The following is a 141,377-nucleotide window of genomic DNA, read 5'->3' as shown; positions in this document are numbered from 1 at the left end:
GTGCCAAGTAAATCGCCCCATGGTCAAAAAAACAAAATTTCTGTGTTGGCACAAGCCTCTGAGCCACCTGGTTATCAGGTGGGCTTTCTGTGTCCTCTCTGTACCCCTCTCTGCCACCATATAGATGGACGAAAACACCACCTATACTCCCGCTCCCTCCACTAACTGTCCCAGTCCCCTAAAGTCCCGTTTGATAGCCTTCAGGCTTCTCTCTTCAATGTCATCACTGCCAGCCTGGACTATCAAAAGAGGATATTAGTCAGAGGGGTGAACCAGGTTGGGAAGCAACCAATGTCCCTGGCAACGTACCTGACCCTGGCCCCAGGGAGGCAGCAAACTTCCTTATGGGTAGGGTCAGGCCGACAACTTGGGCCCTCTGTTCCCTTATATATATAAAGGAGCCTGGCTTACTTGCTCTCATGTTTGGTGGAGATACACTTCCTTACAGGAACTCATTGGGTGCCTGCAGATTGCTGTCCAGTCCTCACACCTTACTGTAACACAAGGCAGTGTACGGCGGACCTAGCTTAGCTCCTTCCATGCTTACTCTGGTACAAATATGGGGGGCATTGCCCTGCTTCTGTCAGCAACATCTGGGGCTCCATCTCCACCCTGCTCCTGCTGCTCAGCTCCTGCTGCCCCCAGCTGGCCTGGCTGTGGCAGGGCTCCTCCAGGTTGATGTGCACAGTACAGGCTTACTGCCCGAGATCACTGCTTGCTCCAATTTCACAGCATTTTTGAGGTTGTATTTTCTAACAGATGGGCTAAAGATAGCGTACTAAATCTATACAGATATGGCTCTTGGCATTTACCATGAGTTTGAGGGGTAGTTGTTTTATTTTACCCATTTGCCTTGAGTTCATGAGACATTAACTTGGGATGCAATGCTTAAAATATGGGTCCTTTAAAAATAAAGAAGAACAACATCAAAAACCAATACCCTAAATCTGTTTGAGCAGAGGAGCATGAGCAGTTTCAGCATTATGTGAGTTAATTTAGTTAACTGGGAAGAATTTTTGAATGGTGTGTATGTTTTCTTGCAAATTCAGTGGATTTTACATAATAAGAGCAGAGTACAAGCCATATTATTCCTAAGAAGTATTTTCAGTCTGTTATAAATTCTGAGTCAATTTAGCTTTATAAGATTTATTTATGGGGTCAATTAAAGGCAAGTAAACAGCACTGGGTGCACAGGGAGTCTGGGCTCCTCCAACACACACACGTTACATCAGGCAGCTGTTTTTTATGCTCCTAGGCTAATACATATTCATTACTGCTTCTAGAAAAGGCAGGGTTATTATAATTAGTTCCCGGAATCCGAACCCTCCCACTGGCGCATGTGTATCAGTCTCCGGTGGTCCCTCTGGGGGTCTCTCATGCTGAAGGCTCGTAGTCTTCCTCCCAGGCTTTTTCCTTGTCCTTCTCCTTTGTCCATCTGGGCCGGATATCAGAGACTCATGCAGCGTCCCATGCAAGCTTTGTCTTTTAGTTGTCCTTCAGCTTTCCCCTTCTCCTTAATCTCTTGGCTGGATATCAGAGACTTGCGTAGTGCCCCATGCAATAGTCACAATAGTTAGCAGTTATTCTGAACCTCCCCCCAGATATCAGAGGCTCAGGGTTTACCCTTCAAGCCTTCTATTGACACGAATTACTGAAACATTCCTTACATGTCCTTGCTTTTACAAGTAAAGAGGCTGACAAACAATTACTTTCTGGAAAAAATCACCAGGTATTTGAAAGTGCTCTGACATGCTTAATTCATGATAATGGATGAAATATTAACAAGTGAAGTCATATGAAATCATAACAAGTGAAGTTGAGGCAATCAGCTCCGGGGCAGATGTGTTCTGCATCAGAGCAGGGAATTAAGGTGGGCAAGGACTTTTTTTGGCATTGAGGCCACTTGAGGCAGCTGAAGGAGCCACTAGGACCTGCAGCCATCACTGGAGGGAGTTTGAGGTGTGGGTGGAGCCAGCAGCACCTCTTCCTCTACTGTTCAAAGGCAGCCCCCTAGGGAGCATGAGCGACCAGGACAGGCAAACAGGGTGTGGCACAGCAGTAGTGTGTGGCATGGCAGTTAGGGTGTGGTACAGCAGCTTGCGCAACAGGATAGGGAAACGGTGTGGTGCAACAGTAAGGGTGTGGTGCAGCACTTTGCGCAGCAGTTCACGCAGGCATTGCGAGCAGGGAGGGTGCCCTCACTGCTCTTTTACAGAGGTCTTTCCCAACAGTACTTTTAACATAACTCATGAAGAGCCCAGCCATGGTATCCACCAGGTAGAAAAACATGGCCTCTGCATCTCTGCAGCCTCTCCAGCCACAGTCACGGATGTGGCTACTCAGACGGAGGGCTTGGGGAAACACACTGCCATTCAGGTCTTGGGTTGCAGGGTGTGCCTGAGTCTTCTGTCAGTATCCGACAGCAGCAGCGAGCAGTATGCCTGTGGGAGGTGTGCCCAGGTTGAAGAGCTGCTCTGCTAGGTAGCTGAGCTTCGGGAGGAGGTGAGCAGGCTCAGGAGCATCAGGGAGTCAGAGAGGGAATCTGACTGGTGGAGGTGTACTCTGCCCTCTCTGAGACAGACTCATGAGCCTGCCACGACACAAGTGTCTCCTGCTACACAAAAGACAAAAGTTCCCGCATTCTGCCAGGCAGCAGGAGGAGGCCTAGCCCAAGGCGGGGAATGGAAGCAGGTTTCTGCTCAAGGTGCTGGGTGAACCCTGTCCCTGCCCACCTCACCTTCCCATCTATCCTTATATAAGAGGTATGAAGCTCTAGAACACAACAGTTAAAACGATGAAGTAGATGAAAGCCCATCCCAGTTGGAGCGGGTGCCTAAGGAAAGGCATCCTACGCCCCCATATCGCTAAATCTTCTGTCAAGAAAGAAAGAAGGGTTATTGTCATGGGGGACTCCCTTCTGAAAGGGACAGAGAGCCCAATATGCCATCTGGACCCAACCGACAGGGAAGTCTGTTGCCTCCCTGGGGCTCAGGTGAGAGACATTGCTAGGAAGTGGGCCTGGTATGGCCCACCAACTACCCACTAGTGGTTTTTCAGGCTGGTAATGACAAAATAGCAAGGAGAAGTCCGAGAGAGATCAAAAGGTACTTTGGGGCAACTACTTAAAGGATCAGGGGCACAGGTTGTGTTTGCCTCTGTCCTTCCAATAGGGGGGATCGATGCTGACAAGGAGACTCATCATATAGTTTATCATATACATAGTTTGCAGATGACACCAAGTTAGGTGCGTGTGTCGATCTGCTTGAGGGTAGGAAAGCTCTGCAGGAGGATCTGGATAGACTGCACCGATGGGCTGAGGTCAACTGCATGAAGTTCAACAAGGCCAAGTGCCGGGTCCTGCACCTGGGGCGCAATAACCCCAAGCAGAGCTACAGGCTGGGAGAGGAATGGTTGGAGAGCTGCCAGGCAGAGAAGGACCTGGGAGTGATGGTGGATAGTCGGCTGAATATGAGCCAGCAGTGTGCTCAGGTGGCCAAGAAGGCCAACGGCATCCTGGCTTGCATAAGAAACAGTGTGGCCAGCAGGGCTAGGGAGGTGATCGTCCCCCTGTACTCAGCTCTGGTGAGGCCGCACCTCGAGTACTGTGTTCAGTTTTGGGCCCCTCGCTACAAGAAGGACATGGAGGTGCTTGAGCGGGTGCAGAGAAGGGCGACAAAGCTGGTGAGGGGCCTGGAGAACAAGTCCTACAAGGAGCGGCTGAGGGAGCTGGGCTTGTTCAGCCTGGAGAAGAGGAGGCTCAGGGGCGACCTTATCGCTCTCTATAGGTACCTCAAGGGAGGCTGTAGCGAGGTGGGGGTTGGCCTGTTCTCCCACGTGCCTGGTGACAGGACGAGGGGGAATGGGCTTAAGTTGCGCCAGGGGAGTTTTAGGTTAGATGTTAGGAAGAACTTCTTCACTGAAAGGGTTGTGAGGCACTGGAACAGGCTGCCCAGGGAAGTGGTGGAGTCACCATCCCTGGAGGTCTTTAAAAGACGTTTAGATGTAGAGCTTAGGGAAATGGTTTAGTGGGGACTGTTAGCGTTAGGTCAGAGGTTGGACTCGATGACCTTGAGGTCTCTTCCAACCTAGAAAATTCTGTGATTCTGTGATATTAATATGTGGCTTTGGGGCTGGTGCAACCGGCAGAACTTTGGGTTTGTTAATCATGGTAAGGTCTACATGACACTGGGCCTGCTGGCACCAGATGGGAACCACTCAGAGGGGGAAAAGGATTTTTGCTCAGGAGTTAGCAGGGCTGATAGATAGGGCTTTAAACTAGAGTCAGAGGGGGAAAGGGATAAAACCAGGCCCACCGGTGATAAGCTAAGGGATGGTGCGCTAAAATCAGATAGACTTTGTGCCAGTGAGGTCCTTCAGTTGGCTGCACAAGATGCTGCATGCAGTGAGGTGCATTTGAAGTGCTTCTACACAAACACACACAGTATGAAGAATAAATATGAGGAATAAAATGGGTGAGCTAGAAGTCTTGGCCCTGTCCCACAGCTACGATATCATTGGCATAAGCAAAACCTGGTGCGATGAGTCCTGTGGCTGGTGTGCTGCAATAGATGGTTACGGGCTAGTCAGAAGGGAAGACCTATGAGGAGCAGCTGAGGTCACTTGACCTGTTCAGCCTGGAGAAGAGGAGGCTGAGGGGTTACCTCATCATGGTCTACAACTTCCTCGCGAGGGGGAGTGGAGAGGCAAGTGACCTATTCTCTGTAAACACCAGTGATAGGACCCGTGGGAATGGTGTTAAGCTGAGGCAGGGGAAGTTTAGGCTGGACATAAGGAAGAGGTTCTTCACTGAGAGGGTGGTTGCATGCTGGAACAGGCTCTCCAGGGTAGCAGTCACTGCACCAAGTCTGTTGGAGTTTAAGAAGCATTTGAGTGTGCACTTAGTCACATGTTCTGAATTTTTGGGTGGTGCCAGGAGTTGGACTCGATGATCCTTATGGGTCCCTTCCAACTCCGGATATTCTATGATTCTACAATATAGTAAAGAATAGAATGTGTACTTTCAGACATTTTTAGGTTACTTTTCCTATTTCTGGATTTGTAGGGGGAAAGAATACTTCTGCTAGCCAGAACAGTTGAGATCTTTTTGATCATCCATGTTGCCAAGAGTGAAGGTATCCAGTGTTCCTGCCTGCTCTGCAAATGAAAGAAAATGTTTGGTTAAGAACAGAGTTCCCTCACCTGCTGCTACCATACTCTCTAGAAGCAGAGATACATTAGAAACTGTCCAGACTCTGATGGTAGACACAGGAAAGGCGAAAGAGGCAGATATTTATGTGTTCTGGAAGAAGAGGACAGAAAATGCTTCCAGGTTGATTATACTGCAGCTGGGAAGGAAGTTCTTAAAGCTGGCAGATGTGCAAACTGCAAGATTTTGGCTTTCTGTCTCAATTGAGCATGTTTGAGCCAGATTATTATTATTATTACTATTATTATTATTATTATTTTATTTATTTGATTTTTGTTTTTGTTTTTTTTTGTCACACTTCTGGTTTGGCAAATTCCTCATTTCTCAAGATGTCTGAACTGGATGCCATGGGTATTAATGATGGACAGAAGGTGTAGTTGTGCTAAAGAAGTAATAGTCTCTCTCCAATCACAGAGATAAAGACTCTCCAAGAGTCTTTATCTGAAGTAAATTTTCTTTTTTTTTTTTTTTTTTTTTGTTGTCTTCCCTGACATAAATTTTCTGGCAGATATGTCTGGCTAAAGCACAAAACTTTTATGTTTTATTACTTATGGTCTAATGTGGACAAAAAAAGTGTGACTTAGGTGGTGCAAATTCCCTTGCCTCATGGTCTCAGCCTAAATAGTTTCCCACAGAAGTTTGGGTATAGGTATGTTTTCTTGATTCTTTATAGCAGGACAATTTGTCTTCATGTATGATGCTATGTCTACCACCAGGGCAAACATAATAGCCTTTAATCAGGGACGTAACCACAGTCAAATATGAAAATTGTTTTGAGCCACTCCTTGAAACAAAGTGATTTTTTGAAGTCTAGAACTCAAATATGGCCAAAAAAGAAAAACTTAGAGCTGTGTAACTGAACTGAAAAAGTGTAAGGTTGCCCCTGACTACAGTGTTCATTTGCCCTGACTAGTGGGGAACCAAGTGGTCTTTCAAGTTTGAATGTGCCTGTCTGTAGCATAAATCAAATTTATTTTTCTTACCTTCTTCTCAGCAACTCCCTGCTATTAAACACTTTCATGATGTGAACATACTGGCACACAGTGAGCAAATTACTTCTTAGTCTTCATTTTGTTAAACTGAGTAGATTAAGCTTCTTAATCAACAAAGCACTTCTGCAGGCCTCTTCTGCTCCGTTCCATGTTTCCATAGTTTTCTCCAGTGTGGACAATGAACTTGGACAACATAATCTAGTGCTGTGTAGAGGGACAAACCCATATAATATTTTGGTAGTGAAAGAGAGTAAGATAGCAGAATACAGTATTGTATTTCAGTTTATATATTTGAGTCACACTGTTTAGGATAAATGCTCTGCTAAAAAATAAACTATACAAAAATGACATTCACTAGATGGATACGTTCTGCAAAATGAAGTCAAGTGTGAACATACAGTGAAAGATGAGGAACAACAGAAGATATATACATAAAAAACAAGGCGCAGCCAATAGGTTTATACGCAAATTTGATTTTTAATAACCAAATTGGTATTGGTAAGAAGTTTTAGAATGTTCTATAGTGGCCCCTTAAAATTCCAGTGATGCCATTTGGGGTTGTTACTGCCTCCATACTCAAATAAGCAATAATAAAAAATGTTATCTTATTTATGATCTGCGGATTCTAATTCTTAAAGTAAATAGTTTGATACTGTCCTGGTTTCAGTTAGGACAGAGTTAATTTTCCTCCTAGTAGCTGGTAGGGTGCTATGTTTTGGATTAGGGTGAGAAGAGTGCTGATAACACCCCAATGTTTTAATTGTTGCAAAGCAGTGCTTACACCAAGCCAAGGACTTTCAGCTTCTCACTGTCCCGCCAGCAGGCAGGCTGGGGGTGCAGCAAGAGCTGGGAGGGGACAGACTCAGGACAGCTGACCCAAGCTGGCCAAAGGGGTATTCCATCCCGTATGGGGTCATGCTAAACAATATATAGGGGTGGCTAGCCAGGGTGGGGGGGCCAGCTGCTCTGGGATAGTCTGGGCATTGGTCAGCGGGTGGTAAACAATTGCATTGTGTATCACTTGTTTCGTACACATTATTACTAGTAGTACTATCATCATCATCATCATCATCATTATTATTATTATTTTCTTGTCTTAGTGAACTGTCTTTATCTCAACTCACAGGCTTCACTTTTCCATTTCTCTCCCTCATCCCGGAGAGGGAGGGAGGAGGGTGAGCGAACAGCTGTGTGGTGTTTAGCTGCTGGCTGGGTTAAACCACAGCAGATACTTAACATTCTAATCGAAAAAGATAGTGAATTACTGAATTTTTCAAGTAAAAGTGATAGTCTATTTTATTTTATGTATTTATTTATTTGATTTTCTATTTAATTGGATTTGCTGGAAACCTTAGCGGAACAGTATCTAGCTATACCAAGCAGTGAAAAACTTGAGCTAATATGTATTTTCATGTCATCTGATACCACACCTCAGATTATTTTTTCCTCAAAGTGCCACAGTGAAGGAAGAGGTTACTGTTTGTTTCCAGTTATTAACTCTGCCATATTCAGACAAGGCTGTCACTTGAATCAAACTACTTCCTCAGCAGATTTCTGTACTACTCCCACCTACGCACAAATTAAATTAGGCTGTGCTTCCTCTTGTTAATTATACTTCCTCTCCTTTTTAGATGGAGAGGTCTTTTATGCTTATTATCATGTCTGAGTTCCTACCTACCAAAATTTTGTAAAGTTTGTTTTATAATTGTCTCATTTGTAAGTAAAATAGCTGTTGGTATAGGTCACACTATTCCCTGGATGATAGATATCTTCATGGCTTTTCTTGCTATCTGTCACGACCACAAATATTTCATTAGTTAGTGGTTTCTTCTCTCCCAATTACACAGGTACTGTTGCAGCAAATGAGTACTGCAGGAAATCCACACTCTGTTCTCATAATTCAACACTATAATTTCCTCATCTAAATCTCATACTGTTTTAAAAACAGACAAACATATAAAAACAACCCAAAACCACATACCCACAACCACACCCTTCCCCTGGAAGAAGAAAAAAGATAACCACACCACTACCTAGTGTTCTCAAGCCTGCATTTTATTCTTGGGACTAGCCTAAGAGGTCTTTTCATTGTAGGACGATTTACTGCCCAGTGCTGTAACATAGACTGACAGGCTCTCACAGGGAGAGGTTTTGTGGCGGCAAGGCTTAGGGGAAGTTGAAAGCCCACAGAAAGGGTCCTTCAGGCATGCAGAAAAGGCTGTGTGCACCCTTCACTTTGGCACACGCTAGGTGAGCAATGAGAGGGAGAGGCTTTGCAGAATGCGAGGGCTATTCAGTGTCTAAGCTGGATGCAGCCGGCTCAGAAGAGAGCCTTTCGAGGTTTCCTGTTGAACCCAAAATGAGCTACCCTATAGCTGAAAGGTTTCTTTAGATGTGGAATCAGTAGACCTCCGGAAAGGGAGGGGCTATAGTCTGCTGGCTAATTATTTTTTTTTCCCTGGTATACATTAGCATCTCAAATCTAGTTAACAATAATCTGCCTTGAACTTAGAGGTCTCCACTTCCAGCCTGGCTGCAGTGTGTAGCAGTTCTGCCCTTCCTCAGAAGGGTCTTCCTTTCAGTGCTGCAGCACACAAGCCTGGCGTGGATCTCCTTCAGGGATGCAGTCTTACTTGCAAATAAACAGTTGCTCTCCTCTGACACTCTGCAGAAAAAGAGTCTAGTTAAAGTGAAACAAGAGGATGCATTCCTGAGCACACGGTGTTTGAAATTACTTGTGTTCATTAGTGAATGCTCTGTAAAATTGCCTTTTTCCCAATGCAGCTTTTGAATAAGTATTTCCTGTTTCAGTCTCTTCCCCTCCAGCTTAATGAAAAACCTTTAGAGTTGATTCTCTGAAGTCTAAGAAGTGTGTGTGTTTGTTGTGTATGGGATATGTACAGGTCTATGATATGCATCAGTAGGATTTCTGACTTCCAAAGGACTACCTATTTTCGTGAAACCAGTAGGAGTTTATCTTTGGGACAAAATATTCATACCATAGAGCTACTTAAAATTGTCAAGCTAACCCACATGTTTCTACCCATGTTTGTTTCTTACTAGTTGCTCTCTTGCTCCTGAAAGATGCAGGTAATGAAAGCAGACAGAGGAGAGCTACACGGCTGTGCAGGAGAGGAAGGAGCTGCACTGCCTGATGTGAAAAGTACTCAGGCTTAGTGATCTCTACTTTTTTCCCATACAAGTGAGAATTTTAGGAATTAGTAACCACAGTAATTACCTGGGACTTGAAATGGTGTGATGTTAGCTTCTTGAATAGCAATGCCCAGTGCATGGTAGGCAAGGGAGGAAACTTCTACTTTTCTGTTTTTCCATAAAGTGCCAACCATGCAATTGACTTCACATTCTTCTTGCTATACCTGCAGATGCAGAGGGAAACACTGTAGGATTTGTCCTGCAGAAAAGCAAGTTTGCAGCTGTCCTGGTTTCAGTTAGAACAGAATTAATTTTCTTCCAGGTAGCTGGTGGAATGCTGTGTTTCAGGTTGTAAACTCTTGTGTTCCTTCCTTCCTCACATTGACCTATTGCCAAAGACACAGCCAATTCTTAATTACGAGTGAAGAAACAAATCCAAACTGCCTGGGTGATGAGCATAGCTGAGTTGTGTTATGTCTCAAGGAACCTGCACTGTCACCAGACATTTCTCTGTCACAATTATTCTAGCTGGAGTTATTCTAATAGCAGATTGACTGTCTCATTAACTTGTTAATTGGTGCATATTTATATTGAAAGGACATATCAGTGTTGCTTTCTGTGTTTTTCCAATGTTCTTAAGGCTTGAATGAAAAATTTAATGCTTTTTCTATAAGATCTTTGATTAGGTTACACTGACTGTGCTAATTAGTGTGATATATGGAATAATAATTTGTGTCAAGAAGGTGGTTGATATGGAACAATGAAAAACACTGAAAAAAACTGTTGAAATTTGTTGTTTAATGTTATATGATAATCATTAGTGTTGTTTCAAGGGTTAACCAAACGCGGGAAAAGACGCCTTGCCTCACATAAGTTAGTGTCAATCACATTTTTTTTACATTCGGGAACCTTGTGGAGGTCAGAGCATGGGCAGAAGAAGAGGGAGCTTGTTGAAGCAGCCCCTGGGGTCTGGAGGAAATCCAGGAACCCAGAGAGTCCGCGCAGGAACAAAAGGTTACTAGAAGAAGAAGAAGGACCATGAGTCTTCATCGCCATGACTCCCAATGAAAAGAAGGGGGAGATGTGGGAGTGTGGCCATAGGGTCGGCAAGCCCCATGGTTGGTGATAACATCAGACTCTTAAGGATGAGGCCATCAGGAATGTAAAGAGGAGTGATTCAGGAGACTCCACGCCCTCTTGGGTTGCTTGTTCTCCGGCTCTTGGGGCATGGGGGTTGCTGGGTGTTTGCCACCACCAAGAAACACTGTGCAGAAGCCAAAAGGAGGAGTTGGTGAAAATACTAACTATAATATGAAGGGAGGATAGGTCATACATATGTATAGGCATACTCAGGTTTCTTATGAATATGTAGAAGCAATGTTCTATATATTTAGAAAGTTCGACAGTTGCGCATGCGTGTTGGTACAGCGTAGACTCCTTGCGCACCCAGTGCTGCTTACTTGCCTTTTATAATTATTACTAAATTCAGATTGAGTTGTGTCTTCATTTATAACATTAGTAAAGATTTGAAAGCAAATTCACAGTTTATTGCTTGCACTGTTGTCCTCAAGTCACACAATCAACATAGGCAATGATGGTCACACATCTGCATCATGCGGGAGCTGTGTAGCAGTTGATACATTCATGTTTGAACTGTAGTACATTTCCTTTTCATGATTCCCTGACACGCCTTTGCTAACAGCATGAGATGAAATCTATTCCTTCAGTTTCTTGCAGCTGTAGACAGTGTGTTTCCACCTGAGAGGTAATCTTTGTGAAGGTGCAGCTAATGATTTATCTCGGGGCTGTTCATGAATCAAACCTGATCCCCAGACAGCCTGAAATCTAATGGTACTCTGAGAAAGAGCGTAGTCCAGATCTTGGCTGAGGATGGAAAAAGGTAAAAACCTTATTACAACTATCTATATCGCACCAAAATAATGCACACACAATAAAATGAACAAACAAATAAACAAACACTACCCCAAAAAATATCTACCAAAAACCAATGTGTAGAACAATAAGTGAAGACTTTTTTGTAGTGCAATTGCTTAGCTGTACAAAAGTGCCAAATGTATACTAGCATTCACATGCAGAGTAATGTCTCATCTCTGTGTATATCTGATAGTGCTGTTATAAAATCTGAGTCAATTTAGCTTTATAAGATTTATTTATGGGGTCAATTAAAGGCAAGTAAACAGCACTGGGTGCACAGGGAGTCTGGGCTCCTCCAACACACACACGTTACATCAGGCAGCTGTTTTTTATGCTCCTAGGCTAATACATATTCATTACTGCTTCTAGAAAAGGCAGGGTTATTATAATTAGTTCCCGGAATCCGAACCCTCCCACTGGCGCATGTGTATCAGTCTCCGGTGGTCCCTCTGGGGGTCTCTCATGCTGAAGGCTCGTAGTCTTCCTCCCAGGCTTTTTCCTTGTCCTTCTCCTTTGTCCATCTGGGCCGGATATCAGAGACTCATGCAGCGTCCCATGCAAGCTTTGTCTTTTAGTTGTCCTTCAGCTTTCCCCTTCTCCTTAATCTCTTGGCTGGATATCAGAGACTTGCATAGTGCCCCATGCAATAGTCACAATAGTTAGCAGTTATTCTGAACCCCCCCAGATATCAGAGGCTCAGGGTTTACCCTTCAAGCCTTCTATTGACATGAATTGCTGAAACATTCCTTACAGTGCTGTTTCAAGCTTGCCTTTTGCCTAATATTTCAGCCCAAATACTTCTAGAAGCCTTCAAAAAAAAAACCAACACCTTTTTAATGGGTGGTAACCTATGCTGTTAGGGAAGAGGCTGGAAACATCACACACAAGTTAAAACACATTTATTGTTATGACTTGTGGAAAACAGACTCTATAACCTCAGAACAGTTATAAAGCAGGTATGTTTATTTGGCCCTGTGCACACACTGGACACAAGGTTCCAGCTAACTTGCGTACCAATGGTTAGTGGTAGTGTGCTTATATTAGTTGGACAAATACATATTCATTTCATTTCCCTTAAGTCACTTGTATGTTCATCAGGTCTCCGAAGAATCATTAACATAGGTTCTGTCTCTACTTGTATACATAGTGGAATCCTTGGGTGGTCAGTCATCTGGCATACTCTGGTGGTCTTTTGTTGAAGGCCAGAAGTCTTCCTCGCTGCTTATCTTCTGGCCTTTCCTGTCTCTGACAGACTTCAGCAGTCAAGCCAGTTCTTGCTGGTTCCATTATCTGTGCATAGGGTCTTTTGTTACCTTATCTTTCAGTTGTTAATATACAATTGTGGTAGCTAAGACCTAGGAATCACCATCCCTGTGTCAGTTAACACTGTATTCAACAGCCAGTTGAAACCACATAGGGCTAATTGTTGTTACCTTTGCTCTTTCCACTGATTTTTTTATGCGCTAATAACACTAACATTGGTTAGTCTTGTGGCTTTTCTGGTGGAATAAAGTAATTGGAAACTGTGATATCACGTTTCTACTTGTATTCTCACAGTAACTTGGATCAGCTCTTTGAGGAGATGATGTTTTTTGTTCTCTTCCTTTCCTGCCTTTTTCCTCTCGGTAGCACTCAAAGCCAGAGCCAGGAATGTGGAGAAATAGCTTCTACTCAATAAAAAACAAACAAAGCCAACAATGTGATTAGTGTGCAGGATGATTTCCTGTCAGCATGGAGTGAGAAACAACCTTGTTAGCAGAGAGCTCAGGCTTTCAGGCCAAGGGCCTGCTATCTATCCTGGGTGTTGATAGGCGGAAGATGTGGATAAATGTTGTCCTCCAAAAATGAACAAATATCAGCTTCCGTTTATAAATTCCATGTTATAACTCTCAACTAAGACAAGAAAACCTGTCACTGAAACAACGTTCACATTATTTAACTGAAGCATAACAATTTGTAATAATTACCAATGACATACTATCTGTGTCAAAATCAGTAAAGTAAGGTGCTTGATTAGTTAAATCACCATGGTAATACTGCAGAATAATAATTCTTGATCTCCACTGGTGTGGGAGTATAGTCACGGAGGTCGACAAGCCCCATGGTTGGCGCTAACATCGAACTCCTGATGATGAAGCCATGAAGAATGTAAACAAGTTAGAAGGAACAATGAAGGGCTGTTCAGGAAACACCTTGCTGTCTCAAACTGTTTTTTCTCCAACTATTAAGACATGGAAGTTGCTAAATGTTTGCTGTTGCCAGGCAAAGTTGTTAACTAAACTGGTGGGAAAGTACCACTTGTAGAGCTAATAGTATAAGGGAGCCTGTCCTCAGTAAAGTGGTTGTTGAAGTTATTGATCCTTAAAGAAATCCTGTTGTCTGGATGGTCATTACACCACACATTGGGTATAAATATCACTAGTGTTATAAATGAAGTCTCAACTCAATCTGAATTTTGTAATATTTATAAAACAAATATTTATAAAAGGTATAAAAGGCAAGTAAACAGCGCTGGGTGTGCAGGGAGTCTACGCTCCTCCAACACGCACACACAAACATCAAACATTCTAAATATACAGAACATTGCTTTACATACTAAACCCAAGTCTGCCTATACATACGTACAATCAGGAAAGGTAACAAACAATCCTTTAAGTTCCATGACGTACTAAAATCGAGTACACATATACATATGCACATTCAGAAAAGGTAACAAGCAATCCTTTAAGTTCCATGACTTAACAGTCTCCATTTTCCATTCCTTTTCTTGATTACATACAAGTCTCCATTTTCCATTCCTTTTGAACAATATGTCTCACTTTAAGTTGTCAGGCAACTCGGTCTTCTGGCCTTATGTATCCCGGTCTTCCCGGATTGAAGAAAAGCATATCCATCTCCTTTTCAAGGCCAATAGGCCTGGGTCAAAAGGCACCTCCAGGTCACCAGGGGAAGTAACAGCAAAGGCCTTTGATAGCAGTAGCGGTGGGGGGGGGGGGTCATGGCACAGCAGTCAGATCAGTAAAGGAGCTCGCAGCTCCCTCACTGTCTGGAAAACCACACACTTGTGATTGTGGCCCCACAGGGCTCTTTAAGGCCTCAGAGATTGCTTTCCAGGTGCCGAGCAATCCCACTGCAACCTTGTCATTTTTAGTTGCAGAGTCCCACACCTTGACCTCAGTTTGGTCCCATATTTCAGGCTCATAAACTGTCCAATTGTTAATAAGGCGAATAAGCTGTAAGGTTACCAGGACAGTCTTTGTTCCTAAGGACGTATGATTCCCCATAATGCACAGCTGCTTACCAGCGAGAGGCAGTTGTGTGCGCAGGTCCGCTTCTCTCAGCTTGAGCTTCTCTCCAGCTCAGGTGCACCTGTTTCCAGCAACTTTCTGTAGGAGCTTCTTTGAGTAGTTTGCTGAGTTTGGCCAAATCCATCTTCATGAGGCAATCAATGTGCCTGTTCCCATCCCGGTCTCTGTTTTGCTAGCCTGTTCCTTTTCATTCCTTCTTTCTGCTTCTTTATTGATGACATAGATTTGTTATAAATGAAGTCTCAACTCACTCTGAATTTAGTAACATAAAAGAATATTTATAAAAGGCAAGTAAACAGCGCTGGGTGTGCAGGGAGTCTATGCTCTACCAACACGCACACCCAACCATCGAACTTTCCAAATATATAAAGGACATTGCTGTTACATATTTACAAGAAACCTGAGTACGCCTATACATATGTATATCCTATCCCCACTTCATATTATAATTCTCTTTGTGATGGTCGTTGTGGGTGAAACGCTCACGGTTTCCCCATCACCATTAGCAACCTTTTGTTCCAGACTGTGGAAGCAGCTTCGACTGTCTCCCTCTTCTTCTGCACATGCTCTGCCCATGACAAGGTTCCCAAAAGCAACAAAATGTGATTGCTTTTCCCGCATTTTGTTAACCCTTGAAACCACACTAATAATATTATTATTGTATAACATTAAACGATAAATGTTAACAGTTCTAACCAGCAACCCCCCCAGCAACTTCTGTGCCTTAACAGAGGGGAACAAGAAACCCCAGACGGCAGGGCGTCGCCTCAATCACCCTTCTTTATTTCCTCTAAACTCTTTACATTCCTAATGACCTCATCGTTAAGAGTCTGATGTTATCACCAACCACGAGGCTTTCCGACCCCCATTGCCACATTCCCAATTCTCCCCCTTCTTTATTAATATCAACCATTTTTCTGACACGAATTACCACTCCATATATAACAACTTCATCACATTGTGTTGCCTTTTTTTTATCTTGAGGGCAGGTTCCCATCTTATATCCTTCTCTGCACAGCAGTTCTTTTCAAAACAACTTTTCATTGGTCAAACAACTTCGAATGTAACAACAACAGCAAACACTCAGAAACTTCCATGCCTTAATGGCTGGAGAACAAGCAACCCCAGACTGCATGGAGTCTCCTGAATCACCCTTCTTTGTTCCCTCTAAACTCTTTTATATTCCTGATGGCCTCATCGTTAAGAGTCTAATGTTATCATCAACTACGGGGCTTTCCAACCCCCATGGCCACACTCCCACATCTCCCCCTTCTTTATTAATATCAACCATTTTCTCAACACAAATTACCACTCCATATATAACACTAGGGAGCCTTACTGCAGTCAGTGAAGCCTGTAATTGTCATCTAGTGAAGTATTGCTCCTATCTTCAAAGGAGCTGGCATGATCTTGTCAAGATCAGATGTCTTAAATTATGTTACAGTCTTAAAAAAAAAAAAATATGATAACAAGATAAAAAACTGTAAAAAACATCTAAAAATATGCTAGCATTATAAAAACACTCACTCAACATTTGTTTAACCACAAACTGAAAATAGCCTTCAGAGTGATACATTAGCTATTCTGCCGTGTACTAAAGACAGTGTTCTTACTGCCTTTGGCAAGCAAGGCGATTAAGAATAGTAGTATATTTTGGAGCAATATGACAGTATCTTCAAATCTTGGTAGCGAACATCCTCCTACTAAACATGGAAAAATCAAAAACAGTACATGTATTTTTTAAAAAAAGTTAAATTTTGTAAGGTGTTTGCGTACTAGGTGTGTATTTTCATCAGCTTGTTTCAATTGTAAAATAAGTTTTAATTTTCCTTTGGTTTAGAAAAAAAAAAAAATATCTAGGCATTTACTATGTCAGCAGGTCTTTCATTCCTGGCATAACAAAACATTTTTTTCCTTCTCAGACCCTCACTTTGACATGGGAACTGACAATACTATCTTCCATTGTCTAAAATTGCATGTGCATGTTAGTCAGTGATCATGAAACACTACTTATACTGTAGGACGACTCAGAAGAAGCCCATTTGTGCAACTTTCAATAGGAGGCTCAAATGCTTTTCCTAAAATTTGATGTGGGGAAAAACAACAACAACAACAACAACAACAAACAGATCTGTGATTCTGTGATTTACTGTTGAGAACCTGCATATTAAGTATTACTTGTTCTTTGCATTTGTGGGGAGGGTACCTATGAAATAAGCATATCAGAGTATATTATGCAATAATGGTAGCTATAAATCAGATCATGTTAGGTAAGTAATGGTTGGAAGCACCTGGCAATGTGTTGAGAACCAGTTTGTCATGTATCAAACATGTAGCAGTAATTTGTACTACAGACTACTATTGCACTACAGATTTCTTCACTGATACGAAAGTTTTTTGACAGGTGAAGTTCTACCGTTTCCAAAGCAACCAAAGCTGGTTATACCTCCATTTTATGCAGGCATGAGCCTTCAGTGGAGTTATTGCTGGTTCAGATAGTTGAGACAATCTTATTGAAGCCTGAGGTTGTTGGTAAATGTTAACATAGCAACACGTGTATTGGTAGTGAAACCAGTATTGCTACTAGCAATGCATACCATAAATGCTTATTTGATCTAAACAAGAGATAGTTAGGATAAATATTATGGGTATCTGGGAGATTATTGCTAGGTGAATGACTAGTTTGGAAATTAAGGTAAATACCATTGAAATCTAATGGAATCAGTAAAGTATCTAAGTAACTGAAAAAGGTAAATAGAGGTAAGTAAAGGGGCCAATCAGATTAATAAAGGGGCTGTGATTATAGAAGATGGAATAGACATTTATCCAATGAATATGAAGATAACTGTTGATTACGAGTATATTATGGAAATGTATGTTTCTGAATTGTATAAACGTTTGTTGTGTGAGCAAATCGAACAAAGTTAGATTTGGGCAGACATGCCCCTTACTTCCGGTGCCAAATAAAAGCACCTTCATATAATCACTTCGTGGTTATGTGCCTTTGCGAACACTAACAAGGTTTTCACATTCAGTACATGAGAGATTTGATTCATCTCATACTTGCCCCTTCCTTCCGAGTAGCGCAGTCATTTATAGTTTTGAAAAGTGCTGTAAATTATGTAACAGAAGAATTCTATTCTGAGGGAATTTTGCACATATTTACTCACAAGAATAATCCCAGAGAAGTGCTGGGCTGCTTAATCACAGTGGAGAGAAAGTGAAAAAACATTGCTTCCTGTTTCCTCCAGAATGCCATGTGTGAGAAATCATAGTGGCAGAAAAATAACTGCAACAAAATGTTACAATATTTTTGTCAGACATACTGCATTTGTACTGTGTTTATTCTTACTTTAAAATTACATGTATGTAAAACACCTGTGTGAGACAACATTATTTACTGTTTAACATAAGGAATTTGGTAAAGTATATATTTTTTTCTTTTATCTTGCATCTCAAGGCACAAAGAGATCAGAAGGACTAGGGACAGAATGCATGTTCCTTAATTTCTAGTTTCCTAATAATCTATTGTGAGACAGTTATGTTTTACATATGTTATTTGGATTTTGACTTTTCAAAATATTCCACTGCAGGAATATGCAGTGGGAGTTTTGTTTTGGTATTCTGGAAATTTTAAATTTACAGATAATTTTGGAGTTTATTGGTAAAAGTTGGTGACTTTTGATAAGGCATTTCTGATAATATCTAAATTTACTTTTCCCCCCCTACTGACTTAAAATTCATGTTTCTTCTAGTGTAACCCTGATGCTTTGCCCAGTCAAACAAGGATGAGGTATGAACTTGTATTAAATGAGTGACATGCACCAAGAGGACGAGACCTCTCCGTGGCTAGAATCATTGTTGGTACTCAGGTGGGTGTAACATACACTTTATTTTGTATGTGCCTGCATATGCTGACCCCAAATTACATTCTGCTCTGCGTGACTAACCTTTGAAAATGATAGATAATTTAGGAAAGAAGCAGGGGAGGGTGAAGGAGGACAATCCTTCAATTGACATAAACCTGCATTAGCCCATTTGTCGTAACTCGTTGATTTCACTACCATGACATCAATTTATCTAGTTGAGCATCTAAGCTGTTTATATAGAGATTACACTGTTTTTAGCAAAGCTGTGATGATTTATGCCTACTTACAAGCTGCCCTCTACAATGTATGCCTTACTGTACTATACACACAAGAACCTGTTTGAAAGAGTTAGAGCTGCTGCTGTACACCTGATGTGTGTCTAAGTAATTGCAGAAAAGTGAGAAACAGCAGGAAAGCCACAACCCAATGTCTCAGTACATAACCTCTTCTCTCTGTCCATAAATATTTTCTCAGCTACATCTCAGACAGCACACCTCTACCTTAACTCAGCCCTCTTTTCCACAAAACTTCTGTTAGATTTTCTCCTTTCCTTGTAATCAATAATAGTCATGGATGATTAGAATAATTGTGTCAGCCCAATGTGAAGAACGGAGTTAAAAGTGTTGCATTGAGATTGTGACTGGATTTTATAGGTGTGGAGGGCTGACGAGATCTCATTCAGCCATGGATCACTCAGCACAACCCTGTCTTTCTTCTCTGCTTCCCTCTACTGTTAAATGCAGTCTGAGTGTGCCTGCTGTCAGTTTCCTAACTAAACTGTTGTATACCTGGAACTAGATAGTCATTAAATGTAAGTGTGTTGATCCTTCACCAGCATTCACGTCTTGGACAGAGCTTGATTTCAGTTCTCTATGAAGTGGCAGTTCATAATGTCCACTGTTTAAGCATTCTGTTCATGATAACTAGACATACAGCTTCCTGTGGCAGAAGTAGTGCAAATAACAGGCCTTGTGCAGTTGTGCTGTACCCTTGGCACTAAGTGTCTTAAAGGAGGAATGTTTAACCTGGGAGCCACCTGTAAGGGTTATGATACATTTTATCTGTATGCTATTCTACTGTTTGGAAAAGCAAAAAGAAACCATGTGGCTATTGAATTACTGATGCCTTACAGAGGGTCTAGGATTACTGAATATATTCACTTGTATCTGACTTTTTAGACATAATATAGATTTGTGGTCAGCAATTATGCTTTCCAAGTATAAGTAATGATGCCAAGCAAATGATATGTATCATGTTCTGTCAAAACTGGTTTCCTCTCTTTGAGTATTTTTTCCATGTAAATGGTAATTGTTTGTCTGGAAGTACGGCATTGCATCTTACTTCTATTCAACTGTTTCTTCAAGAACAATTGGTAATAAGCTATTTTAATTATTTTACAGCAAGATTATGAAAATTCTTGCTATACTTAAAATATACAAAATTTCTTATACTTTCCCTTGTACTTCAGAAGTTAACTGGAATGTTTCTGTGTTGCAAAATAAATTAAATAAATAAATACATTAAATTCAGATTGTTCATAGATTGAATGTTACACTTTTCTTCTCAGAATAAGCCTCATGCTGACACTGTATGCATAACCATATCATATCTGACTTACCAAAGAGTAAGGGTTTATATTAAGTTAGAGACAGTGGGTTGGACAGAAGATACAAGTAAAATCTGAAGTCACTGATGATTCCTTTGTGACTTTCAGATCTAAGTGAAATTCTCCATCAGAATGAGAAACTTGGTTCAACTGCTTGTAGTGGGTTTACGTGGCAAGGTTTTGGTAGCAGGGGACCATAGGGGTGGTTTCTGTGAGAAAAATCTAGAAGCTGCCCCATGTTTGGGAAGGGCCCCATTGTTTTCCAGATCTGAGCCAATAAGCGATGTTGTTTTGCGCCTCTGTGAGAGCATATTTAAGACAGGGAAAAAAACGCTGCAGCACACAGCAGCTGGGAGAGTGAAGGGAGTGAGGAACAGCCTTGCAGGTGCCAAGGTCAGTGTAGAAGGAGGGGGAGAGGTGCTCCAGGCGCCAGAGCAGAAGTCCCCTGCGGCCTGTGGTGAGGACCATGGTGAAGCAGGATGTCCCCCTGCAGCCCATGGAGTACCACGGTGGAGCAGGGTTCCATGCTGCAGCCCATGGAGGAGACCATGGTGGAGCAGGTGGCCCTACACTGACGGAGGCTGCCGCCTGTGGAAGACCCCTGCCGGAGCAGATTCCGGGCCGGACCTGTAGCCCGTGGAGAGGAGACCACGCAGGAGCAGGTGACCTGGCAGGAGCTGCTGCCCGTAGGGGAGCCAGGTTGGAGCAGTTTTCTCCTGAGGGATGGACCCCGTGGTACGGACCCATATCTGGAGCAGTTCTGGAAGAGCTGCTGCCTGTGGGAAGCCCACGCTGGATCAGTTCATCAAGGACTGCATCGCGTGGATGGGACCCCACAGCACAGGGGACGAGAGTGACCGAGAAGGAGCGGCAGAGAAGAAGTGCTGTAGACTGACCACAACCCCCATTCCCCCGTTCCCCTGCGCCGCTCGGGGGGAGGAGGTGGAAGAGGGTGGATGGGGGGGAAGGTGCTTTTGGTTTGCTTTTTCCTTTGTTTTCTCACTTCTCTAGCTTGTTAGTAATGAGCAATAAATCTTACTATCTTCTTATGCTGAGTCTGTTTTGCCCGTTACAATAATTATTGCGTGATTTTCTCGTCCTTATCTCAACCCTTGAGCCCTTTTCACATATTTTCTCCCCATTCTTCTTTGAGGAGGGGGAGTGAGAGAACGGCTGTGGTGGAGCTCGGTTGCCCACTCGAGCGGAACCACGACAACTTGGTGTTTGACTGCTCAAATACAGAAGTTATTCCCTACTGCTCATGAAAATGCAGGCAGAGTCATTTTCACCAGGTCTCTCAGCAGTGCATATAGACAAAGTTAAGTGGACATTCTTCAGATAACCCTCTTCCTTGTGGTATAAGAGGGAGGAACAACTCTCCTAAAAAGTTTTAAGAATCAAAGCTTGAGATATGAACTGAACTTCTTACTTTCCATAAGGTCCCTATTATGCTGCTTTCTAGAGGCTGTATTTATGACCCTCTATTGCGGTCTCTGATGGATTTATGTGCATCATCTGTTGAAACATACATGTATATAAGTCTTCCTCATCAAACAGCCTCAGCAACAAATGCTCTCATTGGTTAGAACATATCCATCTTGTTGAAGAGGGAATGGGCTTATCAGTGTTCAAAAATAGCTGAAGATGAGCTTCCATGGGGTACGGTCACCCTCCAGGTCAAGATGGAGTGGTGAGCATTTCTTTCGGCCAGTTATGAATTTTATCAACTTTCAGTGATAAAAGGCTGTCAGAGAGCTAGATGCAGATGATTTATTTTTAAAAAGTTTAGATTTTTTTTTTTAATTCCATAACTGTTGTATTATCTCCCACAGTGAAATATAATCAGCATACATTTACTTATTTCATTAAATCAGTACAAGTAGAGGTGCTTGGTAAAAGCAGGGTATTATGGTCAGAGTATACACCCTCACCTTGGTATAATGCAATTACTTACAGAAAGCCAACTGCAAAAAATATTTAAAAAATTAACCCTTAGAATGTTGTTTATTCATTTCTACTTGAATCTGTAAAAGCGCTCTTTTATATCACAATCCTAAAGGAATTACTTTGGGTGAAATAGCCAGTTGTTGCTGGAAGGACAAGCACTCACAATGTATTGTCAGAGCACTGCCAGTTCTAGTGATGGGAATAATGCTTACTGATTTTTATTTTGTTCACTTCTGTCGAACACTTCAACCAAGAGACTGTGCTGTGTTCCATTTCATGTCATGAATTACCTAAAAATTTACTAAATTTCAATCATTTTTCGGTCCTTGTGAAGAAGATGGAGTAGGACAGATGCTGCCCAAGACATGACTAGAATACAATAGGGATTGCATAACTGTAACTGAAGATTTCTAAGAACTATACTACCACTGAGAAATATCAAAATGAAAGAACACACATGACTTTCTGAAAGGGACCTCAAAAAAATTATATAAGTAAGACAGGTGTCCAACTCCTGACAATTCTCTAATTGTTAAACAAAACAATCCATTCAGAGATTGGATCAATGTAGGGTTTCTAATAGAAAAATACATGTGAGGAGAATTATATCCGTCTGGATGTTCTTCCCCCTGCAAAGGTGTTTTATTTAACTAGATAAATGTATTGGGCCTAAGGGAGGTATGACTGAGTTCCTTCTGATGGTTAGGTTTCCTTTGCTTTGAAAATGTACTATTTAAGGGGAGAGGAGAAAAATATTTTAATATTTATGTGTATGTAACATATATATGATATGCATTTTATAAGTATGTATCTACTTATACAAAGATAGATAAAAGTATTTCACAAAATGAAAAACAGCATGCAAAGATCAACAGAGTTCAGTTATTCTCATGCTTGAGCAGCCTGTCCTGTTCTGAAGTCCATAATGTCATAATGTTTGTCTTGACATTTAGGTAAGCATATCTGTTCTGGGTGGTAAGAGGATAGACTTCTTAAGTGAACTAATAAATTTAACCTCTTCCCCCATTTTTTCCTTCCTTTTTTTCTTTTTTTTTTTTTTTTTTTTTTTTTAGTAGCAGATTTCTCTGTTTCTTTTCTTTTGCTGTCAGCAGAAGGAATGCTCCATCCCTTCGGCTTTGGCATCTGTTGGCAAGATGCAGCTATGCCACCTGCTTCTTCCTGCCTAAATGATGTGGCTAGGGTTTATTTAATGGGTAGGAGCATGCCAGAGCTCACCATGTTCACTTTGTGAATATAATGTCAGCAATCTGAATCTGCACTCCCAGTCCCCCCACAGAAACAGCTCAGCTTGTTACCATTTCTAGCACATCTTCATCTGTTGCTTGATTCACTGCAGCTATAAAGCGGCAATATCCTTCTATTTCTGGGAGGCATAAAAAGAGGCATCGTTATTTTAAGTCACCAGAATTTATTAAGTCACCAGAATTTTAAGTCACCAGAATTTACTCACATCAGCATTATGCCATGTTTTTCCCTTTCCCCATTTATCTCTGTGTCAAAGCAAAATGCTTTCCAGTGTAGGAAGAGCCACTGGAGCAAAGCAGTGTGCTGCAGCACTGACTTTCAGTAACTATAAGCAAGGAGTTTCTTAGCTCACTTTATGAATTCTTTCATGAGCAGTGGAATTATGGAAGTAGCATCCTACAGACTATCCCAAAGCTCACTGTCTTAGGTGTCAGTCAAGAAGGCAGAAGTTCAGAATGAAGGTTTCCTATGGTTAAAATACACATGAGGGTTCCCTAAGGATTCTCTGCTGACTAATGAGGTGCACTCTCACAATCCAATAATTTCCTTGAGAGCAGCACTGAAATAGTCCTATTTCAATCTGCCTGTTTGTTTTCATGAAAGACAGAAAGATAGAAATATTCAATATGGTTGAGATCTCCTTCTGAGTCGAAATTGCTTGAATTTTGTCAAGATTCAGAAGTCAATAGGCAAAGCAGAGATGGGTGAACTAAACAGTCAAGATCCTGGTGAGGGAGTTTGTTTAAAAAAAAAATCCAGAAAAAACTTTATTTTTGTTTGAGTGTTTTCCTTATCCAGGAGTTAACAGCTTTAATTTGTGCTTGTACCACTTCATATCACAGGATGTGTGATGGTGTGTGGAATCTATCACAGAATCACAGAATTCTAGGTTGGAAGAGACCTCAAGACCATCGAGTCCAATAACAGTCCTCCACTAAACCATATCCCTAAGCTCTACATCTAAACGTCTTTTGAAGACTTCCAGGGATGGTGACTCCACCACTTCCCTGGGCAGCCCGTTCCAGTATCTAACAACCCTTTCAGTAAAGCAGTTCTTCCTAACATCCAACCTAAAACTCCCCTGGCACAACTTTAGCCCATTCCCCTCGTCCTGTCACCAGGCACGTGGGAGAACAGACCAACACCCACCTCGCTACAGCCTCCCTTGAGGTACCTATAGAGAGCGATAAGGTCGCCCCTGAGCCTCCTCTTCTCCAGGCTGAACAAGCCCAGCTCCCTCAGCCGCTCCTCATAGGACTTGTTCTCCAGGCCCCTCACCAGCTTCATCGACCTTCTCTGGACTCGCTCAAGCACCTCAATGTCGTTCTTGTAGCGAGGGGCCCAAAACTGAACACAGTACTCGAGGTGCGGCCTCACCAGAGCCAAGTACAGGGGGACAATCACTTCCCTAGCCCTGCTGGCCACACTGCTTCTTATACAAGCCAGGATGCAGTTGGCCTTCTTGGCCACCTGAGCACACTGCTGGCTCATAGTCAGCCGACTATCCACCAATACTCCCAGGTCCTTCTCTGCCAGGCAGCTTTCCAACCACTCATCTCCCAGCCTGTAGCTCTGCTTGGGGTTATTGCGCCCCAGGTGCAGGACCCAGCACTTGGCATTGTTGAACTTCATAGAGTTGGCGTCAGCCCATCAGTCCAGCCTATCCAGATCCTCCTGCAGAGCCTTCCTACCCTCGAGCAGATCAACACACGCACCTAACTTGGTGCAATCTGCGAACTTACTGAGGGTGCACTCAATGCCCTCATCTAGATCATCAATGAAGATATTAAAGAGGACCGGCCCCAGCTAAAAACCCTGGGGAACACCATTAGTGACTGGCCTCCAACTGGATTTGACTCCATTCACCACAACTCTTTGGGCCCGGCTATCCAGCCAGTTTCTAACCCAGGAAGTGTACGCCAGTCCAAGCCATGAGCAGCCAGTTTCTTGAGGGGAATGCTGTGGGAAAAGGTGTCAAAAGCCTTGCTGAAGTCAAGGCAGACTACATCCATAGCCTTTCCCTCACCTACCAAGCACGTCACTTTGTCATAGAAGGAGGTCAGGTTCGTCAAGCAGGACCTGCCTTTCATAAACCCATGCTGACTGGGCCTGATCGCCTGTTTGTCCTATGAGGGTAGCTGGGAACTGGTGGCAATGCTTATAAGGAAGATCTTCATTACTTAAACACAGCAAAAGTGTTTTTTAAAGAAGGCTTTAATAATTAAAGATGATATAGAGATCAGAACTTGCCAAAACTTTTTGCCCAATTATATGATTGGAAACTATGACCCAAAGTGGGAGGGGGGGGGAAGAAAAAGTAAGGGGAATTCCAAAAGAAATGTGAGTTTTTAGCACACAAACAAAATGTTTTCATTGTATTAGCTGAAATTGACTCACGGAAAGCTGACTCCACAATCAGTAAGATTGTAAAGTAGGTATGTTTATTGAGCGCTGGGCAGCACAGGGGATTGTCCCACCAAAGTCGTGCGCCCCTAACACGGCAACTTGCTTTGGTTATATGCAGTAAAAATTTGCATATGCATGATGTTTCCCACTATGCCTATACATATTTATAACCTGTCTCCACTTAGTATTAAAATTAGCTCCAAGAAGTTATTTCCATAAACTACTCCCGTCTGCGCTTGCCTTCTGGTGGTGGGTGCTAAGGATCATGAGGATGAAGTAAGATGTCTTCATCAGGGTTGAACTTTTCACCTCATCTCCTTGCACATGCTCTCTGAGGCCTTGGTCACAATCTGGGCCATAAGGCTGGTTTGGTCCGGTTCTCCGGATCTGAGGGGCCGCTGTTATCTCGAGGCCTTGCATGTTTGACGTCCCTTTTTAAGAACAGTCCTCCTTATCTCTGAGCCCTTGGTCACAGTCCGAACCATATGGTTGGTTTGATCTGCTTCTTGGGATCCCAGGGGCTCCTGTTATCTGGAGGCCTAATCGCAGCACAGGTACATCGCAAATGTAGCACATATTAAGCAACGAGTGTTGCCTACATATTCATTTTTAATCAATCACTCTCTAATTTCTAATCCCATGTTTCAAAATCATATGGTTTAAATGAAATACATAAATTGGTTCTTACACAAACTTGTCAGTTAAATCTCTCTTGCTTCAGTACACTTCAGTGTCACTGAATTAGCATTTTGCAATGAGAAAGTATTTTAATGGAAAATGTTGGCCAGTTTTGGTCTTTATAATACTTTCAATCAGGGTAAGAGGCTATTGTTTTTTGAGAAAAGTAGTCCAAACTTCCTTTCGTGAGCAAGTCTTGCTTTAAGCTGGCAATTCTATTGTGAAGGAAGTTGGTGAATCTCTCCATCTTAAATGAATTGAGGCAGGTATGCTCAAAATGCTTTCATATTCTTGTTCTAGAAAAACCTTTCTTTCTTTCCACTTTCTGTTGTTTCCACAGGAAAAATAATGTTTTTCTTCGTATACAGAGAGGGCTGTCCTACTTCATTGTTATGAAATACTAAAGCTGCCTGCTTTATTTTGAACTTGTTGTTTCAATTTGCTTTATTCCACTTACTAATTAGTCTCCCTTCTGTATACTGAGAACTGTGGGCTGAGGAGTTGTTTTGATTTCCATCTAGCATAAATGAAATTTTCTTGAAAATAAAATTAAATGTTAAATGAAGGGCAAAAGGTGGGCAGTCATTTCAAATAGTTAATAACACTAATTGCAATCCATGGTTCAATTAATGTTTTGTTAGGAAAAAAATAAATCAAAAAAAAACTGACCTACAGGGAACAGCAGGTACTCATTAGAAGTGTTAAGCTGAACATTAATAATACCTTTGTGTGTTTGGAAACTGTTATAAATTCGCTCAGTCCCAAAGTAGGATTAAATAAAAAAATAGGATTTATTAAAAGAATAGGTTTAGGACCTATCACCCACCCACGAATCCCTGAATTCTATAGGAACCACTTCTATAGAATCACTCCCTTCACCGGCCAAGCCCCCCCACAGGAGATTGGAACTGGTGAGAAAACAAAAAGACCTCCATGCTGACTTTAGAAGTCTCAGTTACACTCTCACACACACAAACACTGGCAACCGCACCTTTACCCAACCGAACGGCATACTGTGGTGGTTTTACCGTGCTGGGCAGCTAAACCCCACAACCGCTCTCTCACTCCCTCTCCTTTAGATAAGGAGGGGGAGAAGTAAAGCAAAGAACAACTCACGGGTTGAGATAAGGATAATTTAATTAAAGGGAAATAATTATAATAATTAAATAAAGACTACCATGAACTAAACAATTTAACTAAGGGGAAATAAAAGGGAAAGGGGAAAAAGGGAGGAAAACAAACAAACAAAATAAATGAAAGCTATATGGAAGTGCAGAGGAAAGAAATTACTCTCTACTTCCCACAAATGAGCGATGATTGACCACGTCCTTGAAGCAAGGCCTCAACGCACGCAGCCGGTGTTCGAGAGGAGGACCGACGTCTTCTCAACGAGAGCCCACCCCTCCCCTCTTCTTCCTGTTTCCACCTTTTATTGCTGAGTGTGACACCACATGGTATGGAATATCCCTTTGATTGGTTTAGGTCAGCTGCCCTAGTGATGTTTCTCTCCTCACTTTTTTGCCCACCCCCTAGGAGGGTTAGAGAAAGGCCCAATGCTGTGCCACTGCTGCTCAGCAGTAGACACAACACTGGTGTGATAACACTGCTGTTCCAGCTACAAGTACAGAGCACAGCACTGAATGGGCTGCTGCCGGGAAAGTTAACATTCCAGCCAGACCCAGTACACATACCCAAACACTTACGACTCCGTCGTCTTCGTCCGGATCTTCGCGCGCAGAATTATGGGCAAAAAACAAACAATGCTGCAGCCGGCAAGGGAGCTCAAAAAAATCAAATTCTTTGCTTACCTTTATTCAGGTTCAGGATGGCATTAGTCCCAACCTGACTCAAACAGGAGCCACCAAATGGTAGGGCGCCTCTCCTATATCAAATCAGAATTCAGGAACCATAGCCATCCCGGATGAGCCCCCAAATTGTTATAAATTTGCTCAGTCCCAAAGTAGGATTAAATAAAAAAATAGGATTTATTAAAAGAATAGAGGTAAGAAAACAGCGCTGGGTGCACCGGGAGTCTCCGCTCCACCAGGACGCACACCAGTTACATCAAGTAGCTGATTTTTATGCTCCTAGACTAATACATATTCATTACTACTTCTAAAAAAAATAGGTTATTATAATTAGCTTCCGGGATCCGGTACATCCCACTGGAGCATGCGCATCAGTCTCCATTGGTCCCTCTGGGGGTCTCTAAGGGTCTTTCATGCTGAAGGCTTGTAGTCTTCCTCTCCAAGTTTTTTTTTCTTGTCCTTCCCCTTTGTACTCCTTGGCAGCATGTCAAGCTTACACAGCACCCCCTGCAAGTTTTGTCTCCTAGCCGTCCTTCAGCTTCTTTTTTTTCTCCTTAATCTCCTGGCCACCTGGCCAGATATCAGGGGCTTGCATAGTGTCCCATTCAGAAGCCATAACAGTCACTAGTTGTTAGCAGTTGTTCTGAAACCCCCAGACATCAGAGACTTCAAAGAAAAAACATACAAACACAAATAGCTCTCTTATTGACACTTCATGAGTAGTTAAAACATTCCTCACAGGCCATTCACAGGGACACTCCAGTCACATCTATAGCAGTGCTAAATCAACCACAAAGAAGGCAAAAAGGCTGTAACTGTTAGAAATAAGAGTTCAGAATAACAAAAGCAAATAGGCTCATGGATTTGAGGAATATTTCTGAAGATTTGATAATTTGACTATAATGAGGGGGAGACTGGGACACACTGGGAAGAAATGTTCCATACTGACATGAATCAGATGAACACATATAACAAAACCATGGCAACAGGAGGGAGTGGTAATAAAGAAAATTTCCCAATGTCTAAATATATTAATTAAAAAATGTGCCCACATGACTCTTGATCCCAATGGCAGGTAACTCCCCCTAAAACTTCATGGATATGGCACATGGATATGAGAGGGAAAAAATGCCCTTGAATAAGTGGTGAAAAAGTATGAATCCAAGGTGAGACACTGCCCCCCCCCCCCCCCCCCCCCCCCAGGTTTCTGTCTAAGTTGAAGATAAAAGTATTTGAAAATTTTTAGCCACAATGGAGGTAGAAAAGTCTCAGCCAGCTGACCTCAGGTTCTGTACTCATTACAATCTTCTAATAAGAAATCTTAGGAATAGTCTACCTGAGAAGACTCAACTTCACAGGGAGCTTTTAAGAATAAGGTTTGCTATCATGACTTTTTTATTCCTCTTCATAGCATGGTGTGGTTTAACCTGGCCGGCAGCTAAACAACACACAGCCGTTCACTCACCCTCCCCTCTCCCTCTCTGGGATGGGGGAGAGAAATGGGAAAGTGAAGGCTGTGAGTTGAGATAAAGACAGTTCATTAATACAAGAAAATAATAATAATGATGATGATGATGATGATGATGATAGTACTACTAGTAATAATGTATATGAAACAAGTGGTGCACAATGCAATTGCTCACCACCCGCTGACCAATGCCCAGCCTAACCCTGAGCAGCCGGCCCCCCCGCCCCAGTTAGCCACCCCTGTATATTGTTCAACATGATCCCATATGGGATGGAATACCCCTTTGGCCAGCTTGGGTCAGCTGTCCTGAGTCTGTCCCCTCCCAGCTCTTGCTGCACCCCCAGCCTGCCTGCTGGCAGGACAGTGAGAAGCTGAAAGTCCTTGGCTTGGTGTAAGCACTGCTTTGCAACAATTAAAACATTGGGGTGTTATCAGCACTCTTCTCACCCTAATCCAAAACATAGCACCCTACCAGCTACTAGGAGGAAAATTAACTCTGTCCTAACTGAAACCAGGACATGTGGATCAGGAGGATTGCAATGGAACAAAGTCATAAACAACATTCATCGAACACATAATCTGGACATCTGCTGCTGTCAGTGAAGCTAAGCAATTACCATATCATAACTTGTGAGATGAAAAACACGTTAATTCCAAATTTGACCTAAGGTGATAACTCCAATGGCATGAGTATTCATCCAGTTTGTTCTTCCTTAAACTTTTTGTTATCAATGATTGACTACAAATGGTGGATGTTGCTTCGCTAATAATACCACAAAGTACTGAAATGGAAGTATAGACTAAGTGTAAAAGTTGTTCTTGGAGGAACGATGAGACCCAGGACATTAAACAGCCACTGCAGCATGCAGTGGCTCATTCTACATTATGCAGGGTTTTCTAACCTGCAGCATTTCTCTCTCTACTTTTTGGGCAAATCCAAAGTATTCTGACTCTGGGATTCCCTGTGGTCATTAGTCTCTGAAGAAGGTAAATCTGTGTCAAGATGTGGGGGGCAGAGAGACTTGTGTGTGTGAGGTGCGAGCAGGTGGATGACCTGGTCCGCCTCGTGGCAGAACTCTAGTAGGAATTTGAAAGGTTGAGGGATATCAGAGAGTGTGAGTGTGAGATAGACTTGTGGAGCGACTCCCTGTGCGGCCTGAAGGACAAGCACCAGGGTGAGACACCCCAAATGGGAGTGGGCCCTCTCCCCTGTTGCTGTGAGGCAGAGGCAGATGACCTAGGAGTTGAGGAGGAATGGAGACAGGTCCCTGCTCGACATCGCAGGCGATGCCCTCCCCCACTGGCCCCACCTTCCCAGGGGCCCTTACGCAAGAGGTTTGAGGCCCTGGAGCCTGAGAGACCTGTAGCTGAGGAAGAGGTAGAAAGTCTACCCAGCAGGATGCCCAGGGCGAGGAAGTCGACTCCACACCTCAGGACTGCCTCCCCCAGGACAGAAAGAAGGGTGATTGTTGTGGGCGACTCCCTTCTCAGGGGAACAGAGGGACCTATTTTTCGGCCTGACACTCCCTACCTGTAGGGAAGTCTGCTGCCTTCCTGTGGTCAGGGTCAGGGATGTTGCCAGGGACATTGGTTGCTTCCCAACCTGGTTCACCCCTCTGACTATTATCCTCTTTTGATAGTCCAGGCTGGCAGTGATGACATTGAAGAGAGAAGCCTGAAGGCTATTAAATGGGACTTTAGGGGACTGGGACAGTTAGTGGAGGGAGTGGGAGTACAGGTGGTGTTTTCGTCCATCCCTATGGTGGCAGGGAGGGGTACAGAGAGGACACGGAAAGCCCACCTGATAACCAGGTGGCTCAGAGGCTTGTGCCAACACAGAAATTTTGTTTTTTTTGACCATGGGGCGATTTACTTGGCACCCGGCCTGATGGCCACAGATGGGTCCCTATCTCTAAGGGGAAAACGGATCCTGGGCCAGGAGCTGGCAGGGCTCATTGAGAGGGCTTTAAACTAGGTAGGAGGGGGGCGGGGCTGAAACAAGGCTTGTTAGAGCTGTGCCAGGCTGGGAGAGACAACAATGGCAAGGCTGGGAGAGAAGGCAATGGCCCAGCTGAAATGCATCTACACCAATGCACGCAGCATGGGTAACAAACAGGAGGAGCTGGAAGCCATCGTGCAGCAGGCAGGCTACGACTTGGTTGCCATCACGGAGATGTGGTGGGACCACTCTCATGACTGGAGTGCTGTAATGACTGGCTATAGGCTCTCCAGAAGGGACAGGCAGCACAGAAGGGGTGGTGGTGTGGCTCTCTATATTAGAGAAAGTTTTGATGTCGCGGAACTTGAGGCTGGGAATGATAAGGTTGAGTCCTTGTGGATTAGGATCAGCAGGAAGGCCAACACGGCAAGCATCCTGGTGGGGGTCTGTTATAGACCGCCGAACCAGGATGAGGAGGCAGATGAGGAGTTCTACAAGCAGCTGGCAGAAGTTGTGAAATCACCAGCATTTGTTCTCGTGGGGGACTTCAAATTCCCTGACATATCCTGGAAACACAACACAGCACAGAGAAAGCAATCTAGTAGGTTTCTGGAGAGCGTGGAAGATAGCTTTCTGAAGCAGCTGATTACTGAGCCTAAAAGGGGAGGTGCCCCGTTAGACCTTCTCTTCACAAACAGAGAAGGACTGGTGGGAGATGTGGTTGTCGGAAGCTGTCTTGGGCAGAGTGACCATGAAATGGTAGAGTTCTCTATTTTTGGCGAGGCCAGGAAGGGGACCAGTAAAACTGCTATATTGGACTTCCAGAGGGCTCACTTTGAGCTGCTCAGGAAACTGGCTGGCAGAGTCCTTTGGGAGGCAGTCCTGAAGGGCAGAGGAGTCCTGGAAGGCTGGGCGCTCTTCAAGAAGGAAATCTTAATGGTACAGGAGTGGTCTGTCCCCACATGCCCAAAGACAAACCGGAGGGGAAGAAGACTAGACTTGCGCACATCCAAGTGCCATAGCAGGTCGCCAACCATTTTCTCATGGATAGTGAGGGCCACATCCTGCTCCCCGTCCCCTTCCACCAGCTCAGGGTACTGAGTATCCAGAGAACAACCGGTATTGCCGCTAAAGACTGAGGCAAAGAAGGCATTAAGCACCTCCGCCTTTTCCTCATCTCTTGTAACTAAGTTACCCCCTGCATCCAGTAAAGGCTGGAGATTCTCCTTAGTCCTCCGTTTTGTGTTGATGTATTTATAGAAACGTTTTTTGTTATCTTTAACGGCAGTAGCCAGATTGAGCTCCAGATGAGCTTTGGCCTTCCTAATTTTGTCCCTGCACAGCCTCGCTACATCCTTAAAGTCCTCCCTAGTGGCCTGCCCACTTTTCCAAAGATTATAAACCCTCTTTTTTCTCCTAAGATCAAGCCACAATTCTCTGTTGAGCCAGGCTGGTCTTCTTCCCCGCCAGCTCATCTTTGGGCACATGGGGACAGACCGTTCCTGCGCCATTAAGATTTCCCTCTTGAAGAACGCCCAGCCTTCCTGGACCCCTCTACCCTTCAGAACCGCCTCCCAAGGGACTCCACCAACCAGTGTCCTGAGCAGCTCAAAGTCAGCCCTCCGAAAGTCCAATACAGCGGTTTTACTGGTCCCCTTCCTGGCCTCGCCAAGAATAGTGAACTCCACCATTTCATGGTCACTCTGCCCAAGACAGCTCCCAACAATCACATCCTCCACCAGTCCTTCTCTGTTTGTGAAGAGAAGGTCTAGCGGGCCACCACCCCTGGTAGGTTCACTAACCAGCTGCGATAGGAAGCTATCTTCCATGCTCTCCAGAAACCTCCTAGACTGCTTTCTCAGGGCTGTGTTGTGCTTCCAGGATATGTCAGGAAAGTTGAAGTCCCCCACGAGTATAAGAGCTGACGATTTCGCAACTTCTGTCAGCTGCCTGTAGAATTCCTCATCTGTCTCCTCATCCTGGTTCGGAAGTCTATAGCAGACCCTGACCAGGACACTAGCCTTGTTGTCCCTGCCGATCCTAACCCAAAGGGACTCGACCTTATCATTCCCAGCCTCGAGTTCTACAACCTTGAAAGACTCTCTAATATAGAGAGCCACACCACCACCCCTTCTGTGCTGCCTGTCTCTTCTGAAGAGCTTATAGCCAGTCATTGCAGTACTCCAGTCATGAGACTGGTCCCACCACGTCTCCGTGATGGCAACCAAGTCGTAGATTGCCTGCTGCACGATGGCTTCCAGCTCCTCCTGTTTGTTACCCATGCTGCGTGCATTGGTGTAGATGTACTTCAGCTGGGCCATTGCCTTATCCTCCGGCCTTGCCATTATTCCCCCTGGCACAGCCCCAACAATCCTAGCCTCAGCCCCATCCCCCTTCCTACCTAGTTTAAAGCCCTCTCAATGAGCCCTGCCAGCTCCTGGCCCAGGATCCTTTTTTCCCTAAAAGATAGGGACCCGTCTGCGGCCATCAGGCCAGGTGCTGAGTAAAGTGCCCCATGATCGAAAAACCCAAGATTTCTGCGTTGGCACCAGCCCCTGAGCCACGTGTTTAACAGGTGGGCTTTCCATGTCCTCTCTGTACCCCTCCCTGCCACCGTAGGGATGGACGAAAACACCACCTGCAGTCCCGCTCCATCCACTAACCGACCCAGCCCCCTAAAGTCTCATTTGATAGCCTTCAGGCTTCTCTCTTCAATGTCATCACTGCCCGCCTGGACTATCAAAAGAGGATAATAGTCAGAGGGGCGTAACAGGTTGGGAAGCTTCCTGGCAACGTCCCTGACCCTGGCCCCAGGGAGGCAGCAGACTTCCCTACGGGTAGGATCAGGCCGACAAATAGGGCCCTCTGTTCCCCTAAGAAGAGAATCTCCAACAACAATAACCCTCCTGCCTTTCTTGGTGGAGGCAGTCCTGAGGCGTGGAGTTGACCTCCTCGCCCTAGGCATCCTCCTGGGAACACTTGCTACCTCTTCCTCAGCTACTGGTCTGTCGAGCTCCAGGGCCTCAAACCTGTTGTGTAAGGGCATCTGGGAATGCAGGGCCGGAAGGGGAGGGCGTCGCCTGCGATGTCGAGCAGGGACCTGTTTCCATTCCTCCTGAATTCTCAGATCCCCTCCCTCTGCCCGACAGCGACAGGGCAGGGGGTCCACCCCCATTTGAGGAGTCTCACCTCGGTACCTCCCCTTGAGGCCCTGCAGGGAGTTACTCCTACAGTCTATCTCTCGCTCACACTCCCTGATGGCCCTCAACCTCTCCACCTCCTCCTTGAGCTCCGCCACCATGCGGACCAGGTCATCCACCTGCTCGCACCTCACGCACGCAGTTTCTCTGCCTCCCGCCGATGGCAGCAACAGGCTCAGACACTCCCTGCATCCGGTGACCTGAACTGCAGCATTTTTTAACGGGTAGTCGGTCTGGGTGTGTACCGACTTCCTGGAGAGCGCACTGTGCCTGGTGGAGACCATTATCACCTAGCTAACGGCTGTCATTAAGGAGGTGTTCGTGTGGGCGGGGGGAGCGCTCTGCCCTTCCTGCTCGCCCTGCCTGCGTGAACTGCTGCACCACTCCCTTCTGACACGCCACGCCCTGTTTGCCCGCCCTGGTCGCCGCGCTCCCTAGGGGCAGCTTTTGAACGGCTGGGGAGGGGGCGCTGCTGGCTCCGCCTTCGCCTCGTCAACCTCCCTCACAAGGGCTGCCGGGTCCTGGCGGCTCCCTCAAGTAGGCTCGATGCCGGAAAAATTAGCCCTGCCTGGCCCGATCCCCCACTCCGCTGCAGAACGCGTCTGCTCCAGAGCGGATCGCCTCGGCAAATGGCATTCCCACAGCATTCTCTTCAAGAAACTGGCTGCTCATGGCTTGGACTGGCATACACTTCATTGGGTTAGAAAGTTGGCTGGGTAGCCGGGCCCAAAGAGTCATGGTGAATGGAGTCAAATCCAGCTGGAGGCCGGTCACTAGTGGCGTTCCCCAGGGCTTGGTACTCGGGCCGGTCCTCTTTAATATTAATTGATGATCTGGATGAGGGGATCCAGTGCACCCTGTTACTGTTTGCAGATGACACCAAGTTAGGTGCGTGTGTCAATCTGCTCGAGGGTAGAAAGGCTCTGCAGGAGGATCTGGATAGGCTGGACCAATGGGCTGACGCCAACTCTATGAAGTTCAACAATGCCAAGTGCCGGGTCCTGCACCTGGGGCGCAATAACCCCAAGCAGAGCTACAGGCTGGGAGATGAGTGGTTGGAAAGCTGCCTGGCAGAGAAGGACCTGGGAGTACTGGTGGATAGTCAGCTGACTATGAGCCAGCAGTGTGCTCAGGTGGCCAAGAAGGCAGTGTTTAATTCAGCCTGTTAAAGTACCACATTGAAAATATATTGTAATCTAGTGAGCTGCTAAATCTCTGCTCTTTTTGGACACTCTTGCTATTTTGTTCTTCAAAAACAATGCATTATCTAGTATACTAGAACAAGCTGAGTGCACTGTCAGAAGACATCACCCCACAGTAATCAGAGTAAAAACTATTTTTGTATAATCCCCTTTCCCAGCTGCAATTTGCATGCTAAAAATTACAGAGTGAGAGAAAAAAGGAATTACTTTTTCTCCTCAGTGAATGGGAATTTCACCTCTTCAGTGAAATTGTGGACTACACTATTCCAAGGGGAAAAAATTAAAAACATCATTAAATGCATATGTGACAAACAGACCTGTGGTAAAGTGCTAAAGCTGGTGGTTACACAGAATAAGTCTAATAGGAAGATAATAGTTGCTGTCAGGTGACATTCAGGATATCTTGCTGGGAAGCACTCTTACAAAGAATGGTATTATATAATTAAGTAACTTTGCTTGCATTTAGTTTATTTAGATAGAGCAGAAGGCAGTCTCACAGCTCCATGGTAAAAATTATTCGTTCTATTTTGCCTTTAAAGCCTTGCAAGCTCATCCCATGAATGGGAAAGAGGTACTTTAGTAGAAGGAAGGCTTCATCCATCGAAGGCCCCTTTGTGTGCAAGGTAGGAGAGTCACATCTGCTCAACAGTCAGAGGCAGTAGGTGAGAAAGCCAAGCCAAAGGATGGGAGAGGTAGGGTAATTTCTTCCTCTGCTTTACTGAAATCTGCAAGGAAAATGTCTAGAATGCAACCTTATGGGCTCAAAAACTTTAAACTGCCAACTAATACTTACATTGAGTTTGACTCTGAGCTGCAAGGATAGATATGTTGGGGTCTGGCACAGGACCTTTATTAAGCTAATAGACATGCCTTTTGTGCCTTGTGACCCACCCGTTCTCCCTCGCTCAAATTAGTACAACTATCATAAGTAAAGGTTGCAAGTGTCTAGACCCAAATGCAAGAGCATTGCAGAGCATGGTATCCATCACTACCTGACTGCATGGCACTTCTTGCTTTTACACATTCCAAATCAATTATTTATTTTAATGTATTTTCATATATTTTATGCTTTTATTGAGCATCTGTTTCAGGTTCCTCAGCTGTGAACCCACTCCTTTGTTAATTGCACAGTAGCATCCCTTATGATAGCACCCATCTGGAAGTCACATTCACCCTTTCTTTATGTTTCCTCAGTCCCACAAGGGGTGGAAGCAATTACCACAAGCGTGTGGGCTGCAGGCCCACAAGTGGTGGGAGCAATGGGAAACACTGTGCTACAACTTATCCAAAATAAAAGATTAGGAGAACAGCTCTCGTTGTATCTATCCTCATTCACGAATGTTTTTGCTTGAGTGGTTGTGGCTGTCTTCTCTTCTCTAGGAGGCAGATGAACAGGGAAAATTGCTCTTAATTCTTTTCTTACTGCCAAAAGATTGAATATTCCATTGGAGGTTGGAGAGCTAAAACGGCATTTCTGAGGTAAAAGCTGTAACTACCCATCAAGCTGCAGAAGTAGGTAACATTATAGCAGCCTTCTCACTGCATTGCATAGTTAAACATGCTGTATGCAGTTAAAGATGCAGTTTTAGTTGTTAGTCCTGCATCTGTAGTTAAATAGCCATTTAGACAGCTTAACTGCCCCTTTTTGCTTCATATTCTTTTGAACATCCTACAATGCCTTTTTCATTAAAATATTATTTTCTCTGCTCCCAGATTGCATAAGTAGCCTTCAGTTTTTACTGAGGCTTTCATGCTAGTATGTCAACAGGCTCAGCTGTCATTTGCTGTAGCTAAAAGTCCTTATTGTGTCAGTGGCTCCCATTTTATTTTAATAATTTTTGGAGGGATGATACATGTCAGTCAAGTTCAGTTCATTTTTACACCAGTTAAGCAGATCAGTATGTTTTACTAACCTGATTATACTGCTGTTAACCTCACTAGATTTTTTTTTTTGAGTTCATTCAAAAATATTTAGTTATTTGATGAAAAAAAACCACCTTTACATATTAGCTACACAAGTGTTTTCCTGAGCTACTCCCACAGACTTGAAACTCTGGGAGTTCCACTGAAAGGCTGAGAACTGCTAAAATGTTTGGTAGTAACTGTATGCTGCTTTGAGACTGTATTGTCCTTAAGACAAAACATGATTCACCCAGACAAAGTTCATATTCAGGAGAAAATTGTCATAGCAGTGATTGGCATCACAGTGCGGTTTGTAAATGCAGCTCAAGGTAGATCTAACAGTGCCAAGAATATATATGAATAGAGGGTTTGTTAATGTAATCATTTGCTCTGTGAGATGGATTCCATTAGCCACAAAACTGTATAATGCCATGAGTTTTCAGTTTGGAGTTGAGATAGTTTTGCAATAGTTATAAACCATGTGGCAAAATAATCAGAATCCTGAAGTCATAGGGAAAAAAAAAAAAAAAAAAAAGTGTATTAGCCTTTCTGATGATTTGAGAAGAATCTGCGATCTAGAGATCATTTCCATCTCTTCATGGTAGGGAACCTGTCTTCTGAATCAAGTCACTGCTTCTACCTCCTGTGCATTTTGTTTCTTCTGGAGAAATTCTTTGAGCATTAGACAGAGAGTCTTCATGGAGCATCCCAGTGATGGTGCTTGTGGATGAAAAATAGAGGGTGCAGAAGGGGCTATGAAACACCATTGGGTGCATCCATGCTAACAGAGGTACAGCTGCATATTGTTTGGATGACTGAGAAGCATGCTGCTACGTGGGTGTTTTATAGAGGGTTATGTGCAAATGAGATAGACCAAAGAGGAGTTTCTACCAGGAGGGCAGGAAAAGCAAAACGATTGTTCACCTACTAATAGCCAGGTGTATCACTGCTGGAGAGGATTCTGCTTCCCAGGGTGATAACAGGACTGCTTTGCTAGAGAAAGAGATCAAAAGACACTGATCTGTTAGATTGGCCATCATAATGAGAACTAGAGAAAATACAAAACCTTATTGTATATTTTCTCAGACTGGCTGAATCAGAGTTTGTCCCCATAGCCATAATGAAGTCTTTGAAAAGAAGGGTAATTACAGCTACAGCTTGAGGACTGTAACTTCAGAGGCATTTCTGGAGCACCACCCAGCCACTTTGTGTAAGCTAAGCCATATACTGTTTTGGAGAACTGCACACTGTGTTGCTGTACCCCATCAGTGCTTGCAGGAGAGCTCCTGACAGTGCTGGGCTGGATGGATTCACTTGGTGGCACATTTTACAGCAGCATGGTTGTCACCCAGAAGTTTGGTGGCACAGAAATGGAGAGGGTGACAAGCAGTAAGGCTTGAGAGAGTGGTGCTCCCAGGCTCTGCTCTCTGAGCTCTCAAGAGCTGTTTAGTCAGGCATTCTAAGCAGAGGTTGGTACATCTCATTCAAAAGTGTAGAATTCATTTTGAAAAAAGATGAGGCACAAGCCAACTATAATATGAAAGATAATTCTATTTTCAAGACAGTTTTGATTTCTTTTCCTCTTCTGTGATATGCTTGCCACCCTCTAACTTGCTGAATTTGCAGATTGAATGAACACTTCTTAGTTATCTTCTCCAAACTGTTAATGTAAATCTGACTAGCCTCAGACCCAGAGCAGACCAATGCAGAATCCCACTAGTCTGAATGTCAGACATTGATAGGTAATTCCTAAATGCAATTTACCACCCATTTATGTGCTTGACTGGTAGTGTTATCTATTAGTTTTATCTGGTAAAATATATAATATATAGGGAGCAGTAATCGTTCTCCTGAGTTGCCATATGACCAAATTGAGGATTTGCAGTCTCCTCTTGTAAGACACTTGTAATTTTTCTGAAGTTCTTCTTGCCCTTCTCTGCTACTGCCCCAGTGTAAATTCATTATTTTATTGGATATGAATGGCCAAAATTACACTCAGTATGCCAGATGTTTCAGAATGCTGGCTAATCTTTCTCTTTCAACTGGAAATATCTTTCCAATTACATCAACAATCATATCTGTCTTGTTCCACAGTAAATCTAATCACTGGGTCATAGTCATCCTGTGATTGATAACAGGTGGTTCTGTGGAATAGAAACACATGGAAGTCATGTATTGGTTTGTGTTAATAATGATCTGAATGCTCCTAGACTGTATTTCTAGTGTGTTCTTTCTCTTCAGCTTGAGGATACTTTAAACACAGAAAACTAAAACAGAGTTGAGCAGTATGTTGATATTTTTTAAAAAACCCTAAGAGGCAATGGAACAAATTTAAATGCCCAGGTGACATCTTTAAACTTTGCTGGAGTAGCAAGCATCAGTGAAATTTTATATCCGGTACCTAAAATTAAACATTGCTTACTTTATTAATGGTAGTTTATTAGTTAATTACTAATTTAGGTTGTCAGCATATGTGTCACAGGTTTGGTGCTGTGACCTTCTTAAGGTATGATATAAATGACTCTGAAGTTACTCTCTCTTGCACTAGTCATAGTGTTATCTTGTTTTAGACAGGTTGTTCACCAATGGCATCAGGCTTTCTCCTGCCAGCTGCAGCTCCTGCACTCGTCAGGATTGAACTACAACAAAAACATGATAATTCTTTCCCATAGCCCAGTCTAGGGTGCATGGTAGTGTGCTGTGGCTTGAATTTGTCCAGCCTGAGAGTCAGGTCTTCTCAACAGACAATAAGCAAAAACTTTATGCAGTAAGGTAACTTAGACCTCAACTTCTTTGTGTAGTATTTACATTCATTGGACCAGACTCTCTGTAATGTTTTTTCTTTTTTTTTTTCTTTTTTTTTCCTTTTTTTTTCTTCCAAGACTTTGTCATGTCTTTCATTTTTCAGATAATTTATAAACAAATCTTCAAAGGTCTCTAGTTTTTTGAGGATTGTATTTTATTTTTCTTAGGTAAAGGACTTTATTCATTTTTCAGACTTAATTTTTTTCCACTGGCAATTCAGACCCTGGTGTTACAAATTTATACTTGTTTTTATTAATTGTTTCCCCTTAAAACTCTCCAGTAAACACCCAGCAGTCTTCCACAGACACTCATTTCCGGACTACTCTGTGAGGATACACAAATTGTGCCAGGGGAGGTTTAGGTTAGAAATTAGGAGACTTTTCTTCTCAGAAAGAGTTGTCAGACATTGGAATAGGTTGCCCAGGTTGGTGGTGGAGTCACTGTCTCTGGGGGTGTTCAAGGAAAGGTTAGACGTAGTGCTTGCATAGTTTAATGGGTGGCATTGGTAGTATAGGGTGATGGTTGGATTAGATGATTTTGAAGGTCTCTTCCAATCTTAATGATTATATGATTCTATTGCAAATTTAGTGTTTCATGAAATGTGACTATGATGATGTCTATCCAATTGAAGACCAGCTTTTAGTTTTATACTTGTTATTCAAGTAATGGAATAGCGAGCGCTAAGAAACATTTTTCTCTCCTGAGATACGTTTGATATCTGCTGTTCCAGATGGAGGCTTCACACATAAATCTGTGTGCAATAGCTGATCACTATGACTGCTATGTTATTGAATGCTGTCTTATCAGAAGAGGTTGAACCTGATCAACGAAGATCAGGAAGCCCATTAACAGTATCACTATTACTATGTGATACCGAGCCAGATCATTTAATCAATGTTGTTCTTATGTAAAATAGGAATAATAAAGCTTTTGAGCCAGTGGAGAATGGTTTGAAATCTATAAATGAAACAAAATTATGGAAATAAAATTGGCTGACTTTCTGACATTTAAAGAGTTATAAACATAGTGACATGAGGAAGATATGAAGTTCATATATTTACATAAGATCACAGAATCACAGAATCACAGAATTTCTAGGTTGGAAGAGACCTCAAGATCATCGAGTCCAACCTCTACCTAACGCTAACAATCCCCACTAAACCATATCCCTAAGCTCTACATCTAAACAACTTAATTAAAAAAAAAGTCTATTAACTGGAAATGAAGCTCATAGTAATATTAGTTCCTTGGTAGATTAAATTGTGTTATTAAGCTTGGCTGTTTAAGAATTAAATTACCTTTATTGTTAAACAAGGCTAACAATATTATTCAGGGCCCAGCTCTCCATTTCTTACTCATTGCCTTCTACAGATGCGTGCATGGGAGAACTGCTCTCTTTAACATGAAAACATGGCTTTTTGCACCCTGAATTTTATACTGCATTCACTTATCCTCTTTTAACACTTGTACTGCTATCTGAGTCATTTACTAGTACAGGTGTACTTCCCAGTACACCTCCTTAAAACTGCTTTGAGGAAGATTTTAAAGTGCTTCCAGGTAGACCAAAGGGATTACAGGAGATGTTGGAGGGATTTAAAAAATTTGGACATGAATGTGGTGGAGAGGACTTAATACTAGCATATTCATGAGATTCTGACCCTAAGAACAACTTTGCATATTTCACTGACTCTGAATGGTATTTATTCTTATAGTATTTATTTTTTTCATTGGCTGGTGTAGATACTATTGTGATTTTCTAGAACCTGTTTAATTATTTGTTGGATCTTTATTAAGAATTTTACTAGAGCTCTATTTCTAATGACTTCCCCAAGATTTTCACTAGGACCATTTCTGGAATTTCTGTGGAAACTGCTTCAGCTTTCCCTAACTTCCATCAGCACCCAGGAGGGAGCCTTTATTTCATTTGACCTGCCTTCCTGACTAGCATTTGGCATAGTGCTCAGAACCTCCTCCTGTTGTAGGAAGCTGCAAACTCCAAAGGAGTTAAGCAGTCAGAACTGGAGGGGTAGCGCTGGCATAGCTGTTTTGCCAGAAATATAGGTGTTTGCCGCACGTTGCTGGTTTGTCTAAATGTTATGAATATATTTTGCCTGAATATTTTTCTACCAGAGTTAGTGTGGTGGTTTTACCGTGCTGGGCAGCTAAACCCCACAACCGCTCTCTCACTCCCCCTCCTTTAGATAAGGAGGGGGAGAAGTAAAGCAAAGAACAACTCACGGGTTGAGATAAGGATAATTTAATTAAAGGGAAATAATTATAATAATTAAATAAAGACTACCATGAACTAAACAATTTAACTAAGGGGAAAATAAAAGGGAAAGGGGAAAAAGGGAGGAAAACAAACAAACAAAATAAATGAAAGCTGTATGGAAGTGCAGAGGAAAGAAATTACTCTCTACTTCCCACAAATGAGCGATGATTGACCACGTCCTTGAAGCAAGGCCTCAACGCACGCAGCCGGTGTTCGAGAGGAGGACCGACGTCTTCTCAACGAGAGCCCACCCCCCCCCTCTTCTTCCTGTTTCCACCTTTTATTGCTGAGTGTGACACCACATGGTATGGAATATCCCTTTGATTGGTTTAGGTCAGCTGCCCTAGTGATGTTTCTCTCCTCACTTTTTGCCCACTCCCTAGGAGGGTTAGAGAAAGGCCCAATGCTGTGCCACTGCTGCTCAGCAGTAGACACAACACTGGTGTGATAACACTGCTGTTCCAGCTACAAGTACAGAGCACAGCACTGAATGGGCTGCTGCCGGGAAAGTTAACATTCCAGCCAGACCCAGTACAGTTAGCAGCATATTTAGTTTGCTGTTAATTTCATGGTTCTTCTCTTCCATGAGCAATGAAGAAATTAATGGGAGGGGGGAAGCATGGCAAGAAGGAAGAGAATTTAATGTTTTAAGAAATGATGCTAATATATTTAGGTCTGTATTCTGCTTTGAGCCTGGAGTATATAGAGATAAATCCTGCAGTCCCTGTTCTACCCTGAAAATAATTAGAATATCTTCTATCCATAAAATAGGGAAAGATGTGTGGCTTATGTTTTAATAATCCTATGTCCTGGGAATTAATGGCATGCTCTTTGTTATTTACACTGAGGAGCATCTTTTCACAGCTATTTGGTGCAGTATTGTAATCTTGTAAACCTTTACCAACGTCAATAACTTGGCAAATAGCTTTTGCTCCCCATAAAAAAGTGCCTGCTGGATCCAAATCAAATTGCCAAACAGTTGTCTGAGACTGAAGAGGAAGGAAGAAAAGAACAAGCAAATTGATACATGTTAATTTACTGGGATTTTGTCCAAAAAAAAAAAAAAAATAGAGTAATGGATTTCTAGTCTGAGAGAGGAAAAAAGAATTACAAAAAAAAAAATTAACAGAAAACAGAGGCTTGCAAAAAGACAGTTATTTCCAAAATCTACTGGAATCTTAAAAGAAGAGGGAACAAGGTTTTTTTATCATGGGAAAGCAACATATCAAATTTGCCACTAGAAGGGTGGCTGTAGTACAGATAGTAACTGCATTTTGATAGAATTTTGATGGACATTACACACTTGGAACGTAGAAAACTAGGGAAAAGGGGTGTGATGCAAAAGAGTTTATTTTTTGACTCATATAATCACAATAATTTACCAATACCAATCAAAACTTGCATTTACCTCGCAAACCCCAATGGTAGGTAAATTTAAGGAGTAAAACTTGTAGTGGAGAGCCAGCCTCTGTGCAACTTTCCAGAAAGATAGTAGTACCACTAAGAGAGAGGTTGCTGTGTAGTAATTCCTCTTTATGTAAGTAGTCATCAATGAGTTTATGTAATCTCCCTCTGCCCCCGCTGTTCTTCCACTCGGCAGCACTCTGCCAATCACCCACACAGTGACTCACCCGGAGAGCCCTTTCTAATATATACTTAGGGAAAGGTTAGAAACATTAAGCTGTTCCTTTCCTGTTCTCCTCTCCCCTTCTCTCTTCCTAAAATCACTCAGGTAACTTTTTGGCATAGCTCTCTCCCAGTTTTCCCTTAGAAACCTACATCTTCCTGTAACGATAAATACCATTGCAAGTTTTGCTTTGAAGTACTGAAATGCTGACCCTAGTAGAATTCAAGACAACTATTTTTGCCTTGTTTTTAATGTAATGATCCTTTACTGATCATGGAAATTGATATTCAAGTAAAGGTTCCTTCTCGCCCTAAAACTGATGGCCATCACCTGATGATTTAGTTATGAAACTTCTAAAGCCTTCTCTAAATGGGAAAAACTTCTCTAATGGGGATTAGTTGCTTATTCATGGTTTCCAGCTTCTTATTTATTGATCTTTAAATCTATGCAATAGTTTCTGTGAAAATGTTTCAGCTGGATTTGTATCAAATTGCTTGTTTTGTTGTTGGTTTCTTATTTCTTAAATATTCCTTTTGTATTTACTTACAAATGAAACATTAAATGAAATTACAGGGTGGGCAGAAAGACAAAAAGATCTGTGAAAGAAGTAAAGCTTCTCATGTATGAGTGCTATGAACTTTTCTTTTAACAGCATGATAGGCATCTCCTAAGACCCCACTGCTCAAACAAGTTCTTTTAACAAAGGTAAATAACATGGAAGTATAAAAGAAAGGAGAGTCATTTCCAGAAATGACTCTTGATGTCAAATCCTGACCTACATATGCTTATTACTGGATAATGGATCTGTGGGATATTAACAGGAGATGCCTATATGCAGTTTTGTAAGCAACAGCAAATCAAAATCCACTTCTGTTCTGCAGGAGTACTTGTAAAATGAAAAGAAATCAATGTGTAGAAAAAAAGGTTTGACTCACCCAGTTCATGGATCTATTCTGTTTGCAGCGATATTACAGATCAAAGAACGTTCTGCAGCATATCTTCATTCACTTTAATGAAATGTTTAAAAAAAATACATGTTTAAAAAAATACATGCAGATTAGTAGCTCAGTAGGCAGAAGGTGACTTGCTTGGAAAAAAAAATAGGCTGAGTTTTAAATTGTGGCTACAGCATGACACCACCGGTGCTTCATAACTTGCTGGCACAGATATCAGCTCTGTGGCTGCAAGAACTCAGAATACATCCTGGCTGCTCAGTTAAGGAACTCCTGGCAAGATTTTGCATTTAAAGCCCTTATGCACCCGCTGTGTCCACTGTGAGTAGAATCTTCCCTTTTAATGGTGTTTAAGCTTGAAGCCCTTTAATTTTTGCAGCTCTGGTAGCTTGGGCACTTGTTTTGTCTGCTCAATCCCAGAACAGCTTTGTTTTTCCTTCCATTTTTGGGATATTCTCTTCACCTTCACTTTGTGTTGTTCCCTGCTGCTTTCTCCATCTGCTGCTTCCATAGTTATGGTAAATGAAACATTGATCTTTGAGTAGTTCCTGAGGGAAAATGAGGCCTTACCCTTTAAGTGAACAACTTTTCTTGAAGTCCCATGTACCTTAAAACACTGCTGTACTAGGAAAACAATGATGGCCAATGGGATACATTTAATAAAGGCAAAAGTAACAAAGCAAGTCAGCATTTCTTCTTTAAGGATAACAGAAATTAAAATATAAGTTAGCATAAATAAATAGCACAAATTAGCAGGAACTACACAGGTTATATCAATAGTACTCATTAGTTAACATGGTCCAGCTGTACCCCAAGGCCCAAAAGCACTCCCAAATCAAGACTGCTTGTATCTCTATTTGCTGCCCACAGTTATTGCAGGAATTATCATAGAATCATAGGATGGTTTGGGTTGGAAAGGACCTTAAAGGAGCATCTAATCCAAACCCCTGCCATGGGCAAACATCATCTGTTTTGTTTGATAAGCAGTGACTGCCAGGATGGTGGGAGCAAGGGGTGGCTGAGCTGGGTACCCCTCGCATTTCAGGGAGCATCTTTTCATGCATGCGCTAAATTAGAGGGCTATCGGGGTAGATAGTAAGTAGTCAATCATCGGGTCTTGTTTTGAGGTTGCATTGTAGCCATAGCTATGTTGCACCAGCTGGGTCACCTTGCTGTTGGCTGAGATAAGAGATGCAGTCCTTCCAGCAGTAGCAGGTGATATGGGTGCAGATGATGGGTACTTGCTATGCTGTTTCAGTAAAGAGATGACAGCTTGTAGGGCAGCTGAGGTGACCCATGGGATCTTGTTGTTCCCCATTAACCACAAGCAGGAGGGATCAGGAGCACAGACCTCAATGGATGCTCATCAGCAGCCTGAGCTAACCCAGCATCTCCAGAAGTGTCCTTAATCAGGTCTCCTTGATCCTTTTTGCTTTCTCTTCTGGGCAGTAGCAAATAGCTGAGGATGATGGGGTACAGGGGAGAGAGAGAACCACAGAACTGTAGGGGTTGGAAGGGACCTCAAAAGATCATCGGGTCCAACTCCCCCAACCCCCCTGCCAAAGCAGGTTTCTCAGAGCAGGCTGCCCAGGTAGGCATCCAGACAGGCCTTGAATATCTCCAGAGGAGACTCCACAACCTCCCTGGGCAGCCTGTTCCAGTGCTCCGTCACCCTCACCGTGAAAAGTTCTTTTGCATGTCAGTGTGGAACTTCCTGTGCTCTATCTTGTGACCATTACTTCTTGTCCTGTCCCTGCAAACCACTGAAAAAAGGTTGGCCAAATCCCTCTGTCTCCCACACCTCAGGTATTTACACACATTGATGAGATCCCCTCTCAGTCTTCTTTTCTCCAGGCTGAACAGACCCAGGTCTCTCAGCCTTTCCTCACAGGGAAGATGCTCTAGGTTCAGTATCATCTTTGTGGCCCTCTGCTGGACTCTTTCCAGGAGATTGCAGTCTTTTTTGTACCAGGGAGTTCAGAACTGGACACAGTACTCCAGGTGAGGCCTGACCAGGGCAGAGTAGAGGGGGAGGATCACAGATTTGTGACTGGCTCAGCTAGCTAATTTCTTTCTGAATTATATCTATATATTTTCTGAATTATATCTATATATTATATATCTATTTATATATCTATATTATATCTATCTGCTGCAGCCTGTAGTAATTGTCTTGGCCTGCATAGCAGCAAATGATTGTAGGATAAGTCCAGAACAACAGCAACAATACTCGCACTTCTGTTAACAACCCAAGCTCATAAAAAGCTAGAGAAGTATTAAAGGATGCTTATTTTCACTGAGTAATAAGACCTGGGGCAGCAAAAGCATCACAAGCAAGTGTGAGATGACAATCTTCTACAATCTACTAAATCAAGTCCATTTGACAGGGCAGGGATGATTTAGACTAAGATAATGATCCAGTTCAGCTCTGCAATATGTTGTATAGAACAGGAAGTAATGAAGAGTAAAAAGGTATTAAGGTGAGCTAAATGGAATGAGTGATATTCTCTGAAGTTTTTTATTGTAGTGTAAATTATAATGGGATTCGTGTAGGTTTAAAAATTCACCAGAGAACTGATGCTTATTGCTTTACATATTATATGCCTGAGGGTTATACTATCTGAACAAATAACTGGTAAGAGCAGTGAAATGAGAAATGCAGAAATGACTGAAATGGGGGGTGTCATCTTTTTTTTTTTTTAATAGACTATTGTCCATTTTTATGATCTACTGTTTTCAGTCTATTGGTAAGACTTTCAAGGAGTTAAAGGAGTTCTAGAGAAGAAATCCTCATTGTGTGTATATATATATATATATATATATATATTTCTATTTCAAATGTTCTTTTGGAAAGTATTTCCGTATTTGTTCTCCACTAACATTTTATTGTAAGGTAGATATCATGCTTTTCTGGATGCTGCATTTTTAAATTTTAAACAAATGCGCTGCTCATGTAATGCTCCAGATTAACAAGTCTGAGGCTAAGGCATTCCTTATTTACGGTTTACACAGGTAATCCAGGGTTTGGCATCTTGCTCTTCAGGATCTCCTCTGTTGCTTTGCCAGTGTTTCCCAAAAATACTAACGGTGGACAGTAGTATAAATGTATTTCTGTATTTGGTTTTAATCATCTCATTAAAGCTCAATTGTCACTACAGAAATTTTTAGAAGAAAATTGTTGTTATGCGTACCTTCAGGTTTGAGTAAATTACATTTGCCAGGCAATTCTTGAGCTCACAGGCTGTATATTTTCACCTGAGAATAACTCCTCAGGAGCTGAATTGTAGCTTGCTTCTTAACAGACTTTTCCATCCTTTTCCGTCCTTTTCCATCTTTTTTTCTCCCAGTATTCTCTAAATGTGTGTTTTCCTTCTTTCATTCTATAATCGTTCAGCGGTGCCTGGGTCTGATCCTGTGCATAATGGTGAGAACTCCAGCCTTTTGTGGTTGTTTTGCTAAACGTCTGACTGTGAATATAAGCTTATTTCTGTACTGCAGAGCTACTTCGGGAGTTAGTCTGTGCATCTTTGGACTTAGGTTCTGAAGTAAAGTCATATACCCATATTTGAATAGAGCATTGTGATCACAAGGGAGGTGTCAAATCTAAATGACAGCTTGGAGCCCAGCTCCTGACTGTACTTAAATGTCATATGAATCGTTCATGGCCATGCAGGCCTTTGGAGAATCTCCAAATATTTCATTGAAATTTCCTTTTTCTTCTAACCCTGGGGTTTCAGTCTGCCTAAGTGACAGTATAATATTTTCTGACATAGAAAGATATGTTTCCTTTTCAGTTTCTGTGCAGCTTTGCTAGTTGTTACATTTATCCAGATGAATGTTAACAACAACAACAAAAAACAGGTAAATACACATGCTCCTTTCAATATGGCATAATAAACTAAACTCTGACAAGTGTGAAAGATGGTTTTGTCACAGGGGGAAGTACTGCTTTCCTTTCTCAAACTTTCCTTCTGCTTCCCTACTCATTAATTTTTACATTCCTTTTCTCCATCTCATTTCTGAGAAATGTGCAGTAGGCTTTTCCTGCCTTACAGCTAGCTTTCTGAACTTGTAGTCGTAGCCAGCATCTCTTCTGCTTCTTATTCTCTCCTGTGCTAGACCTCAGAACAACAAGCAGACTGACAATGCCTGTTTTTTTGGAAAGGGTCTCACTTCTTAGAGTTTGTGCAGCTTTGCAGGTTGTTCCTCCAGTGAAGTTTTTGTTTCCTTCGCATGAGAAGCCATGGTTTGTGGTATGATATTTATTTTTAACCAGGAGTATATCTGAGGGCTTGAATATGAAGTAAATTCTTGCTGTTTTATGTTTTCTCATTCTAAAATTTAGCCCATTGAAAAGGGAAAAATATTAAAAACATTGAGCAGCAGTAAAAGTATAGGCAAAGGTAAATGCTGTTATAAACTTGGAGAAATGGGATTTTTTGTTAATTGAGATTTAATATTTTAATAATGGAGGATGTCTAATGTCAGCCTTTGTACTTTCCTACAATGGAAGTGACCTTTGATTTTTAAACAGGTAACTTACTCCTGACTGCATGCAACTGGCCCTTGTACCTCAACGCACAAAAGTTTACAGGAAAAAAAAAAAAAAAAAAGGAAAGGATTAAATAGAGAAGCTCTAAGAATGATTTGTTGTTTGTGGAACCATGAAGAATCCCATGAACTCAAGTCAAGCTGTTTAGTGTATCAAAAAAGGCTAAGAGGATACTGGTCAAAATTTTTTTGGTTCCTATGCAGGATGATAGTATTTGATATTAGAGGCCTCTTTAGTTTCTTTTACTTATCTTTATCTTCTCAAGACTGTGTATAAATATTTCTAAGTGTTATACCCAGCATATGAATAAGTATTTTCACATGAGAATTGTTTTCACTGAAAAACAGCCTCTTCAGCTAAACAGCGGTTTTTGGGGAATGCCTTTGTTCTGAAATAGTCCAAGTTTTTGATGAAATACTGAAAACTGATTGCTTTTAGTACGTTTAAATTGAACATTTCACTGTTTTCTAGTGGGTAAAATCCATAAACCTTTATTCTTGTAATTTTTTTGAGCATTTGTCATGTACAGTAGATTTTGTCCAGATCGGATTTTACTGCAACGTCAAGTCCATAATTATTGGAATTTAAGAGACTATTATTTATAGACAGCTGTAATAACTGAGTTTGAAGTGTAGTGAATCATTTGAGACTGGATTAGCAGGTATCAGGTAACATGACTAAGGTTAGCAAATGAATGTACATATGGCTCTTGAGATTTCTACTTCTCCTTATAACACAATTGGTCCTTTCTCAGTCTATTATTGTAATTGTCTTCATCTTCTACTAGACCTGTGATGTGTTCTTTTCCATTTTTTGAGGAACCGAAATACACATTCACACATCTACTCTGATTCAAGCATTGTTCATCTGTTTTTTATATAATTTTATTTAAGAGCCCTCAAAGTTGCTTTTTTTCCTACTATCACTCATACTTTTATCTTTTATTTTTACCTGAAATTCATTAATGACTCATCACTTGTCAGTGCTAGCAACTCAACTCTGCATAGCGTTAATGTGCTTCACAACAATCAGTTCTCTGCATACAGCTGGAATGCTCTAGCATCCCTTGCTGAGAGCATTAGTCTTCAAATCTTCAGCTGCTCTGATGGAGTAATATTCATTTAGGCCCTCTCTTCCATTAAATTCCTTCCTGAGCTTTTTATTTATTGGAAAGCCAACTTTCTGTTGCTTCTGACTACCACCTAGGAAGGTACTGTCATTAGTTTAAAATGAAATATTTTGCTTTACTAATTTCTTTGTCTTGACAAATGCTAATTTTTGTTTTCAGTTCAAGCATCTCTATTCATTAACCAGTTAATTGCTGGAAGGAAGTAAAATACTGAGTTTTACGATTATGTAGGACTATCTTTTCTGCAATCAAAATTGAATCTTAATTTATTGATTGTGTGTATATAAAATAGCCCCACTAGCACACCAGACTTCGATGAGGCAGGGCAAGGGGAGGAATGCGGTCTGTGCGATGTTGTGGTTGCTTTCTTTGGCTGGAAATGGGGGCAGTATGTCTTGCTCAAGGATACACTGAAATATGAAATATAGAAATGATGAACACTGCTGTTCACTCCAACTTCATCTATCCAGGTCAGGAGTAAAGCCTCAGAAATTACTTAAGGTTTTAGTTATATTTCCATGCCTGCATACAAGCTACTCGTCTGTTTCTGAGCTTGTGTTGAGCTATATGTCATGTGTTCTTTTACAGATAGCTGCTTCTTCAACCAATGTTATGCAGTTCCTGGCACTGTCTCCCCCCAGAAGTTAGAGAATCTAACCTTAATAGAAGCTTTATCTTGTGGCCTTTAGTACAACCTGGGGATAACTTTAGAATGTGTATTAGCTTGATGCATTGCTTACTGTGTCCTTTTTTCAAGCACCAAGACATAGGCTGTGTGGCAGATGTTAGGAATCCTTTCTGAATAGCTGAATGTTCAACAGTCGATAATAGATCACACTGTTAACAAGCATTGATATTTCCTTAACAACTCTTAGACAAAAAGAAGTACTTAGTACTGCTTGCCAGACCTATAAAATGTATTCTCAAATTGAAATGTTACACAAGTCATTGTGATGCTCTTTACTACATACTTTTATTACCTGTCTAATTATATGTGAGACTTCCAGTGTCAGGAAAACAAACGTGGACATCCATTCCAGGTTCTAGTATTTTTTGTTCACCTTCTGATAATTCCGTTATGCCAAAGAGAAGTTAAGTTGCCCCTTATGTTTTCAGACCTGTCCAGTTCCACTAACTTGTTGAATGTTCTAAAGTGAATATTAATACATTCTTCATTTCTCATTAGTCCTGATGGACAAGAAAATTCAAAGCTATTTACAAAGTTAAAAGTTAGTTTTCTTTGCAAGACAAGCAACATTGGTTGCTTTCCCATTTAAAGTGTATTTCTTCTCGCACAAGTATTTTGGTTTGATTTTTAACCAAAATAGTTAAACAAATGTTATTAGTTTCACTCTGGAAGAATGTATGACATAAATTATAGCCACTTGGAACATCTAAGCGTTTGAGACATATGTATCCAACTGCATTTTTAAAAGCTTTATTCCTTATACAGGTGTTAGCTGATTTTTATCAGTAAAGGTTCATTGATCCTACTGTTACTTATTAGGTAACAATACTGCTAGTTATCCACAGTTTTTTTTATTTGGAAAGCTCGGTTTCTGATACACAATGTAAATAAATGAGAAATTTTACATTGTCTCTACAGGCAGAAAAAAAGGCAGATTATTATCTGAAACATTTTCCCCTTAAAATATACAATTATGTTTTAACAGAGATAGTAGGTTTATAAATATATTTTTTTTCTCCATTTTAATGACTTGTGGGACAGTTAACCAGGATTCTCTCTAAGTAACATTGGAAAGCAACTAATGTGTAGGATGAGTGCCTGGACCTATGTGGGATACTTTAAAGAGAAAGGTGGGAATAAGGGAAAGGTTCATCTGTGGGGTTTCAACCTGTATACTCTTTCTTGCAATTAATACATTTCAAACAATATTTCAACATTTTATTGTGATATATGGAGTAATAAATTGTGTCAAGAAGGTGGCTGATGTTAATAAAGAAGGAGGAGATGTGGGAGTGTGGCCATGGGGGTCAACAAGCCCCATGGTTGGTGATAACATCAGTCTCTTAACGATGAGGCCATCAGGAATGTAAAGAGTTTAGAGGGAACAAAAAAGGGTGATTCAGGAGATGCTATGCCATCTCTGGGTGCTTGTTCTCCAGCAGTTAAGGTATGGAAGTTGCTGGGTGTTTGCTGTTGCCGGGCAAGGTTTTTTGACCAATGAAAAGTTGTTTTTGAAAAGGACTGCTGTGGGGCAAAGGGTGTAAGAGGGGGGCCTGTATATAATGCATAAATAAAGAAAGAAGGAATGAATAGGGACAGGCTGACAGAACAGAGACCAGGATGGGAACAGGCACATTGATTGCCTCATGAAGATACGTTCAGCCAAACTCAGCAAACCACTCAAAGAAGCTCGTACAGAAAGTCGCTGGAAACAGGCACACTGGAACTGGGAAGAACCTCGAGCTGAGAGAAGTGGACCTGTGCACACGACTGCCCCTCGCTGGTAAGCAGTTGCGCATTACAGGGAATCATATGTCCTTAGAAACAAAGACTGTCCTGGTAACCTTACAGCTTATTCTCCTTATTAACAATCAGACAGTTTATGATCCTGAAATATGGGACCAAATTGAGGTCAAGGTGTGGGACTGCTACTAAAAATGACAAGGTTGCAGTGGGATTGCTCGGCACCTAGCAAGCAATCTCTGAGGCCTTAAAGAGCCCTGTGGGGCCACAGTCAGAAACGTGTGGTTTGCCAGATAGTCCACAAGCCCCATGGTTGGTGATAACATCGAGTTCTTAATGTTGAGGCCATCAGGAATGAACCACTAAGAGTTTAGAGGGAACAAAAAAGGGTGATTCAGTAGACACCATGCTGTCTCAGACTGCTTGTTCTCCAGCAGTTAAGGCATGGAAGTTGCAGGGTGTTTGCTGTTCTCAGGCAAAATTGTCAACCAGTGAATAGTGAGTGGAAAAGTACTGCTGGGTGGTGAATGGTATAAGAAGGGAGCCTGTCCTCAGGAAGGGATAATGAAGTTGTGCCGTCAGTGTGAGAGAAGTTACGCCCCCAGTAAGCAAGAGTTGAAGTTATGTCATCAATGAAGAAGTAGCAGTTAGTGATCCTAAAAGAACCCTGTTTTATATGTGGTCTTTATTCCACAACATACCAGAGGTTTAACATACTTTATCCTCTTGTTGCTTTAACTCTATATAGAAAACTAGGTGTAATCTGATTTCTGGCAATTCAGTGATGGTTTGTTTTCTGTTTGCTTGTTTGTTTTTCATCTGGATGATAGCTGTTAGAGGGTTGGGGGAAAAAAACTCATTGGTACAGACAAAGGATTAATGGGATAAAAATTCTACTGAAAAACAATGTTTTACAGTTGATACCAGATTAAACAGGAGTGAGAACTGTGCTCTCATCATGAATAAGGCAGACTGTATGCTTGACTATTTTAGGAGGAGCACAGCTATCAGACCAAGATAAGTCTTACAGCCTTGCCTTCGTGGATTTCTGGGTTCAGTTTTGGGGCCCCCCATTTCTGGATGGCTGCTGAGAAACTAGAATGGATCTACAAAGGAGCTGCCAGGATAACAGCACATGGGGAGAGGGAGGGAGCTGGACTGGTTTAGTCTGGCAAAGATGGACCTTAGGGGCAGTCTCATTGCATTCACAACTGTGGATGGGGAGGTAAAAAGAAAAAAAAAAAAAAAAGCCAGAGCTCAACAGTAGTGTAACATAGTACACTGTCTATACAGTTGCCCAAGGCAACAGCTGCAAATTAAGGCAAATCCAGACTGGTATTAGGAAAAGCTTTTTACTAGGAATTTGGCACAGCACAGGGACCTGTTGGATGTGGTGAAATCTCCATCCCTGCAGGCTTTCATGACTTGGTTAGGAAAAGCCACAGCTGACCTGGTCAGGTGTTGGCAGTCAGCCCACTTAAAGCAGGTGGATGGACTCCAGAGGTCCCCTCCAACCAGCTTATCTGGTGTTCTTTGACAGTCATTCATGTTTCTGGTCAAACTCAAGGAAAAACGACCTTTATTGTTGCAAATGCAAAGCTTTACAAAGCAAATTAAGAGTCTAGTTGAAATGTTTAACTTTCTGCTTTTTTTCACAAAGCTTATTCTCTGTTCTCATTGACTGTGATCTTTATCCTACATTTAAGTAAGTGGACCTCTACAGGACTTCAGAATGGTACATCTGAGAGATGGCAGGTATAGAACTGGGGCCGTAAGTCTCCACTTGAGACTGTTGACAAGGACTTTTCAGAAAAAAAAAAAAAAAAAAAAAAAAAAAAAAAAAAAAAAGTTGTGTTCTTCATATATAGATACTGATTTGGAGGGTAAAAAACTTTTTTTTTTTTTTTATTTTTTTTTTCCTGAGGACATGTCAGTGTAATTGATGTACTTAACAGGTTGTCTCAGTTTAGGGGAAGAAGACAGCTTTCTAAAGCAAGGCCTAAACTTGATCCCTCAATAGGTGACATATGAAACAGAACAGTTTCTGGAATCTCAGTGGATCTTCCAGGAGAGAAAGAGAGGAAAGCATTTGTCTTCCAGACAGAAAACTGAAACATATTCTAGATTCAGTGAAGATGCAACTAGTGTATATGGAATTTTATATTCTGCAGTGAGTTTTTTGTTGGATCTATGTATTCCTTATTTTTACAGTCAAATATGGCTGTTACACATATTAATTGCTTTAATTAATTTTGGAAATGCGGTGATTCATTAGAAGATAAACAAATTTAACTTGGACAGCTTATTAATGATCCCAGGGAAATCCGATATACTTTCTCCTATTGCTTGCTTTCTCAAGGGAAATCAGTCTCTCATTGCTACTAAATTTATTTAAAATACTTAACACTATTGAATTCTTTACAGCTTCTATGATTTGATTCTTTAGCAAAAGGTGAATCACTCATAACTGCAAGTACTTCTTTTTCTACCAGACTTGTATTTGTGGATTTTGTTTTTTTCCAATTTCTTGGACTCAACTGATGTTATAAACTTGTATGACTTGCGAAATCTTTCTTTCCCTTACTATGATGTGTCCCTTCTTTTTCTTCTTCTGACTTTAAAGCCCATGCTGCACTAATTGCTTTCCTACTTCAAAAGAACTAAATAAGTGACTTTTTTTTCTTGTCACATCTCTGCATCTAACAACTAATTTAGTCTTTTTCTTTTGTTTATACTAGATGTAATTACATTTAAGCTACAGTTAGTTTTCCTCTTGCTCATAGGTGGTATGCATCAAGTTAGCAGAGGTGACAGCATTGCTTCAAATGTTTTTCTTTATTAAGAATTAAATCTGAAAACCACTTCCCTCTGGCTTTCAAACAGCTGTTGTCATAATTTGTTTGCATAATTCAGGAGACCACTGCAGACGTGTAATAACACTGCTGTTTCACAGAATGGTAAAAATTTTCAAATAAGAGTTGCTGAATGTTTATATCTAGTTAACAAATTGTCTGTGACATCTTGTAAGCCTTCTTCATCCTTTTGTTGTGTCTCTGTAGTATCATGCTGAGCTCTTTTCTTCTGTGATATTTCTATGATACTGGAATTTCAAGCCAGCAAAAATAAGAGATGAATGAGGACTGTTATTGTTTTATTGACTTTGAAGAATTCTGTATTTCTATTCCTCTTCATGGAAAAGATCACTTTAATCAGTAGTGAATACTTGAGAGTTGATAGTACAACATAATCTTAATAGGTTATTTGAATAGCAATTTGGTTCAGATGAAATTCCCTTAATTGGGAGAGCATGCATTTGCAGCAAACTGCAGCATATACTGCAGAGTTCCAAGAAGAGAGCTCTGTTTCCTAGCCTGACAATCAAGAACTGATTGACAGAACTAGGATTGCTTCTTCCATGAGTGATTAAAGAAACACGACAGCATTCCTTAAACACGTACAAGGGTGTTGCAAAAGAGAATACGGTATTAAGATGACAAGTAAATTTCAGTAAGAAAGATTCAGATTTAACAGTATGAAAATATTTCTAGCAGTCATGATAATATAAAGCATGGGGATAACTTGCCTAAGGATTCTATGGGAATTTCAATACCAAAGGTGTTAAAAGCAGAGCCAGTGTCTTAAAGTGTGAGCTAGGTTTAAGACAGGACAGGACAGTCCTCTTCTGAAGCAAGAGGTAGATTAGTTGTTCTCTCAAGGACCTTCTGGCATTGTTTTCTAGGTTTTACTTGCTGTTTGATGTCAAACTTATTCATGTTAACGTATGTGTCCAGAAAACATAATTTAGTAAGAAGGCTGGAATGAGGTTTCTATTTATTTTTACACTGCAATATCTTACCTTTTAAATCAGTTTGTTATTCAATTAGAAGTTTTGTGGTTATTATTGTTGGTTTGTTTTTATTTTAAAACTTTTCCTTGAAGCTTAAAGAAATCTGAAGTGTTCTTATTGCTGACAATAATGAAGTTATTGTCCTATCTCTGTTTTGTATGTTTATTTTAAAATTGAACCTAAAATCTGTGGTGTCTTCTGAAACAGTCCTCTTAAGTGAGATTCACCTCCATTTAGCTTGGGTTTCTAGCTTCTAGTTAGCTAAAATTGCCCTCCACACACATACTATAGTTCATAGAGATGTCACTAGAGGACTTATCCTATATGCAGTGTTACTTAAAAAAATTAGCATCACTTTTCAGACAAAATAAATGTTTTCAGGCAGAAACTTGTTTCATATGTATAAAGTTCATTGAACACATTTCATAACTTTCATAACTTCAGAGAAAGTGTACTGAAAAGTCACACAAGTTGTACACAGTCTGCAATATCACTTACTGCTTTGGTATATACCTTCACTTCTCTTTAAAATACTGCCACTGATATCCGCCTCCCTACCCAAAGGATTTGTCTCTAGTACAGCTGTTTTCAAAGCAAGTGTTTGTTGCTTTGGCTGTTCAAGGAGGAAAGCATATATGGCTCTCCAGTTGATACGTGTGTGGCAATAAATCCACAGGGGCTGTGATGGAGGATCATAAAACACAGCTTCTGTAGACCAGTATGATTGGATCCTTATGAGAAGGACAGAGTTCACCTCATATCTCAAGCTGGGATTCCTTCAACTTTTTTTTACGGAGTTGTTCCTCCCTCTCTTACTGCAAAAGAAGAGTTATTTGAAGAGCACCTATCTCCTTTAGTGCAAGTTTTTATTTTTGAGAGGCATCCTGGAATTGTTCCTGACCACTGTCCAGGCATGATTTCCGTCTTTGGATAGTCAAGCAACAAATATAATTAACTAAACCAACAATTTCTACACGCTGATGGAGAATTTCACTTAGATTTTCAAGTCAAATGAATGACTTCTGCAGTGTTCCAGATTTTACTAGCATTTCATGCTCATATCTATATTTCTTGTTCATTCCGAATTCACAGTGAAGTCAAAGGGGATTTAATAAATCAGTTCTTTTCCTGAGAGAAAAAGTATCACTAGTTAATAAGATTCAGTGTATTAGTATTGCTGGAAAGCTCAGGGGACTTTTTCCTGACTAGAAATTAATAACAGTGAAGAAGAACTTAAAGAAAAGTGGTATATACAGTGGAAGGTAATAAATATACTTTATGATCCATTGCCCTTGAACAGACAGCTTTGAAATGCAGTAAGAAAGCCTTTCTGTGCAGAAAGGCGTCTGACACAACTCTGTAGTGCTGGACAGCGAGAAATTATACTGGAGAAAAAATACCAGGATGGAAGGAAACCAGAACTTAGTATGTTAGTCTTCCTAAACATTGTTACCTCTATTACTAATAATAATAATAAAACAAACAAACAAACAAACAAAAAAAACATGCAGACATCTAAAAAAAAACCACAACTCTCTGAAATAATCAACTTATAGGGATTGTATGCTCTCTTTTCTGTTCTTAAAAGAATCTGATATGATAGCCATCTAGCATCCGATAATATCTTCTAATTTAAGTAAAAATATATATATAGTAGATGTACTGCAATATTAACCCAGGGTTTCATCCATTGAACTTAACCTGTTGCTTTCCATAGCTGCAGCGGGATCTCACTACTACTGGGTAAGACCAGCTTCTCTTCCAAATACCTTCCTGATTTTCTCTTTAAGCCTGTGGGTCCCTAGGGTACACCTCAGGCTCATTTAGGAAATGGGATTGTGTTTCTGGCCAGGTTTTTCAATGCTTTTTGTTATTCAGGATCAAAGCAGCTGGCTTTGTGTGCAGTGGGGAAGAGCTTGTATACATGTTTTTTCTGATAGCTCCTGTGATATGAGAGGCATGGCTGTATCTACTACACTGAAGGAAAGACGGCCACAGATCTGTAAAAGAGGGCCCTATCTATAAAATTGCATGAATTGATAGGAACGTGTCTGCAGAACTTAAGCCTAGCTCTTTTTGCAGTGGATTAGGAGGGAGGTGGCTGAAGCAGATCGGGGACAGAGCTGGTGAGTGTGCTAGCAGTTAAGCACTGCAGATAATTAGGGGCTAGTTCTTAAATGTGCTCCTTGAGCCTCTTCTCTCTTCAGGATAGTTGTAGTGTATGCCTATACTGAAAAGCAAAACAAAACACCACCAAGCCAGTGTGCTCTTCCCCAGTTCCTCTTTAGCTGAACTGTTAGAATGGCCCTACTTTCATTTCATCCTGTGTCTTTTTTTTTGTTTTTCTCCAGAAAGGTGCTGTGCATAGTTTAGGTCACACAGTCCAGAATCCATCGTTAAAAAGCAGTCTGGATGGACGGGCATCATTCTGAAGGTTACAGAAATTTTATAGCGTGACCTGTGCTTGTTGCTGTGAATCCCAAAGAACAGTTCAGGTCAAATTTAATTCCCCAGTACAGCGCATATATTATAGCAGGCATTCAAGTCTGTGAAGGTTCTTTTCCAGCAGAAGGCTCTGTGTCGTGCCTAGCTGCTGGTCATTTCCAGTTGTGCTGAGGTGGCACAAGCCTGTTTTCTACCACAGTTAAGTGTGTGTGTGAGGTCTTCTCAAACTCACTTCAGGCAGAACCACTTATTTAAACTGCATGAACTAACCCTTCTGACTTCATCATCAGGGAATTAGGGAGCTAAAGGGGATTTGACAGGCTGTCTTATAGTGCTTTATGATTTCAAATTGGTCTTTTTTGCCCAACACTCTTGTTAATTCTTTTTCACTGTGAGGCATCACTAGGCTGTGTGTACTGCCATACTGTAATTGTTTCCATAGTAACAAAGACTTCAAAAGATAGAGTGAGATGTAGGATAAAATAAAAATAAAAGTCAAGGTATAAATAAAACAAGAACAAGTGGCAGAGACAATATCTGACACTAAATTCTAAAGGTTGTATGGCTCGTTCTTTGCAGTGACCCTGGTTAATGTGAGAGTGATGCTGTGTTCATCTCAAATTCAGTAGTGTTATAAATGAAGATACAACTCAATCTGAATTTATTAATATTTATAAAAGGTGAGTAAACAGTGCTGGGTGTACGGAGAGTCTATGCTCTACCAACACGTGCACACTAACGTTGAACTTTCTAAATATACAGAACATTGCTTTTACATATTAAATCCAAGTACACCTACACATATGTATGTTGTGGTTTAACCCAGCCGGCAGCTAAACACCACACAGCTGTTCGCTCACCCTCCCCCCTCTCTCTGTGGGATGGGGGAGAGAAATGGGAAAGTGAAGCCTGTGAGTTGAGATAAAGACAGTTTAGTAAGACAGGAAAATAATAATAATAATAATAATAACAATAACAATGATGATAATAGTACTACTACTAATAATGTGTACAAACAAGTGATGCACAATGCAATTGCTCACCACCCGCTGACCGATGCCCAGCCTAACCTCAAGCAGTCCGGCCCCCTCCCCCAGCTGGCTACCCCTATATATTGTTTAGCATGACGTCAGATGGTAAGAAATACCCCCCCCTTTGGCTAGTTTGGGTCACCTGTCCTGGGTCTGTCCCCTCCCAGCTTTTGCTGCATGCCCAGCCTGCCCATTGGCAGGACAGAGCAAGAAACTGAGACGTCCTTGGCTTAGTATAAGCACTGCTCTGCAACAGTTAAAACATCGGGGTGTTATCAGCACTCTTCTCATCCTAAGCCAAAACATAGCATTCTACCAGCTACTAGGAAGAAAATTAACTCTGTTCTAACTGAAACCAGGACAATGTACAATCAGAAAAGGTATCAATAGAAACATAAACATGACAAAGTTTTAAAAGGCAAGTGTTTAACAAACAATCCTTTACTTCTATTAGTATTAATGTCCATGTCTGGGGGGGCATAGTTGGAGTTGGTAATCCTGGTTGAAGTGCTCCCATATCTTCCATGACTTAAAGTCACAGAATCACAGAATTGAAGGGGTTGGAAGGGACCTCAAAAGATCATCGGGTCAAACCCCGCTGCCAAAGCACGTTCCTCAGAGCAGGCTGCCCAGGTAGACATCCAGACGGGACTTAAATATCTCCAGAGAAGGAGACTTCACAACCTCCCTGGGCAGCCTGTTCCAGTGCTCTGTCACCCTCACCATGAAGAAATTCTTTCGCGTGTCGGTGTGGAACTTCCTGTGCTCTATCTTGTGACCATTACTTCTTGTCCTGTCCCTGCAAACCACTGAAAAAAGGTTGGCCAAATCCCTCTGTCTCCCACACCTCAGGTATTTACACACATTGATGAGATCCCCTCTCAGTCTTCTTTTCTCCAGGCTGAACAGACCCAGGTCTCTCAGCCTTTCCTCACAGGGAAGATGCTCGAGGCCCCATATCATCTTTGTGGCCCTCTGCTGGACTCTTTCCAGGAGATTGCAGTCTTTTTTGTACCAGGGAGTTCAGAACTGGACACAGTACTCCAGGTGAGGCCTGACCAGGGCAGAGTAGAGGGGGAGGATCACCTCCCTTGACCTGCTGGCCACGCTCCTTTTAATGTGTGCCAGGATCCCATTGGCCCTCTTGGCCATGAGTGCACAGTGCTGGCTCATGGTCAACCTGTCGTCCACCAGGACCCTCAGGCCCTTCTCCGCAGAGCTCCTCTCCAGCAGGTCATCCCCCAGCCTGTACTGATACATGTGGTTGTTCCTTCCCAGGTGCAGGACTCTACATTTGCTCTTGTTAAACCTCATTTGGTTTCTTCCTACCCCTCTCTCTAGCCTGTCCAGGTCTCACTGAATGGCAGCACAGCCTTCTGGTGTGCCCATTTTTGATTCATTTTCTTGATTACAAACAGCAGAGAATTCCAGGGCTAGTCGTGGGAACAATATGTCTTGCTTTAGGTTGTTAAGCAACTCGGCCTTTGGGCCTTATGTATCCTCTTCTTCCCAGATTGAAGGGAAACATTTCCATCTCCTTTTCAAGGCCAATAGGGCCTGGGTCAAAAGGCATGTCCAGATGACCAGGGGGCGGAACAGCAGAGGGGCCTGCGATGGCAGTAGCAGCAGGGGTGCCGCTCGTGTAGCAGAAGGATCGGTGGACAAACCTGCAGCTCCCTTACTGTCTGGCAAACCACACGTTTCTGACTGTGGTCCCACAGGGCTCTTTAAGGCCTCAGAGATTGCTCTCCAGCTACTGAGCAATCCCGCCGCAACCTTGTCATTTTTAGTAGCAGAGTCCCATACCTTGACCTCAATTTGGTCCCATATTTCAGGATCATAAACTGTCTGATTGTTAATAAAGAGAATAAGCTGTAAGGTTACCAGGACAGTCTTTGTTCCTAAGGACATATGATTCCCCATAATGCGCAACTGCTTAGCAGCGAGGGGCAGTTGTGTGCACAGGTCCACTTCTCTCAGCTTGAGCTTCTTCCCAGCTCCGGTGCGCCCATTTCCAGTGACTTTCTGTACGAGCTTCTTTGAGTGGTTTGCTGAGTTTGGCCGAACCTATGTTCATGAGGCAATCAATGTGCCTGTTCCTGTCCTGTCTCCATTCTGCCAACCTGTCTCTATTCATTCCTTCTTTCTTTATTTATGCATTATATACAGGTTCTCCTCTTATACCTGTTATAAATGAAGTCTCAACTCAATCTGAATTTAGTAATATTTATACTTATAAAAGGTCTAAAAGGTATAAAAGGTAAGTAAACAGCGCTGGGTGTGCGGGGAGTCTACGCTCCACCAACACGCACACACAAACATCAAATGTTCTAAATACGTAGAACATCGCTTTTACATACTAATCACGAGTATACCTATACATATGTACAATCAGGAAACGTAACAATCCTTTAAATTCTATGACTTACTAAACTCGAGTACACCTATACATATGTACGATCAGAAAAGGTAACAAACAATCCTCTAAGTTCCATGACTTAACAGTCTCCATTTTCCATTCCTTTTCTTAACTACAAACAAGTCTCCATTTTCCATTCCTTTTGAACAATATGTCTTGTCTTGTCAAGCAACTTGGTCTTTGGGCCTTATGTATCCTGTTCTTCCCAAATCGAAGAAAAGCATATCCATCTCTTTTTCAAGGACAATGAGGCCTGGGTCAAATGGCACATTCAGGTCACCAGGGGGTGTAACAGCAAAGGCCTTCAATGGCTGCAGCAGCAGAGGGGCCCATGGTGTAGTCAGATCAGTAAAGGAGCCCGCAGCTCCTCACTATCTGGCAAGCCACATTTATCTGACTGTGGCCCCACAGGGCTCTTTAAGGCCTCAGAGATCGCTCGCCAGGTGCTGAGCAATCCCACTGCAACCTTGTCATTTTTAGTTGCAGAGTTCCACACCTTGACCTCAATTTGGTCCCATATTTCAGGATCATAAACTGTCTGATTGTTAATAAGGAGAATAAGCTGTAAGGTTACCAGGACAGTCTTTGTTTCTAAGGACATATGATTCCCCATAATGCGCAACTGCTTAGCAGCGAGGGGCAGTTGTGTGCACAGGTCCACTTCTTTCAGCTTGAGCTCCAGCTCCAGTGCGCCTGCTTCCAGAGACTTTCAGCACGAGCCTGTCTGAGCAGTTTGCTGTGTTTGGCCGAACCTATCTTCATGAGGCAATCAAAGTGCCTGTTCCCATCCTGGTCTCCATTCAGCCAGCATGTTCCTCTTCACTCCTTTTTCCTGTTTCTTTATTGATGACATAACTTCATCAGGTCATGTTGCCTTTTTTATCTTGAGGGCAGGCTCCCCTCTTATACCCTTCTCTCCACAGCAGTTCTTTTCAAAACAACTTTTCATTGGTCAAACAACTTCGAATGTAACAACAACAGCAAACACTCAGAAACTTCCGTGCCTTAACTGCTGGAGAACAAGAAACTGGAGACTGCATGGAGTCTCCTGAATCACCCTTCTTTGTTCCCTCTATAAACTCTTTTATATTCCTGATGGCCTCATCGTTAAGAGTCTGATGTTATCTCAACTACGGGGCTTTCCAACCCCCATGGCCACACTCCCACATCTCCCCCTTCTTTATTAATATCAACCATTTTCTGGACACGAATTACCACTCCATATATAACATACCCTTTGCCCCACAGCAGTCTTTTTTAAAAACAACTTTTCATTGGTCAAAAAACCTTGCCCGGCAACAGCAAACACCCAGCAACTTCCATGCCTTAACTGCTGGAGAACAAGCACCCAGAAATGGCATAGCATCTCCTGAATCACCCTTTTTTGTTCCCTCTAAGCTCTTTACATTCCTGATGGCCTCATCGTTAAGAGACTGATGTTATCACCAACCATGGGGCTTGTTGACCCCCATGGCCACACTCCCACATCTCCCCCTTCTTTATTAACATCAGCCATCTTCTTTACACAAATTATGAGTACTTATATCACGATAGTGTGCTTCTCCTAGCAGTCCATATTACCATAGCATTTGTACTGACTATTTCCTTCTCCTCTGACTCTGTTTCTTTAGTACTTAAATGCATATGTTGGGTCAGATCCTTAGCTGGAAGTGTCAACTTGGGTGTCATTCTTCCAGTCCTGCCCTCAAAAGCAGTATAGTCCAAATGAGAGACACGTTGGACAAACTGGTTCTTCTTGATTCAAAGATGCTCATTGACACCAGCTAAGAATTACTTGATCTTATCTCTAACCAAATGTGTTTTTTTTTTGGTTTTGTTTTTTTTTTTTTTAAGTACCATAGAAATGGTTATCAGGAGACCTGTGCTCTGTTGTTAAATCTGCTACTGATACATGACATGACCTTTTATTTTGCAAACCTGTTAGTGTTTTAGGGCTTCCCTACATGTACAAAAGAAACTTTAATGCTTCTCCATTTTATACTGTTTTTGAGAGGATGATGTTAAGATGAGCAATATTGGCAATCTTTTCTCATTCAAGTCTGCTTTGCATCAAAAAATGTATAGTTAGCAGCAGTATGCATGATGCCTAAATATTATAACATTCTGCAGGTTTGTTTGTTTTTGTTTTTTTCTTCTGTGAACTCTCCTGCTTGTTTTGAAATATTTCAGAAGATATGCCTAGCATTTTGACTAAACTTGGTGCTAGAAATATTTAAACTAAGGAGCATTTTGTCTATATAATATGTGTCAGAATGTTACTGAAAATGATTTTTGGCTGTGCAGGAGAGCAATGCTGCCTGAAATATGTAGAGGCTCTTTAAAATATAATGCACTACATGTCAATGGCTAGTTGTGAGGATGAAAATGTTTTCTATTTGTGGGCCCAAAATTCATCAGAGTATTGCAACTCCACATGAGAGAGTGACTGCTCTTTTTCCAGGAATCCTGCCACATTTCTAAGGAAATGAAATGGGGAAGTTTTGGCCCACTATTTCTGGAAATTGTTCCTGCAGTCAACCCAGAACCCAACCCAGTGACACAGTCAGCTTCAGAAACTGTGGTAACTCTTGCGTTTGAAAGCTCTGTGGACTCTCCAGCTGAGACCTCCCAGGCACATACGTTCATATCTCAGAGTTAAAATTTAACTTGTTTTGGCTAAACAGCCTCTAAATCTTTTCTTCCTCCAGATGGTAGGGTTTGTGTAATTAAGCATTTGGAAATGTTGGCATAAATAACCATGCCCCTTTTGGAGTACTTTCAAAACAAATACACGGTAAATGTGGATAGGGTGATCCAGAGTCATTGTTCTTCTGGGAAAGGGTAGATTTTGTTTGTTTGTTTGTTTGTTTGTTTTGTTTGCTCCTTTAACATGTAAAAACCCAGGCAGGTCTCCATGGTAGTTTCAGTCAAGCTTGGCTCTGGTGTTCATGAAGGATGCTCACATTATCTTCTATGTAGCAATGGCAATCTTTAGCAAAGGTAAGATAATAAAAGAGTGTTAGGGGTGAGAAGGTTGTATCTAAATTTTAACCTGGCTAATCCAGTTCTGCAGTGATGACCCTGCGAAGGCTGCGGGATTGGGTTAGATTTGTAGAGTTGTCACACAAGGCTGTGTTAGGCTGTGTACAGAGGGAGTGAAACACAACTGATAACAGGCTTTTCTCATATAGCCAAGGGGTAGCATTTCCTGCACATTGGTATAAATGACAGCAAGTATAAAGAAATGACTGGGAGGCCTCTGAGTTATATTACTCGGAGCAAAGTTTCATCAATATAAAGTTGGAGTCAGGTCTTTACAGATACCAAAGGAAAGAATAGTCAGATGATGATTTATAGATTTAATGAACTCTGAAACATAAGCAAATTTGTTGACAGTGGCTGTCCACTATATCTCAGCCCATGATGGACAGCCAGTTATTTCCTATGTCTCTTAAAATGAGAAAACTGTACAATATCAAGGCCTTCAGTGTAATGACTGTTGGCATATTGCAACTTCCAAATGACCATTACTATAATTTAGTTATTAGATTTTTTTAAATGTATTCTGAGATGGCTTGTCTGGCTAGGATAGACTCAGATGTCTAACAAACCACAACCCACACTGACTAAATATATTTTGTAGGTTGCCCTTAGAAGAGGGGTGTGCCAGGGGAAAGTCATTCAACATAAAGAGTGGGAGGAAGAAATCTGGTAACTGAGTTTTACAGATCATTCAGCTTCACATATTTATAAGTACTGGCAGTCTCTTAGGAATTCTACTCACAATTTATTAATGAGGAACCTGTAGGGTTTCTGTGGGGAAAAGCTTTTCATGTTTTGATTTTCTTTCCTTTCTCTGCATAGAGCCCCAATTCCTAATGTCTAGTTTGGACTGCAAAGCTCTCTGTTTTTTCACCACACCACTAACTAATTTAAAGTATTTTAGACAGTAGTGCTTTGGGGTTTTGTTTGTGTATGTTTTTGGCCACCGATAACTATTTTATTTTATTTTTTAACTTGCATCAGAGCTTCACCTTCATCCCTAACAAGCCTCCTTTAGATCTAAAGGCCTCACACCTGCCTTTGCAGAAATGAGTTTCAGAGCCATGTATGGAATCTGAGCCAGCTAAATCTGACTCTATAACCAGTACAACTTCAGTGCATTTGGTATTTTACCAGCTTTTGAGGGCTGTAGTTTTATCCTGCTTTAACGTGAATCGTCTTTGAACTACAAGAGACTTGAGTGAGCTGCATCTTTTAGGTTCAAAAACCATTGAATTTATTTTTTTTTTCATTGCAGAGTCATAAGTCTGTCTGTGTTGAGCACTAAGTGAACAGAGGAAACAACAAACAAAACAATAAAGCAGTAATTTCTGTGTCTTTTGACCCAGAGAAATACCTGGTCCCAGGAAGATTTTAATTTGTCTCCTTGGACAAAGATGGTTAGATAAACCAAAGATAGAAGGACAGTATGAACTGAGTCTGCAATGCTTTTCAGTCTCATTTTTCATCTTAATTAACTTATTAAAGTTACATGAACCTCATGAATTTTCTCCCACACAAAATGGCAAAAGGGTCAATGAGACAACCTCTAGCTTTGAAGCTTGCGAAGGAGACAATATACTTGTAGAACTGGATAAATTAATTCAGTTTTAGCCATTTTTTCCACAACCCCTTAAATTCTGTCCATTTATGGTGAGGTTTGTTACCTGCATAGCTCTCAGTCAAGGGCAGGAAGGCTGCTGTAGACATCCTTTCTAGTTTCTCCTCCTGCCTGTGGCGTTTTATTTTGCAGGAGAGCTTTGAGGGGAATATACAGTGTAGCTGACATAAATCATAGTCTGTTTGACACTTGAGTTCGATATGTGAAGTATAAAAGCCATTTGCTGGAAATAATGGCAGTTTCTGTATTTCTGGTTAGTGAAAACAATTAACAATGTCTCTGAACATGTAATTATCTAGCTTTTATTTTAAAGGGCTAAATATTATGAATATTTACAGGATCTATTTACAGATCAACCCTTAACCTCAATGCTTGTGCCTACATTGAAAAAAACATCCCATTATGTCATCCTACAGTGAAATAAACAACAGTGCACCAAATTTTGATGCATTATGTAGCATGAGGAGTATTTTTCATTGACAGTTATCATCTCTGTGCACTGTCTGGAATGCCTGGGAGGATCACTTTGCTGTTAGTGCACATGGACAGCGATGCCACTACAGTTCTTGGAAATAAATACGTCACTATCCAGAACAAATTAAGACATTTTTTTTTTTCTTCATAGCTCTCTTGGATAGTCTGTGATATTTTACAGAATTCCTATCCTTATGATATTCTGGCTGATGGCCTATTGCTGAGATGCCTCACTGCTGTATGTCTATGGGGAAAGGCAGTGGTAAAGTGAGATGAGATGTGCCTCATGTTGCTTATGAGGAAGATGCTGCAGGTCATATTGGTCACACTTTGTTTGTTTGCTTTTTCCTGCAGGTGGCTATCTGTAAAGAATAAAACTGTTTTTTGTGTGTGTGTGTGTTTTGTTTTGTTTGTTTGTTTGTTTGTTTGTTTGTTTTGTAGTGTTATAATGCACAGATGTAAAGATATTGTTCAAAGGGTCTTGTCCAATATAGTCTCAGGGGATGACGCAGTGGGGAGGATCAGGTCCTTGCACTTAGGAGCTCTCTCTGCTGTTATCCTGCTCTTACAGCTGTGTAATTTCAAAAGAATCTTTTCCATGTTTTTATGTTTGTGACTGCCTAATTTAAAAAAGCTAACACATTTATCTTCAAAATTAAGGATATTTTATAATACCCCAAATTATAATGCACCCAGTGCCTGATCCCCCTCCTGTTAATGAGGTTTGTGAGTACCTTGGCAGGGATTCCCACCAGGTTCTCTGCCTTCATTCTGCTTTCTGGCATTGACAGATACTGTTTTGAAGAGCTGCACCAAGCAAACTTTTAATGCCGCCCTGCTTCCTTTGCTTTATTTTCTCCTGAATTTAGGCCAGTGCTACAACTTCATCCTTAAACTCCTCTTGCCCCTATATACATTTCATAAACAGATTACATACCTTATGATTTGTTCTTGTCAATTTTTTTCAATTAATTTTTATTTTGAAGGCAGTAATGGGTGTGGCAGTACTTATCAAATGCCCTTGGGTCACACTTACTAGCTGACTAGTAAGATTTTGTGATCTGTGATGATTTTATTGTCTGTATTTCCGAGAAGATTGCATTGTCACAATTATATTGTGCCATCAAGTTTTTTATTTTCCAGCCTCTAGAGTTGGGTAAGATTGGAACAAGAATGCAGACGAAGAGGCTTGTCATGAAGAGCAAGTCCCCAAGCAGTGTTAAGGGAGGAAATAGATTTCTTGAAGTGTGGTCCTAAATATTTGGCTGCTTTAGAGCTACCTCTCAAACCTCCCATCCAAGCCAGAAAGGCAAGAATGCAAACCTTCTTGAGTTTTGTTCCGGGTTCATATGTGCTGTGGTGGCTGAGTTATGCTCTTCTGAAGAATTTTTCTTTCTCAGTTCAGGTCACTGATGTTGGTTATTTCTATTGCTGATAGGCTTTTTGTAAGGCTTATCAGTTTTTTACGTGCCCTTTAATTATTGTATATGGCATTTTTATATTTGGGAAGCATGAAATGTAATATCAAAAGGCTGAGCTTCATTTGTTCTCCATGGTTTGTCTATGAAATGGAATTGAGAACAAAAAGCTGAGAATTAAATGATTCTGTGACTTTCCCTGTTCCGGTCATTTGCTTTCTAAAATGATAAGCAATTTGAAGGCAAAAAGCACAGCATGTTCAGATGGTAGTTTAAAATCAAAGGCTTGTAATATTTATAGCAATAAATAAATCTTTGAGAAAAGCTTGCTCCCCAGGAATCTGTTGTGTCTCAGACTGTAAACCTCACCCAGTCTTCTTGTATCTTGCAAAAAATAAGATGTACTATAGTGACTTAAGTGTGCTACATTGGTCCAAATACTTGTGTGCACTGTGTTCCATAGCAAATGTGAGAACACTATTGGAAAAAGGTAGCTTTTATGTCATTTTGGGGGACCCATTTTGACCTTAGATACTTTTTATCTGCCTCCTACCTAGCTTCATTGGCAGCTGGATGAACATGCGTAAGAGTAAAACCGTACCTTTTGGGCTGTGTCAAACTCAGTTACTAAATTAAACTTCCATATACTTACATAAAGGCCCTGCTCCATAAGAATGCTGACAATTTTTTTTTCCTATTTACTACTACAGCATGTTGGGCTGTTAAACTTGTAGTTTAACAAGTACAGAAAGATCAGATCATGAGTTAGCAGTGGGGCTGTACAGCAGCCCCAGCCCCTCCAAGATTATTGTGATTTTCTTGATGTCTCCTAGGAGTGGAATTGCATTTATGGACTTGTGTGAGGTTCGAGCTGTGAGGCTACAAATGTTTCAGTTTAGATGTCCCTACGCTTGCCTGTGGGATCTTCCTGATCTTCCCCTTTGCAATGATTCAGTCTACTTCAGTGATATATAACCTGATGGAGGCTGTTGTGGGCAGGAAGGAAAGAACTCCATCCAAGCAAAAGATATCAATTGCCTACTCTCTGGGAGTTATCTAAAGCTACCAGCTCTGATCATTATTCTCCTGTTCTAATTTCTTTCTGTTTTAACCCACTTCCTTCCCTTGCTTTCCTACAAAATACTGTTGAGAGACACTACACCTATCAATTCCTTCGTGCTCACATTAATGACACATCTCCTTCCTCAGGTGACTCCGTATTACAGTCTTTAATCAAATGTCATGGCCTGTGAGCATATGGTCTCACTTCATTGCAGGAAGCAGTAATTGTCAGCAAGGTACCAGTAGTACACTGTAGAGAGAAATTTTTCTTAAAAGTGAAAATGCCATTCTCCCCTCCGTGATAGAATCACTGAAGTGTATATGTGCAACTGTATAAAGCCTTTCCTTACAGCAGCCATCCCATTTGTAATCCTCTCTTGGCTATAATGCTACAGGAGCTTGGATTGCAATGTACCATTTTTAGCACTTATCACATCACAGCAGACAGCTGGGTTTTTACATTACAAAATAGCCACCACTACAGCAGTGGCTTAGATGACACTGAAGTACTGTCCATAATATATGATCTTGAGCAATGTCTAGTAGCTAGAATAAAAATCAATTTGACATCTCAAAAGACTAAACGCAGCTGAACAAGGTTGTTAAAATGAGCTATAACAACTGAAGCATGCTGCAGAAACAGGAAAAGAGAAAATACATCTGCTCTCAGGCAGGCTTAATTACCTGGGTTACAGATTACTGCTAGGTTTTAGGAGGGTAACATCACAACTACAGCAGTAGTAGTTCTGCAAAATGGGGTGCTTAGGGTGTATCTCTTTCTGAGAGTTGCTCACTGATGTTCCATTAGCTGTATGCCAAGCCAGAAAATGACCACAAAATCTCATATTCAGTATTTGACCAGTGTGCAATTTTATTCATTCTCTGTTAGTAGCTTGGGTGAACAACTTTTTGTGTATTTTGGGAATGATTGTTTGCACAAATATTTGGGTTTGTATATGAGACTGATGCAGATGTAAGGTCTCTCCTTAAGATGACTTGCTTTTCTGCTGCTCAGTGTTAGCTATCCAGTTAAAGAAACTAAAACAACATGGTTGGTCATTCTTAATTAAAAACGTTAAACAGTTAGGGCCCAGAAATTCTCAAACAATTAGAATAGGACACATTCTGTCTGAATCAGTGAAAGCAGGAAAGAATCTAAAACTCTTACGCTACAGGTAAACCTCCTAAACCCAAAATTGTTATTCAAACATATAATCAATGAAGTTCTATCAGACCAAAGAGAGATGCAGATTATGATCTCTTGGCCATGATGGAGGATTGCACTTAGCCTTCCCTGCTTTGGGCAGGACTGCACCTTTGAGCACTACCTCTGATATTCAGGGGGAGTTGTACATCTACAAGGAGCCTGATGCTGGAGTGGGTAGAACTGGTTCACCTAGACATATGGTGTTGTTCTCACAAAGATTAAATCTCAGAACCTTACTACTCTTCCAAAATCAAAGCACTGTCCCTCCCCTCAGCCTAACCTCTTAAACAGATTCACTCAAAGATTTCCCATTCGCTCTTGTAGCTGGCGCAACTTGCAAGCAATGTTACTTCCCTTGTGCAACATGGCAGCAGTTGCTGGAAGTGGTGAAGAGGAGCTCAGCTGGGTTAGAGCCAACCTGCTGCTGCAGGCTCTTTGTTAAGATGCACAAACCAAGGCGAAGGCTTCTATGACAAAAATAAACTGGTTCAATGAATTTGGGGAAACTGCACAAGAGGGAATGGGCTAAATTTGCACCAGGGGAGGTTTAGATTGGATGTTAGGAAGAACTTCTTTACTGAAAGGGTTGTTAGGTATTGGAGCGGGTTGCCCAGGGAAGTGGTTGAGTCACCATCCCTGGAGGTCTTTAAAAGACGTTTAGATGTAGAGCTTAGTGATATGGTTTAGTGGAGGACTGGTTAGCATTAGGTCAGAGGTTGGACTAGGTGATCTTGGAGGTCTCTTCCAACCTAGATGATTCTGTGATTCTGCAGTAGGAGCTCTGGGAGGAAAGGCTGGTAGGAGGATTTATTGCAGAAGCACAGTTGGAAGTAGGTTCTGTGAGAAGGAGTGACTATGGAGACAGTACAAGTTGAACAGCCTCAACTGAGGAAAATCTAGGCACTGTAGAGGGGGGTGATGATTCCCAATAAATTGAGAAGTCTACAATTTGCTTAGAGGAGATAGTGTGTGTGCATCTATTGGGTGCCAGGTCTGGTATTTGCTACCAAAAAATTGTCACAATTCCTTTCTAGGGGGACACAGAATCAATTGCCTAATTTAGAGGATGGTTGTCTGGAACCCACACTGAATTTTTCACTACATTGAGCTCAGCTTCCTAAGATCACAGCTCCTGGAAGATGTTTGTTGTGCATTAAATATGATCTAGAATACAAGGTGGGAACTGGGGATGGGGTGAATGGAGACTATGGACAGGATGAATTTGAATCGGAGATTAATGTAGATTTCTGTAAAACAAAAGTCTGGAATGTTGCACAGCTGTAGCCACACACAGCTGCAGTAGACTGCAAAAAGTAAAGTCCATTCTCTGCAGGAGACAACCAAATTCGAGCAGGACATGACTGAAATCCAGTTGCAGTAAACATGAGCCTTGTTATCAGTTCCTGTATGCTTTGGATCAAGCTCTTAATTCCTTGGTGTCTCTCTCGAATCAGAATTTTTAATAGTTTTAAGTTGTGCTGAACTCAGAGTTTGCATTTGATACAGGGTGATAACTGCTTGTCAGTATTGCTTTTTCATATGCAAATAGGTTTCATTTGTAAAATGTTCATCTCTGGAAGATATATCCAGCTGCCTTCAAATGTAGACGTTTCTTCCATACTTTTTCTGCATGTGCAGCTAGAGAATACAAATCTGGAGAGTGAGAAAGAGACCTTAAAATGTATTTTCTCACTCATAAGGCTGCATAATTCCTATTCATAGGCCAAGCTCATGCAAAAGTACAACTTCTGTCAACATATTAATGCACTCAGTGTGAGATTTCTTTTCTTCTTTTCTTAGTTTTTGTTGTTGTTTTGCATATTTTTTCCCTTGGAGAATCTAATTGAATATAAGGTTAAAAAAATGGGGGGAGGGAGGGCGGGGCATAGGAGGAGGTGGTGTTGAGGAGGAAGTAAAAATTCATAGAATAACCAAAAGATATTTTAAAATAGAGTTTTAACACATTTTGTCTATCCTTTGTTCACTGGGAAGAGGGAATGGAGCAAAAAGAGTTACTGCTGGCATATACAACACTTTAATTTATGGTTTAGGTTCCTCCCAGTCCTCTAATGGTCCTTCTCCAAACCTCATTGAAATCAGCTGTTGTTCCTTATCAGCTTCAATTCATGTTTTAGACTTGATAAACCCATAATTACCAATAAAAGCAGGATAGATGGTGGTGGGGAATTTTTTCTTTCTCAGAGGGCAAGGAGGACCTCAAGGCACTTGTAATAGATGAGCCAGGGTTGCTTGCTGTGGCTCTGTGCTCCTTTGTAGGTGGTCCATGCAACAAAGTCCACATGTGGGCAATGGGAAGTATTGGGAGCTGAGCCAACAGGTCTCAGCTGCAATGGAGTAAGTCCAAATATTTTGTCTGTTGTGACCATTTTGCAGGTTTACAAAGAATAAGTGCTGTAGGTGGAAGCTGGAATAGGAAGCTGCCTGTCCGCTTGTATATCTTTGATCCAAGAGGAAGGTATGAGTTAAACGTGACTCTGCCCTTCATATCTTCCTCCTTTTACCTCATTAGTAAATCAGCTATGGCTTTGAGTGGGATTTTCCATTGAGAACTATACATATTACTCCTAACTGCACCTGATTCACAGCAAGCCCAGTAGTTTCAGGGCACACTGTACAGATAATACTATGCTTGTATGGCAAATCAAGCCAAAACTTTATCAAACCTGGCTCCTGGAGGACATGATTTTTTGGGGTGTACCCAGTAAGCCTAGTATATTCTGCCTGCACCAGGCTGATTGTGTGTGTCCTGGAAAGCTGATCTCAAAAAAAAAAAATAAATAAATAAAATAAAAAAATAAAAAAAAATTAAAAAACCTTGAGGGTCTGCAGTGAACATCACTCCAGTTAGACTTAAAAGATGGGATGTTTGGGGCTGCTGATCATGATGTAAAGATTGTTATTGTTACATGCTATCCTCATAAAATATGAGTGAACTGGGAGAAACCTAGGTGAGCAATCACATGATTATGGGGTGATAAGAAGCCAGTGCTGAAGGTACATTCACTCATCTCTCAATCTGAGGAAAGGAACCAAACCAAAGTGTTTGTCTCTATAAAGGGGGAAAGGCCAGAAAATGTTAGACTTGGTTCATAACAGCCATTTAATTCAGGTGATCCTGTCAATATGGCCTTATTTGTAAATCCTGTAATGAGTCCGGAAGCTGCATTTTCACTAATCTGAAGTGCAGAAGTACTTTGATACTTGCCAATATATCTTAGTGGTAGGAATTGCTCTTAAACTCAACAGGGTAAATGCCTTTCTCTTCTCTAACATGATTGCCCCAAATGATACTGATTGAAAATATATATATATAAAATCAAGGAGTGCTATAAGCAAGGTAAAATATTTGCATGTTAGGTTACATTTTTTATTTTATTTTTTTGATGAATGGAAAACTGTTACAGAGCAGAATAAAGAAAATCAGAAAAATAAATTGAACGAGTATGTGCTGCTTTTACCCTTAGGTCTGAAGAGAGGGGTTCTGAAATTTTCAACAAGAGTTATGTTGTCAGAGAAGTCGGTCTTATCCAAATAGTTGCAGTTTTTATTTTGATATGTTATAGACCATCAGTTTTTGTCTTTTTCAATATTCTATATTGTATTTTTGTAGTAATGAACAAGAGCTGCTATTTAGAACCTTTATATATTTCCTATTTGAGCTGCAAAGCTCAATAAAGCTTCAATACTTAGCACAAAATACTCTATTTAGTGATGGCTGTAGAACAAAATAAGCTCACCTGGTACATATATTTTGAAATAGGGCAAAATGTAGTGATAATGCTGACCTAACCATACCCAAGAGAGAACTGTCCAGCATTATGTTTTGGAGAATTCAATTCAGGGTAGGAAACAAAAACAAACAAACAAACAAAAAAACACCTTCGCCTTTGTTCTTCTTCAGAACAAATTGAAATTCTGTAACATCAAAATTTCAAATTTGCAGGTCTATAATGCTCTGCATTCAAGCTCATTGTGCCATGATGCTGTCTTTATGAAGTAGTAGAAGACAGCCCTATCCTAAACCTGAAGAACTTGCTTATAACTCTCCTGTGCTTATAACCAGCAGCACAAGAACTCTGTGGGCCTTACGTCCTGGGAAAGATACTAAATGAAAGCAGGCTTTGTGTCAGGTTATTTTTATAAGAAGAAAAATGAGCCTGATCTTATAAAGCTCTTTGCCTCTTTCTTTATGTGACAAAAGCAAAAGAAAATCACAAACACTCAAACATCCTGAGTTTATCCTGAGGTGATATAGAGTTATGCTTTAACTACTCCCTCCTCTCTATGGTTGTTAATGAAAATTATCACATAATTATATGCCATATAAATTTATTTAGCAATTCCTATTAACAAATGCTGTAGTAATGATAATAGTACTGCAATTATATTACTATTAGCAGTAGTAACTTGTAGTCATGAAACATCTCTAACATCATGAATGACTTGGCTGGCATATCAGTAGGCTGGAGCTGATCAACTGCTGGTATTTACTTGTATCATGCTCGACAAATGCCTTATCTCTTAGAAAGTGGAGATACCACAGTTGTTTACACAGACAGACTAAATTGCTTACTAATAAGCAGCAGATATTACTGCCAGGTTTTGGAGAACAAACCAGGCAGCCAACAATGGTTTTGCCCTCTATGTGCTTGCCCAGTGACCCAGGGCTGACCTGGCCTGTGCTGTTTGTGAAGCACACAGGAAACCAGATGACCCAAACATAAGCCAAAAGTCTTACCTTTTTCTGTTAACTAGAAATTTCCACCGCAGCTGAGTGTAGTGTTACCTGGCACCAGCAGATGGGGTGGTTACCGTGCGTTTTCAGTCTGCTCTGCTTCTGCCATGCCTTACTATTCATGGAGTGTGTTTTCCCCTGCAAAGCTCTGAAGCTTATTTTTCATTAGGAATCAGCTTTTTGTGGTTAATGGTATTATTGCCTATTGCCTGGCTTAATGTAGCGATCACTGCTGATATATGAATGTTTGAGGCTGATTTTCAGGGCAGTATCCCAAGGGCTACATCCTAACTGTGTTTTGTGAAACAGCATAGAGGAGTGGCCCATAGCAATACCAGTGACAAAACGACCTCATTTCTATTTAGTGAGCCACGTAATGTTCATAGCCGTTCCCCCCCATTCCTCCTGTTTACAAGCCTGACTGATGTAGTGGATTTGAAATGTTAATAGCTTTTGTATGAGATTTTGGAGAGAAGGCATCAACTCTAAATCAACTGTACTGAAAATATTTTGGTACACAAACTTAGCAAATCTGTATCATTTGGCCTTGCAAAAAATAAAATAAAATGTTTTTTACACAGACATGCACACACTTCTTTTCATCCTAATTAGGTCATAAATTAAGGGTCTGGTTTTTATATCCATAAGAAATCATATATGTCAATCTGTTGCTGCAACTATTCATTGTTTTCAAAGTATCCTGTTGTTTGGTGTAACAGAAGACAGTCTATAGAATTCCAGTAGACTCGTTTCCTAAGGTTAGTTATGACATTTTGTCTTGAAAAAATGGTGCTTTCTCAAAGTTCAAAACTCTTGTTTTTGGGGGAGTTTCTTCAGACCAGATAATACTTCTAGCAGGAAAGCCAATAGCCAGAGCAGCAATTTGGGATACTGGAAACTGAAGTTAAAGTTCATTCTGTTTGATTGAGCATGGCAACTTGGACATGAAACTCCATTAACTTTTACCTGTTCATGTTGGGAGTTCTTACCTTCTAACAATCCTATGACATGCACAAAAATGTGTGAGCTAACTTCAGTGATGTATCCACTTTCTTGCCTATTTACTTGGCATTGACTTGGTGTTGAAAAATGTCTGCAAAGTAGGGTAGAGAGGTATCAATTTAACAATATGCAAACGGGTAAAAAGGGTTCTCTTCTCCAGCACGAGCAATTCTTCATATAAGCTTTTTATGCCATCTATCTCCTGCTATGTCTCCCATACCTGAAAATTTGAAATTTGGGCATGTTGACAAAATTGTGACCAAAAAAATGCAGAAAGTGTGTTTCAATTCCCTCTTTTCTTTTCTTTTCTTTTCTTTTCTTTTCTTTTCTTTTCTTTTCTTTTCTTTTCTTTTCTTTTCTTTTCTTTTCTTTTCTTTTCTTTTTTCTGGTGACATTTTTCTATTAAAGCTTCTTGACTGAACTCTTTTATTAAATCTCCCTACAGTGATCTGCAATATATTGGCACCTTTCATTGTAAGAGGTGAACAGGGATGCAAAACAGGAAATTTGGGTCCACGTTCCAAGCTGAACCCATCAAAAGTATAGGAGCATGAAACACTTGAACTACTGCAGAAGGAGAAGAATAACCATCTTGAAAGCATTTCTGTGTTGAGCAGTATCAGTTTTTCTTGTCTTCAATTCAGAGGGAGCTACAGCTGGTTAACACAAATGGGAAAAAAAATAACATCAAAGTAGGTTAAATAGGATTTAGAAAGCAGAAATAAAAATCACATCCGCTTTGGAAGAAAATTGAACCCAGTTTTGCTTTTGAATCTGCAGCTTCTCTTTCAAACAAGCAAAGGTGTTTGTATAGTTTCTAACTTTTCCGAGTTTTTTTTTTTTTAAAAAGTATTGTCTATAATACTTGTTTGTACTATGTCTATCAATCATGACAGCCACAGCAAAATTCCATTTGTATAATCCTCTATGGATTAGTTTATTGGAATCTTTTAACAGAGAATGATAATATATGCCTCCCACCAAGGCTATCAAATACTTTTGAAAAACCATTTCCTTTGTTGATGATGGTCTGCAAACACTAGGGTACTTTTGTGATATGATATGATCAAAACTGAGACTGTTACAGACACAAATGTAAAATAAGACAACTTTTTTTTTTTCTTTTTCTTTTTACTAAGGTCTCAGATGATCATGGTCTAGGATTAATGTTCTATATGAAAACACTACAAAAATCTATTTATAAATATGATACAGCCTAAAACACTAAGTACCTTTTGAGTACAGCAATGCTGTATGATGAGGATAAAGGACTGGAAATCAATTTACCATACGAAGTGTTTTTTCATGATTCATTTGGTTACTCTGAAAGGCAAACAGTTGTCATAGAAACAGTAAAATAAGAAATCCACTCGTTGGGACTGGATGATGTGCTTCCTCTGAAAGTGCAAATAAAAGTTTACTAGATAGATTTTTGTCAAGCGTATATCCTTCCAGAACTTTTTAGCTTGGAATAATATGCTTCTGGTTGCTTTTTTCATTTCAATGGATAATCCTTTCCATGGTGGTTGGACATTTACAGCATTCTGTTCTAGTCTCTGTGATTTCACATTGCAACTTGTAATCTTAGACATTTTAGATCATGTCTTCCATTCTACATCCCCACATAGGAGCTCTTGAAAATTTGCCTAGAAACAAACAGATCAGGACCTCTCAGGATTCATTTTCCAGTTGTGTTCTCATCTGCTTTATGAGAGTCATTGTGCAAATCAAAGGCACACAGAGTACGACTGGGCTTTTCAAGCTTGCAAGCTTTTAGTTCTCTGTTTAAATCGCTAACAGTTGCATAACAGCTGTTTTGAGCATTGATAGAGATGGGACTGCTATCACTAGTCTTTGGCCCTCTCTGCAATGTTCTCGTATACTATGAAATAAATGGCTTGGGATGCAAAAGTATAAATTGCATCGCTTACTCTAACACAAGAGCTGAGAGCGAGCCTGGAACTTGGGTTGGAAAAAGAAATTTTTTCTTGCCTCTGGAAAGAGTAGAGCTGGAGGTACAAACTGACTATGGAGATCTCAGTAGTGCAGGCACCTCCAAGCTTGCTTTAAAATAGCTCAGTTTTCAGTACTAGTGTCATGGTTGGAGCTCAGTGCAATCTGATTTACTTTACATTTTTGTCAGGAGTTTTCTGCTTCCTTTGTCAGATTGTTACTGGTACTCAGGCCAACTAATATGAAGCTATCAAACAGACCTTTACAAGATGTACCAAAGAAGACAGTTCAAGCCTCTCAGAACACCTCAAAATATACTTGAGTCAGCTCTATGGTTACACGTTGAGTGTCAAATCAGATTCAGAGGTGTTTTCTGGGAAAAGATTAATATGATAATGGCACCCTGAGAAACTGGGAATACCAGGAAAGGTCATTGTAATAAAAGACAATAGACTCAGGTCCCAGTTCAGGAAATCGGCCTGATTTGGAATAACGTTTACAGTTGTCTACATATATTCTTCTGAAATGAAGCGGACTGCAAACACAAGCTCCGAGCTGTATACAGCATGTGCTTCCTGCCCTTCGGGTTTGCTCTGCTCCTCTGACTTCCAGTCTTCTCACTGAGCATGGCTGATACATCCCCCATATGGCATGATGCAATAGTATAATGCTAACACCGTTATTTTCAAATGTATTCCTAAAATGTCCAGTAATGTTCTCCATGAGTGTCAAGAAATGAGGAAGAACTAAGATTTTTTGAAAGCAAGTAACCATCTTATGACCTTCAGTATTGTTTACCCACTTCAAAACACCACCAAAATGCTCCTTCTTTATTTCTGAAGAGTCAAAATTGAATGTCTAGTCATCTTTGAAAACTGAAGCCCTGGCCCTAGCCTTTATTCATGTAGCATGGGTGAATTCTGGGATGTGAGAATACCTTAGCAGACTGAGCAAGCAGATTTGAGTTGGTGAATTTAGGGCCACTTTTAAGACATTGACAGTAAAGTGTTTGACTGAGGTCTTGAAGGGGAAAAAAGAGCTTCTGACTGAAAGAAGTCAATCAGGCTTTTATCACTGATTTTAAGCATTCAAAATTTCACAATAAAATGTTCCTCAAACTATGGGAGCTGCATTTTGGAGAAACACACACACATAAGAAAAAAACATAAGCCTGTCATTTGAAAAGTAAAATATTTTACCTTTTTGCCAAATTCTGAGTCTCTTGCAGCATTTTATATATCATACAGGCAGGAAAAGATAATTAAACTTAGAAAGTTTGCTTAAAAAGCTATAATTCCTTGATATGTAGAGTAATAATAAAACCTTGAGACAGTTTCATATTGCTATTTTATGCCCTTTGACAAACATAAAGGAAATGATTACCATTTCTTTATCTTTGAATAGATAACCTGAGTAAAAAATATTTATTCATCCACTGTTACAAATGCAGATGTCATGGAATGTACCTGAAACGTCTCTTTTAGGAAATATTTGCATCATATTTTCTTTTTTTTTGCTTCTTTTTCTTACTTTAATTTTCCTGGAACTTTATATTTTAGACACAAGTTATAGTGATGTGGCTTCTTCATTTCAGAGTGGAATGTGAAAATAGATAAATAGAGAGGAAGAGATGGGTTTGAAGAGGATAAAAAAGGAAAAAAAAACACCACCACCAAAAAAAAACAAAAAACACAAACTGTGTGCTATTTTCCATCAACAAACTCTGTATCTTCTAGAGTTACAAAACTTGTTTAAAATGTGCTTTTATCATTTGCTGTTGGTCTCTACGTAGCTGTGGTTCTCAATATGCTCTGGCCAAGTCTACAAGCAATACTGACATAATGTTGTAAAAGCCATCCTTGTGAGACTTTTTCCTCAAGCAGAAATATAAAGTCTTTGAAGACTGCTTAGGAAACTTGCTATGGAGAGTGTTTCATACCAGCATTTTACATGAAAAAAACTGAAATGCAAGTTGGAGAACCCTCTGCATCAACAGTTTTCTTTTTAATATTTAAAACTGTAAATCTTCCAAACTTCACCTTTTACTGGAGCACCAGTAAAAGGAGTTTCAGGAAAACTACAGTGAGTTATGCAGTGAAAATATTCCCATGCTACCAGGAGTACGATGTACATTGTAATGTTTCCTTTGAAAATAACTTTTTTCAAGGGTATCTGAGGATTAAAGATGTATATGTATGTGTCATAAAAGGTAGAAAATAAAGATAGTTAATTGCTTACTGTGCTTACAACAGATGTTTAAAGGGACAAAGAACAGGCAAGTATAGACTCACATATTAAAAAGTGACAGTCAGACATTTGTGGAGTGCTTAGGGGAATGGCAGTTGACCATTTTTAATCAGGAAACAACTTGCATAACTAAGAAACAATGGAGCAACTGAAGGGAGGCAACACCATCTGGAGAAAAAGATTGATAGATTATTGAGAAGCCAAGGGTCTGTGAAAAAGGAGTGTCTCTGGGCTACATAATTAACTTGGTATTCTATTTCTTTGTGATGTGTGGGTTGTGGGTTAGTTTAGAGACCAATGAAGCTCACACAATATTCTCTGGCGGCTGGAGAGATGCACATGGCTTAAAACAAAGCTGAGCCTTTATCTTTTTTTCTTTTCTTTTCTTTTCTTTTCTTTTCTTTTCTTTTCTTTTCTTTTCTTTTCTTTTCTTTTCTTTTCTTTTCTTTTCTTTTCTTTTCTTTTCTTTTCTTTTCTTTTCTTTTCTTTTCTTTTTTTTTTTTTTTTCCTGGAAACAAATTTCAGTATTTGAATTTCCTGGAAACAGAGTCAACTGAAATAATTGTCTTTTAACAAAGTTTTCATCACCTGCTTAAAACTCATTTTTCCTGGGTTTGCTGGTTCTAAACAGTCTTATGATTTGGCAGATGTCAGAGCTGCTCTTCATACTTGTCACAGTCTAGTGACCTGTAACAGCAAGAGGAGACCAAAAAGTAATAATAAACTATTCTGGAATATTTAGTTATTTGATACAAACAGACATTACTGTCCTTTATGTCCCTTTTGTCATGTTAATCATCATTTTAATGGGCTACTCTATGTTCCGATGTAAGAACTTTGTTTCAGTAATTGTGGGGAAGGGGGAAGTTGGTGCCATTGAGTTATCATTCTGGTGTTTCTTTCTCCTTTTCATTGAGCTAGAACAGAAAATTGCAAGAATAAAATGCTATGTGAGAGATGTAGATAATATTCATCAGAAGTAATCCAGCCTTCCTGTAAACCCAGTAAGGATGTTTTTGATGAAATAACATTAATGGTTAGTGTTTTATTTTCTTTCTACTATTCTTCTGAAGTGACTTTTGTGAACTGTTAAATAATCATTTTTTTTCTTTCATATCTTGATTTCTCTCATTTACTTTTTGTTTTTGACCTTTAAAATAGTATATTTTTAACAGAACTGCATGTCCCATAGTGAAAGACAAATTAAAGACACATTCTGGGGCTGTAGTGCTGGTTTGCACAGAGGTATAGGTGGATTTTAGATATATGTTCATTGTGCTCTTTTAATATTTAATTTTAATATTTTACAATAATTTCACCAAAAGTGATTTGGGGAAATCTCGTATTTTTAAACACTTTCCTCAGATTTCTAGCAGTGAAAGTGCCTTTAAGCTACATACAAAGACAGAAAACCACAAACACAGTGGTTGATCAAGGGAAGTAGAATAATAATAGCTTCTTTTAACTCCAGTGGGAATTATGTAGGCATATATAAATGTGGGAGAATCTGCACTAGGTAAAAACTCTTGAATATGTTTCTGGGTATGAGAGTGTAAATTACATTATATTTGTGTTTGGAGAGAAGAAATTTTCACCTGATTAGCATCACTAGCGTTACAAGCCTATATATGGTAAACATCAAAAGCTTCATCTAAGTTTAATTAGAAAGGACCCAATTGCTGTGTTGGGCATGAAATTAATGTGCTGTGTTAGCACTGAGCTGCTGTAACATAGTGAAGAATAAGCCTGATAGATTTTAGTCAAGCTCAGTCCATTTCTCCATGAGAAATGGATATAACGTAAACCGTCAGAAAAAAAAATCTCTCAAAAATCCCTCAGGCACAGGCTGTTGAAGGTAGCAGTTCCTTACTAGCAAATAAGCAATTTTTTCCTTCCCAAACAAATACAAGCTATCAACAGAGTTGGTACATTTAACAGTAGATCTTCCTGGGGAAGATTGCACTTCAAGGAATGCCCCATTGTAATGGGCACCACTGCGATTAAAGTGCTTGTTAACAGCATCTCAGTTGCACCAGCTATCATTTGGTCACTGGCAATATAATGAATACTCCTTTGCACAAGCAGGTGTGACATTTGTGTTATGAACTTAGACTTCAGCTGTACCAGGTAATACATCAAATGTATTTTTCTCCCCAGCCTGGAGAGACTCTTCCATTATTGCCCCCTTGTTGGAAGACATCTGTAGCTAATCATTCTTCTTCTTGACCCTGGCTAAAGGAGAGAAGAGGGGAGGGGAGAGGAGGGGAGGGGAGGGAAGAGGAGAGTCCTCTCTTTAGAAAAAAAGTTACACTGACAGCATTCCAGTATATGTCTGTTAATCTGAGAAATGTAGTCTGATGGAGGAAGATGGTAGGACGAGTGGCAGGGTTTCTGTACTTGCTTCCAACCTCCTACTCCCCCTCCCCTGCATACCACCCACCCATGCACATGCTTGTTTGCTTGTCCACAGTCCTGTTACAATCTGGTTCTTGCTGAAAATCACTTTTATTTTTCATATATATCTTTAGGGGATCTTGAGAAGGCACTTTCGCTCATAATTTGCTTGATTGATAATTTTTCAGGGACGTTAGTGCTGAAGGTCAGGAACATGCTGGAAACTGGATCTTGCATTTTATTTGTATTATTGTAGGGTGAGTCGTAACAGCTATTTAAGTTTTGAACCATTTCAGTTCCTCTGCTGTAAATGGAACACCGATTTTCTATTAGAGGAAAGCATGTAGAAAAATGTAATCACACATTCAGGGATTCGAAGATGTTCTGCATGTAGAGATGTTAGTGACTGAAATGTCAACTCCCCTAAAACCTAAAGAAGAAACACGTCTAATGCTCAGGTTATTTCCACATAAAATCAATTCATAAAAAGATTGAAGGCTGGGCTCAGAGTCAGCCAACACCTCTGAAAGGTAAGTAAAAGAAAAATAGCTGCCTCAATTAGGAGAATTGCTCTATGTTTTTCTTTAGAAAAATCTGACAATTACATCACATCTCTATTTTTAGGCAAATAATAAAGTAAAACACTGGGCTAACGGAAAGCAGCTTGCACAAGCTGAGCACTATGCATTCACACAGCATGCAGCACATGTATGGTAAGCTATATGTCTGTGAGAAATGCACACAATCCACCTGCCCTTTAACTATGCCTTAGACTTTTTTGCCTGAGAAGAAAAGCTGACTCTATTGCAAAACAAAAACTGTAGTTGGAAAAATCCTCTTAATCTCCTCCTTACTTCTTAAATTCCTTGAGCTTATTTTAGAGATGAGACAGCACTAATGCAAATGTCTGAACACAAAAGGTGTTGAGCTGTAGGAAGGGAGGAATTTGACATGTGCAGTGGTATTCACAGTGCCTTTCTGCAAGTGGTCTACATGTTTATTCTGTAGTGCAATTCCCCAAAAACTTAAGAAAATGCCCTGAATTTTTCTGCTCCCTTAAGCCTGCTCTGATAGGCTATGCAAAGTCTTTGAGGGTTCTCTGTTTGACAGTACTGTGAGTTGTGATACTGTTGGTGGTGTTTTGGACAAACAAATTGAAGGAACATCTGTGGTCATAGTAGTTTCTTATGATTGTCAGAGGCTCAGTTTTTTCAAATACTAGGGATAACACAGATATTTCTAGATCTAAACGGTTGCTGCTTTCAAATGTTTGCTGATTCTGCTAGTGCAGTTGAAAGGAAGCAAGCTCAGACTGAAAAGATAAAAATATTCACCACACTTCTAATACTATGTTAGAGAACATCATGTTTCTTATAACTTATGATCTGTACAAGAGGGGACTTGCAGAGTTTCTCACATTTTCATCATTTGCTGTTAAACACGAGGGTCTAGATGCAACCTCTGTTTTAGGATGCCCCTAAACTCTTTCTGCTGGAGGGTTGGAGATCATATGAGGGAGAGAAATGCTCTACACCAGCCCCATTTTTTTTTTCACTCTTCCCCGAGTATCCTCCTGACCATGGTCAGGGACTTCCTTGTCTAAATCAGGATGTTGTGATGTCTGGGTGATGAGGAAAGCAAGTGGGTATTCTTTCAGTCCCTGAGATTACGGCGAAGCATTCACTGTAATGGGACAGTTCATATACTTAAAGCAAAGCCCATACTAACCACCTTTCTGAACCTGAATGTAGCACAGCAAGCAACTGTCAGGTTTGGGAAGGATTAGTGTGTGAGCTTGAAAGCTCTCTTCTGACTTAGAGAGTCTGATGAGAGCATAAGGGTCTGGAAAGCATAAGCTATGATGGTACTTCTCTATTTCCAAGAATAGCTTAATGACTAAATGGGTTGCTCTGTTATAGTCTTTTAAAACAGTTAAATGTTCTCTACAGTTACTAAACTCTAAGTATTGTATGGTTTTCAAAGGCTGCTGCTCAGTCTAAAGACCAGCACATACCTGTACTTTTTTTTCCTGTTGAAGTGGCACTTGTTAGCCACTGGGTAGAGGAGAGAGACATCAGAGGTAGCTACAGCCTCTCAGCAGTGTGGGGCAGGAACAGGAGAAATGGAAGGGAGAGCCAGGAAGCACCAGAGCTGCTGTTCCTGCCCTGCTGGAGAACCAGAGACCCGTATATCTACCAATGACTCCTGTCCCCTGTAGATGTGTAGATGGAACCACCACCTACTGTTTCCCATTATTTCTTGTTGGCTTCTGGAAATTTCCTGCTTCAGGCAACTGATAAATGTGCCTATGCCTTAAAGATAGCCAGAGAGTAGGTGCAGGATGATGACATTCATTCCCCTCACCCACCTCATTTTTTTCCCCTGGAGACATTTTTTTTCTTCTTGATCTGCATTATAACATTAGAGTTCCATTTGCTTGTTATGTCTGAGCCCAGCTGAAAGTTATTGATGACTGTGTTTTAGTGATATTGACAAACGAAGCAAAACAAAAATACACTTGACAATTCGGTTATTTAGTTCTATCTAATTTACAGGTATATGTGCCATAATTAAAGGTTTGTGTAGGTAATAACTATCTCTGATGTCCTACCTAAATCATATTTTATATATAAATACATCCCTCATGCATGAAACTTCCTTTTGACTAAACAAGTTTGGATTAAACATGTAACTTTTAAGGGTATTTCTGATCAAATGACAGTGAGAAATAATCTTGTCTTTGTCTATGTATATCCCCATGCTTCTTAAATTTGCTAGAAATTCTGTATCTTTCCATCTGTGACCTGGTTTAGCTGCCAATGAAGTTCACAGGAGTTCTTTCCACTGGCTCCATACAAAACCAGATCAGGCCACTAGAGAACAAAAATGATAAATTACATTCATAAGTTGGAAGCTATCACAGGCATTGATCAATACACATGAATTTCTGCCCAGGCAGGGTTTACAGTTTGGTGTTCTCTTAGGAATACCAGGATGCCCTCTGTCATGAAGGGAAGGGTGCAAATCTAAAGTGATGCTGGGTTTTACTGTCCTGATAGGGGTTGAGACCCCCATTTGGGGTATTATTTGGAGCGGGTGTTGAGACCTTACCAATGGCATCACTAGAGCATTGCTTCAGAGATGCCTGGCCATGAGCAATGGCACCTCTAAGTAGAGCTGCTTCTAATTCTATTTTGAGCCTGTGTCCTTTTTTCCCTTTCAGTGCTGTCATTCAAGTTTTAGTGTGAGGATCTTACCTTTTTTCATTAAAAACTGTTAGCTCTAAAAAAAAAAAAAAAAAGGTGCACTTAAAGATAGGCTTGCAAAAGCACGTAATTTCAAAAATATTTACCAAAAAATATTCCGCAGTTTATTGAATACATCTTTTGAGATCTTTCAGTCTAAGTATTCTTTAACCTATTAAGACCAGCTATTAGATGTATTTCAACTTCAAAGTAAAAGTAAAAATACTATTGAATATATAAAGTGATGTTATTAAAAAACAAACAAACAGAAAAGTTAAAAGCGTGTCTGTTATCTTTCTTCTCCCAGAGGACATTTCCCATATTATCTGTCTTGACAAACAACTAGTCTCTCTAATAAATAATTCAGCAGGAGGAGACTCCAGGGCTGTCTGTATAAAATTATGGCATACATTATCTGATGCCCTCGCTAGCCAGGAGAAACTAAGAGCTGGTGAAATGGCATTGTTAAATCCCTGGACTGTCACCTCAATTTTCAAGTTTCTACAGTTAGAAAGTGACTGCTTCACCAGAGAAACAAAGACTAGAATAAGTTTTGTTGTGTTTTGTTTGTTTTTTTGTTCGTTTTGTTTTGTTTTGTTTGTTGGTTGGTTGGTTGGTTTGGTTTAGTTTGGTTTTGTTCCCCTTAAAGCTTTTTTATTATTATTATTATTTTTGAACTTGTTAGGTCTGTCTGAATAGCATAAATAATTCTCCAGAATTCATTGTCTAATTCAAGATGAATTGAGCAATTGTTTTAAAGTTGTTAGTGTGGTGTTTCTTTTGCCTTACTGAAATAAGCATTTTACGTTCCTGGCATGTTAAAAAGGAAAATGAGTCAGATAACTTAAAGAGGGAGACTGTATTCTGTGCCCAAACTATTTGTGTTAAACTCTGTGTGGGTAACACATGATCAACATAAATTCTTGAATGTTTGAGGGTCATGCTAATTTCAGGTGAAGTCTCAATCTCGACAATCTTTCTTTTCATTGTGAAGATTGCATTTAAGGAATGAAAAGGCTGGGAATAATTAGTACTGTGCTTTCACACACATTACCCTTGCATTAACTATTAAAGAATTCAGTGGCAGCAATGGCACAGATAGCCTGAGCCAAAGCTCACCCTGGAATCTTCATTGCCTTTCAGAGCTTCCCACTCCCTGCACTTGTGGATCCTCAGTTTTGATTTCTGCTGTGCAGCTTCCAGGAACATTTGGACCATATGAGGACTTCATAGTAATTTCAAAGTGATGAAATCCATATGGATAAAAACACTGCAGTTTAGAGAAGCCCAGTTTTTAATAATGGTGTTATCTTTAAACAATAAAGTTTCAGAAGAATTGTAAGGTGTTTTTTGTTTATTTTCTGCGAATATCATTTACACAAAGTCACACTCTCTGAAACCGCGCGTTATCTTCACTGTCAGCCAGTCTTTTCCACTTTACTCGTTCTGTAAAAGAGTTTGCATTTTAGAAAACATGGTCCTTAGCTGTTGCAGGAAAACATCAGAAGACACCAGCTAAGTCACAGCAGTTGGCTGCCCTGCCTATTGCTAGACTTTTTCATTTTGAGAGGTAGGAAAGCAACTGCAGTCATGCAGAATGTCTGCAGTATCTGAACCCAGCCAAAATTATTTGATATTGTTTGCTATGGACAACTGAACTTCCCACCAGTCTTGCTATTTCTGCAGAGATCAGAATGAGGAATGCAAAGGAAAGTCCCTGATTCTGTTGAAGCATATAGATAGTGAGGTTTGCACAGACAGATTATTGTCTCATGCTTCACTTTTTTTTCTTAATTCTAATTATGATTCACTTAAATTAATTTTCAGAGTCAACCACAGAAATATCTGGAAGCTTGCATGCTGCAGACTTTGAGCAGTGTGCCAAACAACTCAAGAGGTGCTCGTATTTCTGTTTTTAAATGTGTATCTTTTGAAATCAGTAGGTGGAAATGAGGTTCTGGAACATCTAATCTCTCAGGGAGAGTTAACGGTAAAAAGGGGTTAAGAAATCTTAGAACTTGTTCATGTTTTGATTTTCTGAGGCATGCACACCTTCCCAGAAGCATTCCTTTAACTCAAAAAAAAATTAATCATATAAAAGAGGAAGGCAAAATGGAATGAAATGGACTGATACATAGTTTCAGTTAAAAGTTTCTCTTGACATGGAAGTGTTGCACATTGCTTTTGTTGTTCTACATCCAAACCATGTGGCTCTATCTGTTCTGGCTACTGTGAAAGGATTCAGGAAGTTCTGTGCTGTTTCAGTGAAGAAACACAAGGCACAGGTCCATTTTTGTTTTTCCCTTGGTCAGTAAGAGTCTGGAGTAGCCAAGATTTACCCACAGAGGTATTAAAAACCTGCCTAGTACAGCATCCTGTTGGAAACAGGCTGCTCTTCAACAGAAATCTTAAAATGAAATGTATCACATCCTGATGTGAGGATGTCTGTCATTGCTGAAGATTATTGCTGGGACCATTTGGTGTCATTCATTTTAGTGCCATCTTGGCAACATCAATGGCATGGAAGAAAATAATCTATTGGCAGTGGTGTTCAAACACCTACAAAAGCCACAGGAGATTCCCTTGCCAGATACATTCATAGCAGGCTATTGACATTTACCATATCCCCCAGATGCAAGATGATAACCTGTGGGCAAAAGACTTACATAGACTGAATTGGAAGAGGGCTTGACGAGTGGGGACAGGCTCACCCTGGAAACTCACAGGTGAACACTGGGGATTAAACACCAAGGGGCAGTAGTAAAGGAAAGCTTGCCTTGGTGCTGCCTTAGCCAGATAGCAGCCACCTGAGACCTTCCTCTAGGGTGGAGCAGTTTAAGGAAACTAGAGGAAAAGCAAATGGTTGGGTTTAAAAGGGGGTTCCCCTTGTGGAACTGAAAGTGACTGTGACTGCCTGAGAGGTGACAAGCAAGCCATGAGAAGCAGCAAACCACATGAATTCTGTGAATGGAGAATTGAAAGCAAACCTGGCAGAGCCTCTGGATTAAAAGTGACAGTAGTGTACTCTTCTACTGATGGAGTTCTGGTTTAAGATACCATAAAAGGGAGACCTGTAGTTGAATTAACAATTGTCTACATTTAGTATGTGTTTACTATTTATTACTATTTTATGTGTTTGTTTTTGTTATTCTGTTCCTTAATTAAAACTTTTTTTTTGTTGGTGGTGGTGGTTTGTTTTTTTTTTGGATATGTCAATCCACTGTGGGTAAACATAATGGGAATCAATCAATGTACTAATTGTAAGTCTCTCCATATGAGCCACAGGTATGGCTCCCCTGTAAAAAAAAAAATAAATGCCATTTTTCTGGAAATAGCTTTTCCACTATAACTATCATGTGGTGTGTTGCTTTTTATAGTTTTTGAACAAGGTGTCAAAAATGACTCAATTACAATAACATTTGCAAATAGCTGGTCAGGTCTGTAGTAATTTTCAAGCAAAATGTTTTTTGTTCAGTTGTATGTATGTTGATTTATTTTTTTGTTTGTTTGTTTAAGTAAAAATCTGTAGTATGCCAACAAACTGAAATACTAGTAAGAGGGTGTTGAGGTACTGGGACAGGTTGCCCAGATGCCCCATCCCCAGAGGTGTTCATAACCAGGTTGGATGGGGCTTTGGGCAACCTGATCTAGTGCGAGCTGTCCCTGCCCTATAGCAAGGATATTGGAACAGGGTGATCTTTAAGATCCCTTCCAACCCATTCTGTGGTTCTACAAATCTAAGACTAATAGGAGGTTTTGATTGTCTGTGCTTGTGAATTGTAATATTGAGCAGCAAACAGATGTTGCACAGAGTTCGACTGCATTTTTTATGTTCAACTTTGTGGTGTTGCACCAGCCAGTGCCATAACATGTACAGGAGTGCAGATGTGCTGAGTAGGGCTAAAGAGTTGTGATGAATATGTGTTTAATGTACATGAAAAATGTTTTGGGAGAACAATAAAAATAAAACATCTGTCCTATCATGTTTAACTGAGTAAAACAAGAAGTGAGAAATGTAAGATGTTAACTTCCTTTTTTTTTTTTTTTTTTTTTTTTTTCACGGAATAAATAAAAAAGAAATGTATGGTCTTAATTCTTCTGTACTTAAACTGCACCCTTTTTACTGCAGCTATATCATCATTGTGATTATACAGGCTAGGCGCTGGCTTTCTGAGTAAGGAGAACATCCCTAAAAATAACTTATTCTGGTTTGTTTTTAGAATTTGACCCAAACATGTATTCCTTGAAAGGTATATCTGAATCACAGGAGGAAGAAAGAGAGGTGAAAACACTTGAGAAATTTCATCCCTGAATAAAAGGAACAGCCTTTGCTAATCCCATTTCTTGTGTGCATAAAAATTGCGCTTTTATTATTTTGTGATTTGCACTGTACAGAGGGAGCTGAAAATTGGTATTTGTATGTCAGAATGTTTTGGATTGTGTGGTATTAAACTCAGACATTCTTTTTTAAGCTTTCTGCTGTGTAATTTAATAGAGAAATTCAGAAACATCTTCATGGCTGTGTTTTTTTTTTAATTTTGTTTTTGTCTCAAAATCAGCTTAGACCTTCAAGGTCTAGATAGCATGTATTAGGTCATAGGTGCTGCCATAAACAAATAGCTACATATAAATGCCACCCTTATTTAACAAAGACTAATCTCTTCTGTTTAGCTGCTATTGGAAGTTAACTTGTTTGCTTATCTTTCTTCCTAGCCTGAACACAGAAGAGGTACAGGCTCAGGCTTCCTAGCCTGAGCACAGATTAGGTACAAATTGCCATATGTAAAACTAGTTTCTTGTCTGAATCATAGAATCATCTTGGTTGGAAAAGACCTCCAAGACCATCAAGTCCAACCATCAACCTGATTGACATAGTCCCACCACTAAACCATGCCCCTTAGAGCCATAGCCACGGATCATTTAAATAGCCCTGGGTGTAGGGGATGCCACCACTTTCCAGGGCAGCCTGTTCCAATGCCTGACCACCCTTTCTGTGAATAAATTCTTACTAAATATAAATTGTCTCAAGTCCCAGACATTGTTCCTCACCCTTAAAAGCTTCAACAAGACCTATATGGAGGTTTATAAAAGCTGGATAGATCAAAGGATGTTTGTTATAAAATTACTCAAAAGCATCTCAACAGGTATTAATTGCTTCTGTGTATTATTCATTAAACAGAGCATTAATCTCCTTATTGTTAAATTGCTGTTTTCCCCCTGCACATGAACACACCAAATCAAAAAATGACATGAATTAAAGAAATGTGCAATACTGTTAGCTAACATTTAAGTTGCAAAAACAAGCTCAGCAGCTGTACAGTTTTATACTGGGAAATAGAATATACTGACAGTGACTAGGGAAACATCTTAATATGTACGTTATCATTACAGACTGTCTCATTAATTTTTAAGATCTGGGATGGCTCTGTTGAAGGCTCTTATCTTTTGGTTATTAGCATGACTGGCACAAGCTTAGGAAATCACTAAATAATAAGCCAGGTGCTTGATGCTGCTGTAGTCTTTTTTTCTGTCTGAAAAACCTTTTCCTCTGTTTTTTCATGTGTAATCAAGAAGGCTTAAAGCTCTTTTTTCTTTCTTCTGGGGAGGTGCCTTTAATAGTTTTAACAGTTTGTATATGATATCCTCCTATTTATTTCCTGATAGTAATGGTGGTTTGAAATTACTTTGAAGTTGCTGAATATCACAAGCCTGTCTCAATGTTCTTCACCTGCTAGAGACCACTTCTTTTTAACACTGTCACTGATTCTAAGAGATTTCTAAGTATGGTGTCAATCGTAATATGCATAGTCATATTTATTGACACAATAAGCTGATAACTCTTGTAAAACTGAGGCAAGTCATGTGAAATACATCATACTTTAAAATAATCAGAAATTTTCTTTCAAACTTCTCTCTTGATGTGACTTTACTCTAAAACACAGTGGCATACTGCTTCTCAGTGCATTGTTACAGCTATGAAACCTCGTGATGTATTAGCTGTGCTTGAGAGATGCATTCCTTCAGTTCGTGAGCCCTTAAGCAGAAGGGAGAGGAATCTCCTTTTTTTCCTCTTTACTTCTTTGTGGCATGCAAACCACAAACTGCCTCTAGTCTCATGCTGCTGTCTATACTGTGTGCTCTGCTTTGGCCAGTTGCATTACCTGATCACTGTGCATAACATGGAAATATAACATGCCATGTTTCTGAAGGATGAACTGACAGTTGTTTTGTGTTTTTTTTTTCCTACAGCTACTGTATTGTGATGAATAACTGGGTGTTGTTGTGTACCATGATGTAATTAAAAACCTGCTTTACAAATACATTTATAAAACAGAAAGACCAGAAAGATAACTAAACTATTTGCAATGTAAAGTGTCTTTGTTGAATCTGTGGAGTTGTGTCTCGTATAGAGGGTTTGTTACACATGAAAACTGAGTATTGAGACCATTGTTTCTTCCCATCCCTCCTACTGTTAATTAACTGTCCATCTTTTACATGACTCCTATCCTAAACAATGACTTTGCCAGTTCCTCTTCTTTCATGCTCTTGATTATTTCAGTTCTAAGTAACTACAATAATCCAGACACCACACCAACTAAAATGGTGACAATAATGCAATTGTAGACATGGGAATGTCCTGGAATGTGAGAAAAGGAATTTCATATTATTGCCCTATTTTGTCTTGTCTCAGGTTAATTCCCTTTCCTTTATTTATATTTTGCATTGAAACATATGTAGGTAAGATGCCTCAACAACTGAGTGATCCTGATCTCAAAAATCTGATAACTCAATACAGATTCTTCCTTGCAGAAATGCCTGTCAGAAACTCCTTTGTGTGAGGATAAGAACTGTAATGCAAAATTCACTGCACAGTGATTTTTTAAAATGATTTTATAAGTTTAAATGCTCTAATCCTCTTATCTTTACTTTTAGAAAAGAACTTAAGCCTGCATTTTTTTTTTATAAGTCGTGGGGAGAACAGGGCTGTAAGGCTGTTGTAAGTCTGGAAATAGTGGAGTAAGCTCTGGTTGTTTGTGCTTGGGCAACAAGCCTGTTGAAATCCTAAACCAAATGGGTCTCCAGAGGTCTGTTACAGTAGTTAGTTCCAGGGCTACTATTTATGCTGTGACAATGTGGCTTGGATCATTCTCTCCCCAAGTTAATGCAGAAATGAGGATAAATTCCTTAGGCAAAGCAGTGGCAATTCATGTTTTTCACTTGGGTACTTCCATGGCTATATTGGCCAAGGGGTGGTGATCTTCATATAGGCAAGGCTCCTGTATTGTGGGGTATTTGCTGCTATTTTGTGTAACACCAAAGGACACATACTGCTCTGGGTGCCTGAAGTGTATAACCACTTACGAGCATGTTTCATAGCAGTGTTAGTTCTCCAAGGTGATCTGGAGAGCGCTCCTGGTGAGATAGGCAGCCTGTGACAGTGATCACAAACATAAGAGTCGTCTTCCCTAATCCGTCTCCTCTCTACCTACTTCTATGAGCAAACCCAATGCATTTTGAGTAGCCATGGAGAGGGGGATCAGAGTGAGGATATGGCCCTACCTCCAGCAGACTGACCACCAAGTGGGTCCAGCAGGAGGGTGGCGTGCCCTGCTCTCTCTGGCTGCCATGATCGCACCATGGATGGCTGCATAGTGTTTATACAGGGAGACTTCAGGTCCTTGGCTCACATGTGATTTCACCCATGCCTGGATCTACAGTGGACTGAGATGTGGGTACACAGCAGCCCCTTTCCATTGCAAGGTATTTCTTTTCTGATGTAGATAGTTTGGTACATCAAGCTCCTTTACATGGGAAAGGAATCTCCAGAAACCTGGTACTGTGGCTGTTTTTATTGTCTCTGAAAGCTGACAGTAGTGCTGGCATTTCGAAAGTGCTGTCAGACCCCCCCTGCAGGAGCAAACAGATATGAAGTAACATTTTCCAAGTGACTTTGGAATCCAAATGACACAGAATTACCCTCTGAAGTCACTTTTGAAACTGTTCCCTCATAGTTCTGGTAATAGGACTCCTGCCTGCATCTTTATTTTGGAAACGCTGCCTGCTAGTGCCAATTCATGAGGTTGTGTCACAGTGCTGTGTCTGCTTCATCTCTTGTCTCTAGGGACTGTAATCCGTGTGCTGTCAGTGTCAGTAGCTGAAACTCCAGCTTTGACCCCTTTTTATTTATTTGCAAAGTCAGTCTGAAGTTTATTGTTGCCTTTTGGATGTACTCCAGCTCCTTAACCAAAAGTGTGCTGATAGAAAGCTCGCGGCCCCAGGAAAGTATTGTGTTGTGAGTGCTTTGATAACTGCTGATGTTCCCACATTTATATGGGATGGCTGGTGGTTTGTTTTTTCTTTTTTCTTTTTTCTTTTTTCTTTTTCTTTTTTTTTTTTTTTCCCAAGTCTTCTTTCTCATATGGCCTTCTTGTGGATAGCTCTTTAAATTTAGACAAGGAAGAAACCTTCTGGTTCAAAGTGACTGTTTTTTAAGTGCATGGTCTTTAGCACATCTGTTCTTCTTTCTGCTGTATATTTTTAACTTCTCTTCATGTAAGCCTTTCTCTTTTATTCATGAAAGTTCAGACTATAAAGTTTGAATCCAGCAGGAGAAGTCAAGTTGTGCAAGTGGCTGTTCCCATGATACTCTGACCCTGTGTTATACCACCGATGTCACAAGTATTTTGAAAGTTCACGTTCTTTCCAGTCTGCTTGTATATCTAGGAATTTATAGAAAATTAAAAAGCTTAATTTCACAGATGAACAACCTAAAATTTATTGTTTGTGGTGTTTGGTAACTATTCTTAGTTAAACCCTCTGGCAGAGGACAGTTTCTTTGGTTATCTACGTTGAGCTCCTTGGTTTTGTTCAGCAACAGCCTCTGCACAATACAACAGCTATTTCCAACTGGATGTGGTGAGAATACCCAAAAGGTACTGTTCACTTTTCCATCATTTGTCAGAACTAGTAATAATAATAATGTATAGTTGTTATACATAAGTAATCATAGGTAATGCAACAATTGAGTGATAGAGGATTCCAAAAGTAGATGAACAATCCGCTACTTAGCAGTTTTCTGAGTTATTCTGCATAGGTATGTGCAGCTTGGAAGTTAAATAAAAGTCTGTCTATTTTGAGTGTATTTTGCACTGAAGAATTGATGCAGTCCCAGAGCCTAGAAGCCAGTTTCCTTTTCTTCTCTTAAGAAATTCTGGAAGTTGTTGCCTTTTTTCCCGGGGGGGGAGGGGGGAAAGTATCCATTTGATTAGTACATTATCCCATGATACCACTGTTTGCTTCTCACTGTGAAAATATACCTTCAGGAAACAGCAGACCCTGGGCCCTACAAACATGAAAGTTTTATGATTTGCTATTCCTCTGTAGAACTGTAAGGTCCCAAGCACTTGTGATCTCAGTTTCTGATAGGAGTTTGTCCTCTGTTTTCTATTGAATGAGATTGTCAGCAGGTAACAATCTGTGCTTCACTTGTGCCATTTTGAAACGTAAGCATGCTTCATTTGTGTGAATAATCCTGTATGTGGATGATAACTGTTTAAATCATGCTGGGCAGACGGAGGCCCAATGAGTATGTGACGTCTAGTGAGAATGAGTAATAAATCCAGTGACTTTTTAAACCATCCTATCTATTGTTAAAGGTAACTGAACACAATGAATAGAATTGCTTGCATTCTGCAAAAAGGTATTGTGCATTTTTCTCCCTCTAGGGCCTGTTTTTCCTGTGATACCGACATTGCCTCCTTTGCTTGACTTGGCCTCTGTTTCTGGCATACGTGACAGCCTTAACATTTTCCTCAATATTTCTGTTCATCTGAGGACTCATAAAACATATTTGGTCCTTTTCTTATGTCTATAAATAACCTCTCTATCCTTTGTAACATGTTCCTCTGTAACATCTAAGGAGTCAGCATTCCTCTGGCATTAAACAAAATCCTATCTAGTCCCTAGGATGGCCTTTTACATTGATAAAGCTGCTGAGGCATTTGCTTTCCTCACCACCTTGAGCTTATAGAAGGAATTAAATTCCTTAGACTTTGCTTCTCAGTAGACTCTGGCGGTCTTAACTTACATACTCTTTGAGACCAGATGTTTGTTTGTTGGTTTCTTTTAATGCAGCAAATCTGTATTGATCACACTTAATGCTCCAGAGAGCATGCAATCACCAAAACTCCTTCAGTTTGGGTTTTCCTGTTATGTTTGCAACTGAAAATGCAATCCCTTTGTTCTCAAGGGTGGGGGAGGGTTTGCTATGCCCTTGTATCTCTGAGTGCTTTCATATATCTGGTGGGACACTTAACTGCTTGTCCTCCCCTTAAGGATATTCAAGTTCGTTTGACTCCAGGTCTCCAACATTCTTCAATAATGACTTGGAGCCAAGCTGCCTGGAAGAACCTGGGTTCCTGGGGTGCCTGACTATCCAGTACTGTGTGTCATAAATCACTGCACAGCAAAATATTCATTTACAAACAGTTTTCATCCTGGAGATTCTTAGTTGCCCATATACATGACGTCTTTTTCTGAAGATGATATATTTTAGCTAATATTTCTGCTGTCAAAACCTCAGAGGATTCTCCATGCCTTTATGGAAATTAGGTCAGTCAACCTCGCAGATAAGAAATCTATTTGTATTCTGCAGTTCAGGCAAAGTGAGACTTAAGTATCAATAGAGACACTAGAAGAGAATGAGCCCCTGCACAGATTCTTTATTTCTTTTTCTGTTTTTCCTTTTTGGTTTATTCAAAGGACATTCCTAAGTGCCTGTGTTTTAAGTGTTACTTCAGCTTTCCTCATGCTTGTACTGGCAGCACTCTTTGCCATCTCTATTATGCAGACAGTAGTTTGCTGTGTCTTTGTTAAAGTCTGGAAGATTTGAGCATGTATTTCAGTACTTGCTCTTGACATATTTAATGTTCACATAAGTCAGTCATGTCAACTCGTCTCCAGAAAAAAAGTATGAAAAATACCAGGGGGAAAAAAAGATATTTTTTTGGTCAACAACAAAAAAAGGGTCTTGATTATGGTAGATAGTGCAAAAGATTTTTTTCTCTAGGGATTTGAAACACATAGATAAGCAGTATGTTTTGGTAAAAATCTGAAGGATCACTTTCCATGTTCTCAATACAGTAAAACGTAATGCACCACAATTTTAATTTCTGAGTGTTTCCCAGTCCATATTTAGCTTTATTGAAGATGAAAAATGTTGAAGATATGGACTTGTTGTTATGGTCATTATCACCACCACTACCACAAAGCCACCCCCCAGCACAAAACCAAGATTTAGTGTCAGGAAGCAAATCTGCCTTAGGCTAGACTAATGGTTTGGTGTTTTTTTAATTTCCTTGTAGTGGGGGACAGGAGATGGAGGATCATGATTCATGTTCTGGGAGCAATGGAGATATTGATGACCAGTATTCTTGCTATGGCAAGGCCTTGTGAGGCCATCTTTGACCTCTTTGGTTTTCTGCATATGGCATTTTATTTTTATTATTTTTTCTTTTTTTTTTTTAAACTAGAATAGGAACATATAATGTAAGGGTGGTTTGGGGGGCAATGGTATGAGGGAGGCATTCTGACTCTTTTCAAGTTAGAGTAAATACTGCTTCTGTGGTTTGGCTGTAACAGCAGTGACCCATCTGTCCTTCCTAGCACTGCTCTCCAAAACGAGTAGTGGTTTGCATCAAACACATGAAATCCTCAGCCCACAGCTATGTCTAAACAGAGCATTCTACAAGCCAGAGACCCTGATATTTACTATGTTACAAGGAAGTCTTTGGATACTTTGAGGATAGATGATGGAAAAAGTAAACAAATGAATAGCTCTGGGATGGAATTATAAGAACTATCATAGGAAAAGTCAGTTAGGTTATCTGCAAATAGTTCCCTCCTCCCTAGTGTGGCATTGCTGCCTAGTTATATATCATTTAATAAGAATGTGTTTGTTCTGTCTTATTTGTGAGGCATGTCCTAATAAATTATTCACTATCTTTTGTGCACCCATAGCTTATAGCATCAAAATATAAAATATTTCTTGTGCTTTATAAGGAAAATCTCTCTATCTTTTTTTTTTTTTTTTTTTTCCCTCAGATTTTAAAGGACAACTTATCACTGTTGTTATCATTTGTAATATTTGCAGTATTTACTTGAATCTGTGTTTGATTTCATTGGAGGCTCTAATTTCTCATTGTGAGTGAAAAAAGTGTCAAAAAAACAGTCTAAAAAATGAAAAAGTAAGAGGTTGAAAAAACAAAACAAAAAACCCAACCCATTGTGGCCTGTCGCTGCTGACATGATGTGGGAAGAAGGTCATCAAAATGCTGGAAAAGCCTGAGTCACAGCTGATTAGGAAAAAGTTTACGGCAGGTACTCTACATGTCCTGCAAGCAAAATAACTGTGAATTCCTAAAAGTTCTGATTTTGTGAGTTTGAGATGCACCTTTCACAGTGGTCAGCATTGCCATCAACTCAGTGATTATAGGAGATGAATACTCTGCATTGAAGTCCTGCACAGATGGCTGGAGATGTCAGGGAAACTAGTGGAAATATCTGATCCCATGAGGTATCTCAAGATGGTAGTCAGTAAAATATTTTAAGAGGAATGAGTTTAAAAGTTTAAATTCTACTGTGTAAAATAGTGAAGTAATATTCTTGGTGGGAGGCTATGAAGTTTGTCATAGTCCAAATGGTTTAATATTGATATTTATAAACCTGACTACTTTTTTCCTCTTAAGAATGCCTTTTGTTACGAAGTACTTTGGCTATATATTAGTTACTGTTTATTTTTGATTTTATGTAGTGTTCCCTTTCTGTATTGTGCCAGCAATAAGCAAAGATGTCCAGCTGACTTGGTGTTTAAAACAAGAAATAGGTCTGATAGTCTGCTGTCCTTGTCTCCCCACCACCACTACCCCAGCTTGAGTAGGCCTATTTATTAGATTTACCTTTAATGGAAATCTTTCCACCTTTCTTCCCTTTACCTTTACATTTTGTGCTGATCTCCTTTTTAGAGTAGGCTTGGCAAATTGTGTGCAATAGTCAGAGCAGGGGCAGAGTGCCTTCTTCGTACTAGTGAGGAAGACTAGTGTTAGTGCTGATACTCAGTATTGGTTCAAATTCCATTTTTATAGGCTAACATCTTGTTTTGTTCTTGCTGCCACTTTGTGTTGAGGAGATGGTTTTGTTAAATTGCCTGCTGTGATACCCAGGTCTTCTTCTTGAATGCTTTTGGAAGATAGATTAATCGTATGTGAGCACTCTAAATTGCTTTTTCCTGTTATTTTCAATATGAGTCCTTCAAGGAGAGATTTGTCTTCTATCTTGCAGTTCCGCAGAAGAATCCTTCCTGTCATTGGTATATGAAGCTGAGTAACTCTGTGCAGATCACAGCTTTACCACCTTGTTATTCCTCCAGAAAGTTTAAAATTCCGGTACAGTCTAAGTTGTTGTTCTGTACTGGTGACCTAAAAAAGTTTTGTTTATATACTTTCTTGTTCCATCAAGTGCACTGGCAAAGGATTAGGCCAAAATCTGAAACAAAAATAGAGTAAACATCTAGGCTGAATTTATTTTAATCTCTGCTTTCAAAGTTTTGGTTTATTTTTCAAAATCGATTTTCCAGAGAACAGGCTGGCAGCTCACTCTTCTTGTAAACAGGGTTGTCAAGCAAATTCCTCTCTGACACTGGCAGACAAAGCTGGACCACAATGCAGATAGCCAAAGACATATTGGCAGTACATGTTGTATAGGTGCAAGATATATGCTAAGTCACTGAAGAGGTGTACCAAATTTAATTTAAGTACTGAAAGGGAGAAAAATCCTCAGACATTGAGATCATAATTTATCTGATGATATAATTTATGGGAAGGAAGAGAAGGTAACATAAAGCGTGATTAAATATCAAAGAAAACCAGATGTGTATCAGGGAATAAATTTAATGATAATGATGGTGAATTACTGAGATTTCAACCTATACCATCATTCTTCTCAAGGGAATGCATATACTCATGTAAGAGGGGAGAAATTTTTAATTATTTATCAAGCATTTGATGGTATTTCTAATGGTTGTAAGCAAAATACTACTTTTAAATGCTCTTTGCCTCATACTGTGGGTAAGACTATACTGTATATAGAGGTACTTCAAAATAGGAAAATTACTCATTCCAAGTTACTATGACATCCAGACATTTTTACAAACAAGTGCATTTTAACTAGTTCCTCTTACTTTTTTAACTAGTTCCACTTACTTTGAGTTTTCACATTGAAGACTGATCTTCTGAGAAATAGTTCTAATTGGGACTCATTAAAAGTTTGAGATTTAATACACTGCATAGAGCTATTAATTTGACATAGCAAAGAAAGGGGTTGTTTCAGCTTCATCATCTTGTGTGAAACAAGCATGTGACTGAATTATAAGGTCACACAACTTTAGTTGTCATTTCTTCTAGTATTCTGAAATGGGCTTGATACTATCCTGTTGCATGAGCTGTCTGCTTTGTGCTTTCTTGAGCCACCTTTTTGCATATACAGAAACTGTGGCACAGTAGAACTGAAATTCACTGTTCTGGGCAGAAGTGAGATTTTATATTCTGTAATCAATGCAACACTTGGGTCAGAGGCACCTCTATATAGTGAATAACAAATATATGGCAAAGTAACAGATGGAAAAAGAAGAGGATAATCCAGTTAAGACAACAGGATACTATTTGAGGGGTAAGACTTGACCACCTTGTGTTTTTTTGTTTTGTTTTGTTTTTTAGAAGTCTTGCTTAGAAGATCTAGAAAATATGGCATTTTACACGGTTGTATGACCACACGCCACTGTGCTGTTTATCTTTTTGTTCTGGGCCATGGTTGCAATGTCATGTTGAGGCCTCCGTGTCTCAAATCTTTACCATTGAAATACAGAACAATTTTTGAGGTGTGTAAAAGCCATAATTATTATTTCATGTCTTTATGTTTATATTGAGGACTAACACAAATTTGAAAGATACTGCAGGTGTGCATCCAGCCAGGAAGGTTAGGGAAATGCCTCATGGATGTGGTAAAATGCGGGTGCTCAAGCCTGACCTCTACTTGTTAAAGTGTAAGCCATGATCTCAGATGGAGTGAGGAGAGGAAAAAAAAAAATCCATAGAAATCCACAAACCCAAAAGATGTAATGCAAACTAAACAAAATGGTGAAAAAAAAAAAAAAAAGGTGCATACCCTTAAATAGCTGGATTACTTTAGAGATGACTACAGCTAGAACAGTTCCTATGCCTATCAGTAAGTACAGTTAAAATAACTTCATAAATCTAGTTCATGAGGGTATATTACTCCATCACTGTTTTGGTGTGACAGCAAAACTGCAGTGAACTCCTATGAAATGAAGCTATTTATTGACAAACGACCGTCTTTGAAAAAGTGGGAAATGAACATTTTTTTTGTTTCCCTTCTCAGTTCTTTTCATGTGCATCACTTTAACATCAAGTGATTACTACTGAATAGATCAAAACCATGAGTTAAATGAACATTGATTGCCTTTAATCTGAGGAAAATACACACTTGAGAGGTGCCTGCTTTTCTTCCTTCTCTTAGAGCCTGTTCAAGCAACCTACTGAGGGCCTATACACTGCCAGCCATTGAGAAGTGTGCCTTTTTTTTTTAACTTCAAACCCAAAGGAGAGTGTGTGCTGGGGACTGAGCCACACGTGGATAAAAGTCTCTGACACGTAGTGCTCAGCACAGAAGTGCAGAATGGTTCAGTGAGAGTCTGAAGGCAATGGGTTATAAAGGAACCTGATCTGGCAGATTTCACTTCCATTAAAAGAAATTAATCCCCTGTTCAACAGACCCAAAATAGAAGCTCTTTTGCCTGCCTGGTAAATAGTTTCTTGCATATTTGCATCTCATTGGCTTGTTCTCGATACTTAATGGTGCAGCTGCTTTTTGCTCATGATAAATTGGAGTGGGGAAAAACATATCAATTTGGTAGTAATGGTGTGTCTAATAAACTTGCTGCCTCTTGAGCATCTCAGTCCTAATCTCCTATTAGTTCCAGGAATGCTTCGTTTCTTTCCTTACTCTCTCTCTGTTCCTTATTAGTTAAAGTACAAGTTTAGTAAAATGAATTTCCACATCAGCCATCTTCTATTGAAAAGCTCAGTTGAGAAGTTCACACCTTGCATCAGCCATTTTGAAATTGTGCAAATGGCAAATTACAAGAAGAGCAAACTAGGGAGCAAATGGCTAGTACAGTTTAAGCATGTATTTTTGCTCCATTGCCCTTCACCTACAAGCTGCATATAGCCAAATTAATATTTTCCTTGTCTGTCACTTCCATGTAATGACTGAAAACCTTCTTTTTATGTCACGATTTATATGTACCCTGATTTAGCCACTGTGAAAGCCAGGCAGGCCCTAATGCTTAAATTAGGCTTTCTGGTTCTCTCTCAGCCTTCAGTGGTAATAATGAGTACAGTGGGGAAGTGGACGTGAACGTAGTTTTAATCCTTTAATTTGAAGAGCTGGTGAAAAATTAGGATCTTAATTGGGAAGAAACATTGTTGATAGTTGTGTATCAGGGCAAAACTATTGACTACCAGCTGTGAGTAAAAAGCTTCTTTGTTGAGGGCAGGAGGTGTTAAATAGAGAGAGATTTGTTGATCATAAACCAAGGGAAAACTAAACCAATACAGTCTGTATGAAAACTGAATTAAAAGTTAGAATTCAAGTTTGTTCTGTTTAGGGTTGTCTTGTGTGAAATCACTGCAAGAGAGCAGGGTCCACAAGAATAGCTCTGTCACTAAAACATTAGCAAGAAATTCCATGGTTGCCTTTACATTTGTAATACAGAAACTGCTGCACAGCCACAGCAGGTTCACTCTCAGCCCTGCACTTAATGAAAGCTACAATACAGGTGAGCAGTAAAAATAATTTTGTTTAGAAAGTTTGTCTTGAAATTCACATTGTCCGTACTCATTTTTTCTTCAGATTATGTTGCTTTTCAAGTATTTAATTTTTTTTTTTTTTAAAGTCAATATTTCTCTTACTCCATTTCTATTTTCCAGTCTGAACTGGAAATGCTTCTTGTGAGTAGTTTGCTGAATCAATTATTAGAATTTGAGAATTAATTCTTTGCGAAAAAATAAACAGAAGTGTATGTTTTGATCCTATATTTTTCCAGCATGCAACTTTAAAATGACATTAATAGTTCTTCTAATCACACCAGTCAAGAATTATTGAAAATGCTGTGACATTTTTGCTTTTTCTTTTGACATTCATTAAGCTAAATTGAGTGATAAATCTGTGGGTAGAGTTAGCAGACTAATTGCTTTAACCTTTCACCTTAGAATTTGTTGTCGTGAAAAGGAAAAATTTTGTATGTTATAAATAGGGAGTTTGTTACAGTACTATGAAAACCATTAAGCCACACCTTACAGTCTGTTGTTTCTGAATGGACATAAAACTGTTTGCTATTTGCTACATGGCATAGTGTTGAATCCTGAAAGGAATTCACCATGACACAGTGTAGGCAGGATGACTAACTTCCCATTGGTGTCACTGGTGGATTGACTCTACACAACTCATGAGCAGAATGACTGAAAAAAATAGTAAAACCAGAAGCAGTTAAAAGGTCAGAGAAGGCGCAGCCGGAAGCTATGTTTAAATGGGGGGAGAGACTTGGAGCCAATTATCAGAGAAGCTCTTACAGAATGAGCCGAAGATCTAACTAGTTGAACATACGCATATTGCAGTGGCTCTGTATTTTAATTTAGGATGAGGTCTTTATATTATATGATGAATATAAAGAGAGACTTCTCCAAGCGTTCTTAGGAGCCTTATGACTCTATCTGCTATACAAAGAAAAAGGATTGTTTCAGTTTAAAAAACAAATAAAAAGGACACCCTGGTTCATCTGCAGATTCAACAGACTTTCAAAAATGCAAGAGGTGTGGAAGAGCCTTAGATATGTAGTTTAAATTTTCTCTTTTTCCTCTCCAATAGCCGTCTGCCCTTGTTTGTTTGAGAAGATACAGATAACCACCAGGATTTAGCTGGACACATAGCTGAGCAGCTATGGTTCAGAGGGTTCCCTGGACTTTCTCTAGCAGGCACTTGTAATATTTACCATTGGTGTGAAGTGTTAGTTGCTTGTTTGTTCCTAGATTAAAAAGCTGAGTGTTTCACTGTTGATGAGCAGCCTTTTGAAATAACAAGGCTTTCAGAATTAGATTTTTATTTCTATATTGAAAGGCTTTTTTATTGATTAATTATTTATTGAAAATAAGGTTTCTTGTATCAGGGGAGAGAAGAAAAGTGAAAACACAGCAGGTCTGTCCCTCCTCACTTGTTAATTACCCAGCAAGGAAGAACTTCACTCCCACCTTCTTCATCCCAAGCAGCCTTGTGCTGTGGACTTCACCAGGGCCATGTCACAGCCATTTGGATCTTTTGCTCGCTCGTTCTTGACCTTGAAAAAAATAATTTAGAAACAAAGTCTCTGATGGACACAAGAAGTATTTTTTTGTTTCAGGTATGTGCCGCCATTAATTTTCTGGTGCCTGTTTATGGCCTGGCACAAGGGAATTCTCTTTCTCATTGCATGCCAGCAGCTTACAGATAGTATACTTGTTCTTCAAAGGAAATTGTCTAAATTTAGAATGTAAAGAGAAGACTGATACAAAGTGTGATAGTGCACAGTGGGGGAGATAAATTTTTCTTCAAATGCTTAATTACATCTGCCTCACTAGCTATTAACCTAGCTATTGTAGAACTAGAAAACCCTCCTACTGTAGACCCTGAACAAACTCTCTCATCAAAGATCCTAGTTTAATGGAAATGAGGAATTTTCACTAAAATATATTGTATTTTATTATCTATTATTACTGCCCTGAGAAGATAAAAGATAATGTTGCCCAGACAGGCCATGTAAACTACATCCATGAAAACATTAAAAACCCAAGAGGGCGAGGCCCTGTCCCATAGCTCACCTGTTTTGCGTAGTGGGGAGCAGGGGGGGGGGGGAACCTCGAGAGGTCCCATCCAGCCTCAGTTATTCTGTGATTTTATAATGATATTCACTGCTTTGCTAGTTGCTCAAGATGCAGGGAAGCCACCAGGTGGCTTTGAAAAGCCTGTGTTCTAGATTTAACCAATAGAGGTGATGCCAGCCTACTTTACGTACCAGCAGACCCTTATCTGTGAAAACTCATGTAGTTTGCAGTAATAAAATGGCTGGTCTAAATGCATTTGCAGCTCTAAAAATAACATTTCATTTCAAAATTAGCATATTTTCAACTAAGGCTCTCCTGTCTTTTACAAAACAAGAAGCATGCACGTTAACTACTAATTGTTCTGTCATGGAAAAATATATAAAGTAAATTGACAAATGTGAGAAATGAGCTCTCTGTAAGTAAGTATGAGAGCTGCACATAGGTAAGCTGTGAAACAGAGCAAGAAGATTGAAACTAAGTTTAACAAAAACTTGGTATTGGAGAACTAGGAGGCAGGAATGAATCAGGCAAGGTATGCCCATCAAGGCATGGTACTAAATTTTTTTTTTTTTTTAATATAAATTTATTTATTTATTTATTTATCATTGTGTTGGTTATCTTTCAAAATGTTGGTGTTCTGAAGGCATCCTGCCGAGAATCTGTGTCATTGTCAGAATGTTCAAATACCCAGATGCTACTTGGAAAATACAAAACAGTGTGCTGTGCATGCATGGAGAGTATGTTTTGTCAGCCTCACCTGCTGTCCAAAGATGACACTGAATTTATTGTGAGTTGAGTCCTGCGTTCATTCTACTGAAAATATGATTTTATATTCTGATCACTTTTCTTAAGCTAGAGAAAACCACTTTGGGTAACTCTGTGCGATGTAGGTACTACTCTGTGCTGGGGAGGAAGCTCTATCACCCTGTCTAGATGAGCCCCGTGGGAGCAATGGTCTGTGCAGACCACAAGACCTTCAGGAGGTACTGCTTCTCCAGGTTGGACAGCCAGTTCCATTCCCGCTCTCCAGACACCTAGAGGACACAGTAAGGATACTGATAATTCACTAAGCCATGCTGTCACTTCTTGCTATGCCTTGAAACTTCCAGTTTACATCTCATACACGAATGCTCACAAGGCCAATTTGAGTTTCTAAATGAATTCTGTTTGTGGTACGACATAAGAAAAATAACCTACTAATAAAACATATACATCTTATCTGGAAAAAATTGAACCCAGTAAAGAGTAGTGACTACCAGACTTTTGGAAGTTAGAAGGGGAAAGGAAATTTTGAGAAGAGAATGATAATCCGTTAATTAATTAGTATATTTACGCTTGGTCTTGGCAGTTACTTGAGCAGAAAGAAACACTGGCCTGATTTTTATTTATTCATTAATCTAACTTTTTGCTTAATACTCTACAGAGTTTGAGATTATGTCTATTAATGGTTATTCAACCTGTAACCATTACTACAGGTCATTCTGGATACTTTTTGTCAGTTTATTTTTTTGTTTTTCTGAAATGTTTCATGTCTCTGAAAAAATATAACTTCAGTGTTTAAAATCAAGCATTTAAAACTGGAAATAATCAAGGCTACAGATGCTTCTTTGACTGCATAGAACTTCCCAGCTTGTTGCAAATTATTTGCTCAATTGTAGTACTGATAATAACCTTCATTATCTCTTTTGATGCAAATATGCCAGAGACAGGTGCTAACATAATCAAAAAACTTCTCTCTGAAAGGTTAAGTTGATTCCTAACTAAGAAATCTCATTAACCAAGAGCTGTTATTCTAACTCCAAAGCTCACACCTGTAGTAGTGGAAATTGCCAAGTGGCACATAGACTTGTAGACGTTAATCACTTTTCAGCTAAATATTTTCTTTCCAATAAGTTCTTGCATTGCTATCTCCTCTCTGTTGCTAAGCATTGTTATTTTAATATTTGCTCTCAGCCTAATTTATTGGCTAATTTAAGTTCAATACATTTGGACTACAGCTTAATTTGGATTCTGAAATTTGATCTACCTGTGCAAATAGTTATTTTTTCCGTAGCTAAACTGGGAGGGGTGTGTGTGTGTAGTGGGGAGAATTCCATTAAAAGATGAACAAATTAAATTGTGTGATGGTATAGGAAGATGCAAATGTCCCTTACTGCAATGTTTCAACTAAGCCACTTCAGCATCAAAGGGTGTTCTTGAATTCTGGTTGGGCGATAGTCGCCCTATTGCATACGTCAAAACCCTATGTGCATATCTTACAAGAGTTTGGATCTGAATGTTTGGTTGCAAATGTTGTTTTCCCTAGCTCAATCTTTAATACTCTTACCACTAAATCTCTAACAGTTTCACCTTTCTCATTTAACACTTAGCATATTCAAAAAATAGTACACTGACCACCTTTCATTATATTATAAAAGCTAAGGACTAGTCACAGATAGCAGGTGGGTGGATGGGCAGCTAGCCAGCCTAATCAGGCTGAGATCATAGGCAGAAGATACTGCCTTCCTCCAGTGATTTTTCACTTTGCTCCCCATGCTGAAAAACTTCTCAAAATACACAGCATTGTAGCACTAGGCTCTGAACTCCTAGTGTCCAGCTTTAACTGTGTTTGTTATCATGTTAAACATCTATAAGCAATCTTTCTAGGGGTAAAATCTATGCGCCAGAATAGTTAATGAAGTGCTGTTATGTATATGGATATATACACACATAAAAACACAAGTATGTATAATTACTGGTATGTCTTTTATAAATAAAAGTGGTCCTACTAGGCTGTCCTAGGTTTTATTCTCTAATTTGAATTGAATATGTCAATAGGTACACACTATCTTTTGAGGTTACTTACTGAAGAAGGGAACTTTTTTTTTCCTAGTACACTACACTCAGGCTGTAGGCACGGAAGCCTTTCCTTTTTATACACAGTGCCTGACTGAGATCCCTGTGTTAGCCCATCATTTTTGTCAGCATCAACCTAATGCATGTTTGAATTATTTGTGCTTTAGAAACCCTATACAAAATTAATGAGGTACTTTGGTTTCCTTTAGCTGTAGATGCTTTTACATCAAAGCAGTCCTACTCTGAAACAGATTTATTTTTTTCTGAAGAGGAATGTAAAAGGCAATTAGAGTATCAATGGGAGACAGGTAATTCTTGTTTGTTCTTTAGAAGTGCATCCTAAAAATCCTCCACTTTCAAATCCACTTTTCTTATTTTTCAACATTCTAGATGACCAGCCCGATCTGAATGTGACCTTCAAAGTGAATCATCATAGAACAGTTATTGTAGTTTTAATGCTGCTGCTGAAAATACTCCTGATATTGCTTTAAGTAGTACTTGATTATTTATCTGCACACAATGGTTGTACATTTCAAAATGGTCTGGTGGCCCTCTAAGCAGTACTGTGCCAAGCCCTACCAACAATTTATCTGTCTTCCAGGTAAGAAGGCTGGGCTGCAGCTTTACTGAATAATCTGTTAAGGTAGGAACAGCTAAGGCTGGAATTACTTGTGAGAGAAGCAGAGGCCAAGTGAAGATTGGAAGCTTTGCTTGGGTTTTATTTTCCTTCCCTTTTTAAAGGAAAATCATGAGAGAGCAAAGAGTTTAGAGGACTTGAAGGTGCATGAGGTTAAAGAGAAGCAGGAGGAGCAGAGACTTCTGCTGGCACCTAATGTTCACTTAGCAAAGAGTGGGAGATATCATCTTTCACCTAAAATACTATTTTATAGTATTAAATAAAATGCCAGTAAGAAAGACTGCAAGAAAGTATTATTTGTGGTGGTCTAACTAGGGCAATCTGAAGAGCATCAGAGTCTAGCCATGTCTTGAAAACATCAGATACTGCTGCTCAAAGAAACTTCAGTTTGGAAAAAGGTTGTGGGGAATGTGAAGGAGATAAACACAAATACAGTTGATGGTAGTAGAAGGGCTGCTTATGAAGTTAGGTAGACAGCTGTATTACCTATTAAGGGACAAAGTAGGCATATATATACATATATATGGCATATACATATATCCCGCTCTACTCTGCGCTGGTGCTCCCAGAATCACAGAATTTCTAGGTTGGAAGAGACCTCAAGATCATCGAGTCCAACCTCTGACCTAACACTAACAAGTCCGCCACTAAACCATACCCCTAGGCTCTACATCTAAACGTCTGTTAAAGACCTCCAGGGATGGTGACTCCACCACTTCCCTGGGCAGCCCGTTCCAGTGTCTAACAACCCTTTCAGTAAAGAAGTTCTTCCTAACATCCAACCTAGAAGATAATGAGCAGTAGTTCCTCCATAATTGTAATGGTTGGGTGAAGGTAGAAATAACATCATTAAGGGTATTATAGACCACCTGCATGGGCATGTTACCTTGTAAACCTGGCAGCATTCAAAGATTTCTTATACTGCTAGGAAAATAATCATTAGAGATCTTTAATGCTTCTGATTCATACCAACAATTTCTCAGTTTTACGATCCGTAAGAATGATTTTATGCCTTGAAACCCCTGAATCTGTAACAGGATAATTTAATTTTTCTCTTCTGTGTGTGTGCGCACATGCATGCATATACATTCCTGCTGTATTCTATGTCTTCCTTATCTGACCCTCTTAAAAAAAAAATCAGTTGTTGTTACTTTGGAATTATATTACAGGTGGTAGGATTTCACTGTCAGTAAAAAGATGCAGTTAAGAAGTGGTCTCTGAACTGTGCCTCATTTCTGAATAGATTGTAAAAAAAAAAATAAAATAAAAATGTAGCATAGATTATTGTTGTGTCTAGGAGTTGAATGCCACTATAGGCATACAAAAACTTTTGCCAAAAGATGAAACAGTGCAAAGTACTGAGTAGATTCAAAAGACAAATGAGATGGGTATAAGCAGAAAGTCAGTTTGATATTTCTGAATTTACTAATGATCTTTGTCAGGAACATGAACTACAATAAAGTGTATGGATTTTCTAATTTGAAAAATTAAGGCAATTTGAGCAGTAGCACAGACAAGAAGCTATTCTACTATGCTGATCATCTGTCATGAATCAAGACAAATGGTTGAAGGAGTTAGGCTTTATGCCAATAATTAAACTTAGATGTCTGGAGGGGAACTGGTTACCTATTACCCACTAGTGTGGTACAGTGAGAGAAACAGACAAAGCTGCTCTGTGAGGTCTTGTAGGTCCAGTAACGCTGATGAAACAAGAGTTGTCTGAAATGTGCTGGCTACAAGTTGAAGTGGGCCTTGTTTGTTAAGAGAAACTAGTCACTGTTGCACACGATTACTACTCTAGGAGCAAAATGGATGGATATTTGTGGTGCTATATTCACAATATATTTAGTTTATATACACAACTTATCATCTCTCTTGAGTTCTTCTGGGCTATTCTGGTGATTATTGTGCTACAATGGCCTTGGCTTCTCATTTGGTTCGCTCACAAGCTGTAGAATTTGACTCCTTCCTGGACAGAAGAGTGCATAATGTGGGCAAACCACATGTTTTACAATACCCCTATCTTCTTTGCCTGCAGTATTGAATTGCTAATAAATTAGTGTGTTAAGTTGTCCCATGGCCATCATCTTGAACCTTGAATCATGTCTTTCTCTTAGTATAAGTAAAGAATTTCTTAAGGCAAAGGTGGCACTTTGATTTCTTGCTAAATGATATTGTAGGTCTGACAGGACAGGACCAAGTAAGGCAAGCAACTATGAACTTAAACATGGTTTCCTAATATCTAAAGCAATGTGATTTAAAATGTTTGACTTGCATGCCAGTAACTCCCTGCAAAACCTGAAAGAATAAATCACAATGCATGTGTAACTATATATACACACAATATAGCATGCTAATAACTTGGGAAGAGCTCATCACGAGTTTTCTGCATCATGGAAGGACCTCTTTCTTTCTCCGCTTTATACCCTTCTGTATATATATTAGGTATATGAGTTGTGCTGGGTTTGCTTTCCTTCCTTTTTTTTTTTTTTTTTTTTTTTTTCCTGCTTAGAAACCTGAGATATCTGGGGATATGGCAGGGGGTGCAAATGAGGAATTAATTTCTATTCTCTCTAGGAGAAATATGAACTTGCAATTCATTATTGACTATGAGACACTCAGAAAGATGGAACCATTTTTTGACTTTTCATGTTTGGAAATTCTTCTTTGGGCTCTGTTTCAGATAGTGCTGTGGATCCCACACTGGGTTTTCCCAGGGAACATTTAGCAGTTTACAAGCTTTAGGATATGGTCAGATAAACCCTGTCTCTCATGGTAGCATTTGCAAAAGGCTTCTCTCAGCAGCTTTGTAAGCAAACACAGCTTCCTATACCTTTCAATGGCCTGGGCACATACTTGCAGTCATTAGGTTTCATCAGAGTTTCAGTAAATTTTTAAACAGCACAAGTGCATGCTCTAATGTATAACCCAGAAGTGGTCTTTCTGTCAGCATGCCTGTGGGTTGTTTAGCTGCTTTTTTATTTTCCGTTTTTCACTGATTAATAATACAGTCAAGCTCCAAGTATGCTTGCAGCTGTACACATAAAAACAAACAAACAAAAACACATTTGTAACCTTGCATCTGTACTGGGTCTGGCTGGGATATTAACTTTCCCTGCAGCAGCCCATACAGTGCTGTGCTCTGCACGTGTAGCTAGAACAGCACTGGTATCAGTGTTGTGTCTGCTGGTGAGCAGTGCTGGTACAGCATCAGAACTCTAACACTCCCAGGGTCAGTAGGTTGGGGATTGTCAAAAAGTGAGAAAGGAACATCACCACGGCAGCTGACCTAAACCAACCAACGGGATATTCCATACCATATGATGTCACACTCATCAATAAAAGGTGGAAAAAGGAAGAAGAGGGGAGGGGTGGGCTCTTGTCGCAAAAATGTCTGTCCTCCCTAACAATGGCTACATGCTTGTTTCAAGGATGTGGTCAAGCATCGCTTATTTGTGGGAAGTAGAGAGTAATTTCTTTCCTTTGCACTTTCACACAGCCTTTACTTGTTGTTTGTTTGCTTGTTTCCCCTCCCTTTTCCCCTTTCCCTTTTTCCCCTCTAGTTAAATGGTTTAATTAATAATATTTTTTTTCCTTAATAATTATTTTTCCTTTAATTAAATTATCCTTATCTCAACCCATGAGTTGTTTCTTTCCTTTTCTTCTTCCTCTCCTCTTCTGAGTAGGGGGTGTGAGAGAGCAGTTGTGGTGGAGTGCAGCTGCCTAGCAAGGTAAAACCACCACAGCATCTTAATCCTCTTTTATATGTAGGGATGTCATAGTAACAAATGTAGGTAGAATGTGTATAATGTGGAGACAAAGTTTGTATTTCTTTGGCTTCTAAGGAGAAGTGTGTGCTTAATTTCTTATTTAAAATCACATCTGTATCACCTTGCACAATCAACTGCACGAACAAAGATGACCTGATAGTCAATCTCTGTTTTACCCATTTAAACGACTCATATTGCATACCCACAGACGATCATCAAACAGTCTTCTGCTCAGATAACTCTCTTTTTATTGCAATGTGAAAAGTGAATTTTTGAGTGGCTTGTTTCATTTTTCAGTGAACCAGGCAGCTTATCAGCCTGCTTTGCATTTCCCAGTGCGCTTTATATTGTACATGCCAGATGAGCCAAGGTGCCGGTAGGGAGCTTTGAAGAAGATAACAAACTCATGAGGCAGAGATAGACAACAGATTAGGACCTCTTCTGTAACTGAAACTGTCCCAACAGTGCCAACCTAAATAGGAGATAACATATTTTACTCCTGTATTCTACGTTTATATAGCCTTGGGTTGTTGTTTTTCTGTTTGTTTTCCAGAATTTTCTTTCCTTTTTTTTTTTTTTTTTTTCTTCTCAAGCACTTAAACATTTGCGTAGTATTTTCCAGAAAGCACTCTGAGTCATGTTCTTTGAATGCTGCTGTGTAAATCATGTATTTCAATTGATTAACAGTTTAAACCCTTTACATAGAACAGTTGCTAAAAATAGTAACATCACAAAAAGACTGTCTGTAAGCTATGATAATGGCTTTGAAATAAATCATTAAGTTATTTACTTGGAGTTGAAGTTTATGCAAGCTATTCTGGTTTTGTTCAGGGTGGGTTCTCAGATTAGACTGTGTTAATCCATAATTAATGAACATATGGTGCTTTGAGACCTATAGATGAAAAATAGTTGTAACAACTTCTTACTAGTACGTTCATTCAAAATTAGAAAATCCTGCATTTTACAATTAGGCTGGATGATGTCATTAACTACAATCTTGATGTGGAACATTATGAACAAGAGCTCCAATCTGAGCACTTTCAGAATTCCTACTATAGAGATGATTAAGGAAAGTGTGTCTGTTTTGTAATGACATTTAAAATGCATTTTTACTTGGTTATTTTGCAGGAATCAAAATGAAACACTTCCATCTTCTAAAATTATGCAAATATCTTCTACAATCTGCTGTCGCTCTTGTTCTTTCCTTCTTCATTTTCCCATAATTTAAATACACTGAAAGTGAAGTTAATGGGAAAGTTTAATTCTCAAACTGTAACCATATAACATTTTTGAAAATGGACAAATTTTGAAAGAGCATTAAAAAAAAAAAAAAAAAAAAGTTGAGATAATAACTAGTAGCTCTTTCTGGTTTAAAGCTTTATCACAGTTGGTAATCAGAAGAGAGAATGATTTGTGCAATTCTAAGTTTTCTTCCTCAGCAGTTCTTGATCATGTTTTGGCTTGGTGTCTTCTTTTTCTTTTCAGTAAGATCTTTTCAGTAAGATCTAAGATTTCAGCATGTTTAATTCTGAGTTGGTATCCTGAGGAAACTCCTATTTCTCTAGAACACAGTTCAGCTTTTTCAAACACTTATCAAGTCTCCTTTAGCTGCAAATATTCAAGGTACAAGCAGGACTCATATTCCAGGTTATGAAAGTAAACATACCGAGGAATTAACTTTATATACCCCTAGCTGACTATTCCTCTGACCCCTCTTTCTTTATGAGCCCAGAGCAGAATTAAAACAGACCTTTTTTTGGTTTTACCTTCCAAATGCATCTGTAGGCTAAATCCTGTCAGCACAAGACTTTTGTTGACTCACAATAATGGGCCCAGAATGAAAAAGCAAAGGACAGCACAGTAAGCAAACAGAATGTTATGATCAACTCACCTGAAAGGTTACGTAATACTCTCTTCTAGTGGCAATGCAAAAACTGTGTGTCTGGGGGTGTGGAGAAGGTGGCTGTTCTGCACACATTTTCCCATGCTTCACCCTTCCTTGAATTTAGATAGACTAATTGTTAGTAATTGTCAGGTTGAATCTTGATGCTTAAAGGGTTGTGCAACTCAATGTTTGTTCAAGGTACAAAATTATATTTCTACTCTCTGTTAAGACCTGAGCATATGAAATGCAAATATGGGAATATACATCACAACATTCATAGTTGCACACTACATAACGCAGCCATCAGTATCAGGAAGTCATCCTTTGTGTACCTTAGCAGGCAAAGGACAAGTTGAAGCCACTTCCATTGCTTGCAGACTACAGAAAGTTGCAAACAGACCTTCCTCAGTTGTAGTGCAGAATCACTAATGATGATTTACACTGAAGACATATCTTGAAGTCTTTGCACAGAGCATGCTTTCCTTTTAAGCATTCATTTAACTCCTTATGGGGAATTGGAAATATACTCTAAAGATTTATAGGCTACGCAACTCATCAGTGGGCTTGAGTTCTGTTTGGTGTGAATTGGCATATATCAGGCCAATGTGATATTGACAGCTTTGTTAAATATCAGATGCCCACATGGATTATATTTACTATAGCTAGTAATGCATTATAATAGTACTGAACTCCAGAATCTAATGTAATACCCAGCTGGTTTATATGTAACTAGAGAATAAAACATATCATGCCTACTGAAGCGTTGCTACTTCTAAGAATGTTCCTCTTTTTTTTTTTTTTTTCTAGGTTTAATTACCTCTATAAATTCATATATCCTAAGATCAGTACCTTCACTGTTTCTTGTTCTAGATGAATATGTTGATGACTGCGTCCCCCTTCTTTCCTTTTAGAAATAATGGTTCTTCATGGCACTTATTTTATACTCATATAGCAAAGTATCAGACACAAATGTCGAGACCCAAGAGGATAAGGACAGGAACATGTTACTACTTCTGGTGTCCTCCTGGGACTGAAAACACTGGTCCTGGAGAAGACAGGATTTCAGCCTCTTGGAAAACTCACCTTAAAACTTAACAAAGTTATCTCCACGTCTAATAGGACTAGTTTAAAACAGCTTGCTTTCTTCTGATAGCTTTTGAAAATAGTGGCAGGAATTTTTCTTTCCTGGCTGGTACTTTTAGCTGTAGAGTATATAGCATTGGGCTACATATCATGCTTTTCAGCTCTGGATAAACAGAAGTGTTCCAAGGGCTGAATGACATAAACATTTACTTTAAAAAACAAGGCACAGTGCTCCCCCATGCATAATTATGGAGCTTCTCACCCAGTGAACTCATCCTAGAGGACTTTGAAGAGCAAAGCAGCACTCTAGTATTGTGACAATAAATGTTAATATAGTTTATAAAACTGAGAGTACTTTCTGTCAGTTCAAAGCCTCTGTCAAACAAGTGTGTCTTTTTATTTTACGTTAAAAGTAGATCAGGAAATGCTCTTTTCCTTTCTTCATATATGGAGTGAGTTAAACAGTGAACATGAAAACAGACCTGTTCTAATTCTAGGGCTTCTGAAGGGAAATTAATACATATTTTCTGTTCTTTAAATTGCCTGTTGTTTATCATGTTTATGAATTCAGATTAAGTGTAACCTAAATATCCCAAGATTTGAATTAAAATAAAGACATGGTACTATTTTTTTTTTTTTTTTTTTTTTTTTTTTTTGAGCTTTGAGAGAAATTGGACATACAGTTAAGGTTATCCCCACAAGATATCTAGAAATCCCCTTTGTTGCAAGTCATGGTGTGTTTTTTTTTTTGTTTTTGTTTGTTTGTTTGTTTGTTTGTTTTGTTTGTTTGTTTTGTTTTTTTTTTGTTTGCTTGTTTGTTTGTTTGTTTTTCCTGCACAGGCTATGTATATGTTAGTTGAAGAACATGTCAGATTTTGACAGGAAAATTGCAGGAGTGTTGTTGCATGGATGTGACAATGAAGGATCCTCCCAGTTCTTGTTGCAGAGCAAAAGTAAGAAAGGATGTTGAGAGTCTTCTCCTTCTCCCATACAGGATAGATACCTGAAGACATACTGAGCGTAGCTTGAGCAGCTGAAGATGCAGTGGGACACCAATAGGGAATTTTCAAAAGTAATTATCTGGACCTTTAAGTGTCTGAATACTGTTCAAAAATTATAATTCTTTCTGTTGCATACATGATTTTGATGTTTCTACTCTATGACAATCTTTCATCAGTGCTGAAATAGAAAGGTTAGTGCCATAGCAACAGTTTCCATTGTTTACTATAACAGATCTGCCTTTCCTATCATTTATGCTGGTGATCAGCCCAATCTTCTTCTCTATCAAAATAAGCTTTCCTAGCATATGGCTAAGAAAGCAGACTCTGGAACAAAGATCTAGTTAGCCCTGTATTTTGACAATGCACAGAAGCTGATTCTGCTCCTAGGGATACTTGATGTCCATTTGTTCATTCATTTATTCTCTTTAAGTCCATCTCATTTAGTAGAAGAGCCTTGTGACAGACTCTTTGTGCCCTCCCACTGTCCATGTCCCTGCAGTGACCTCCTGGACTTGAGAAGTTGGGCTTCAGTAAAATAGTAACCACTTCTCACGCCATCACAATTCTTGTTTCTTAGGCAATAAATCCATCATAACTATTGTAGATGTTTAATGAAGTTAGAGGAGGTGATTAGGTATCCCTAATCCATAATTACCATCTTTAAATTCACATCATCCCCTCTGCTTATTTGCTAATGTTTCTCTGACACTTCAAATGAATATCCAGATACAAAACAAGCATCCTTTTAACTGTTCTTGTTTCAAAAAAAAAATAAAAAAAAAATAAATATTTGACTGTTTCCAAGGCTTTTTGGGTATTCCTAATCTTTCAATTTCTTTTTGATAGTTAACCTGGGTGCTGGTGATGTCTCACTATTTGATCAGAGTGACTGGTTTCTGCTGGCTTTTTTCTAGAAGGAGTGAAATGCACCAAACAGAGAACACACACACAGTCAGGTGGTGGTGGTGGTATTTATCCCCAGTTGTTTTGTAGGGACTTTGTCTCCCAGGCAAAAACTGTAGGATGTCTCCTTCATCAAAGGGGACATCATCATCCACATTTATTGTGTCAGGGAGGTGGTAGGACACATTTTTGGCCATGCCCTCCGATTTATGTCTTGTTGTCTCCCAGAGTTTGGGTGTATAGAGAGGCTCCATTGGTAAATAAGTTTTTGTTTCTGTCCAAATGCTCTGTGATGGACAGAACAGAGAAGAGTCACTTTATGAAAGCTTTTTTTTTTTTTTTTAAGAGAAAAAACTTGGTGTGAGGGGGGATGAAAAGGGGAAGAGGGTATGGAGAGAAAAAGAGAGTAGCTGTGTCATATGGCCTAATATAGACTAAATAACTTAGTAACTAAGTAACAGTTGATACTAACTTTGAATTTTCAGTTAAATTTTCTTTGACATTCTTTTGTTGCTTATAGGTTTCTTTAATAATATTCTGCTAATATTTATCTTCTATTTTGGCTTGGATAATTTACTTCTTTCCCCATCACATTTTCACATTGAATTCTGATACACATAAGCTAAAATTGCTTTCTATTTGGGTGTAGTAAGCAAATACCTCTCTAGTTGTTGTTGTGAATTTAAATAAATCATGTTCAAAACACATTTCCATGTAAACCTAGGATCATTGAAGTGGAAGAGACCTTGAGAACTAATCTAGTCCAACCTCCGGTTCAAAGTGTAATCAGTAGGTGCCCTTTTTGCTTCATTAAAAAAATTGCATTAATGAAATACAAGTGGATGAGTTTTTAGCCACCATACTTTGAGACCATGCATTAAACAATTTGTACAGGATGAAATTATCTTGTGAGTTTTGCTGACATGGTATGAGTTGGTCACTGCTGGCAACTTGGCTATAGTCATAAATTTATGTTTAAATTTATGCTCTCTTTACAGCCATCATGCTGCTCTCATAGGAGCAGCAATTAACATATTTGTGGGGCCTGTTCAGGTTCTTCCTCCTCACTGCCCTATTCTTTCTCTGTTGATTTTTATATAAATAAAGAGGACATGAAATTTTCCTAGGGACCTTCATGCCATGCTTTTCCTACCTAGGAAGTAAGAGAGAAGCTTCAAGTATGACCATATTGTTGTTAGGCACAGAAGGACAACTGAAGAAGTTGCTCACATCTCCTCATCCAAAAGGGTCACTTCTCTCTGCCTAGCATTCTGAGAGAAAGTCATAAGTTAGACATAAAACAACTCAACATACAGCATGTGCCACCCACCTCAGGCCAAAGGCCTTTTTGACGTTGTCCTGAGGCTGGAATGTTACAGCATTGAATACAGACATGTTATGCCTCCATTAAGTCATTTTGCTTGTACCATGGTTAGATTAGGGCATACACACACTGTGAATGCCCAGCAGCAAGTGCTAGAAGTCTATCTAGAAATGCGTTCTGAGAAGCTATGAGTGTGACTGCAGCAAACTTCATTCTTGTTCCTAATATCAATTTCATTTATATTGCAGCATATCCTAAGATACAGATGTCTCCAAGGACTGTGAATACACTACAAGGAACAGAGAGCTAGAGCTTAGGGATATGGTTTAGTGGAGGGCTGTTAGCGTTAGGTCAGAGGTTGGACTCGATGGCCTTGAGGTCTCTTCCAACCTGGAGGATTCTGTGATTCTGTGATTCTGTGTAATAAGTTTTGTGTCAAGAGGAGACTCTTACTAGACTTGTGTTAAAAACTCGGTATGTTTGGAGGAGGGAGAGGGGAGTAGAAAAAACTCTGGGGCTGCAAAGCTGCTGCTTTGCAAACCATTTTGATACTTTTTGCTGCAGTTTCTTTGCAATGCCACTTTCTCTCTCCAAACTCCCTTCAGCATAGAATGTGGGAACCAGAAGTCAGAAAGACGGGTTTCATACCATTTTACATTCTTTAATTAGCTGGATCTCCAGAGTGCAGTCAGCAGGATCTTTTTTTTCCCCTGTAACAGAGTAAGATGAAAAGTAAGAGAAGCTCTTTCTCTGAAGAGAGATGCCCTTTATCTAAATAAAAAGTTTTTAAAACATGGAGAAGTACCCTTGGCACCAGAATATCGTCTTCTCTTTCCCTCATTTAGTGTTTTCCATTTTGAATCAATAAGGCTATGAACAACCTAATGTCACTTTGAAATTGTCCCAGACCATGTAGGGAGTTTGGACCAGATGACATCCAATGGTCTCTTCCAGCCTAAATTAGTCTATTATTCTAAAACAAAACAAACATACAGAATTCTTAATTCTATCTAGTAGTGAGAAGTAGATACTTTCCTTTCTTTTCTTTTAGCTTTATGTTACTGCAAAAGATTAATGTTTATCCCAAAATTGTGGATGCCTAGAAGTTTTTTTTTCAAGGTCTAGGAGACACAAATTGTTCTAGATAAGATTCTAGAATTCAGTGCAAGTAAAACCTTTTGAAGCCTGGCATTGTTGTGTTGTATCCAAGGGTATTTGACATCAAGAACAAGATTCTAGGGAAAGTACTTTTTTGGAAAGGTATGGTAGGTGTTGATTCTAGCACTTCATGGAAGCTACCTGAACCAGTCTTATCTACTGGGTTACATCCCTGCCTATGGCAGAGGGGTTGAAAGTAGATGATCTTTAAGGTCCCTTCCAACCCATGCCACTCCATGATGCTATGGAATTCCCATACTTTGCAGAGGGGCAGGCTAGCAAACAGTAAACTTGGACTGTAAGCATGCTGGCTTCTTTTCCCCAACCATTTTCATCAGGTGATGTGTGTTTCAGAGGAATAAGTAAATCTATTTGTATATTTGAGTTTGTGGGACCTGAATTATGAGTAGACTTCTAAGTGCATTTCTCTAGAATGTACTATCAGTTGTTCTGACAGATGGAGAGTAGCTGAGGGGATGTTCTAGTGGATATAATTAGATTTAATAGGGCATGATAAAGAAACAGGAAATATGGAAAGAATATTGGAAAAATCTTATCATATATTTGATACATTATAACACATTAGAGAATTTAAAGCTTACATTGGTGTTTGAAGAAACAACAAAGAGAGGTAGAGATTGAAGCAGAAAGACAGCAAATTGCTGAGATAACATTATGCAAGTGGCCTGAAAAGGCGTGTTCAAAGTATGTATAATAAAATAAAACTGTCTTGGTTGACTCACTCTTTTATTGGCTACTGGGAAGAAGTGGGACTTTACGGGTGTTTAAAATCATGCTGAGAAGCATTGGAATCCAGTCCTCCAACCACCTCCAGAGCTGGCTAACACTTCCCAGATTACCTCAGCCTGCCTCTATGTTGGCATCTTATCTGAAATGAGTAATACTGATTTAGTATCAACAACAACAAAGGAACAGTGTTAAAAATTAAGATAATTCTCAGCAAGATTGCAGGTTAAATTGTCTGGAAAGGAAAATGTTCATCAAGCCTTTCAGTGGCTGCCTTAACTACTATGTTTTCTGTATTGCTTCTAAACAGGAAAAGTAGTTACTGTATGTATATGTGTATGCATCTTATGCTATTTCCAGGAAATGTGACTTGTCTTCCTTCCTTTTATTTCCTACAGAAGTTGAGGAAATGTTTCTGGCATGACTATTTTCCATAAATGTATTTTTTCTTTTTCCGAGATAGTGGCTTCAGAAAACGTCTACATCACCTTCTCCTATACCTAATATTTGTGGGAAGGAATCATGCTTCTTGAAGGATGTAATTTCAAAAAGCATATCGGCTTATTGAGAGCAAGATACTTTCAGTATCAGTAAGATACTTTCTCTTCCTGTTACATGTTATTTCTTTGGAAGTTCATCTGAACTCCTCTTCTGCTTGTGATCCTCCTGCTGTTGGATGATGACAGAACCGTGTATATTGCCAAAAAATTTTAATACATGGTACATCATCTATCATCTAGAATTTATATGTTCTAAAGTCACTGTCATTCTTTATTTAAATATAATGTGAAATCATAGCTTTTTTTGCAAGCTATGAAATACTACCCACACCTTTTTCAATATCAAGGATGTAGTATGAGTCACTGTTTCGTTTAATTCAGCCAGTGACAGCTGTTCATGCAGCCTTAAAGCAAGCAGAGTAATGTTACACAGTCCTTGAACAAAGTGCTTTGTAGTACACATTACAGAAAGCCTCTAGCATGACTGGGCAACCATCTAGAAAGGGCTTTGTTTGGGAAGTGGAAGAGAAGCATCAGTTAAATGGCAGGGGTTGTTCAGCTTTATTACTATAGCAAGGTGATTTGGTTGAGTACCCAGAGACTAAAGTTTAAAAAGAATTTACAAAAAGTTGTTGTGTGATGTTCTGTTTAAACCCACTTTTCCTTGAAACTGTTTTTGTTGCACAAAATATTTTCCGGACCATGTGCCTTTTCTTTTTATCATTGCAACTGGTTGTGTTTGGTGCTGTGGAGGTAGTTATATTATGAGGAGATCTGGGAGGAAGGTAAGGGGAAGCAGGGACTACTTTTATACTCCGCATTTAGCGTTGTCCGTGTTGCCTATGAGCAGGTAGTACTTGGGCACGACTGTTGTTCATGCTCAGTCTCCTGCAGCAAATAAGATATCACAGGCATTAGCTTCAGCCTCACAGAAGCTCAGGTGCCACTCTGTGGCCTTCAGGGAAGCCATGAGACTGACAATGACTGAGGAAAAAGAGACCAGGTGTATGTCTATAGATGGGATCCTGAGGGACATGCAGGTATATCCCAAATGCATTGCAGGTGGCAATGTGAGGGCACAGGTATACATGTGATTTCAGCAGACAAGAGGGTAATGTTTTTACTGCTTTTTGGTGAAGAAATAAGAAGATACAATGGGACATTGAGCAGGACTGATGAGATCAAAGTTTCTCAGTCTCTGACTTTGCCCTGTTGTTTTTTTCACAGCTGAGGTATCCTCACTGGTTTGGTGGAGTGAAATGTGTATTTATACTGCCTTAGTTAGCCAAAATCTCTACATCACTGAAGAAAATACACATTAAATTACAGAGGTCATTGGGATTGCTGTGGATGCAGTTTTACATAACTACTAAAGAAAATAATTGTGTTTGGGTAACGTCCCAAGCAGTGAACTACTGGCTCAAGATGGGTGGGAGATTTGTTGATAATGGCTAAAATCCCTTGTAATGTGTATGGGTTATTTATAATCAAAACTTTTTAAACCCCACAAATTGAAATACTTGGCTGCCTGGAGGATGGTTCTGCTGAAAACACAGATTGTGTGATACAAAGTTCTGTTTCATCAGATTTATGATTATCAAGTGTAGGAAAATCTACTTTGCTCAGAATTCACCATAAGTTATTTTGTCATAGACTTTCATTTGAAAGAGAAAAATGCTCTTAAATGATTAGGCTGGTGGGCCCGTGTATATATGCATGTCTGAGGAAAGCATCTCTCTTTTTGTATGAGTTTTTTTGGCCCAGGTCAGTTCATTGAGTGGTCTATTTCTATTACTGAAAACACAGGATATAACTCCAGTGTAGCTGACCTTTATTATAGCTTTTTGTGAATTTTTCTTTGGTTAAGCAAGTAGCTGAGATTAAGCTTGCTTCATTTTACACCAAGCAGGCATCCTTCTATGTGTTTTAAGGCTGCATAGCCAATCAACATTGATCAACAATAGTCTTCAATATCTTTACTAATGATCTGGACAAGGGGATCGAGTGCACCCTCAGTAAGTTTGCAGATGACAGCAAGTTGGGAGTGAGAGTTGATCTGCCATAGAGGGTAGGAAGGCTCAACAGATAGATTTGGATAGGCTGAACAGATGGTCTGAGGCCAACTGTATGAGGTTCAACAAGGCTAAGTGCCAGGTCCTGTACTTGGGGCACAACAACCCCATGCAATGCTACAGGCTGGGGAAGAGTGGCTGGAAAGCTACCCAGCAGAAAGGGACCTGAGGGTATTGGTTGATAGCTGGCTGAATATGAGGCAGTAGTGTACTCAGGTGGCAAAGAAGGCCAACAGCATCCTGGCTTGTATCAGAAACTGCGTGGCCAGCAGGACTAGGGACGAGATTGTCCCTCTGTACTCAGCTCTGGTGAGGCCACACCTTGAGTACTGTGTTCAGTTTTGGGCCCCTCACTACCAGAATGACATCGAGGTTCTGGAGCTTCTCCCAAGCACCAAGTGATAAGACAAGGGGAAATGACCTCAAGTTATGCCAGGGTAGTTTTAAGTTGGTTATTAGGAAATTTTTCTTCACTGAACGTGTTGTGGACTATTGGAACAGGCTGCCCATGGAAGTAGTTGAGTCACTACCCCTAGAGGTCTTCAAAAAACGTGTAGATGTAGAGCTTATTGACATGGTTTAATGGTGGACTTGGAAATGCTAGGTTAATGGCTGGACTTGACAATTATGGAGTTCTTTTCCTAAGTGATTCTATGATTGTATGAATATTAAAAAAATATTTCAGGTGAATTTTACTGACTGCCCTAACACAGATTAATGTATAAATAAAATTTCCCATCAAGAAAGTCATACCATTTGCTTGTATCATTTTTGCTGGCTGAATCCATAGGTTCTAGTTATGCACATCATGATTCTGCTGGCTGAGCACTACATATAATTGCTTCCCAGTCTCTTTAAAGCCTAAAACAGCCAGTTTATCACAGACTTACTAATTACATTGTTCATTCTAACCAGGCTGATAGACTGAAGAAGGTATATGTGCAGTCTTACGCCTGGGGCCTATGCCACACAGTAGAAATGTTCTACTGAAAATGTATTGATGGTACATGGTATGGAACAAACTCAGCATTATATGTATAGACTGGAAAACCATCACAAAAGCTGCATATACACCAGGCCTGGATTCATTGTTTTTTGTTCTTTTCAGCAGAGCTTTTGTATAAATCTTTCCTCCTTCCTTTCCCACCCCCGAATAACACTGAATTTTTCCACTCCACAAATATTCCTTTCCACCTCCACTTTCCTCCCCTCCCCAGCTCCCAGTGCTGTGGATAGAACTGAAATTATCCTTGCTATTTTTATTTGATAACTTAATCTGCAATACATAGCACCTTATTTGACAAAACATCACATTTGTGCACAAGTGTACTGAGAGATACCAGCAGAGATCTGAAAATAGTGTGTGCTTGCTAACATTTCTATTAATTGTTAAAATCCCTTCCTGTTACTCTCCTACCACCTACGTTATTTATTAAGATAAAATCCTCTGGAGTCCGAAACTCAGAAGTAATCCCTTAGTATATTTTTATGCTGGCTTCCTGTGCTAATTTCAAATGAAGAACAAAACAGAACAAAACAAAACAAAAGCAAAACCAGAAAAGAGGTTTCTATTACAGGTTGGAGTACCAGCATCATTAACTTTATGCCTCATTCTTTCACTTTATTTTCCTCTCCTTATTTAGATATAGAAAGCTCTGAGTTTTGGCTCACGTGCAATTTGTAGATTTCTATTTATTTTGCATTCTTGCAATTCAGAAGATCTTGTATCCCCTTCTCCTTGCAGGACTGACTTTGGTACTGCTGAATTAAAAGCAGCAAATGGGCTGCGTAGATGCTACCACTGTTCTGTCCCTGGCTTACAGGAAAGGAATAGAAGAGTGAGATTTTTGGAAAGTTGTTCCAAATCTCCAATCTCAAGGCTAACCTTGGCTCCCTGAGGAGTCAAAGCTGCTCTTAGATTGCATTAATTCCTGCTGTAGAGACATAGTCCCAGTCAGTCTTGGTTCTGCCATAGGTACGAGGAATTCCTCTCCACCCCTGAGCATGATGCAAGCCCCAGTAGAAAGAGCAGAGGGAGGCTCAGATTTGGCTTCACTGTACATTTGGTGTTTTCCCCTCCAGATGTTTCTATAATGATGCAAAACTCTTCCAAAACTTACCTCTGATCTGTGTTTAGAATCTTAAAAGTCTAACAAGTGTACTTGTTCTATATTTTAACTGTTGGTTTTTTTTTGTTACCTTTCTGTGAAGGAAGGATGCTATCTTATGATAATTCTGCAAAAGATGAATTTTATAAGGATTCAGGATGAAGGCTGGAAAATGTTTTGCAGTTTAATTGAAGGATTAGAAATGGAGAGCTCTGGTCCAAGTGGCCCAATTTTACTTAGGAACATGTTTACATAAGCTGAGACATTTGCAGTGGCTTTCATGGTAACATAACTTCAGTTTCCAGACTATTCTGCAATCCATTGATACGGTCTGGGGAGCGGAAGGGAAGAAATTAAAGTAAAAACACAATAAACATACTTTTTTTTTAAGTATCCAAATGAAAAAGTGACAGCATCCAAAGTCTTGTACTAGACATTCCAGCAACAAGCTTGGAAACAGTAACTTAACTCAGCCCTAATGAAGAACTGCCATGCAATTAGAGTCATCTTATGAAGATCAAACTGCTCTGCCCTCTGAGAAACACCACTTTTATCTCATAAAGGATTCTTGCCACTTTACAATTAATAAAACGCAAATGTTTCACCTCTGTTGCAGATAGAAGATAGATTGAGAGGAATATTCACAGTCATGTTGCCAGACAAAGGCTCACCTGCATCCAGGGGGATGTTGATAGCACTGAGCTACCAGGACCTGCCCTGGATACAAGGAATTATGTGACTGGCTTCCACCATGGAGATTTAAACCTCTATGGCAGGACTGAAATGAAAGCAACTATAATTAGAAGAGGTTGTTTTGTCCTACAAAGAGTTTTAATTCAGAAATGTGTTTTGTGACTATTTTATCTATAGTACTCTATCTCCTTTTCACAACATTTTGACTTCCTTTGTGATAGAAAGCACTTTAAAAAATGTACAATATGTTTTTTAAAACCCTCATGTAGTGTAAAGAGATGAGCATGGACTTTGATACTAAGTCCCTCAAATCAGCAAATTGCTGACACTTACCTATGTCTTTCTTTGGCATTATCATCCAAAGCAGGTCTGCACTTCTGTCATTTCACCACAGGTTTGCAATGCACAGTGTTTCAGCATAGCATAGGACTGGACTTGATCTATGCTGCTGACAGTACAGATACTTGGAGCAAGTTGCTAAATCTTGTCTTCAGCTTTTTGCTTTTCAGAAGTAATAAATCAAACCAAATATAGTTCAGAATGGTGAAGAACTATTGCTTTTGATTTGGTAAAACCTGTTGCAAAGCATGAACTTGTTCATGCCAGATGCAAGACACTGCTTCTGCTTATTACAGGCTGCTGTGGTGCAATATGTGAGGTGGAGTAATCATTGAGAAGGAAGAAGGAAAATAAGATCCAGGATTCAAATTCCAAGTATAATTCATAGATTGTTGTGATCTAGAACTGCTTAATGGCAACAGCCATCTTTCCGGTGATTCCTATGAGATCTAGGTGAGAATTCAACTGCCCACTGTGAGACTTTTGAACCACTTGAATGAAAACGGTAGTCTTAAAATTAACACTAGAGATCTCTGTTTCTTATACTACTGGGTTTTTATGAAATTTTTATCCTATCATTCAAATACCCTTAAAAAATGGTAAAAAGTAAATGAATTGAAGGTGCCTTAAAGCAAATTTAAATTGACTTTATTTCTACTCTGGGGCTTTTTCCTTTGCAATAAGTGAGAACAGAACCCATTCTATCTGTTATCTATTAATGTACTATTATCTTTTCTCTCCACACACAAGCACAGAAATTCCTACAAGGAATGAATTTTTCAAGCAAAAATTAAATTACATAGAATTAAGAAGGTAAAGACTTCCCTGAAAACAGGATCCCAGAAAATGTACTGAAAAAAGAAACTCCAGGAACAAGCTAGAGATAACTCAGCTTACATCAGGGTTGTATGATGTTTTTTTTTTCTCCTTTCTTTTCTCTTCCATGTCTTCAAGGTGCCTTAGGAAAACAGTGTTTAACAGTAAAACTGAAACTTTACATGCATAAGGCAGTATATAGTATAGTACTAAGGTTCTTGTGAAGGATGAAGATTTGATTCTCAAAACCTATCCATTGAACAATGATCAGTCAAGTGTTTGAATATTCTTCCATCTTCCTTTTCTGGGAGAAAGGATTAAGAGCATGTAGATGGATAAAAGCAGTTCATTTTGAGATGATTTCAAGAAAGTTTATATGGTTTCCTCCTTCTTCAATTCAATCTAGTGAGCTGGTGCTTTGTTTGTTGCTAAAATATGAACTAGAACATAGAGAGAATATCTTGAAGTTTTCAGAATGCAAATAGGTGATGCAAACAGGGCAATGCTGTCCTTTAATGTGCTGGTAGATATATGATTTCTTTCCAGAGATGAGATGTGAAATGTTGCATGAAATGCATGTAAGTGAGAGCTGGGGGGGTATCATCTAACTTCCTTGTGGAAACTGTAGGTTTTCTAACAGGCTTTTGTGACAATGATTGCAACAAAACAAAACAAAACAAAACAAAAAAGAGAGAGAAAAAAAAAACACTAAATGAGTGATTTGCTGTGGTTCTTAATCCTAATCTTTTAATAAATCCAAGATTTTTAGCATGACTGATAACTAGCACTGGGCAGAAAACAGTTTTCTAGAAAGAGCCTGGAATATAGCCTGTGATAGACATAGGCATTTTGGATGACATTTATTAGGATAATGAATGACATGATGGATACTGGTCTACAACCATTCATTCACTGTCTGCCAATTCACATCCTTTCTTCAGTTCATTTTGTTTGGTGCTGGCACCCTGTGTATACAAACAATTAGCATTGTGCAATGCTTCTTAGGTCTTTCAGTTACATATTAAGTAAATTGCTAGTTTGTTTTGATGACCATCATAGGGCTATCTTTAGATGAAAAAACATTGTTATTTTTTAACTGGAAGTGGGACACTTAAAGGAAACTTATTCCATATTTAAGTTATATAGGAGCTTAAGTAATTTAAATAAATAAGAACTATTAAGAAGTAGTTCTTTCCCTTGTACATCATTTTCTCTGGCCCTTCTGCATGTTTGTGTCCGTCCCTCAAGACACTGTACCTCCTTCTTTCTTTCTTAGTCACTTCTGCTAATTGCTAGAAATATTTATGATAAAGAAAACTGCCATTTCTCTATTTCAGTTCATCTTCTGCTTGATCCCTTAATGATGCTGTAATGTTGTGGCATCATTGTGGACAGCAAAAACCCTTTAGAAAGAATGGTTTTTATGTCTTGCCTTTGTATTTGGTGGTTGTTAGTTTGTTGTTTGTTTGTTTGTTTTTCACTGTTCTTCTAGTATTATCCTCAGTTCATATCTAGAGAAGCAGATGTTTGGGTTAGTTTAAGTAGTGCTATAACAAAGCCTTGCATTTTCAGAACATGCCAATAGGCCTGTCATAAACAAAATGTGTTTTAAGGTATTCAGAGCAAGGTTTGCAAAGGAATAAAACTTTTATTTAGGTCTGTAATTAGTGGCCGTGCTTTTAGATTCATTCACTATGTGCTATGTTCAGCTCTTCTGAGAAAACATTTTTTTTTTCTTTTCTTCTGACAATTCAATGAATACCATTGAAAAAATTCATCCCCAGTTATGTCTGCTGAAGTCTTTCTGATGTACGTGATCAATTTAACAAAGTATGACAAATAGTCAATTAAATCTAAATACATTTCACTGTGATATTGAAGTGAGAATAGGAAATCTCTGAGAGAAGATGCTTGGCTGTTGTTGTAGCTGTTGTTGGTATTTTAATTGTACGAAGAGTATTCATGAAGAAAGGATATTTCTTATAATTCAAGTAGCTAGAATCAGTATGTATGAAGTAGGTGCACCTTATACTATAAAATACATAAATAGGAAAATATTTTCCAAAGATTTTAGGATAGAAATGCAAGATAGGTAGAGACAGGCATGAGGATACAAAGAAATTATTGGATGATAATGAATGGGTTTAGCCATCTGTGGCCTAATGTATTTGGTTGTTAATGCATGGGAGGCAGGAGAGGAATGGGCACCAGTTTGTCTCTCTTTGTAATCATCAGAGTTAAGAGTTTTAGGGAAGATAGGGTTGATATGGATGTAATAGTAATGTTATTAATAACTTGCTTGTTCCAACCTTTGCATATAGCATAGGGGAAAGCACAGAGAGATTATTTTCATATTTACCAAGGGAACAGTGAAGGCCAGCAACTTGGGCTGAGGAGTGACATCCCTCCTCACTTTGTATGAAATCAAAGATGAGGGATTGGGAAGGCCCAAGTCAGGAAGGAGCTGACTGAAAATGAGAGGAAGAAGCTAAACTTCAGCCCTAGGTATGGAGAGAGCAGACATCTGGCTGTTCAAGAAACTAGTTAGTAAAATCTCCTGGAAACTGCTTTTGAAGGTATTGGGATCCATCAGTGCTGGTTACTTTTTAAGAGCATCAGGGCAGGAGATTTCAAAGTGTCAGAAGTCAAGCAAGTGGGGCAGAAAGCTTGCTTGTCTGGGCTTGGATCTTCTTCTAGAGCATAAGCAGAAAAGGAAAGTGTATGTATACTGGAAGCAAGGTAAGGCAACATAGGAGGATATAAAGATGCTGTTCACCATTATAGGGAGAAAATTTATATAACTAGAGTTGAAGCTGGCTGTGTCTGTAAGAGAAAATAAAAAGTTTTTTTTTAGATATGTGAATAGAAAAAGGAGAACTAAAGAATACATAGGGCCGCTCCTTGATAGGGAAGGTCTCCTCACAGACAATGACATAGGCAAAGCAGAGACGCTTAACGCCTTCTTTGCCTCTGTCTTCAATGCCGATGATGGGCTTCAGGACCCAGGGTGCCCTGAGCTGGAGGACCGGGACGGTGGGGATGACAAACTCCCAACCGACCCTGAACGTGTGCGGGATTTGCTACTCCACCTGGATCCCTAAAAGTCCATGGGTCCGGATGGGATTCATCCCCGGGTGCTGAAAGAGCTGGCGGACGTCATCGTGGAACCTCTCTCAATTATTTTTCAATGATCCTGGGAATTTGGAGAGGTCCCGGTAGACTGGAAGCTGGCAAATGTTGTGCCGATTTTCAAGAAGGGTCAGAAAGAAGACCCTAGCAATTACAGGCCTGTCAGTCTCACGTCAGTGCCTGGTAAAATCATGGAGAAGTTGGTTCTCGAACTTATTGAGGTACACCTGGGGGACAAAGCAGTCATTGGTCCCAGCCAGCATGGGTTTGTGAAGGGTAGGTCCTGCCTAACTAACCTGATTTCCTTTTATGATAAGATCACCCGTATGGTGGACCAAGGGAAACCAGCTGATGTGATTTTTTTGGACTTCAGCAAGGCTTTTGACACAGTTTCCCATAGGATCCTACTGGACAAAATGTCCACCATACAGCTAAATAAAAACATCATACGATGGGTGAGCAATTGGCTAACGGGCAGGGCCCAAAGGGTTATGGTAAATGGGGCTGCATCAGGCTGGCGGGCGGTCACCAGTGGGGTCCCTCAAGGCTCCATTTTAGGGCCGGTACTTTTCAATATTTTTATAAACGATCTGGATGTAGGAATAGAAGGTATTTTGAGCAAGTTTGCTGATGACACCAAACTTGGAGGAGTTGTGGACTCGAATGAGGGTGTAAAGGCCTTGCAGAGGGATCTGGATAGGTTGGAGAGCTGGGCAATCACCAACCGCATGAAGTTCAATAAGAGCAAGTGCCGGGTCCTGCACCTGGGACGGGGAAACCCTGGCTGCACGTACAGACTGGGCGATGAGACGCTGGAGAGCAGCCTAGAAGAGAGGGATCTGGGGGTCGTGGTAGACAGCAAATTGAATATGAGCCAGCAGTGTGCCCTGGCAGCCAGGAGGGCCAACCGTGTCCTGGGGTGCATCAAGCACGGCATCGCTAGTAGGTCAAGGGAGGTGATTGTCCCGCTCTACTCTGCACTGGTGCGGCCTCACCTCGAGTACTGTGTGCAGTTCTGGGCACCACAGTATAAAAAGGACATGAAACTGTTGGAGAGTGTCCAGAGGAGGGCTACAAAGATGGTGAAAGGCCTGGAGGGGAAGACGTACGAAAAACGGCTGAGGTCACTGGGCCTGTTCAGCCTGGAGAAGAGGAGGCTGAGGGGAGACCTCATCACAGTCTACAACTTCCTCGTAAGGGGGTGTCGAGAGGCAGGAGACCTTTTCTCCATTAACACCAGTGACAGGACCCGCGGGAACGGGGTTAAGCTGAGGCAGGGGAAATTTAGGCTTGACGTCAGGAGGGGGTTCTTCACAGAGAGGGTGGTTGCACACTGGAACAGGCTCCCCAGGGAAGTGGTCACTGCACCGAGCCTGTCTGAATTTAAGAAGAGATTGGACTGTGCACTTAGTCACATGGTCTGAACTTTTGGGTAGACCTGTGCGGTGTCAAGAGTTGGACTTGATGATCCTTAAGGGTCCCTTCCAACTCAGGATATTCTATGATTCTATGATAACTAAAGCTCAGTTAGAGTTGAAGTTTCCCAGTACAGTGAGGGACAACAGAAAGGGCTTCTTAACATAGGTTAACAGCAAAAGGAGAGCCAGAGATAACATTGGTCCATTACTTGATGAGGTTAGTCACCTTACAAATGGGGACATAGATAAAGCACAGACATTTAATGCCTTCTTTCCCTCTATTTTGAACACCAGTTATGGTCCCTGGGACCCTCAGAGCCCTGAGCTGGGGGACCATGACTGTGGGAATGATTACTTCCCAGGCGACTCTGAACTAGTGTGGGATTTGCTTCTCCATCTAGATGCTCCTAAGTCTATGGGGCCTGATGGGATTCATCCCAAGGTACTGAAAGTGCTGGCTGATGTCATCTCAAGACAGTTCATCTCTTCTCTCTGGTGACCAGTGATAGGACCCAAGGGAACAGCATGAAACTGTAACGAGGGAGGTTCAGGCTGGATGTTAGGAAAAGGTTCTTCACTAAGAGGGTGGTTGGACACTGGAACAGGCTCCCCAGGGTCTTGGTCACAGAACTGAGCCTGCTGGAGTTCAAGAAGTGTTTGGACAGTGCTCTCAGACACGTGGTCTGATGTTGGGTTGATCCTGTGTAGAGCCAGGACTTGGACTCAGGGATCCTAGTTGGTCCCTTCCAACTCAGGGTATTCTATGATTCTATAATTCCAGTTATTACAAAATCATAAAGTTTGTGGCATCACAAAGAAAGGGAAAAAATGCTAAAATGAATAGGCTAGAAAGCATACCTTTCCATACGTATTGGTGCAGGACACACTAGGACTGCTTCTCAGGACAAGGAATAAGACTGAATTGCAGACCTCACTAATTGTGATTTTTTTGGGCTTTGTTCTGGCAGCAGGAGTTTCATTTCCTAACAGTATGTTACTCTAGGTATGCTTAATTTAAGATAAAATATAGGTGTAGTTGGGCCCTGTAATAAACCTTTATTTTTAATTTAATTTGTTAGCTTCCAAAAACAGAGTAGCATACAAAATTTTCATTTCAGCTTACTTATAAGATGGCATGGAAACTAGGTAGCTGTTAAATCATCTTGGTAATACGTTTCATATCTCAGTAGACTTAGAATGCCAGCAAATTTTCATTATCATGCAAAATGTCTTTCATATTCTGTATTTCCACAGAAAGCATAATGACTTTCAGTGTACAGATACAATCAGAGCTCATTCACAGTAATTTCTCCAGTGCATATAATGTGTTTACACGCAAGAACAATCTGCAGTTTTGAAAGTGGCACTTACTGTGAGCGGTAAGGGTTTGAAAGATAATTAAGTAGTTACGTGAAGCACTATGTGTGACCCTAGGGAACATGAGTATCTCATGACCAGGTTTGGGGAATTTATGACTACATTAAGGCAGTTACCTTAAAAATGACTATTTAGAATGTTCTTATTTACTTCTATGGCTTATTCTAGATTGATGGAATGAGCCTGAAATATTTCTGTTTTTCTATTATTGTACACTATTATTTAAGTAACCTCAGCAGTCTGACTTGCATTTCAGTGTGACAGCTTAAGCACTTGATACATAATAGTTGTTTTAATCTAACTATAGTTTCTCCCCTTTCTCTCTCTCTTTTTTTTTTTTTTTTTTTTTTTTTCCCCCAGCCTGTTTCTCTGGCAGGACCCAATTCTCCTCTGTCAAGAAATATGAAAATAACAGAGAAACTGTTGACAGCTCCGTGATTCCTTACTTGGCTGGAGACTGACCATGACACAGAACAGGCCAACCTCAAGACTTCTTTAAAGCTGTTTACCCAAAATTTGCATTAAAAACATTTGATGGTGTTAGGTCCAGTCTTCCCCCTTCTTCCTTCCCCGCATCTATGTGTGGTCAACATGCTGCAAGTCCAGACATATCATAAATTGATCCCAAAGGATCAATGCAGTCAATCCAATGAGCCTTGGGAATATAAGTATGCCTCTTCTGAGAAAGCTTTTTTCAGTAGCTGCTTTATGAATACTTCAGATAACTCTTTATTTGTTCGTTTTTAACACACCTTGATTTCTTTTTTTTTTAGCTTAAATTCTGAGGTACATTTTAGATGACTAATCACAACTGCTGTGTTTGGATCATCTCTTTGTTGAGTCATTAAGAGAAATTACATTTCTAGAGAATTTATTAAATAATACTGGTTAAAATATGAACTCTAGTCTGCGCTGGTGCGGCCTCACCTCGAGTACTGTGTGCAGTTCTGGGCACCACAGTATAAAAAGGACATGAAACTGTTGGAGAGTGTCCAGAGGAGGGCTACGAAGATGGTGAAAGGCCTGGAGGGGAAGACGTACGAAAAACGGCTGAGGTCACTGGGCCTGTTCAGCCTGGAGAAGAGGAGGCTGAGGGGAGACCTCATCACAGTCTACAACTTCCTCGTAAGGGGGTGTCGAGAGGCAGGAGACCTTTTCTCCATTAACACCAGTGACAGGACCCGCGGGAACGGGGTTAAGCTGAGGCAGGGGAAATTTAGGCTTGACGTCAGGAGGGGGTTCTTCACAGAGAGGGTGGTTGCACACTGGAACAGGCTCCCCAGGGAAGTGGTCACTGCACCGAGCCTGTCTGAATTTAAGAAGAGATTGGACTGTGCACTTAGTCACATGGTCTGAACTTTTGGGTAGACCTGTGCGGTGTCAAGAGTTGGACTTGATGATCCTTAAGGGTCCCTTCCAACTCAGGATATTCTATGATTCTATGATTCTATGATAAATATATCTTACAAGTGCTAGAGTACATGCCCTTCAGTCCTTTCCCATTAAATATATCAGTTTCTGCTTGCTTTAAGTCTCTTGTTTATTGAGAGACCACAATTCAATTTCATGCAGTTTTTCCCCCCCAAAAAAACTTTGTATTGAGTCCATCAGCAGACAGTTCCATGGCTAAAGTCATAGTCAAGAAATCAGATACTATACTTTTTGTAAACTTTCTTAGAGGTTTTAGGCAAGTCATCTGATGTCTTCTTGCCTTCTTCTCAACCTCAAGAAAGAAAAAAGAGTAGTAGGAGGTTTAATCCCCTGATTGTTTCATTCATCTGAAGTGCAATTTTGATACATAGGTATTTATAAAGAATGAGATTTTTGATGATTTGGGTCCCCACCTGGAAGCTGCTGAAGGGAGTTAATTTTAGAAAAGCTTAAACAATCAAGATCTTTCTGAAGTATTGCAGATTAAGCATGTACAATGGCTCATTTCTGAAATCTTTTCCAAGATACATTGAGGTAGTTCTGTGGAGGCTATTAAAAAGTAATTGCAGAGTATTTACATCCTTAAGGTGGCTTTGTACAGAATATTTATATTATATCCATGCTCATGTCTGCCTTATATTACCTTTCATAGAAGGATACAGGTCCTTAAGATGTAGAAATGAAAACCCATATATTATGCTTAATACATGTATTTTAGAAGCATTATGTTACATAATGAAATTGCATAGCTTGTAAGATCACATGCAGGGAAATGATTTCTCGAGAGTATTGTTGGAAAACAGCCTTGGTTTAACGTAGAGTATAGAGGAGATATGATACCGTACAAAGAAACTCTGTTCACTGTTTTACAGTCCCCTAGCAATTCTAGCTTTGGGATCCTGTGTCCTAAATGCCCTATATTAATTAGATTGTACTTTTGGTAATTAGTTTTCCTAATGCAATATAGTCAGTACTCTCTGAAATTTTCTTCTGAGGCCTAGGGACACATTACATCAAAACCTGATGAATGCTATATGCTTATGTATGCAAAAGATGAGTTATAGTCAAGCTCACTCCTCTATACTAGGATAGTGAAGAAAGAGATAACTAGAACAATCATCTTTCTCTCTGCCCCAGCAGGAAAACTGTTCGTTCTTCCATTGTAAGGTTAACATCTTGCAATAATGAGAACCATGGGAATTTAACCACTGTCACTAACCATGGCAGATACTTTTCAGTTTCCATCTTTCATATAGGCTGGTGGATCATCAACACCTGTGCTCAGTAATGGTTGTATCAACCATGTGCACTGATCACTAAATAGCAACTGGTGTAGAGAAGGGCAACTTTTATTTTTTCCTTCAAGATGTATTTTTACACCCAAAATTGTAGCTCTGACTTGACCAATTTCTTTTTTTCAAACTTGACTATTTTACTGAACTGTTCAGAAGAACAAAGGAAGGTCAGAATATTTTGTTTGATGCTTCTTTCAGTGATTTTTTCCAAAACGATAATACCTCGTGTTTAAGTATATGTCATTATGAATAACATATTGGAAAAAAAATATACTTTCTCTGATGAAACCTAGGGTTTGGGTGTTTTTTAAGTTGCTTTACACACTGGGGAACTTTCTGTACTTCACAGAAGTCTGAAGAAGTCTTAATGATTCAAGCAGAACTGAAATGCTAAGTCCATCCCTTAAAGATACTAAATTGAGTTGTTAAATTATATCAGATGCTGCATGTTTTATTACAGTCCTTGAATATTTATCTAACCTGAAAGGACTATGGAAAAGTTAATGAGGTATTTCTGTACAGGATTTTTAATGACAAGAAGGAAAAAAAATGAGGAATTTCTACTTACAGAAAACTATAAGATATTTTATTAATTGGTGAAAGAGGGAAAGTTAGAATATCTGTGCCATAAAAATAATTTCAAGTCATTCTCTGAGGAAATATTTCAGAAGTTCAATAAAAATTCTCAAAAAAAAAAATCTCAAAGGCAGATTCCATTGAAATGACACAATGCTGTTAGGCAACCTATTACAGTACATTTTTACACACACACACACACAAAAAAAAAAAAAAAAAAAGGTTTAAAATCCGTCCCATGGGTTGCATCTCCTGTAGTACCCTCATCCTTTGGACACAGTGGATCAACATTCAGACAGATGGTTACAGCTGGCATTACAGGGGGACAGTCTGATGCTAAGCTGAACTTGGAACCAAAGCCAGACAGAGATGCTCTGGTTTGCAAGTGCTCTTTCCACTTCTCTTGTGTTGATGCAGATTTTGAGAGGTTGCAATTAAAAATAGGCTTCTAATACAGTTGTCATAGTTGGGATCAGCCCAGGGATACAGGTGACAGCACGGTTTTCTGGCAGGATGGCACAGGAGGCAGAGGACAGGAACAGGCAGGTGCCGGGATGTCTTATGTCATTTTTACTTTAGAAAGTATTGTACAACCATGCCCTGAAAGAAGCACCTAGAAGTGCTCTCTACATTTCTAGGGAGTGTAACATGGGGAAACTGTGAGACCTAAACTCGTTTTTTATTTTTTTCAAGCCTATGCAGTGATGAGACATTTCAGTATATTATTTTATCAATCTGATAGTCAGCTAATGCTTTTAAATGAAGAAATATTCTGAGTTAAACACACACAAAGCACAATATTTTCTTCATATTTTAACTGAAATTTTTTTTTCAAAACAAAACAAAACAAAACAAAAAAACTACTTTTTCCATCAAGAAGCTGTTCCAATAGAAAATTCCCACTCTTTCTAATTAAGTAGTGTAAATATAAAACATATTGTATACATCAAAAAAGTTTTACTGTTTGTGGAGCCTTTGTCAGGACCAGAAAGTGTGCTCCACTTTAAGTGCAGAGATAAGTGCTACAATTTGCAATGCCCCTAAAATGGGAATGAACTAAAATGAACTCATTACAACATTGTTTATGGCAGGCAGAAAAGAACAAACCTCAAATATGTCAGTCAAAATATTTTGTTTTGTTGATTTTTTTCATGTCATGTCATGGAAAATGAGAAAAAAGAAAAGACTAGTTGTCATGTTCCCTTCTTAGCTCTCACTTGTGGACAGAATCTAATATTGTGTCTCAGAAGCAGAAAGCACAGCAGCAGATTTCCTGAACAGAAAATGAGACTTCAGCATTTAAAGGAGGCCATGAAAAGGGAATATTAAAGCAATTTCTCATTTCATTTGTCTAGCACATTTCTGCAGCTATAGCACAGCTCTATCGAGGCAGGCTTTTGCAGTGAATGTGAAACAGAAAAGGAGCATTAGGGGTCAGCCTGTGATGTGGGTATTTGTCTAGTGAGGCGCTGGTACACTCCCTGTTGTGCACTGCAGTCCAATGTGATCCAGCTGGCTGTGACTCACATGCCCAACTCTCCTCTCCATGGAAAGAAAAACAAGGGGATGGAAGGTAGAAAAAGGGTTGTCCTCTAATCTAGAGACAAAATGGCTCCAGGTTAAGCTCTCAACTCTGGGAAGTGACTCTGCAGTATATCTGCAATTTTTTACCCTCAGCTTGTCTCCTGCACAAAACCAGAGCAAGCACTTCCCTTGGCATCCTCATTATGCTGTTATGTGGATGCCTGCTGACAATTTTAATGCATCTTCATAGCATGCAACACAGTTACTTAAAGCAGCAAACTCTGTCCACATGGATATTTTAAGTGCACGTTTTTGTCATGGATGTTCATCCACGTATTTTTCACTCATTGACTCTCTTTAGAGGCATTTTCTGTGATATGTTTCAGAGGTTGTACTAGATGAGCTTAGAAGTCTTTTCCAACATAAATGATGCTGCAATTCCATGAAAGGTAATGAAGCCTGGAATGGGACAATTAATATGTGAGGCTAATAAGAGGATTAGTCTAACTTACTGTGTTCAAATCGCCAATACAGTTATTGAGCAAATTTTACTGCATTTAAAGTTTGTTATACATGTGAAAAACCACACATGACAGTAAGTACTGCTATTCTTTTAACCTTCGTTTTGTAGGAAAAATAAGCGTTTGGCCCAGCTCCATTGCAGCTTGGGCCCATCTGATCCTTTTTGTCCTCTGTCCTCTAAAGAAGGGGTAACTACTTTGCATCACAAGAGTCTCTTCTCTTTCAGCAAGACCAAACTTGAGTTTAGAAACTCTACCTGAGTGCAGCAATGTGGAGATTTCGTTAGACAATGTTGCAGTCCCTTAGGGAGCAAGTAAGTTCGCTAACTTCAGTGCTAAAAGAACAAAAATCAAACTCCATAACAAAGATAAAGCACACAAAGGGAAGGGGATTAATTTCATTTAAAGCCTTGACTGGAAAACTTGATGGTTAACAGAACTAATCAAAACTTAGGCATTCACACTGTTCTTGAGTTAAGGGGAAGAAAGAGCCTTTCTCTTATTTCCTAGTACTTTCAGATCTGCAGAAAACCCATGAAAAATGATGATAAGCTTATACTCTTAAATTAGTAGAGCCTCTGAGAGGAAGACTTTGATGTGAAGTTATTTAGCTCTCTCTCTACTAACACTTTGATCTATTTAATTATAGACACAGTATGTTTTACAAATATTTTGTTTACAGCTTTCTGCATGAAAGTACAGGAAAAATATGGAAAGAAATTTATATAATTATAATTTAATGATCTGTATTTTAATTGTGATTTTACCAAATAATTTTGCAAAAAGTCAGAAATACTCTGTTAATGCTGGCATGTGTTTAGAAGCTTGGAGTTTGAATTCTGCTTTTTTATAGTAACACCTTTAAGGGCACAAAGGTAGGAGCATTAAAATAGGATTTTTTTACTTACTTACGTTTGTGCTATGCTAGAAAAACATCTCCTCTTTGACTGATCAGAAGTAGCTAGACATAAGTATATTATATGGTGTGTTGAAGAAGCACTTCAATTAAAGTTGATAGTGAGGTCTACACATACTCTCAATACAGGTAGCTGTGCTGCTGTTACTCTCCAAGGTGCTCACCCCCAAATTCTTCTTTGAAGGCAGAACCACAATGTCTTCATTTTCTACTTCTCAAGTCCTGCAGGTTCTGCCCTGTTTCCCAACAGATACTCACTTGACAGATATTGTGACTTATGAATAGAGAGTTAAGAATGAGGTAGTAGAGGAAGCTGCCAGGACTGCTCCTAAGATATCTTTCTACATGATTTATTATGGTGTGACAGTTACCATCTTGGTTAAGCAAGCAGAAATTGAACCAAGACAATCTAATGGCCTGTGATACTACTATTTCATCCTTATTTGGATAACACACTCCTCTACCCTGTCACTTTGGTTCAGAGGACAAATGTGCCCTTAGTAACGCTAAAGT

General features: G+C 39.9%; 2 long non-coding RNA genes across 2 annotated transcripts; one reads left to right on the top strand and one right to left on the bottom strand.

Moving 5' to 3' along the window:
• Positions 1 to 4,114: 4,114 nt before the first annotated feature.
• LOC311432993 lies at positions 4,115 to 45,668 on the bottom strand. Its single transcript, XR_014690472.1, has 6 exons — positions 45,525 to 45,668; positions 38,810 to 38,878; positions 28,070 to 28,840; positions 9,437 to 9,575; positions 6,190 to 6,402; positions 4,115 to 5,154 (listed from the first exon to the last, which is right to left on the bottom strand). It is a non-coding gene; the product is annotated as an uncharacterized lncRNA (long non-coding RNA).
• Positions 45,669 to 74,404: 28,736 nt separating this feature from the next.
• On the top strand, positions 74,405 to 135,501 carry LOC311432989. The gene is made up of 3 exons (XR_014690467.1): positions 74,405 to 74,575; positions 120,493 to 120,555; positions 134,962 to 135,501. It is a non-coding gene; the product is annotated as an uncharacterized lncRNA (long non-coding RNA).
• Positions 135,502 to 141,377: the final 5,876 nt, after the last annotated feature.

This window comes from Aythya ferina (assembly GCF_964211825.1).
Source record: "Aythya ferina genome assembly, chromosome: 2".
Lineage (NCBI taxonomy): Eukaryota > Metazoa > Chordata > Aves > Anseriformes > Anatidae > Aythya > Aythya ferina.
Note: the sequence above shows the minus strand (reverse complement) of the source record. Positions and strands in the feature narration are given on the sequence as shown.